This window comes from Phacochoerus africanus, chromosome 2 (assembly GCF_016906955.1).
Source record: "Phacochoerus africanus isolate WHEZ1 chromosome 2, ROS_Pafr_v1, whole genome shotgun sequence".
In the NCBI taxonomy this organism is placed as follows: Eukaryota; Metazoa; Chordata; class Mammalia; order Artiodactyla; family Suidae; genus Phacochoerus; species Phacochoerus africanus.
The window spans coordinates 203,056,446-203,200,624 of NC_062545.1; the positions used below are offsets into that span (position 1 = coordinate 203,056,446).

Here is a 144,179-nt window from a genome sequence, read left to right on the forward strand (position 1 = left end):
TAATATTCTTGTTTCTAGTTTGGCCTTATCTTTTCAACCTATGTAAGCTTCTTTAGCATTTGTTGTAAAGCTCGTTTGGTGGTGCTGAAATCTTTTAGCTTTTTCTTGTCTTTAAAACTCTTGATTTCTCCATATTATCTGAATGAGAGCCTTAGGAGGTAGAATATTCTTGGATCTAGGTTATTCCACTTCATCACCTTAAACAGATCTTGCTACTCCCTTCTAGCTTGCAGAGTTTCTGCTGAAAAATCAGCTGTTATCCTTATGAGTGTTCCTTTGTATGTTATTTGTTAATTTTCCCTTGTTGCTTTTAATACTTTTCTTTGTGTATATTTTTTGTCAGTTTGATTAGTATGTATTTCACTGTATTTCTCTTTGGGTTTAATCCTGTATGGCATTCTCTGTGCTTCTTCTTCAAACCAACTTGAGTGAGGTTTTCCTTTCTTGTATTAGGAATATTTTCAGCTATAATGTCTTTAAATATTATCTCTGGACCTTTTACTCTCTTGTCCCTCTAGGACCCCTATGATTCAAATGTTGTTATGTTTAATGTTGTCCCAGAGGTCTCTTAGACTGTGCTCAATTCTCTTCATTCTTTTTTCTTTATTCTTTTCTGTGGCAGTGATTTCCATCACTCTGTCTTCCACCTCCCTTATTCATTTTTCAGCCTCCATTACTCTGCTGTTGATTCCTCTAGTGTATTTTTCATTTTAGATATTGTTCTATTCATCTTAATTTGCTTATTTTTTAAATCTTCTATCTCCTTTTTTTTTGTCTTTTTTCCATTTCTTTGGGCCGCTCCCGTGGCATATGGAGGTTCCCAGGCTAGGGGTCGAATCGGAGCTGTAGCCACCAGCCTACGCCAGAGCCACAGCAATGCAGGATCCGAGCCGTGTCTTCGACCTACACCACAGCTCATGGCAACGCCGGATCATTAACCCACTGAGCAAGGGCAGGGATCGAACCTGCAACCTCATGGTTCCTAGTCAGATTCGTTAACCACTGCGCCACAACGGGAACTCCTTCTATCTCCTTTTAAAGCATTTTTTGTAACTTCTCGGTCTATGCCTTAATTCCTTTTCCAAGATCTTGTATCATCTTTACTGTCATCACTCAGAAATATTTTTCAGTTAGATTGCCTTTCTCCCCTTTATTTAGTTGTTTTTGTGTGTTTTGGTCTTGTTCCTTTGTCTGAAACATATTTCTTTGTCATCTCATATTGCCTGACTTTCTATGTTTACCTGACAGCAGGTATGTAGATGTTGCAGCTCGTGCCTAGTCCCAGAGTCCTCAGGGATGGTGGCTACTCACATGTACTCAGAGCATGTGATGGAAGCAGTGGTTTTAGGCTACCTCTCCTGGAGCCAGGTGGCTACTAAGGATAGGGTCCTTGAGGGAGGTCACAGTGTTTCACAGTTCGTGGAACTGCTCCTGGAAATGAGGGGGCAGTGGTGACTTGCATGACACCTTCTGTTACAAGTTGGCCATCAGGACCGCTCCCTGCTCCCTATAGCTGACAATGTTGCAGCTCCTCCAGCAGTCCCTTCCTTTGCCAGGCGGGTTACATGACTGTTCTCTGAAGCTACAAGGGGTGGTGCTATTCCTGCGGGCCCTCCCTTTGCCAGGCAGCCTACAGGACTGCTCTCTGCAGCTGTAATAGGGCAGTGGCTGCTCCTCCTGTTGCCAGCCAGAAGCTGCTTGCATTATAGCTCCTGGAGCTGGAACAGGCGTGTCTTGATAACTGAGAGTGCATGCAGGGAAGGAGGCTGTAGTGATGGATCCTTCACCTTCCCTCCAGCACTCCAAAACAATTGTTCCTGACCTCTAACCCCACTCTCATATGTGATTTCCCTAGACTCTAGTCCTTCCAGGCTGTTTTCTCACAGCCAACCCATTTTTTCCCATGCAGCCAGCCCACGTTCTCTCTCCGAGTCTGATCTCCATAGCCCAAGTTTTAGTTCTCAACTCCCATCCACACCAGCAGAGAGTCATCTCAGGCTGGGAAGTGCAGGTCGGTATCCATGGACCATTTGTACAGGACCGTTTCCATTTTAATTGCTTCAAACCAATTGCTGTCTTCTCTTCAAAGACTATAAATTTTGTTCTCTGTCCTAGCTAATCTCCTCACAGGTGGTGGGGGAGGGGGAGCGGGCTTCCCAAGTGCAGGAACTTTTTGTCTTACCCAGTTCCCTCCTAGTGGTACAGGTCCCATCTGTTTCCTTTCTATTTTCTCTCTCTTTCCTTTTTTCTTTTTCTGTTTTTCTTCATAGGGCCACACCCATGGCATATGGAGGTTCCCAGGCTAGGAGTCTAATCAGAGCTACAGTTGCTGGCCTACGCCACAGGCACAGCAATGCCAAATCAGACCTGCATCTGCGACCTACACCACAGCTCATGGCAATGCCAGATGCTTAACCTACTGAGAAAGGCTAGGGATTGAACCCACATCATCATGGATACTAGTCAGCGTAGTAACCAGATGAGCCACAAAGGGAACTCTAAAAATGATTTATTTTAAGTGGGGCTTTATACATAAAAATTTTTTGTGACCTGGGTTTTAGTTGAATCGCTACAAAGCATTTTGCTTCTCTTTGACTCCATCAGGTCTCACAAAAAAATTATAATTAGTTAACTTCCTGACTTAAAGGTACCTGGACCATGCAACTAAAATAAATACCAAATCAACTTGAAGGTAGACTTTCTTACAAGATTCTCCTCCAAGCCCAAAGCCATTTATGGCAGCAGGGTCACAGTCTTATCCATTGTCATCTTCCTTTGCAGTATTTTCTAGGACCTCCTGGCCATCAGTTTACAGCTCTTCAAGAGATCTGATTTAGTGTGGGAATTTCAATTCTGATGTCTTGCTTTCTTAGTTTCAAAGTCTTATCTCTCTCGGTGAGTGGATATTACAACCCAAATCTTGATTCCTAATATCAGAAGCTCCCCTTTCCATTTTCTTACAGCTTTGTTTTTCAGTTCCCTCTTGTTTTGGGACCCCTGGAAATTCTTTCACTTTATTGATCTCTCTTATGCATTTAATGGAATGTTTGCTACGTTTTGTCCAGCATTTCTAACTTTCTCTGGTAAAAGATTTTCACTTCTTTTATTCTTGTACAGTCTTAGAAAAGGCAATGATTGTGTGTTTGTGTGTGTGTGCATGTGTGTGTGTGCGTGTGTGTTTTAGTAATATTAACTGAAAATTGAGGGGGAAACATCACCAGCCTAAACCAATACCTTTTTTTGAAGGTATATTAACTTTAATTCATTGGCTTCTATTCATTAAGAAGTAATTAATAGGTCAAAATCTCATAATGTTAACTCTAAGCAATTTTCCGCTTTCCACAGTAAAATGACAAGCCCTGAACAGTGTTAACCCTGACAATGTCCACAATGTGTTGAGAAAATTATGTGTTGAAAATCTAGTATTAAAAATAAACCCTCATTTATCAACACTAACATCAATAAAAATATCCCATGCAGGAGTTCCCATTGTGGCTCAGTTGTAATGAACCTGAGTAGTATCCATGAGGACATAGGTTTAATCTCTGGCCTTGTTTAATTGGTTAAGGATCTGACATTGCTGTGAGTTGTGATGTAGGTTGCAGAGGCAGCTTGGATCTGACATCGCTGTGGCTGTGGTGTAGGCCAGTAGCTATAGCTCTGCTCTGATTTGACCCCACCCTGGGAACTTTCATATGCCATGGGTGCGGCCCTAAAAAGAAAAAAAAAAATCTCTTACCTCATCGGATAGCTCTTTCTGCCCTAAACTTTTTTCACTGCTTCATCCTGGCCATTTTTGTTTGTTTTTGGCCACACTTGCAGCATATGGAAATTCCCAGGCCAGGGATCAAATCTGAACCACAGCTGTGATCTACACTGCACCTGCAATAACACTGGATCCTTAACCCACTGCCCTGGGCTGGGGATTGAACCTGTGCTACCATAGAGACAATGCTGTATCTTTAATCTGCTGTGCCACAGCCAGAACTCTCTGGCCATGATGTTTAATGTGTATTTTTTCTTTTTAGTGAGTCAGGATGTTTGTTCATGCTGTTCAACAATTAACAAGGCTTGTCTGCATTGCTGGTAAAAGTGACTCACTTAAAGGTTTGGCGTTATTAAGTAAGACCACTAGAGAAGTGGTTTTGATAAAGGTATGTCTATCCCCTGGGAAAGACAGTAGCTCTTTGAACCCCTGAAAAGGGCTTTCTTCTCTCAGCAGCTTGACTTCATATTTTCCATGTTTTCTTTCCAATAGCATTTCCTACTAATTCCACACATTGTGTTATCAGTAGAGGACGTTTTTTATATTGGTTAAGAGTTGGACCTGGAGATATTTTGGGAGTAATCTTTCATTACATATTTCAGGCTAACTTATCTATCTGATCCAAGGATCATCATCCTGTGGCAAGACTCACCTGTGCTCACTGACGGCCATACTCTAAATAACATACTGTTCCTGTATCCACCTTTTGAAATAGCCTACAATTGAAGTCATCTAACAAAGTAGACTCCACTCAGTCCGATGGAAATAAGCAGGCAATTATGAAATCCTCCTTCCTCTTTGTAGTCACTACTCAGGGAAGAGACAACAGAGCTGTCTTTGTCTTTTGAGATGGTTGTGCTTGTAGTCAAATTAATTTTCTCCCCAGTAGCTTGTTTTTTTTTGTCTTTTTGCCTTTTTTAAGGCTGCTCCCACAGCATATGGAGGTTCCCAGGCTAGGAGTCTAGTCGGAGCTGTAGCCACCGGCCTACACCAGAGCCACAGCAACACCGAGTCTGCAGCTTACACCACAGCTCACGGCAGCGCCGGATCCTTAACCCACGAGCTAGGCCAGGGATTGAACCAGCAACCTCATGGTTCCTAGTCAGATTCATTAACCACTGAGCCACAATAGGAACTCCCCCCAATAGCTTTTTTTATTATTGCAATTTATAGTTCTTCTTAATATGCACCTCTGTCGCTTATAAAAATTACATTTTGGAGGAAATTTCAGTTTCCAGTCAAATAATTTCATTTTAAAGTAAACAAGTATTTATTACAGGTTGATGTTCCTGTTCTTAACCTAATCATTTGCTTTTTAAATTGATGAATTCAGTTTTATTAAGAGCCCTTAGAGATGATAAAAGGAACTTGCTATTCTACACTCCTTCAGGCATTTTGGGTTCCATTCTTGGATCAAGTTAAATTGATCCAATCCACAAAAACTACATGTATGAATGTATTAAGAGCCTCTACTGTAAACAATAAATAAAGGCAGGATTATAATGCATCATTGGATTGAAAATAGGTGACCCAGTTATACATACATGTCTACATTCTTTTTTCTTACATTATCATGCTCCATCATAACTGACTAAATATACTTCCCAGTGCTGTAGAGCAGGATCTCCTTGCTTATCCATTCCAAAGACAATAGTTTGCATCTGTTAACCCCAAATTCCCAATCCATACCACTCCCTCCCCCTTGACAACCACAAGTCTGTTCTCCATGTCCTTGAGTTTCTTCTGTGGAAAGGTTCATTTGTGCCATATATTAGATTCCAGATATAAGTGATATCATATGGTATTTGTCTTTCTCTTTCTGACTTGCTTCCCTCAGTATGAGAGTCTCTAGTTCCATCCATGTTGCTGCAAATGGCACTATTTGGTTCTTTTGTATGGCTGAGTAGTATTCCATTGTGTGTGTATACCTCATCTTCCTAATCCAATTATCTGTCAATGGACATTTGGGTTGTTTACATGTCTTGGCTATTGTGAATAGTGCTGCAAACAAAATGCAGGTGCACATGTCTTTTTCAAGGAAAGTTTTGGCTGGATATATGCCCAAGAGTGAGATTGCAGGGTCACATGGTAGTTCTATGTATAATATCTAAGGTTCATCCATACTGTTCTCCATAGTGGTTGTACCAGCTTATATTCCCACCAACAGCCTCAGAGGGTTTCTTTTCACCACACCCTCTCCAGCATTTGTTATCTGTGGACTTATTAATGATGGCCATTCTGACTTGTGTAAGGTGATACCTCATGGTAGTTTTGATTTGTATTTCTCTAATAATCAGTGATATTGAGCATTTTTTCATGTGCTTGTTGGCCATCTGTATATCTTCTTTGGAGAAATGTCTATTCAGGTCTTTTACCCATTTTTCCATTGGGTTGTTGGATTTTTTGCTGTTGAGTTGTGTACGTTGTTTGTATATTCTAGAGATTAAGCCCTTGTCAGTTGCATCATTTGAAACTGTTTTCTCCCATTCTGTAAGTTGTCTTTTTGGTTTTTTTTTTATGGTTTCCTTTGCTGTGCAAAAGCTTGTTAGTTTGATTAGGCCCCATTAGTTTATTTTTGCTTTTATTTCTGTTGCTTTGGGAGACTGACCTGAGAAAACATTTGTAAGGTTGGTGTCAGAGAATGTTTCCTGAGTTCACTCTTAGGAGTTTGATGGTGTCTTGTCTTACATTTAAGTCTTTAAGCCATTTTGAGTTTATTTTTGTGCATGGTGTGAGGGTGTGTTCTAGTTTCATTGATTTGCATGCACTTGTCCAGATTTCCCAACAATACTTGCTGAAAAGACTCTTTTTTTCCGATTTTATGTTCTTGCCTCCTTTGTCAAAGATTAATTGACCATGGGTGTCTGAGTTTACTTCTGAGATCTCCATTATGTTCCATTGGTCTGTATGTCAGTTTTGGAACCAGTACCACATTGTCTTGATTGCTATGGCTTTATAATATTGCCTGAAGTCTGGGAGAGTTATGCCTCCTGCTTGGTTTTTTTCCCTCAGAATAGCTTTGGCAACTGTGGGTCTTTCGTGGTTCCATATAAATTTTTGGATTGTTTGTTCTAGTTCTGTGAAAAACGTCATGGGTAATTTGATAGGGATTGCATTGAATCTGTAGATCGCTTTGGGTAGAACAGCCATTTTTACAATATTAATTTTTTCAACCCAGAAGAGTGGAATACCTTTCCATTTCTTTGAACCCTCTTTAATTTCCTTGATTAATGTTTTATAGTTCTTAGCATCTGAGTCTTTCACCTCCTTGGTCAGGTGTATTCCCAGGTATTAGATTTTTCTGGGTGCAATTTTAAAAGTTATTGTGTTTTTGTATTGCTTTTCTAATATTTCATTGTTAGTATACAGAGTTGTGACTGGTTTCTGAATGTTAATCTTATATTGTGCTACTTTGCTGAATTTGTTACTCAGTTCAAGCAGTTTTTGGGTGGAGTCCTTAGGGTTTTCTATATATATTATCATGTCATCTGCATACAGTGACAGTTTTACCTCTTCTCTTCCTATTTGGATGCCTTTTATTTTGTTCGTCTGATTGCTGTGGCTAGGACTTCCAATACGATGTTGAATAAGAGTGGCATCCTTGTCTTTTTCCAGATTTTAGTGGGAAGGCTTTCAGCTTTTCTCCACTGAGTATTCTGTTTGCTGTGGGTTTGTCATAAATGACTTTGATTATGTTAAGGTATGTTCCCTCTATACCCACTTTGGTAAGAGTTTAGATCATGAATGGATGTTGGACTTTGTCAAATGCCTTTTTTCTGCATCTATTGGGATGATCATGTGGTTTTTTACTTTTCTTTTGTTAAAGTGGTGTATGACGTTGATTGATTTGTGTATGTTAAACCATCCTTGTGAACCTGGGATGAATTCCATTTGGTTGTGGTATATGATCTTTTTTAATATGTTGTTGGATTCAGTTAGCTAAAATTTTGTTGAGAATTTTTGCATCTATATTCATCAAAGATAATAGTCTATAGTTTTCTTTTTTGGTAGTATCTTTCTCTGGTTTTGGTATTAGGGTGATGGTGGCACTATAGAATGTCTTTGGGAGTATTCCTTCTTCTTCAACCTTTTGGAAAAGTTTAAGGAGGATGGGTATAAGTTCCTGTTTGTATGTTTGGTATAATTCGCCTGTGAAGACATTTGCTCCTGGACTTCTATTTGTAAGGAGTGTTTTTATGACATATTCAATTTCATTTCTAGTGATTGGTCTGTTCAGTTGATCTATTTCTTCTTGATTCAGTTTTGGAAGGCTGTAAGTCTCTAGAAAGTTGTCCATTTCTTCTAGGTTGTCAAATTTGTTGTCATATAATTGTTCATAGCATTCTCTTATTTATTTATTTATTTTTGGATTTCTGCAGTATCCGTTGTGATTTCTCCTTTTTCATTTCTTGGTTTTATTGATTTTTTCTATTATTTTTTGAATTTCTATTTCATCGATTTCCTTTCTGATCTTTATGATTTCCTTCCTTCTCCTGACTTTAGGTTTTGTTTGTTCTTTTTCTAATTCATTTAGGTGGTGGATTAAGTTGTTGATTTGAGATTTTTCTTCTTTTTTGAGGAAAGCCTATATTGCGATGAACTTCCCTCTGAGTACTGCTTTTGTGGCATCTCATAGATTTTTAGCAGTTGTGTCTTCATTATCATTTGTCTTGAGGTATTTTTAAATTTCCTTCCTGATTTCCTCATTGACCCATTGGTTTTTTTAGTAGCATGTTGTTTAGTCTCCATGTAGTGAGTTTTTTCTAATTTCTTTTCCTGTGTTTGATTTCTAGTTTGATGCCATTGTGGTCAGAGAAGATACTTGAAATAATTTCTATACTCTTAAATTTGTTGAGGTAGGCTTGGTGCCCCAGGATATGACCAATCCCTGAGATGTTCCATCTGCACTTGAGAAAAATGTATATTCTGCTTTTTTTTTGGATCTAATGTCGATGAACTCTAACTTTTCTGTTGTGTCATTTAGGATTTCTATCACCTTATTGATTTTCTGTCTAGGGGATCCCATTGATGTGAGTGGGGGTGTTAAGAGACTTTAGGGTTGTTTATATACACTATCATGTCATGTGCAAGTGGTAACTGTTTTATCTCTTCCCTTCCATTTTGAATGTGTTTAATTTCTTTTTCTTCTATGATTGCCATGGCTAGGACTTCCAATAATGTGTTGAATATTGAGTAAGAGTGGGCATCCTTGTCATGTTCCTGAATTTGGCAGGAAGTCTTTCAGCTTTTCATCATTGAGTATTGTGTTGACTGTGGGTTTGTTGTAAATGGCCTTTTTTTTTTTTTGAAATATGTTCCCTCTATATCCACTTAGTTGAGAGTTTTTAAAGTGAATGGATGTTGAATTTTGTCAAATGATCTTTCTGCATGTATTAAGATGATCGTGTGGTTCTTCTTTCCCTTTGTTAATGTCATGTGTCACATTTATTAATTTGTGTGTGTGTGTGTGTGTATATATATGTATATGTATATATGTATGTATGTATTTTTGTTGTCTTTTTGCCGTTTCTTGTGGCATATGGAGGTTCCCAGGCTAGGGGTTGAATCAGAGCTGCAGCTCCCAGCCTACACCGGGGCCACAGCAATGCGGGATCTGAGCCGCGTCTGCACCCTACACCACAGCTCACTGCAATGCTGGATCTTTAACCCACTGAGCAAGGCTAGGGATCAAACCTGCAACCTCATGGTTCCTAGTCAGATTCATTAACCACTGAGCCACGATGGGAACTCCTTGATTTGTATATGTTGAACCCTCCTGTGATCCTGGAATAAATCCAACTTGATCATAACGTATGATTAGTTTTATGTATTTTTTGCTAGAGTTTGCTGATATTTTGTTGAGGATTTTTGCATCTGCATTCATCAAAGATATTGGTCCATAATTTTTTTTGTACTGTCTTTGCTTTTGATGTTATGATGATTGTGGTCTCTTAGAATGAATTTGGAGTGTTCTTTCCTCTTCAATTTTTTTGGAATAATTTGAGAAGGATAGATATAAGCTCTTTATATGTTTGGTATTTCCCAATAAAGCAATCTAGTCCTGAATTTCTGTGTGCAGGGATTTTTTTTAACTTACAGATTCTATTTCACTGCTAGTGATTGATTTGTTTTGATTTTGTTTCTTCTTGACTAAGTCTTGGCAGGCTGTATATTTCTAGAAGTTTGTCCATTTCTTCTAGGTTGTCCAGTTTGTTGTCTTATAATTCTTCATAGTATTTCTTTTTTTTTTCCTTTTTGCCTTTTTTTTGCTATTTCTTTGGGCCGCTCCCTCGGCATATGGAGGTTCCCAGGCTGGGGGTCCAATCGGAGCTGTAGCCACCAGCCTATGCCAGAGCCACAGCAACACAGGATCCGAGCCGCGTCTGCAACCTACACCACAGCTCACGGCAACGCTGGATCGTTAACTCACTGAGCAAGGGCAGGGACCAAACCCGCAACCTCATGGTTCCTAGTTGGATTCGTTAACCACTGCACCACAGCGGGAACTCCCATAGTATTTTCTTATGGCCTTTTTGAATTTGCCATATTGGTTGTTACTTCTTCTATTTCATTGCTATTTTGTTTACTTGAATCCTTTCTCTTTTCCTCTTGGTGAGCATAGCTAAAGGTTAATCAGTTTTGTTTGTTTTTTCAGAAAACCAGCTCTTGGTTTCATTGATCTTCTCTATTTTTTTTTTTGTCTTTTTGCCTTTTCTAGGACTGCACCTGCAGCATATGGAGATCTCCAGGCTAGGGGTCCAATTGGAGCTGCAGCCACCAGCCTACGCCAGAGCCACAGCAACACCAAATCCAAACTGTGTCTGTGACCTACACCACAGCTTGCAGCAATGGCGGGATCCTTAACCCACTGATCAAGGCCACGGATCAAACCCACAACCTAATGGTTCCTTGTCGGATTTGTTAACCATCGAGTCATGACGGGAACTCCCGATCTTCTCTATTTTTAAACAAAATTTCTATTTTATTTTTTTCCTCTTTGATCTTAATAATTCCTTCCTTCTAATTTTGGGCTTTGTTCTTATTTTCTTAAACATTTTCAGTGGTAGGTTAAGTTGCTTATTTGAGATTTTTCTTGTTTCATTAGGAAAGCCAATATCATCAACTTTCCTCTTTGAATATCTTTTGCTGAATCCTATAGATTTTATAAAGTTGTGTTTTCATTTTCATTCATCTCAAGGTATTTTCTGGTATCTTCTTTGTTCTATCATTAACCCATTGATTTTTTAAAAAACAAGTTATAATGCTTTCTTTAGACTCCATGAGTTTGTTCTTTCCCCCTTTTCTTCCTGTAGTTGATATCTATTTTCATACTCTGTGATTGGAAAAATGCTTGTTATGATTTCTATCCTCTTTGTTGATGTTTGTTTTGTGACCTAGTATGTGATCTATTCTGGAGAACATTCCATGTGCACTTGAAAAGAAGGTGTATTCTATTTTTTTGGATGTAATATTCTGTAGATATCAGTTAAATTCAACTGGTCTGTTGGGTCATTTAGAGACCTCTGTTACTCTATTGATTTTCTGTCCAGATAATCTGTCCGTTGATGTCAGTGGGCATGAAAGTCTTCTACTCTAATTGTATTATTGTTAATTTCTTCCTTTATGTCTGTTAATATTTGCTTTATCTATTTAGGTGGTCCTGTATTGGGTGTGTACAAGTTAACAAGTGTAACACCTTCTTCTTTTATTGATCCTTTTATCATTATATAATTCCTTACTTTGTCTTTTGTTATAGCCTTTGTTTTAAAGTCTACTTTTCCTGATATGAGTTTTGCTACCCCCATTCTCTTGTCATTAAATTTGCATGAAATGTATTTTTCTATCCCTTCACTTTCAGTCTGTGTGTGTGTGTGTGTGTGTCTTTTATCCTGAAATGTCTGTTTTATGCAGCATACTGACAGATATTTTTTTAATCCAGTCAGCCACCCTATTTGTTTTTATTGGAGCAGTAAGTCCCTTGAGATTTAAAGTAATTGCTTATAGGTATGTACTCATTGCCATTAAATATTAATCTTATATCTAGTATCCTTCTGAACACACATAATAATTCTAATGATTTGTTTGTAAGTCCTAGGATTTTCTATTTATATAGTTATTTCCTCTCTTAATAACAGTTTTGATTCTTTTTTCAATCTTTACATTTATTGAGTGTGATTACAATTATTTTGTTTTTTCTTTCTGAATATAAGTATTTAAAGGCTATAAATTTCTGCTAAACATAAGATTTAACTACATCTTATAGTTTGATAGGTAATTGAGTTTTCCAATTACGCATTATGCTTTCATATATTAATATACTTAGACTATAAATATATTAATTACTTAGAAATTTATCTTTTAACTTACAAATGATAATATTTAAGATTTTTGTTTTTAATCTTTTTTATTAATACTTTTGTAATTTGATCAGAGGGTAATGCTTCTGATACAGTTACTTTTAAATCTGCTGAGACATGATTTGTGTATTAAAATGTCATCAATATAATGTACTTTTTTTAATGGCTACATTCATAGCCTATGGAAGTTCCCAGGCCAGGGATTGAATCTGACATGCAATTGCAACCTACACCACAGGTGTGGCAGCACCAGATCCCTTAACCCACTACACTGGGCCGGGGATCAAACCCATGCCACCACAGTGACTCCAGCTGCTGTGGTTGGATCTTAACATACTGTGCCAGGAATTCTGATATATATATAATGTACTTTTGAAAAGAAAAGAATGTATATTTTCTAACTGTCACATATAGAATGTGCTTATTTAATCATTTGATAATTATGTTTTCCAAAGCTTCTATATCTAAATTAAAATATCGATGCATCAATTGCTGAGAGAGAAAAATAAAAACTTCTCACTCACTCTGGTGATTTCATAAATATTACTTCTTATAATTTTGTGTTGAATTTGTAGATCAGTTTGGGAAGTATTGCCATCTTAACAGGGTCTTTTTGGTTTTTTTGTTTTTGTTTTTTTAATGGCTGCACCTGTGGCATGTGGAAGTTCCTGGGCCAGGGATTGAATCCAGGTCACAGCTGTGACCTACACTACCTACAGCTGTGGCAATACTGGATCCTTTAACCCACTGGTCCAGGCATCAAACCCATGCCTCTGCAGCAACCTGTGAATAAAGCTACTATAAACATGGGTATGTGAATATCTTCAGGATCCTGAGCTATTGCAGTCAGATTCTTAATCCACTGTGCCACAGTGGAAACTGCCTTAATACTAAGTCTTCTGATCCGTAAGCATGAGCTTTTTTTCTGTTTATTTAGATATTTAGTTTCTTTCAGCAATATTTTGTAGTTTTGAGAGTACAGCTTTTTTTTTTTTTAAGTTGTTGTAAAACAGTACATAAAATTTACAATTTTTTTATGGCCACACCTGCAGCATATGGAAGTTCCTGGGCCAGGGATTGAATTCAAGCCACAACTGTGACCTACACTGCAGCTGTGGCAATTCCAGATTCTTTAACCCACTGTACTGGGCCAGGGATCAAGCCCATGCCTCCACAGTGACCCACACTGCTGCAGTTGGATTCTTAACCTACTCTGCTACAGCAGGAACTCCCCATCTTAACCTTTTTTTTTTTGTCTTTTGTCTTTTTTGTTGTTGTTGCCATTTCCCGGGCCACTCCCGCGGGCACATGGAGGTTCCCAGGCTAGGGGTTGAATCGAAGCTGTAGCCACCGGCCCATGCCAGAGCCACAGCAACGTGGGATCCGAGCCACGTCTGCAACCTACACCACAGCTCACGGCAACGCCGGATCGTCAACCCACTGAGCAAGGGCAGGGACCGAACCCCGCAACCTCATGGTTCCTAGTCGGATTCGTTAACCACTGCGCCACGACAGGAACTCCCCATCTTAACCATTTTTAAGTGGTTTAGCAAAGCTAAAACTCTCTGCCAATTAAACAAGAACTCTTCCATTTCCCTCTCTCTGAGTCCCTGGCAACCACAATTCTACTTTCTGTTTCTATATACTTGACTACTTTAGATAGCTCATATAATTGGAATAATGTAGCATTTGTCTTATTGTGACTGGCTTATTTCACTTTTCACTGGCATAATGTCCTCAAGTTTCTTCCATGTTGTAGCCTTTGACAAGGTTTCCTTCTTTTTTAAGGCTGGTTAGTATTTCACTTTATGTATATAAAATATTTTATCTGTTCATTCCGTGATAGATAGGTGGGTTATAGCCACCTTTTGACTCTTGTGAATGAAGCTACTATAAACATGAGCATGTGAATATCTCTTCAGGACCCTGCTTTCAATTCTTTTGGATGTATACCCAGAAGTGGGATTGCTGAATAACATGGCAACCTTGATTATTTTATTTTTCTTTAATAATAGTCATTATAATGGATGAGAGGTAATATCTCACTGTGGTTTTGTTTTGCATTTCTCTAATAGTGATGTTGAGCATCTTTTAATGTGTTTTTTGGCCATTTTATATATCATCTTTGGAGAAATGTTTGTTCGAGTCCTTCACAAATATTTTAATTGGGTTATTTGTTTGTTTGCTGTTGAGTTGTGGTAGTTCTTTATATATTCTAGATATTAATCCATTATCAGATAAATGGTTTGGAAATATTTTCTCCAACCCTATAAGTTACAGAAGTTTAAAAGTTTGATGTGGTCCCATTTGTTTAGTTTTCTTTTTGTTGCCTGTGTTTTTGGTGTAAAACATGGGGAATAATTGCCAAATTCAATATCATGAAGCTATTCCTCTATATATTCTTCTGTTATGATAATTTTAGGTCTAATGTTTAAGTCTTTATTCTGAGTTAATTTTTGTATATTGTGTAAGGTAAGGTCTAACTTTATTCTCTGTCATGTGAATGTCCAGTTTCCTCAGAACCATTTATTGAAGGGACTATCCTTTTCCAGTGTATATTATTGACATTCATATTGAGGATTAGTTGACTATATATGTGTGGGTTTATTTGTGGGCTGCCATTCTGTTCTATTGGTTTGTTGGTCTTCATGCCAGTACCTCACTCTTTCAATAAATGTAGCTTTGGCATATATTTAAATTCAGGAAGTTGAATTTGTTCTTCTTCCTCAAGATTATTTTGGCTATTCTCTGTCCTTTCTTGTTCCATGTGAATTTCAGGATGTTGTTTTCTGTGTCTGAAAAAATGCCATTGGGATTTGGATAATGATTGCTTAAAATCAGTATATCATTTTGGGTAATATGAACATTTAAAAATTTTTAATTCTTCCAATTCATGAACATAGGATTTTTTTCCATTAATTTTTCTCTCTCTTAGTGTCATTTATCATTGTTTTGAAATTTTGGGTTTTTAAGTTTTTCAACTCAGTTTACTCCTAAGCATTTTATTCTTTTTAATGCTATTCCAAATGATGTTTTCTTTTAGGGAATAGTTCATTGTTAGTGTATAGGAGGAAAGCAACTGATTTTTCAATATTTGTTTCGTATCCTATAACTTTACTGAATCCATTTATTCTAGCAGGTTGGTTTTGTATGTGTATGTGTTTTAGTCTTTAGGGGTTTCTTCGTATTAGATTATCTCATCTGCAAACAGAAATAATTTTGCTTCTCACTTTCCAATTTGGATTCCTTCCCTCCCACACACTGTCTCTTTTTACCTTTTGTGTAGTTGCTGTGGCTGGGACTCATAGTGTGATATTACATAACAGTGGAAAGAATACACACTTTTATTTTGTTCCTGATTACTTCAGGAAATGCTTTCATGTTTCCACTGTTCAGTACGATGTTAATTGTGGTCTTTTTGTATATGGTATTTATTATGTGAAGGTAATTTATTTTTATTCCTAATTTGTTTTATCATAAAAAGTTATTAAACTTCATCAAATGCTTCTTCTGCATCTATTGAAGTGCTCATTCGGGGGAGTGTTTGATAGTTGATTTAATTTCTTTATTTGTTATAGGTATAGTCAGACTATCTTTTTCTTTTTGAGTTAATTTTAGAAGTTTCTGTGTTTCTAGAACTTTGCCCATTTTATCTAGATTATTTAATTTGTTAGCATACTGTTGTTTACAGTATTTTAATGATCTTTTTTTATTTCTGTAATATCAGTAAGAGTGTCCCATCTTTCATTTTTAATTATAGTATTTTGAGTTTCATTTCTTTGGTCTTGATTAATGAAACTAAAGTTTCATCAGTTTTGTTTCTTTTTAAAAGAGAAAATCAACTATAATTTAAAAAACAAATATCTTAAAAATTAAAAAAATTAAAGAGAATCAGCTTACTGTTTAACTTGTTTTATTATTCTTCTCTTTTCTAGTTCATTAAGTTCCATTCAAATCTATTGTTTCATTTCTTCTTGCTTTAGGTTTATTTTGCTCTTTTTTTTTTTTCTGTCTTAAATTAGAAGGTTAAGTTATTGATTTGAGATCTTATTTTTTTTCTTAAAATAGGTATTTGCAGCTATAATGTATCTGTGAGCACTGCTTTTGCTGTATTTCTTAAGTTTTTTTGTATGTCATTATTTTTATTCATTTCAAAATATTTTTGGAGTTCCCATCATGGCGCAGCAGAAATGAATTAGACTAGGAACCATGAAGTTGCGGATTTGATCCCTGGCCTCGCTCCATGGGTTAAAGATCTGGCATTGCCATCAGTTGTGGTGTAGGTTGCAGACATGGCTGGGATCTGGCTTTGCAGAAGCTGTGGCCTAGGCTGGCAGGTGAAGCTCTGATTTGATCCCTGGCCTGGGAACCTCCATATGCCATGGGTGTGGCACATAAAAAAATGCAAAATAAAAAGTACTTTTATGTTACTTTTTGATTTCTTCTTTGACCTATTGAATATTTAGGAGCATATCATTTAATTTCCATATATTTTGAATTTTCCAATTTTTATTCTCTTATTGATATCTAGTGTTGGAAAACATATTTTTTGTATCAGGTATATAATTTTAATTTGTTTATTTCTATACAGTATATTTCTTTAAAACAATCTTTTAATTACTTCTATCTTCTATACTTTAAATTCATTGAGGTTTGTTTAATGGTCTATGGTGTATCCTGGAGAATATTTCATGTACACTTTGAAAGAATGTGTATTTTATTCCTGTTTTGTGGAGTGTTTTATGAGTGTTCTATAAATGCTTGGTTTATATATTTTCTTGCTGATATTCTGGCTATTATATCCTATCTTGTATTGAAAGAGGGGTATTGAAATGTTAAACTACTATTTGTTGACTTGTCTATTTCTCTCTTCATTTCTCAGTTTTACTTCATATATTTTTATGCTTTTTATTACGTGCATAAATATTAAATTGTTATGTATTCCTCACAGGTGGTCTCTTTTATCATTATAAAATGTCCCTTTTTATCTCTAAGAACATTATTTTTTAATATCTGTTTTTTTTCTTACATTTCCATAGCCACTCTAGGTTTTTTGTGGTTACATAATATATCATTTTCCATCCCTTTATTTTGCATCTCTTTGTATTTTGAATCTAAAATGTATCTTTTGTAGATACCATGTAGTTGGATCTTTTTGTTTTCAATCCAGTCTGACAATGTCTGCCTTTGAATTGGTTAATATAGTTACATTTAACATGATTATTAATATATAGGCTTACCTTGTTTCATTGTGCTTCACTTTATTGTACTTTGCAGATTTTTTTTCACAAATCGACAGTTTGTGGCAGTCTTGTGTTGAGCAAATCTATTTGCACCATTTTTTCAACAGAATTTGCTTACTTCATTTCTTTCCGTCACAGTTTGACTATTCTTGCAGTACTTAAAACTTTTTCATTATTTCTTATGGTGATGTGTGCTCAGTGATTTTTTTTTTTTGTCTTTTTTGCCTTTTCTGGGCCAGCTCCCACGGCATATGGAGGTTCCCAGGCTAGGGGTCTAATCAGAGCTGTAGCTGCCGGCCTACACCAGAGCCACAGCAACACAGGATCCGAGCCGTCTGCAACCTACACCACAGCTCATGGCAATGCTGGATCCTTAACCTGCTGAGCGAGGCCAGGGATCAAACCCGCAGTCTCATGGTTCTTAGTTGGGTTCATTAACCACTGAGCCACGAGGGGAACTCCAAGTGCTCAGTGATTTATTTTTTTATTCTAATCACATCTGTAGTTGTATGATGATCATAACAATCTGATTTCACAGGATTTCCATCCCACAGCCCAAGCACATGCCCCCTACCCCCCAAACTGTCTCCTCCAGGAGACCATATAAGTTTTTCAATGGCTGTGAGTCAGCATCTGTTCTGCAAAGAAGTTCAGTCTGTCCTTTTTTCAGATTCCACATGTCAGTGAAAGCATTTGATGTTGGTGTCTCATTGTATGGCTGACTTCACTTAGCATGATAGTTTCTAGGTCCATCCATGTTGCTAAGAATGCCGGTATTTCATTCTTTTTAATGGCTGAGTAATATTCCATTGTGTGTATGTACCACATCTTCTGGATCCACTACTCTGTCGATGGACATTGTGGTTGTTTCCATGTCTTGGCTATTGCAAATAGTGCTGCGATGAACATTGGAGTACATGTGTCTTTGCGAGCTGTGGTTTTCTCTGGGTAGATGCCCAGGAGTGGGATTGGTGGATCAAATGGTAGTTCTATGTTTAGTTTTCTGAAGAATCTCCATACTGCTTTCCACAGTGGTTGCACCAATTCACAATCCCACCAACAGTGTACTAGAAAAAGGTTCCTTTTTCTCCACACCCTCTCCGGTACTTAATGTTTGTAGACTTTTTTTTTTGTTGTCTTAATTTTTGCTATTTCTTTGGGCCGCTCCCCCGGCAGTAGTGGAGGTTCCCAGGCTAGGGGTCGAATCGGAGCTGTAGCCCCCAGCCTACACCAGAGCCACAGCAACGCTGGATCTGAGCCGGTCTTCGACCTACACCACAGCTCACGGCAACGCCGGATCAGTTAACCCACTGAGCAAGGGCAGGGACTGAACCCGCAACCTCATGGTTCCTAGTCAGATTCGTTAACCACTGCGCCACGACAGGAACTCTTTGTTTGTAGACTTTTTGGTGATGGCCATTCTGGCTGATGTAAGGTGGATACCTCATAGTGGTTTTGATTTGCATTTCTCTAATAATGAGTGATGTTGAACATCCTTTCATGTGTTTCTCGGGCATCTGTATGTCTTCTTTGGAGAACTGTCTGTTTAGGTCTTCTGCCTATTTTTTGATAGGCTTGTTTGTTTTTTTGGCATGGAGCTGCAGAAGGTATTTATAAATTTTGGAGATTAATCCCTTGTCAGTTGATTCACTTGCAAAGATGTTCTCCCATTCTGTGGGTTGTCTTTTCATGTTGATTAGGGTTTCCTTTGCTGTGCAGAAACTTTGAAGTTTGATTAGGTCCCGTTTGTTTATTTTTGTTTTTGTTGTCAATACTCTGAGAGGTAGATCTGAGAAGATGTTGCTGTCGTTTTATGTCAGAGAGTGTTTGGCCTGTGTTTTCCTCTCAGAGTTTTATATTGTCTGGTCTTATATGTAGGTCTTTAATCCCTTTGGAGTTTATTTTTGTGTATGGTGTTAGGGAGTGTTCTGACTTCATTCTTTTCCATGTGGCTGTCCAGTTTTCTCAGTACCACCTATTGAACAAGCTGTCCTTTCTCCATTGTATATCCTTTCCTCCTTTGTCATAGATTAGTTGGCTGTAGGTGCGTGGGTTTAATGCTGGGCTTTCTATCCTGTTCCACTGATCTGTATTTCTGTCTTTGTGCCAGTACCACGTGGTTTTGATGATTGTTGCTTTGTAGTATAGTCTGAAGTCCAGGAGCCTGATTCCTCCAGCTCCATTTTTCTTTTTCAGGATGTCTTTGGCCATTCTGGGACTTTTGTGCTTCCAAACAAACTTTAAAATATTTTCTTTGAGTTCTGTGAAAAATGTCCTTGGTAATTTGATAGGGATTGCATTGATCTCTAGGTTGCCATAGGTAGTGTAGTCATTTTGATTATATTAACTCTTCCAATCCATGAGCATGGTATATCTTTCCATCTATTTGTGTCAACTTTGATTTCTTTCATCAGTGGCTTGCTTATAGTTTTCAGAGTACAGGTCTTTTGTCTCTTTAGGTAGATTTACTCCTAGGTATTTTATTCTTTTGGATGTGATGGTAAACAGGATTGCTTCCCTAATTTCTCTTTCTGATCTTTCATTGTTAGTGTATAGAAATGCCCGTCAATTTCTGTGTATTGATTTTGTATCCTGTGACTGCCAAATTCATGGATGAGCTCTAACAGTTTTCTGGTAGAGTCTTTAGGATTCTCTAGGTATAGTATCATGTCATTTGCAAATAGTGCTAGTTTTACCTCTTCTCTGATTGCTGTGGCTAGGACTTCCAGAACTATGTTGAAGAGTAATGGTGAGAGTGTACATCCTTGTCTTGTTCCTGATCTCAGCAGGAATTCCTTCAGCTTTTCACCATTGAGAATGATGTTTGCTGTGTGTTTGTCATATATAACCTTTATCATGTTGAGGTAGGTTCCCGTTATGCCCACTTTCTGAAGGTTTTTTTTTTTTTTTTGTCAGAAATGGGTGTTGGATTTTGTCAAAGGCTTTTCCTGCGTCTATTGAGAGGATATCGTTTTTATTCTTCAGTTTGTTAATATGGTGTATCACACTGATTGATTTGTGGATATTGAAGAACCCTTGCAGACCTGGGATAAATCCCACTTTATCATGATGTATAATACTTTTAATGTATTGTTGATGCGGTTTGCTAGTATTTTGTTAAGGATTTTTGCATCAATGTTCATCAGTGATATTGGCCTGTAGTTTTCTTTTTTGTGTGGAATCTTTGCCTGGTTTTGGTACCAGAGTGATGGTGGCCTCATAGAATGAGTTTGGGAGGATCCCTTCCTCTGCAATTTTTTGAAATAGTTTCAGACAGATAGGTGTTAGCTCTTCTCTAAATGTTTGATAGAATTCACCTGTGAAGCCGTCTGGTCCTGGACTTTTGTTAGTTGGAAGTTTTTTAATCACAGTTTCAATTTCAGTTCTTGTGATGGGTCCATTCATCTCTTCTATTTCATCTTGGTTTAGTCTTGAAAGATTGTACTTTTCTAAGAATGTGTCCATTTCTTCTAGGTTTTCCATTTTATTGGTCTCTGTTTCCCCCAGTCCTGTGGAGCTCCTGCACACAAGCCCCACTAGCCTTCAATGCCAGATGTTCTGGGGCTCTTTCTCCCCATGCCAAATCCCCACACGTGAGAGTTTGATGTGTGGCTCAGAACTCTCACTCCTGTAGGTGAGTCTCTGTGAACCAGTTAGTTTCCAGTCTGTGGAGCTTCCCACCCAGGAGGTATGGGGTTGTTTATATCACGAAATCACCCTTCCTACCTCATGATGTGTCTTCCTATTTGTCTTCTGGAGTAGGATATATTTTTTAAGGTTTCCAGTCCATTTGGGTGAAGAGTGCTCAGTCTTTAGTTGCAAATTTTGTTGTTTTTAGGAGAGAAGTTGAGCTCCAGTCCTTCTATTCCGCCATCTTAATCCCATCTCCCGCTCAGCGATTTTTGATGTTACTACTTCCTCTTGCAAGATAAGATGATGCTTAGCATTTTTTTAGCAATAAATTATTTTAAAATTCGTTTATGTACATTTTTTTTCAGACATAATTCTATTGCATACTTATTCTATATGGTATTCATTGGGCTTCCTGGATTTGAGTGAGTGATTCCTTTCCCATTTTAGGTAAGTTTTTGGCTATTATTTCTTCAGATATTTTCTCTGGCCCTTTCTTTTTCTCTTCTTCTTCTGGAACCCCTATAGTGCGAATGTTGGTGCATTTAAAGTTATCCCAGGACTTCCCATCATGGCACAATGGAAATGAATCCAACTAGGAACCATGAGGTTGTGGGTTTGATCCCTGGCCTCGCTCAGTGTGTTAAGGATCCAGCATTGCCATGAGCTGTGGTGTAGGTCTCAGAGGTGGCTCAGATCCTGCATTACTGTGGTGTGGTATAGACTGGCAGCTATAGCTCCAGTCAGACCCCTAGCCTGGGAACCACCATATGCTACAGATGTGGCCCTAAATGGGTGCAGCTCTAAAAAGACAATAAAATAAAATAAAATAAAAAGTTGTCCCAAAGTTCTTTTAGACTGTCCTCATTTCATTCTTTTTTCTTTATTCTGTTCCATGTCAGTGACTTCCAACAGTCTGTCTTCCACCTCCTTTATTCATTCTTCTGCCTCCAGTATTCTGCTATTGGTTCCTTGTAGTGATTTTTTTTCCAGTTATTGTGTTGTTCACTTATTTAATCTTTAAATCTTCTATTTCTTTTTAAAATATCTCTTGTAATTTATCCATCTTTTCCTCCAGTTTTTTTCTGAGATCTTGGATCATCTTTACGTCATTACTATAAAGTCTTTTTCATGTAGGTTGCTTATCTGCACTTCACTTAACTATTCAGGGGTTTTGTCTTGCTCCCTTGTCTGGCTCATATTTCTCTGCCTTTTCATTTTGCCTTTCTTTCTGTGTGGTCTTCTTTTTACAGGCTAAGGGTTGTAGTTTTTTGCTTCTGTGTTTGCCTCCTTATGGGTACAGTTGATACAGGGGCTTGTGGCCAGCTTCTAGATGGGAGGGACTGGTGTCTGCCCACTGGTAGGTGGAGCTTAGTCTTGTCCCTCTGGTGGGTGGAGCTTTGTATCTGGGTGTAATTTGAGGCAGCTGTGTGCATAAGGAGGCTTTAGGTAGACTTTGCTGATGTGTATCACTGTTTTCCCACCCTGTTTGTTGTTTGGACTGAGGCTTCTTAGTCCTGATGGTTGGGGACAAATTTTTCCAAATGACAGCCTCCAGGGAAGCTCATGCCAATAATTATTCCCTGGATCTTCCAATGTCCTGACTCCATAGTGAGCCACAGCTGCCACCTGTTTTCCTAGGAGATATTCCAAGACCAACAGGTAAGCCTGACCCAGGTTCTTATGGAGTCCCTGCTTTGCATTGGGACCCAGTGCACATGAAACATTATGTATGCCCTTCCCAAGAGTGGAGTCTCTGTTTCCCTCAGTCCTCTGGAGCTCCTGTGCTCAAGACCCACTGGCCTTCAACACCAAATGCTCTGGTGATTCCCTTCCCCATGCCAGACCCCCAGGCTGGGGAACCTGATGTGGGGTTTGGAATTCTAACTTCTGTGGGAGAGCCTCTGTGATATAGTTATTTTCCAGTCTGTAGGTCACACACATGGCAGATATGGGATTGCTCAAATGGCAAAAGTGCCCTTCCTACCATTTTGATGTGGCTTCCTCTTTGACTTTGGGTGTAGGATATCATTTTTGTTAGCTTCCACTCTATTTTGTTGATGGTTGTTCAGCAGTTAGCTGTAATTTTGGTGTTTTTATGAGAGGAGATGAGCTTGAGTCCTTCTACACCACCATCTTGTCTCAAATCCACCTCTATCACACAATTAATAAATTATGTTCTAGTGTAAATATAACTTTTAGATGAAATGGGAAACCAAAAAATTCTTGTGACTTGCTTGATTGTGGTATTCTATTTACTGCCTTGGTTTGGAACAGAACCTGCATTATATCTGAGGTGTGCCTATAGTTGAATTTATATCTGCCATTTTACTTTGTGTTTTCTATGTGTCTTGTGTCTTTTTGGTTCCTCTATTCCTCCTTTGCTACTTTCTTTCACATGAATAGTATCTAATGTAACATTTTAACTTCTTTAGTGGTTCTTGCACTTTTTTTTTTTTAAAGTAACTTTCTTACTAGTTACTCTGGGGTTTGCTATACACATCTTATCAGTCCTTTTCAGATTTATATTAATTTAATTCCAGTGATATTTAGAAAAGTTAATCTTTTTTAACTCAATAAATTTTATTATATTTATAGTTGTGCAATGATCATCATAACCCAATTTTACAGAATATCCATCCCAAACCCCCAGCTATCCCTAGCCACCCCAACCTGTCTCCTTTGGAGACCATACTTTTTTCAAAGTCTGTGAGTCAGTATCTATTCTGCAAAGAAGTTCATTGTATCCTTTTTTTAGATTCCACATATAAGTGATAGCATATGATGTTTGTGTCTCATTAACTTCACTTAGCATGATAATTTCTAGGTCCATACATGTTTGTGCAAATGCCATTATTTCCTTTTTATGTCTGAGTAATTTTCCATGAATATAGGTACCACATCTTTATCCACTCTTCTGTTGATGGGCATTTAGGTTGCTTCCATGTCTTGGCTATTGTATATAGTGCTGCAATGAACATTGGGGTACATATATCTTTTTGAGTCATGGTTTTCTCTGGATTGATGCCCAGGAGTGGGATTGCTGGATCAAATGGTAATTCAATTTTTATTTTTTTGAGAAATCTCCGTACTGTTTTCCATAGTGGTTGCACCAATTTACATTCCCACCAACAGTGTAAGAGGGCTCCCTTTTCTCCACACCCTCTCCAGCATTTATAGTTTGTAGACTTTTTGATGATTGCCATTCTGGTATCTCATACTAGTTTTGATTTGCATTTCTCTAATATTTAGTGATGTCAAACATCTTTTCATGTGTTTTTTGACCATCTGTAGGTCTTTGGAGAATTATCTGTTTAGATCATCTGCCCATTTTTTGATGGGATTTTTTTTTTTTTCAGTATTGAGCTGTGGAAGCTGTTTATATATTTTGGAGATTAATCCCTTGTCAGTCACTTCATTTGCAAGTATTTTCTCCCATTCTGTGGGTTGCCTTTTTTTTTTTTTTTAGGGTTTCCTTTGAAGTGCAGAAAAACAAAAAACAAAAACCCTTTTAAATTTAATTAGGTCCCATTTGTTTATTTTTGTTTTTATTGTCATTACTCTAGAAGGTGGATATGAGAAGATATTGCTGTGGTTTATGTCAGAAAGTTTTCGGCGTATGTTTTCCTCTAAGAGTTTTGTTTTGTTTTGTTTTGTTTTTTCTAGGACTGCACCTGCAGCATATGGAGGTTCCCAGGCTAGGGGTCAAATTGGAGCTGTAGCTGCCAGCCTACGCCAAGGCCACAGCAACATGGGATCCGAGCTGCATCTGCAACCTACACCACAGCTCACAACAACGCTGGATCCTTAAACCACTTAGCAAGGCCGGGGATCAAACCCCCAACTTCATGGTTCCTAGTTGGATTTGTTAACTACTGAGCCACGACGGGAATTCCATCCTATAAGAGTTTTATAGTATCCCATCTTACATTTACGCCTTTAATTCATTTGGAGTTTATTTTTGTATATGGTGTTAGGGAGTACTCTAATTTCATTCTTTTACATGTAGCTGTCCAGTTTTCCAGGCACCACTTATTGAAGGGTCCGTCTTTTCTCCATTGTATATTCTTGCTTCCTTTGTCATAGATTAGTTGGCTGTAGATGCCTGGGTTTAATTCTGGGCTTTCTATCTTAGTCCACTGATTTATATTTCTATTTTGTGCCATTACTGTACTGTTTTGATGACTATAGCTTTGTAGTATAGTCTGACATTAGGAAGCCTGAGTCCTCCAGCTCCATTGTTCTTTCTCAGGATGGCTTTGTGTATTCTTGGTCTTTTGTGCTTCCAAACAAATTTTAAAATATTTTGTTCAACTTCTGTGAAAAATATCCTTGGTAATTTGATAGGGATTGCATTGAATCTGTAGATTGCCTTGGGTGGTATAGTTATTTTGAACATATTGATTCTTCCAATCCAAAAGCATGGTATATCTTTCCATCTGTTTGTGTCATCTTTGATTTAGAAAAATTAACCTTACATATTTGCATTCCCTTTCCTGTTTTCTGTTACTATTCCAATACATATTACACCTGTAAATATTACAAATTCAATAATCCATGGTTATAATTATTACTTCATATAATTTCATTTTTTTCAGACAAGCTGAGAGAAGAAAGGAAAGCAAGCGTATATTTAGAGCTTTTGTCATATTAACCTCCTTGTTTATCATTTCTGGTTTTCTTTATTTATTCTTACAAGTTTAAGTTACCATCTGGAGTTATTTCCTTAGGCCAATACAACTTTGCTTTAATTTACGTCCTTTGTGTTCTCACCAGCAAATTACAATTTCATATGTTATAGACCCAATACATTATATACATATTTTATACAATTGCTCTTTTAATTGGGTAGGAGAAGAAAGGAAAAAATATGATGCATTTATGCTTTTATAATTTCATTATTACATTTGCTGGTGCTCTTTGCTTTTCCATAAGAATTGAATTAAGACCTTTTGGTGTCATTTACTTTCACTCCAATTTCCTTTAAAATTTCTTGTAAAGAGGGTCAGCTGCTAGTAATAGATTCACGTTTTAAAGATAGATTTATAACAAACCCTCAGCGAATATAATGCTCAAAGGAGAAAAGCTCAAAGTCTTCCCACTAAAATCTGGAACAATACAAGGTTGCCTACTCTCACCACTTTTATTCAACATAGTATTAGAAGTCCTGGTGACAGCAATCAGACAAACAAAAGAAATAAAAGGTATCCAAATTGGAAGAGAAGAGGTAAAATTATCACTGTATAACGGATGACATGATACCACATATAGAAAGCCCTAAGGACACCACACAAAAACTACTCAAACTGATCAATGAATTCAGCAAAGTAGCAGGACACAAGATTAAAATTCAGAAATCAGTCACATTTCTGTATTACTAACAATGAAATATTAGAAAAGGAACACAAAAATAACTTTTAAAATCACATCCCCAAAAATTAAATATCTAGGAATAAACCTGACCAAGAGGGTGAAATATTTATATCCTGAGAACTATAAAACATTAATCAAGGAAATTAAAGAGGATTCAAAGAAATGGAAAGGTATTCCATGCTCCTGGGTTGGAAGAATTAATATAGTAAAAATGGCCATACTATCCAAAACAACCTACAGATTCAATGCAATCCCTAGCAAATTACTTATGACATTTTTCACAGAACAAGAACAAACAATCCAAAAATTTATTTTGAACCATAAAAGACCCATAACTTCCAAAGCAATCCTGAGAAACAAAAACCAAAGAGAAGGCATAACTCTCCCAGACTTCAGGCAACATTACAAAGCCATGGTAATCAAGACAGTGTACCAAAACCTACATACAGACCAATGGAACAGAATAGAGAACCCAGAAATAAACCCAGATACCTATGGTTAATTAATCCTCAACAAAGGAAGCAAGAATATAAAATGGGAAAGACAATCTCTTCAGCAAATGGTGCTGGGGACAGCTGCTTGTACATCAATGAAACTGGAACATACCCTCATACCACACACAGAAATAAACTCAAAATGGCTTAAAGACTTAAATGTATGACAAGACACCATCAAACTCCTAGAATAGAGCATAGGCAAAACATTCTCTGACATCAACCTTACTGTTTTTTTAGGTCAGTCTCCCAAGGCAACAGAAATAAAAACAAAAATAAGTCAATGGGACCTGATCAAACTGACAAGCTTTTGAACAGCAAAGGAAACCTTAAAAAAAAAAAAAAAAAAAAAAGAAGAAGAAAAAAAAAAGGCAATGTACAGAATGGGAGAAAACAGTTGCAAATGATACAACTGACAAGGGCTTAATCTCTAAAATATATGAACAACTTACACAACTCAACAGCAAAAAAGCCAACAACCCAATGGAAAAAATGGGCAAAAGACATCAGTAGACTTTTCTCCAAAGAAGCTACACAGATGGCCAACAAGCACATGAAAAAATGCTCAGTATCAACTAGTTATTACAGAAATGCAAATCAAAACTACTATGAGGTACCACCTTATACCTGTCAGAATGGCCATCAATAACAAGTTAACAAATGCTGGAGAGGGTGTGGAGAAAAGGGAACCCTCTGAGGCTGTTGGTGGGAATGTAAATTGATACAACCATTATGGAAAACAGTATTGAGGTACCTCAGGAAACTAAATGTAGAGCTACCACATGATCCAGCAATCCCACTCCTGGGCATATATCCAAGCAAAACTTTCATGGAAAAAGATACATGCAGCCATATGTTCATTGCAGCACTATTCACAATCGCCAAGACGTGGAAACAACCTAAATATCCAACAACAGATGGATGGATTAAGAATACATGGTACATTTACACAATGGAGTACTATTCAGCCATAAAAAAGAACACAATAATGCTGTTTGCAGCAACATGGATGGAACTGGAGACTCTCATACTAAGTGAAGTAAGTCAGAAAGAGAAAAACAAAAACCGTATGATATCACTTATACTGGAATCAATATATGGCATAAATGAACCTTTCCACAGACGTGGACTTGGAGAAGAGACTTGTGGTTGCCACGGGAGAGAGAGTGGGATGGACTGGGAGTCTGTGTTTAATAGATATAAACAATTGCCTTTGGAGTAGATAAGCAATGGGATCCTGCTGTATAGCACAGGGAACTATATCTACTCACTTATGATGGATGGAACACGATGGAGGATAATATAAAAAAAAAAAAGTGTGTGTGTGACCAGGTCACTTTGCTATATGATAGAAAATTGACAGAACACTATAAACCAACTATAATGTAAAAAATTAAAGTAAAAAAAAATAGATTGGCTGAATATAGGATTCTTGGTTAACAGTTTCTTTCTTTGAGCACTTTGAATATATTATTCCCTCGCATTTTGGCCTTCATGGTTTCTGCTAAGAAGTCAGATTTTAATCCAATTATGATTCCCTTTTAACTGATAAGTCATTTTTTTTCTTGCTCCCGTAATGACTTTCTCCTTACTTTTGACTTTTGGCATGCTTACTATGATGTTTCTGTTTGTGGATCTCTTTGTTTTCCTACCTGGAGTTTGTTGAGATTGCTGGATGAGTAGAAATGTTTTTGAGTAATTTGAGAAGTTGTCAGCCATTATTTCTTCAAATATTGCTGCACTTTGTAGTGTCCTCTTTAATTTCCTTGGTTAATGTTTTATAGTTCTCAGCATATGTCTTTCACCTCCTTGGTCAGATTTATTCTTATGTATTTAATTTTTTGGATGCTGTTTTAAAAGGTATTTTTAATATTCTTTTACTAAAAATATTTCATTGTTAGTATACAGAAGTGCAACCTATTTCTGAATGTTTATCTTGTATCCTGGAACTTTGCTGAATCCATTGATCAGTTTGAGTAGTTTTTGTGTTGAGCCCTTAGGGTTTTCTATATATAGTATTATGTCATCTGCATAGAATGAAATTGAATATGTCATAAAAACAATCCCTACAAACAGAAGTCCAGGACCTTATGGCTTCACAGGTGAATTCTACCAAACATACAAAGAAGAAATTATACCCATCTTTCTCCTGCCAAAAAGTTGAACAAGAAGGAACACTCCCAGTGACATTCTGTGAAACTACCATCACCCTGATACCAAAAGCAAAGATACTACCAAAAAAGAAAGTTATAGGCCAATGTCTTTAATGAATATATATACAAAAATTCTCAACAAAATTTTAGCCAATCAAATCCAACAACATATAGAAAAAAGATCATATCTAGGAACAAGTGGGATTCATTTCAAGTTCTAAGGGATGGTTCAGCATATGCAAATCAAAGTCATATACTGCATTACAAAAGATGAGTCAAAACCACAAGATCATCTCAATAGATGCAGAAAAACATTTGTCAAAATGCAATGTATCCATTCATGATACAAAGTCTTACCAAACTGGCTATGGAGGGAACATACCTTAACATAATAAAAGCCATTTATGACAAACCCACAGCTAATATAATACTCAACAGAGAAAAGCTGAAAGTTTTCCTGTTCAAATCTGGAACAAGATAAGGATGCCCACTCTCATTACTTTTATGCAACATAGTATTGGAAGACCAAGCCACAAACAAAATAAATAAAAGGTATCCATGTAGTTCCTATCTATTTATTTGTATTCTCTATTTGCTGCAACATTTGTATCATGCCTTTTTACTATTTAATCATCATTCCCTTTAATTCTTTGAACATATTTATAATGGCTTCTTTAAAGACTTTGTTAAATTTGATATCTTGTTGCTCTCACAGGTAGTTTCTGTTGCCTTGTTTTTTTCCCAGTGTATGGGTCATACTTTCCTGTTTCCTTGCATGACTAATTTTTGTTGGAAACTAGATGTATTAGATAATGTAGCAACTTTGGGTACTGGTGCCTCCCTCTGATGCTTGTTATTGTTATTCGATAGTTTATTGGTCAAGTAACTGGCTGTGTTATTTCAGTAGTATCTGTTTCTCTCTTGCACTGGCAAGCTTCTGATATTGCTCCTCAGGAGCATATTCTTGGGTTATGCCCCACAGTGACCCTAGGTTAACAGTGGGTTGTTTTTTTTTTTTTTTTTTTCCCCCTGGGTTCTCTTTGGCTGTCTCTGACAACACTTATCTGCTGAACTCTAAAAGATTGTTTAATTGCTTTCAACAATGCCCTGGGGTATAAATTGCTAGCCAACTAAACCAGTGAAATTTAGAATCTTTTGAAGAGATAGTTCTGAAAGTCAGTTATTGAAATTTATTCTAACCTCAGTCTCAGTCTCCTCCCAGCTGTGTCCTTCTCAGGTTCTCTCAAACAAATTAGCCAGTTTACAGTTTAGCTTATATATTCAATGATTCTACCATTAGCATCCAACTGCCCTTTACCACAACCTCTGCAGTTTTTAAGAGTACCCTTGGATTGAATGTGGTCTCCACATTCTGTTGCAAATGAAGAGAATAGAAAATCCCTCATTTATGGCCTGCTCTCCTTGAAGGCAAAAATCTCTGAGTTATGGCTGTGGGGCTGCAAGTGGGGACAGTGGCAAGCTTCTCATTCAGTGTTGCTCCCAGTTTCGGAGTTGAGTGTTTAGTGGTGGTGGGGAGGGGACAGTATCTTAAGCTCTTTTTTCTTGACTCTTGCAGCATAGAATCTCTGCCTTATAAGCCAGGAGAAGGATGATTGGGGCCCAGAATTCCCAACACCATACCCAAGCTGTCTTGGAGACTAGGCAGAAGTATCTCACCTATACTTGCCCATAACTTAGTCTTAAATAAGTGGGTGTAGGATGAGAAATACTAACATACTACCTGTCCTAGAATGATAGCCCTCAACCTGGAAGTCAGAGGAGATGGATCCTGGTAATCTCAGCTGTACCAGTCTGGAGTGAAGTTTCTATCTTGCTAAGTTAGGAGGGAGGAAGAAGGAAGCAGATCTTAGTTCAAATACCATGGACTCTCAGTATTTCTTTCTTTCTTTCTTCCTTTCTTCCTCCCTCCTTTCCTCCCTCCCTCCCTCCCTCCATCCCTCCCTCCCTCCCTCTCTCCCTTCCTTCCTTCCTTCCTTTCTCTCTTCCCTTCCTCTTCCTTTCCTTTTATTTATTTATTTTTTCACAGCCACACCTGCATATGGAAGTTCCCAGGCTGGGGGGGCCTACACCACATTCACGGCAACAACAGAGATGAGCCACACCTGTGACCTACACTGTACCTTGTGGCAATGCTGGATCCTTGACCCACGGAGCAAGGCCAGAGATTGAACCCTCATCCTCACAGAGACAACCTTGTGTCTTTAACCCGCTGAGCTAGCAGGAATTCCACTCTCACTATGCTTAGCATATTGTAGAAAATTATCTTCAATGTGTGTTTCTTTGGTTGCTGTATGTCCTTCAGCCAAATCCAGAGATTTTAACTGGTTTTTCAAACTTTTTTTATTTTTTATTTTTTGGTCTTGCTGTGGCATGCAGAAGTTCCTGGGCCAGGGATTGAGCCCACAACCACAGCAGTGAGCCACGCCACTGCAGTGACAATGCTGGATCTGTAACCCATTGCACCACAGGAGAACTCCTTAACTGGTTGCTTTAAAGTAATTTTCAAATTTTGCTGCTGAGTGAGTCCATAGCGTTCCTCATGCTATAAACCTGGAGGTCAGAGTCACATCATCTGTTCTCTTTATTTCCTCTTTTTGGAAAATGCATTCTCTTTAATTAGATCTAGGTTAGAACTTCTTTTACACTTTATGTTTCAAACTATCATATTTTCAATCTCTATTTCTCTGTACATTCTGGCTTTCTCCTTTAGCTCATAATTCAGCTCACCAGTTTTCTCTCCAACTGAATATTCTGAATAACTCTTTTGAATTTCTCATTTTATTGACTGTATTTTAGATTTCCTTTGGTATATTGAGGATTTTTTTTAAAAGTCTATTATATTAAGATAAAGTCTCACTGTTTTATTTTCCTATGTTTTTTATTCCTAATCATTTATCCAGTGCTTATTTTATAATATATAATATATATCTGATCCATTCTTAAATTCTAAGGGATTTTGATTACTTGCTTACTAAGTGTGTTTGTAGATTTTATGAAATGCTTTTTCTGTGTGAATTAAGTTTTTAATCTTAAAACAAGGAAGCCATCTTCTTACTTTTCATATATTTAAATGGAGGTAACTTTGAATTAGAATGTCATTATTTTTGGAACTCAAATTAAATTAATGGATGGAGGCATGAAAAGCTGATGTCTGTTAAATCTAAGAGAGATGAGACTTTCTGATGGAAGAACATATCACCTCCTCTGAAGTAGACCTGAGAAAAAAAACCTGTCTAATATGTATGACTGGGTCACTATGCTGTATAGCAGAAATTGGCACAACACTGTAAATCACTATACTTTGATGAAAATAAATAATCTGTTTAGTTCAACTGAGTAATTTAGAGGAAGAACAAAGGATAGAGGATTATGTTAAACCATGCTATGGGGGTACAGTTACAAAAATCTGGATTATATAAAACTCTTAAGGACAAACAGCTGAGTTTCTTTACCAAATAAACTGTAAGGAGAGAGAGAGCACGGGAGCGCACACTCATGCATGCACATGAAATATGGGGAGAGAAGAGAAATGAAATGCAAAGGGGCCAGCAAGAAAGGGAGAGTGAATGCAGAGATTAAAAGAAATGTAAAATACCTAATAAACAATTATACTATGTGGACTTTAACTGCCTCCTGACTCACATGAACAATGTGTAAAAAAAATGGCATTTGTTGGAGTTCCCGTCATGGCGCAGTGGTTAACGAATCCAACTAGGAACCATGAGGTTGTGGGTTCAATCCCTGCCCTTGCTCAGTGGGTTAACGATCCGGCGTTGCCGTGAGCTGTGGTGTAGGTTGCAGACGCGGCTTGGATCCCGCGTTGCTGTGGCTCTGGCATAGGCCGGTGGCTACAGCTCCGATTCGACCCCAGCCTGGGAACCTCCATATGCCGAGGGAGCGGCCCAAGAAATAGCAAAAAGACAAAAAAAATGGCATTTGTGAAATATTTGAATGTTTCACAATACTGAATATTTTAAATATTCAGTGTGTATTTAGTGATGTAAAATAATTTTTATTCACTTTTATGTGTACTAATGTTATTGTGGCTACCTTAAAAATACTTACCTTTTAAAAGTAACATTGAAATACTCATGGTTGAAATTACAGATGTGAAATGCTTCAAATTAACATGAGAAGAGAGTAATGAATGGAAGTATATAAGAAACAAATTGCCCGAGAGGTGATAATTCTTAAAGATGAGTGATAAGTTTCATTACTGTATTATGTTCATATTTTTGCCTATATTTAGAATTGGCTTTCATATTACTTCTTTGGCTTTGTAATCTTGATTCTTTTTTTTTTTTTTGATTGATTGATTTATTAAGAGAGAGTGTGGGCCATCTCAGAAGGCAAAAGCAGCCTAGAAGATAAACTTCATTATTACAGGGAGGGTATTTGTAAACTAAAGTGAGGTCAAAAAGAATAGTTAATGAGTGCATCATCACATTCTGATGTGTAGGCTTTTAAAGCCTGAATCATCTATAAAACTGAGGACATAGTATGAAAACACAATTTCCTGTTAACCTACCCTAAATGAAATCATCAAATGCTTTTTTTTTTATTGTGAAGAAATGTGCTCTACAACAAAATACATATGGAAATCAAGCACATATCACTTTCTCAGTTATATGGTGAATTCTGATATATGTTTCAGTGCTTGTTCTATTTCAAAAACTATTTTCTCAGGATCTTACTGATATGGTCAGTTCAATTTCCATGTCTATTCAGTTTAAACTACTGAATGGGGTAAAACATAGAACAATTTATTGGTTGCTTATTAAGTATAAGGCATGTGCTAAGCTTTTAAATCATTCCACAATTTATAGAAAACTACTGTCTCCTTGGGAAGACAAATTACATGACAAGTTGAACAACAGGAAGATGTAAATAACTGTCAAGGCAGCAGAATAAATGTTATGTGATTTTTTTTTCCCAACTCAGAATTCAATACCCAGAATTCTTTTTTCTTTTTATCTTTTATTTATTTTTATTAAAGTACAGTTGATTTACAGTGTTGTGCCAATTTCTGCTGTACAACAAAGTGACCCAGTCATACGTATATATACATTCCTTTTCTTATATTATCTTCCATCACAGTATGTCCCAAGAGACTAGATATAGTTTTCCCTGTGCTATACAGTAGGACCTCATTGCTTATCCATTCTAAATATAATAGTTCACATCTACCAACCCCAAACTCCCAGTCCATCCAACTCCCTCCCCTCTCCCCCTTGGCAGTCACATTGTTTGCAACTATTTTCCCCCATCACATAGGTCATAGGTTGTCTTTTCGTTTTGTTTATGGTTTCCTTTGCTGTGCAAAAGCTTGCAAGTTTGATGAGGTCCATTTGTTTATTTTTGTTTTTATTTCTGTTGCCTGGGGAGATTGACCTAAGAAAACATTTGTATGATGATGTCGGAGAATGTTTTGCCTATGTTCTCTTCTAGGAGCTTGATGGTATCTTGTCTTATGTTTAAGTCTTTAAGCTATTTTGAGTTTATTTTTGTGCATGGTGTGAGGGTGTTTTCTAGTTTCATTGATTTACTTGAAGCTGTTCAGTTTTCCTGGTACTACTTGATAAAGAGACTTTTTCCAGTTTTACATTCTTGCCTTCTTATTTGATGATTAATTGACCCTAGGTGTCTGGGTTTATTTCTGGGCTCTCTATTCTGTACCATTGGTCTGTATGTTTTTGTACCAGTACCACACTTTTTTGATTACTGTAGCTTTTGTATTAATGTCTGAAGTCTGGGAGAGTTATACCTCCTGCTCCCCACCCCCACTTAGGATTGCTTTGGCAATTTTGGGTCTTTTATGGTTCCATGTAGATTTTTGGATTATTTCTTGTAGTTCTGTGAAAAGCATCATGGATAATTTGATAGGGATTGCATTGAATCTGTAGATTGTTTTGGATAGTATGGCCATTTTTACTATATTAATTCTTCCAACCCAGGAGCATGGAATACCTTTCCATTTCTTTGAATCCTCTTTAATTTCCTTGATTAATGTTTCATACTTCTCAGCATATAAGTCTTTTACCTCCTTGGTCAGGTTTATTCCTAAGTACTTAATTTGAATTTTTTTTGAGGTGCAATTTTAAAAGGTATTGTTTAATTTATATTCTTTTTCTAATATTTCATTGTTAGCGTACAGAAACACAGCCGATTTCTAAATGTTAATTTTGTATCCTGCAGCCTTGCTGAGTTTGTTTATCAGTTTGAATAGTTTTTATGTGGAGACTTTAGGGCTTTCTGTATATATAGTATCATGTCATCTGCATATGGCGACAATTTTACCTCTTCCCTTCCAATTTGGATAAATTGATTTCTTTTTGTTTTCTGATTGCTGTGGCTAGGACTTGCAATATTATGGGGAATAGAAGCACTGAGAGTGGGCATCCTTGTCTTATTACTGAATTTGGTGGAAGTCTTTCAGCTTTTCTCCATCGAGTATTATATTGGCTGTGGGTTTGTTGTAAAATGACCTTCTTTATGTTGAGATGTGTTCCCTCTATATCCAGTTAGTTGAGAGGTTTTATCATGAATGGATGTTGGATTTTGTCAAATGCTTTTTATGCATCCATTGAGATGATCATGTGGTTTTTTACTTTTCTTTTATTAATGTGTTGTATTACATTGATTGATTTGTATATGTTGAAACATCCTTTTGAACTTGTGATGAATCTCACTTCTTCATGGTGTATGATCTTTTTGATACATTGTTGGGTTCAATTGGCTAAAATTTTGTTGAGAATTTTTGCATCTATATTCATTAAGATACAGACCTATAATTTTGGGGGATCATATCTTTGGTTTGGATATTAGGGTGATGGTGACTTCATAGAATATCTTTGAAAGTATTCCTTCTTCTTCAGCTTTTAAGAGTTTAAGGATTGGTAAAATTCTTCTTTGTGTGTTTGGTAGAATTCAGCTGTGAAGTCACCTGGTCCTGACTTTTGTTTGTAGGGAGTGTTTTTTCTTACATATTCAATTTTGGTTGTGGTTATCAGTCTGTTCAAATTATCTGTTTCTTCTTTCTTTTTTTTTTTTTTTTTTTGTCTTTTGTCTTTTTAGGACTGCACCCGCAGCACATGGAGGTTCTCAGGCTAGGGGTCAAATCGGAGCTGTTGCTGCTGGCCTGTGCCACAACCACAGCAATGCCAGATCTGAGCTGCATCTGTAACCTACACCACAGCTCACACCAATACCAGATTCTTAACTCACTGAGCAAGGCCAGGGATTGAACCTGTGTCCTCATGAATACTAGTCGGGTTCGTTGTCACTGAGCCACTATGGGAACTCTTAGAGGAAACCTCTGAATATTTCTTTTAGAATGGGTTTATTTTTACTGTATTCTTTTAGTTTTTGTTTGAGAAATTCTTTATTTCTCCTTCTATTTTAAATGCTAATCTTGCTGGGTAGAGTATTTTAGGCTGCAAATTTTTCCCTTTTAGGACTTTGAGTATATCTTGCCACTCTCTTCTGGTCTGTAATATTTCTGTGGAGAAAATCAGCTGGTAGCCTTATGGAGATTCCCTTATAATTAACTCTTTGTTTTTCTTCTTACTCCTTATCTTTTACTTTTGCCATCCTTATTATAATGTCTTGGTGTATGTATCTTTGGGTTCAGCTTGTTTGAGGCCTTCTGTGCTTCCTTTATTTGGATATCTGTTTCCTTCTTTAGATTTGGAAAGTTTTCAGCCATAGTTTCTTTTTTTTTTTTTTTTTGTCTTTTTGCCATTTCTTGGGCTGCTCCCATGGCATATGGAGATTCCCAGGCTAAGGGTCGAATCAGAGCTGTAGCCACCAGCCTATACCAGAGCCACAGCAATGTGGGATCCGAGCTGTATCTGCAACCTACACCACAGCTCATGGCAACGCTGGATCCTTAACCCCTGAGCAAGGGCAGGGACCGAACCCGCAACCTCATGGCTCCTTGTCGGATTCATTAACCACTGAGCCATGATGGGAACTCCCATAATTTCTTCAAATATATTTTTAACCTCCTTTTCTTTTTCTTCTCCTTCTGGGATCTCTATTATGCATAGATCGGCACACTTTATATTATTTCAGAAATCTCACATTACTTTCATATTTTTTTATTTGGTGATCTCCATTATTCTAGCTTCTAGCTCTCTTATTTGTTCCTCTGCACTATGCATTCTGCTGTTCAATGCCTTTATCTCATCTTTTGTCTCTCAAATGCATTTTTTCATTTTTCTTGTCTCTGTATAGTTTCTAGTCCTTTTCTGAAGTAATATGCATTACTGTTGATATCCGTTCTTAATTCTTTCAGTATTTTCATTACCTCCTTTCTGAACTCAGTGTTTGTTAGACAGCAGAGGTCCATTTCACTGTTTGCTTCTTCTGTATAATTCTATTTTCAACTAGGAGTGGTTCCTATGCTTCTTAATTTTGCTTATATTTTTCTTGTTCTGTGATTTTAGGGAAAACAATTATCTGTTGTAGTCTATAAGGGCTATTTATATGTGAGAGCATCCCTGGGTAGCTTGTGAGGGCTTATCTTTTTTTTGGCATGAGGGCTGCTTTTGATTTGGATGCTTGCTGTCTTGGTGTGTACAGGCCACTATCCCCTTAATAGTGGGTGTGGTTTACAGCCTGCACATGCTTCCAGAGAGATGACGGCAATAGGTAGCACATATAGGTGGCACTTGGTCATTCGGCCCTTGACAATGGTGAAGACCCACAGTGAGGTGGGAGCAGCAGGCTACTCCTGGTTGCAGGGCCCTGGGCAGTGGCAGTTACACTCAGGGAGGTGGAGGCATCACTGAGAGCCTTTGGCAGTAGCAGCGGTGATGCAAATGCATTCTCAGGGAAGTGAGGGCAGAGGTTGCTGCTCAGTTGCAGCCCTACCCCCATCCCCCGCAGCAGTCAGACCCCTGGGGTGACTGGGGCCACAGGTGGTACCTGTTCATGGGACCCTCATTTGGCAGTGGGCCATGCCCACCTCAGGATTCTGAGATGGCTGCAGATTTTTGCCCCTGCCCCTGTAGTCTACACAAGAGGCACCCCATTGCCCAGAGCCTGCATGTGCCCAGAGGATGTTTCTATGGTGGTCCCACTCCTCCTCCTCCCACCCTCCCCAACAATGGTGCCTTGCTTCTCCTGTGGGGCCAGGCTTCCTCATGCATTCCTTTGGCTGTGGTGCCCCACTCCCCAGCCCTTGCTACACTGCTCCCTGGTGCCCTCAGTCTGTCTTCACACAGCCAGCCATAGTCCTCTCCTCAGAACCGACCTCATAGCCCAAGTCTCAGTGCACAACTCCTGCCTGTGTCTGAAGCTGTGGTTTCTTGGGCATTTGTACCAGGGGTCCATGCAGCTCTCTGTCTGCTTTGCCCTCCTCTGACCAGCTACTGTACTTTTCTCTGAGGCCTTTAGGTTAACCTTCCTTCCAGGCTGATCTTCCTGTCAATTAGTTGGCCTCCCAGAATGTGGATTCCTTTTCTTTTTTCACAGCTCCCTCTCAGAAGTGCTGGTCCCATCCTTATTCCTCTTTTTCTCTTCTCTGTCTCACTTAGTTCCCCTTTTGTTCTACCCAGTTACGTGAAGGATTTCTTGCTTCTTTTGGAGGTCTGAGGACTTCTGCCAGTGTTCAGTAGATGTTCTTTGTGAATCATTCTACATGAAGATGGGTTTTTTTGATGTGTTTGTGGGAGAAAGTGAGAGTCATGTCTTACTTATCTGCCGTCTCAATTTTGCTGCCAATACACAGAATTCTTAATTCCCTCTGTGTTAGGTATTTTTCATCTATATTATAATCTGATAAATCCCCATCTCTGCTAAGATAACAATGGGACATGAGTTGGGAAAATAGGAGAGAATGAGAAAAGGGCTCTATCTCTTCTAGTACTCATTATCTAGTTGTGGGAATAGAACTTATACATAAGTAAAATCATTCTGATAAATAATCTGTGAGTAATGTGGACTTCACGTGGTTTGGGAGTACAAGGAGAGAATATTTACTGTGAGCTGGTTTGACTAGCTTCCTAAGAAGTAATTTGAACTGGAAATGGAAGGATGACTGAAATTTCAAAAGGCAGAAATGTGGAGTTTAGACATCTCTTCAGCAGATATATGTAGTAACTCTTATGTGTCAGTCACCCTCCTATATAGACAATGTATCAGGCAATTTTAACAGTGTAACATGTACTGTAATAGAACTGGGTGTTTGTGGAACACAGAGGAAGGACAGATAGCCAATTAGTCAGATCAAGGTGGGTGGTGATGGAGCAAAAAGGACAGTCTTACAGGTGGAGAGACAACAGTTACAAAGGGCCAGAGGTGAGAGGGGGCTCAGCTTGCTTGAAACTGCAGCTCAAGAACTGCTCTGTCTACTGTGGTAGCCCTTAGTCACATGCAGCTGTTGAACATTTGAAATGTAGTAAATGTGACTGATAAACTAAATTTTAGTTAAATCATTTTTAATTAGCTTAAGCTTAAAAATTGATATCTGTTTCAATATACTTGGGACAACTTGTTCATGTGAATCTACTTTCTGAAAGTAAATTTTATGAAATTTAAATATAGATCAAATTTTTTTTGTCTTTTTTTTGCCTTTTTCTAGGGCCACACCCATGGCATATGGAGGTTCCCAGGCTAGGAGTCTAATTGGAGATGTAGCTGCCAGCCTATGCCAGAATCACAGCAACACCAGATCCAAGCCGTGTCTGTGACCTACACCACAGCTCATGGTAACACCGGATCCTCAACCCACTGAGTGAGGCCAGGGATTGAACCCGTGATCTCATGGTTCCTAGTCAGATTCATTAATCACTAAGCCACGACGGGAACTCCAGATCAAATATTTCTGATGACAATTTAGCATCCAAATTAAGATGCACTGTTGGTATAAAATACATACCAGATTCCAAAGATTTAGTATTTATAAAATCTCATAATTTTTAAATCTTGATTATATGTTCACATAATATTTTGGATATATTAGGTTAATTAAATTAATTTCACCTGTTTTTCTTTACTTTTTAAATGTGGCCCCTAAAAGATTTAAAATTATAAATCAGTACACAATGTATTTCTGTCAGACTACTCTGATCTAGAGTGCCATGAGGAGTGGGAGATGCAGAAGAGGTTGGATTAAGCCAGAACATGTTAGAACATACAGGGCTTGTGATAAGGAAGGGGAAACTGTACATTCAAAATAGCATTGGCTGAAAGCCTACAAAGTGCCAGACACTGTTCTGGCCACTTGGAATATGTGTCAGTGAATGATAAGATCCCTTCCCTCACAGAGTTTACATTTTAGAGATTGCAGGGGGTGTCAAGAAAAACAAACAAGCAAATATAAATAAATATTAGAGTATGTTGGCAATGTTAAGAACTATGGGGGAAAAAAAAAAGGTTAAGCCATGTAGTTGTTCACATCAGTGCTGGGGGTGTGGAGTGAGGATCATTGCCTTCCATTAAAATAGGACAGTCAGAGTTGACCCACTGAGTTTATTTTGAGCAGAAATTTAAAGGAGGTGCTAGCATGAGCCACATGTTTTGTCTTGGGGAAAGGTTTTCCAGGTAGAAGGAATACAAAGCATATACTGTAAGCAGGCCTGGTGTGTCTAGGAAAAGCAATATTGATGATATGGAGCAGAGTGAGTTAGAGGGATGTTAGTGGGAGAGGAAGTCAGAGTAGATAAGGAATAGGCGCAGATTCCATGAGAAAGAATAGAACCTAGAAGACCAGTTAGATTATTTCAGCATCTAGGTGAGAAATGAGAGCGGCTCAGATCAGGGTAAAGGCAGTAGATGTTGTGAGGAATAGTAAGTTTCTGGATATATTTTGATGGTAGAGTGAATAAAGTTCTCCTGGTATGAATGTGGGTTTTGAAGAGGGAAGGATAACTCCATGTTTTTGGTCTGAGGAACTAGGAGGATGGAAATGCCAACAACTGTGCTGCAATGGCAGATTTTGCAGGAAGATGAGAAATGGTCCAAGGAATGAATAAAGATAGAAAATTCCAAATATTGAGCCTTGAGGTGGGTAATGTTAAAAGACCTGGGAGAAGAGGCAGAACCAACAAAGGAGATTGAGTAGCAGACATTGAAGAGTCAGTGCAGTGTCCTTGGAAGCCACATGAAAGTTTGTCGAAGAATAGGAAAGGATAAAATATACCAAATGCTGCTGATAGGAAAAGAAGGATGTAGTCTGAGAACTGACCAATAGCAGTGACCTTGAAAATAATTCTGGTGGTATTAGAAGTGGGAAGCTGACAAAATTTGGTTTGGAGTGGACCTAGGAAAGAATGAAGAGGAATTAGAGGCAGTGAAAATAGGTAACTTCAAGACGTTATATTTAAGTGAAACAAAAAGCATTAAATAGCACACAGAATTGTGGTCAAGAAATATTTTTTAATGGAAAAGTAGCAGCATATGTGTGCACTGAGATGCAGTGATCACGGACAGTTTAGCTATGAAGGGACAGGCAAGTGCTAAAGTGATGTCTGACTAGGTGAGAGTTAGATTCAGTAAGTGGATGAGCAGGGAAAAACATCTCTGATAGCAGTTTTCAAAGTGTAGTTTCAGCATCACCTGGAACTTATTAGAAATGTATATTATCAGGCCCTATCTGAGACCTCCCAAATCAGAAACTCTGAAACCCTATCTTATAGCTTCACCACTCACAAAAATTAAATTGAAATGAAGTAAAGATTTTAGTGTAAGACCTGAAACCATTAAATTCCTAGAAGAAAACATATGAAAAACACTTTTTGACATGGGTCTTGGCAATGATTTTTTGAATGACAACTAAAGCGCAAGTAACAAAAAATAAACAAGTAGGAATGCATCCTAGATAAAAGTTCCTGAATGTCAAAAGAAACAATCAACAGAATCAAATAGCAACTTACAGAATGGCAGAAAATATTTGCATATCATGGATCTGATAAGGGGTTAACAATCAAAATATGTAAAAAACCCCATACAACTCAATAGCCCCCCCCCCCAAAAAACCAAAAAACCTGAAAAATTGGCAGCAGACCTGAATAGACATTTTTCCAAGAAGATATTCGAATGACAAAAAGTACATGAAAAGATGCTCAACATTAGGGTGGTGCAAATCTAAATCACAGTGAGATTCACTTTAGGCCAGTCAGAATGGCTATTATCAAAAAAAAAAAAAAAAAAAAAGAGATAACAAATGCTGGCAAGGATATAGAGAGGAGAGAACCTTTGTGCAAGGTTGGTGGGAATGTAAATTGGTACAGCCACCAGGGAAAACAGTATGGAGATTCTCAAAAAATTTAAAAATATACTTACCACATGACCCAGCCAATTCTAGTTCTGAGTGTATATCTAAAGGAAATAAAATCACTGAAGTGCACCCCCATGTTCATTGCAACATTGTTTATAATAGCCAAGACATGGAAACAAACTATGTAGCATTGAAAGATGAATAAAGGAATACTATTTACCTGTAAAAAAGGAAATCCTGCCATTTGTAACAACCCTGATGGACCTTGTGGGCACTATGCTAAGAGAAATAAGTCAGATAGAAAAAGACAAAAACTGTATGATCTCACTTATATGTGGAATCTAAAAACAAAACACTAAATTCATAGGAACAGAGATCAGATTTGTGGTTGCCAGAGGAAGGGGTTGGAGGGTAGGAGAATTGTGGTCAATGTACAAACTTCCAGTTATAAGATAAATAAGTACTGGGGATGTAATGTACAACATGATGACTACAGTTAACAATGCTTTATGGTATATTTGAAAGATGCTAAGGGAGTAGCTAAAAGTTCCCCTCACAAGGAAACTGTATGAGGTGATGAATGTTAACTAAACTTATTGTGGTAATTACTTTGCAATATATACATTATGTCAAGTCATTAAGCTGAACACTTTAAACTTACAAAACTGTATGTCAACTATATCTCAATAACACTGGAAAAGATAAAGAACTAAAGATGCTCAGGCAAAAGGCCTTTTGGGAGGACAGATAGGTTGGCATCAAATATCAAAATTGTGTTGTGTGGAAGAGATTAGATGGCACTCTAATAGTTCCAGAGAAGGACAAAAGAATTAAAGTTATAAGTTTGTTGACCTCAAAGTATTAAAAAAACAAAAACCAAAAAAACCTTTTTTTTCCTCAGAATTCCGTTCACCAAAGGAATGGGTTTTGTTGGGAGTAGCAGTCAACAAGCTCATTAGAGCCTGGAAGATGCACAGACATAGAAAGGGGTACTGAGACACCAGTACCAAAATATGTGCACAATTTCAGGATGGCCAGGAACACCAGATTATGATTTATGATGTCCCAGAATGATGACTTAAAAAAAGAAAACTCTAGGGTGGGGCCATGCAGTCTATTTTAAAAAGCCTTCCAGGTGAAGTTGATGTGTACCACACTTTTATCATAAATAACAAGAGGGGGGAAAGAGTTTGGGGAAGGGTAATGGGGTGGTATGCCTGGAGGTTCTCTGGTGATGCCTTAATTTTGTCAGTGAAGAACAAACTGAAGTCACTTGTTGAAAGTGAAGATGAAGGGAGAGGTGTTTGAAGAACTGATGAAGGGTTTTATGTATGAAAGATAGGATCAGATCTTCATTTACACAAATATTCATTCATGTTGTGCTAAGTACAGGGAACAGAAGATCCCACAGTAATTGAAAGTCATGTTTTCTGCTTTTTTGGAAGTTTTCCCAGTCGTTAGATAGGTTAGTCTATAATGACAGCCCTTTAAAGATTTAAAATGCTCACTTAGGGAGTTCCCATTGTGGCTCAGCGGGTTAAGAACCTGACACTGTCTCTCTGAAGATGTGGGCTTAATCCCTGGCCTTGCTCAATGGGTTAAGGATGTGGTGTTGCCACAGCTGTAGCATAGGTGGCTTGGATCCTGTGTTATTGTGGTGTAGGCCTCAGCTGCACCTTCAATTTGACTCCTGGACCAGCAACTTTCATATGCTGGTGTGGCTATAAAAAGTAAAACAAATGCTCACTTAAGATTTTCTCTTAAATGGTTGGACACATCAATTCCTTGAACCATTACATATGTGGCATGGTCTTCCCAGTTTCCATATACTTTTATTGGTGCTTTTTAGATAGTCAGCGTTCCCCTGAAAGTTATGCTCAGAACTGGGCACAAGTGTCCCTGACATGACTAAAATAATTCAATGTCAGGTTAAGAAAATTATGTTTCATACAAACTGCTACAAAGCAAGGTCTCCTCTGTTCTCCATTCCTCAAAATATACAAACTATAAGGGTATATGCTTATGGTAAAAATTTCAAACAGTACAAAAAGGTTTGAGGTAGACAGTAGGTCTCTTGATTCATACTTCAGAGGTTATCACTCAGCTTTTTTTCCAGAAACTATGGACAGAAAGCATAAATATGTTATCCACTGCCCATATAAACTGCATTCTTATTTTACTTTACATATTTTTCTGATTTCCACTTTTTTTGTTCTATACTGGCACATAGAGACATTATTTATTTGAATTGGTGCACCTTATTTAAACTCCTCTACACCACTGAGAGTCTTAGCCATTCTTAAGCTTTGGTCTATTATAAACAAATCCAGTGTGCACCAAGGCTAATCTGCAAAGTATTTTCAGGTCTCAAATGTAACCCTGCTGTTTCAGCCATCTCCACTGTTTTTAGATTAAGACTCTACATATGAACTGTTCTGGTATATCACCTTCAAAATCATTAAAAACATAAAACAAAAATAAGCAGCTCATAATGCCAATAAACATTTCTAAGTAGATACAGATGTACTAATTAGTAACTCAGCACTCTTCCAACTTAGTTCATTAAGCTAGAACTTTTCCATTATGCCCACAATCCACTGAGGAAACTTCAAAATGCTAAAAACCTATCACAGTGTTCACTTATTTTTGTAGCTAAAAAAAAGGAGTGAAGTACCATAGAAGTGAGAAGCACTCCAGGAAGAAATGGTCAGCAAGTCCTTAGAATAGGTATGAGGAAAATTATATTATTTCCTTTAAGGAATGATGGATAACAAGAGTACTGTATACTCCATTTGAGAAGTCTGAAAATGAGGTTGCAAGAAAAGGCTACCAGGTCAAGAAAAGTACTTCTGTAATTTGAGAAGCACTGTATTTCCTGAAGGCAGCAAATGCCCACGTTTTGGCCCTGAGATTCTCGGACATGTACCAAGGATGAAGGAAGGTAAGGCATAGTATATATTATACGGTAGTGAAAACAGTCATAGGGTATAGAGCCAGACAACCCTGGTTTCAGACCCATTAGGTCCTCTGTGACTCTCATGGGCAAGGAAGAGTTGACTCTCCTGCATCAGAGAATCCAAGAGCCATACTCCCATGTAACCCAAACAGCTCAGCATTCATGCTGAAAGGTAACTAGTTTATTGTTTACAATTAGCAGCTCATTATCTTAAAGACAGCTTCTGAGACAGAAATATATTTATTCTACAGACTCTTAAAACAGACAAGAGATACATCCCTAAAGGACTAAGACAACAGTGAGGGGCAATAATCCTGAGGGAAAAAAATGATCTCCCTGCGATAACAAAACACATTCCTATAAACTTGACAATAAAAAACAGTAAGAAGCTCACATTTTCTTTATTTAAAAAAACCCCATGAACTCATTTAAAGTAATTCATCAAATCATAAAACAAGTAGAAACAAAGTCAAATATCAATTTTAAAAATATGACACACTATAATGTGTGTATACAGTCTCTTAAACAAATTAAGATTAGATCTGTATTAAACAGCTAGCTTTTCTCAAGTTGTTGCAAACCCAAGTATTGTTCTGACTATATAGTCATTGATTATTTTTTGTAACAAAAAGATGAAACTCAAACAGAACACCTCTTAGTAAACAGAACACCTCTTAGTATTACCATCTTAAGTTTTGCTACATTACCAGAATCTCTGTTTCCACAAGTGGATCTTTCTAAATCCATTTTTATTTTTAAAATAACTTTATTATTTGATTATATTCATTGTGAATTATGTGAAGACATGGAAAAATATAAAGAAAATGCAAAATTATCTAGTATCCCCCCAAATACAATAAGAGATTATATATATATATATATATTTCTTTCTAGTCTTAGTACATATTTATGTAGAATTTTTAAAACAAATTAGTACTGTTAAGTGGTTACATATCCCTTTTTCATTTCATATTATACATCAACCATTTCTTTAGTCCATTAAATATTATGTGAAAACATGATCTTCAGTTGGCTGCTTCACAGTCTGATTAGAGCTTAATGATAATTTACCTCCAGCTGGATATTCAGATTGTTTTGAATATTTGCTACTATAGTATGTTATACACCCTTCTTTATACATAATTATTTGTATGTATCTCTGATATTTCTTAAAGATAAATTCCTAGGAGTAACCAGCACAAAGGGTGTTAAATATTTTCAAGCCTTTTGATATATTTTACCAAATTGCCCTCCAAAAAGATTCTACCAATTTATAGTCATGTCAATAAATAGCTCAAGAACTATTTCTTCTTCACATTCCTTGGCAACAAAGAAACTGGATGTTACTGCCTACTCTTTTATTGTTACAAATTTAATGGGGAAATGATGAAATGATCTTCTTGTCTTTTTTCTAAAGTGTAAGCTTTTCCCTACATTTTACTGCTCATTTGCTTTCCTTTTATTATTTGAAGCTGTCCAGGTCTTTTAGAAGGCATCTCTGATGTGAGCAAAGTCTTGTCTTATCACTTGTTCTTCCTTAGGGGGCAAGAGCACAAAAGCTCCATGTCTTTTCCATGTTCTCATAAGTTAAGCAGGAATTTCCCAATGACTGGAGTTAGAAAGTCTCCTTGTTTTTAATGTCTTGGTAACAAAACAGAAAACTGGGCCATTTTCTGAAAGGAAGAAAGCAGGTACAGATTATGATTAACCAAACACATACTATAGGCAGGGGTTTTTCATGCTTATAGGGGCACGATAACACTTGAAGTGCTTGTTAACAGAGTTAAATTTTACAGAGTGAAGACTCATGAAATACACACTGAATCGACACTCCAGAAAGTTCTCATGTTCACCAAAGTTTGAAAATCACTAATCAGGAGTTCCCATCGTGGCTCAGTAGTTAACGACCCAACTAGTATCCATGAGGAGGTGGATTTGATCCCTGGCCTCACTCAGTGGGTTAAGGATCTGGGATTGCCATGAGCTGTGGTGTAGGTCACAGACGTGGCTTGGATCCTGAGTTGCTGTGGCTGTGGTGTAGGCTGGCAGCTACAGCTCTAATTCGACCCTAGTCTGGGAACCTCTATATGCCATTGGGTACGGTGCTAAAGAAAAAAAAAAAAAATCACTAATCAGATGTGGAACTTTGAGCATAACTCTTATTAGTTCCTCATTCTTCATGTAAAGTGAGGCTCAGAATGTTTATCTCACAGAACTGTTCTGATTCTCACTTATCTCTATGCCCCTGCCCCTTTTACATCCACTAGGACACATTTTATACACCACCCTCTAGCCTGGATTGTTTATGCAACCCCCATCATTCACCTTATCCCACTGAAAAAAGTGATTGAAATTTTAATATGCTTGTATCTACAAATAGAATAGGAATTTATTCATTACAGCAAATCTTAGATATCTGTGTAAACCACAGCTCGACATACATCAGGTGCTAAGTTTTTCTGAAATGAATTAATGAGTGAATTAATGATACACACTGTAGTGCTGAGAGCTGAAACTACTACCCTGGAATAAGGGATTATTAGTATGGTGCTCCTTAATGCTATAGAATGGAGGCCATGATTCTCAGTTTTGTCTAGAGCAGCAATTCATTTTCCCTCTTAAAAAAGGCATAAATGCAGAAACACAATTTTACACACATTTTCAGGAGCTGCCCAGAAGAATACTGACTTTTATTATCCAAACATTTTTACTTAAAAATGAAGTTGAAATAATAAACTTGTTGGTTGAGAAAGTATCTTAAGTTCAAGATACTTGAGACCAAAGACTATAGTCAAAGTGGGATCAGAAACCTTAAAAAAAAACCCAAACCAAACCAGACACCATCCAATCTTGCAGATAACATTAGCCTCAACTGCAGCAAAAGTGAATCACATTTCCTGACAATTAATAGAGTGTTTATTTAGACAAACCAGTCCTGCTGCCCTGTCACATTATACTCATGTTCAGCAAAAGGTAACTGTTTGTAGTCTAAACTGACATTCTCAACGCTTAACATTCTTAGCATTTGCTTCTGTTTCCTTTTTTGTCATCATTATAATAAGGGCTGCCTGTATTTCAGTTATGATGAAATACTTTGCGGGGGGGGGGGGAATACTCCATAAAGAACATTTATCTCCTCGGTATATAGGCAGAAACCAACAGATGTGTTTCCTGTGTCTTATGGGTTTAAAGTCTGTAATGGAAGACAGATTATAAATTCCAATATTCCTGATTTTGCCAATCCTCAAGGCTGAGAGGCACCTTATTACAGTGATGTGCTAGAACCTACTTGTACCAGCTTATAAAAACTGACTCTGTGTATCACTTCCCAGCTTACCAGTGGCTTCATGTTGGTAGTGTGAAATTGGCTCTGCAAGCGCATTTATACCACGTCAGTCAGCAGATGCTACAAATCATGTCCCCTCCATGCCCATCAGTTGGCAGTCATTTATTTATCAGATGATGTCCTCATCATACTAAAATTGTGGTTCTTGTTCCAGGGCTCCTCAGAGATAATTCAGGTGGAGAGAGTTATTATCGACTTTTCAAATCCTCTCTCAGCCACTTGTCATAAGACCTAACAGTAGAGGTATGCTTAGGAGATTTTAGGATGTGCTGGCTACCCTCTTTGGATATTAGGTGAACATAACATCTGATCAATTTCAGGCTGCTCTTTATCAAAGGTAGTTAACCCAGAGAGTTACAAGATGTCCAGATAAAAAACACATCTCTGGAGAGTTCCCATCATGCTGCAGTGGAAATGAATCTGACTAGGAACCATGAGGTTGCAGGTTCGATCCTTGACCTTACTCAGCAGGTTAAGGATCTGGCATATCCGTAAGCTGTGGTGTAGGCCAGTGGTCGCAGCTCCAATTAGACCCCTAGCCTGGGAACCTCCATATGCCGTATGTGTGGCACTAAGGAGAAAAAAAAAATACATCTTTCAGCTCAGTAGTCAATTCAAATTATAATCAAGGATTTAATACTAGAACTGAAAAGCTACCAATCTGCAACACATGACATGTTTATCATTAATTACTGTCTTAGTTTGATGCAACATTAACCGTTAAGTAGACATTCTTTGGCACCATTTTAGTATTGCTATGTGTTTTGGCTTTTACGGCTGCCAACTGTGCATGGATCTGCCAAAGAGAACATTTTTGCCTGCAGTGTAATCCATGTGCAGAGCAATTACTACCAATCTTCTGAAGTAAGACTTAGGGATACACTGCAAAGCAGGACAATGTCGAGAACCTAGTAGATTAAATAATAAAATTCCCCACCTCCACTTCCAATGTTCTTGCATTACCAGCCAGAATATATGACTACTCAGTTTCACAAATGGTTAATATGGTAGTATATGGCATGACAATTTACAGAAAACATCTAAGCCAGTATAAAGTACATCGAGGGATCCAGGGTGAAATGCAAGTAAGAGAAAAAGCAGCTAAGGGACTATGGAAGTGTCTGCCTGCAGGTAGCTGAGGTACTTACCTTCAGGTTATGGAGGGTTTCTGACCATTCCATGGATCCTATCTGAGGTATGGTAGTAAGAAGTAAACTTTTGGCTTTATTGGCATTTTCTTTCAGGGTCTTTAAAACCCGGTCCACTGAAACCTAGAGAAACAATAGCACAGGATATTACCAGCAATTGAAAATCCCACTACTTTTCATAGAACATTTTCCTGAGTTCTTACCAGATCTGTTGAAGTCAGTTTACTCTGGTTTCCATCCCCTGAGCCCAAGCTCTGCATTTAACAGTGGAGAGGTCTTGGAGAAACCTAATGACATCTCTGAAAAGCACCAGTGCCATTCAATACGGTGTCTGAGAAACTTCCTCAGATGTATAATATGTTAGCACAGTCTAGAAAGATTATGGCTCTTCTCTTTATGTCCATAGAATGGATTCTACTTTTTAAGCTGTTGCTATATTGGATAAATCAGAAGATAAACACATTTCTCTTTAGAGAAGTCATCCAGCTAATAAAGACAGACTGTGGAATGAAAGTATCAACATTTTTATAGCTTCTTGTGAATTAATGGATGGGCTCTTAATATACAACCAAAAAACCCAAACCAAACACAGAAACAAATCACTTGAATGAGCTTCCTTATGAATTCTAGTATCTGAATCTGATCAAATCCCTAGATCCGGCTGCCAATTTACTGAAAATACACAGGAGTGAGAAATTTGATAAACTACACTAAGGAGAGAGCATTTCAATAATCTGCACTGTGGGAAACTCCACAGGACAAATGAACTGATTTTTTTTTAAGAACACCTTTAAGAAAAAAATCATTTATACTAGTTGAGATAACTAGAAAATTGAACATTGCCTGAATATAAAGGAATTATTTTTGGAATATGGTAACAGTTATGTGGTTATTTTTGATGTCTCCTAAAATGTTTATAGATAAAATTATGGATCAGAGTATAGATGAGATATGATTGGCCTTAAGTTGGTATGTTTATAGTAGAAGCTGGATGCTGGATTCATGGAAGCTCATAACATTGCCGGTTTCTAATAAATGACTAAAATTGCTTCATAAGGAAGCTGAAAAAAATTTTAAGTATAAAACAGATGATTGGAGAGAGTACCTGTCATGCTGCACTATGCTGAGAAGATACCTAAGATTTAGGGGCACAATGATTACACCTTTCTTCGTACTTCCTGGAGCATAAAGTCCAGACCCCTCCACCAACTTTGAGATGATGAGCACTGTAGCAGAGGGGAGCCCCATCACTGTGGGAAAGGATCACAGCACAAAGCGATGACCAGTTGGGTGCCTGCCAGGTATTGTACAGACATGTTTTAGGTGAAATCTTCAAATGCAGGTTCATGAAGCGTCTAAGAGATTTACTTCATTTTACCATTTTTCTCACACTTTTCCTTGTGGCTGATATTTCGATATAGATTCTGATCTCCTTTTTCTCTGCTGTTGCACTCCACCCAAAATGCCCTTTATACTAACCTGACAATAAATTCTAACCCTCTGTCCATCATCCAGCTTAAATCTCAAAAGTTTTTTTCAATTCCCACCCAGTTTAGGCATCTCTAAAACCTTCTTGCCAGCCAGGCTGCACATCTGGTTTAAAGCGTAATGACACATATAGCTGACTGAAGTGATGCCATCTTTGTGCTTTCCTTGTGGCATTTAACATTATTTGCCTTTGTGCCTTACCACTTACACAGAGCTTAGTTTTTATGCTTTTAACTGAAGTAACTCCAATTGACTGTTTTCCAAACCTCATGTGGCCCACTAAATGAAAGCACCATTAGCTCTGCAGAGGAGACAAACGTTATTAGATTGAACAGAAAGCCACAGGCAGGAAGCAATCTGCTCCTGGGGGGTGGCAAAGGCTGGCGTCTTCTATTAACTGGAAATAGCTTCTCAATACCATGAGGCTGAGCTGACCCTTACGTGTCCAAAGCTGCCAAGTCAGATATTATGTTGGGTCAGGATTTACAAATCTCTTATATAACAATCTAGGAGTTGGCAACAGTTTATTATTACACTGAGGAGCCAGGATAAGACATTCATGCAAGCCATGAATCTGTGTTCATCCATGACCCAAACTCCATACACATGGATGGACAAGCAGCTTGAATATCTCACCTTGTTTTACATGAAACTGGGTGGTAAAATAAGCAGCTGTGAGATGGTGGTAAGTTCCCCTGAATGTGTTCAGAATAGCCACCCCTGTTCTTCCTTCAAAACTTGACTGTAGTTTTTGTCCCTTTCTCTTTTTTTTTTTTTTTTGCTATTTCTTTGGGCCGCTCCTGCGGCATATGGAGGTTCCCAGGCTAGGGGTCGAATCGGAGCTGTAGCCACCGCCTACGCCAGAGCCACAGCAACGCAGGATCCGAGCCACGTCTGTGACCTACACCACAGCTCACGGCAACGCCGGATCGTTAACCCACTGAGCAGAGGCAGGGACTGAACCCGCAACCTCATGGTTCCTAGTCGGATTCGTTAACCACTGCGCCACGACGGGAACTCCCCTTTCTCTTTTTAAAATGAGATAAATGACAAGAGAAATCATCTTGTTTCTTCCAGTAAAATGCAAGAAATGAAAAGAAAAGAAGGGAAATATTAGATTAAAAGATTTAAGAGGCATTTCATTCAAATGCAATGTATGGATTATAGGGGACCCTGATTTGAACAGTTAAAAATTATGAGACAAGAGAAAATGTGAAAAGTTTGGATATTTGACTATATTAAGGAATTAATATTTTTTCATACAACAGTGGTGTTGGGTTTTTTTAAAATTTAAGAGAAACCGTTTAGAAAAATTTACTTCAAATTAATGAGGGTATGGGCATATATATAAAACACAAGATTTGCCATGGCTAATAATTGTGGAAAGCTGGGTGATGGGTAACTGGGAATTCCTAATACTAGACACTGTATTTTGTAAATGTCTGAAGTTTTCCACAAAGAAAACTTGTTTTGAAAGCCTGACCTCTGTGGCCCAGTATCCTCAAATAGTAGCTGGACCTTGCTGTCTTTCTTGCCTAAAAACCATCACTGACCTCCCATCCGAAATCCTTACATGGTCTACATGGCCCTGCCTCCCTCCTTTCCACTCAAGCAAGGCCATCTTCCTCATCACACCTAAATCAGGAAGGCTCCCCGGACTTCAAGTATTTGGATGTGCCAATTGGATATGTACCTCTGTATCCCACCACACTACTTTTTATAACCCTGAGCCTTCTCAGGATGGTTTGCTTGATCTCTACCCAGCTTCTCAAAACCCCAGAATGTTGGCTCCTCATGGACTTGTCTACCTGCTGTGGTATTCTTATACCAAGCGTGGTACTCATCCATGATAGGTTACAGATATTAATAGTGTTCTATTACCAAAAAGAGGTAAGTAAGTTTTCCTATGTAATAAATAGTAATGGGAAAGATGATCAAGATGGCAGAGGAGTAGGACATGGAGCTCCCCTCCTCCCACAGATATATCAAAAATGCACCTATAGAGAGTTTCCATTGTGGCTCAGCAGTAACGAGCCCAACTAGTATCCATGGGGACATGGGTTTTATCCCTAGCCTCGCTCAGTGGGGTAAAGGATCTTGTGTTGCTGTGAGCTGTGGTGTAGGTCACAGACACAATTGGGATCCTGCATTGTTGTGCCTTTGGTACAGGCTGGCGGCTACAGCTCCAATTTGACACTTAGCCTGGGAACTTCCATATGGTGTGGGTGCGGCCCTTAAAAGACAAAAAACAAAACAAAACAAAAAGCATCTACATGTGGAATGTTTCACATGAAACAGCTACTGAATGCAAGCAGATCTCAGACTTCTGATAGGGCAAGAACATTTCCATGTAACTTGGTAAAATGAAAGAAAAGAGAGAGAAGAAAAAAAAAAATGAAGACAGAACCTGTGCTCCTGAGAAGGAGCTGTGAAAGAGTAAAGGTTCCCTTATCCTGGAAAGTTCCTTCAGTAGGGAGATCAGCTGGGACAGAGGGGGTTCTTTGGTGCCTTGGAGTGGAGTGCAGCAACCGGTTTGCTGTAGGCAAAACAGAGAAAGGCCTGCACAGATGGTCAATCCTGCTGTCCTGTTCTCCCCAGCCAGAGATGCACATATAGCAGTGCAGGCAGGGGCTGGGTGCTGAAGCTTGGGCTTGGAGGTCAGACCTGGGGAGAGCATTGGGGTTGGCTGTGTGGAGACAGCTTGAAGGAGCTTAAGTGTTGAGCAGTGGCAACCAAAGGGGTACATGGAAGAAGCCTGGGCTCCCAGAGAGGCAAGGCTTGATGGGTGGCTCATGAGGGGAGGGACCATGTGCATGTGGTCACAGCTAACAGGACACTGCCTACACAAACTCTGGGGGTGAGCATGAGCCATCATGGGCTCTAGAGGAGGGTGCAGGCTGCCATCTGCCCTGAGAGAGAAGCATGAACCAATTGCAGTCCCCATGCCACAGGCCCTGGGAGTGCATGAGGACCATTGCATCTGCACACCCCTATCAAGAGGATAAGGGCACACACTGAGGAATAAGGTGGAAGGCCCACTCTGAGGAATGAGATGGAAGGCATCAATACTGAAACCAGCCCTCATGCCAAAAATATTAAATTCATGCAAACTATGCAGGGAATGCTCCTGCATAAAAATAGCCAAGGCTACAGTAGATAATTGCTTTTCCTAAACTCACAGGTTAAGAGAAATACTAGTAAAATGAAGAAGGAAACACTGCCAGTTGGTAAAGACCAAAGAGAATTCCCAAGAAGGAACAAACAATGAAACTGACCCCTTTAGTCAAACAGACACCAAGTTCAAAAAGGAGATAATAAAATAATGAAGGAATCAAGAAAGGCCATCAACAGAAATGCAGATTACTCTAAAAAGGAACTAGAAACTAAGAAAGAGCCATGAAAACTTGGAATATTCATTTGCAGAGATGAAAGCTGAATTAAAGGCAATGAATAAGAGAATGAATAATGCAGAGTGAGATTTGTGGTTGCCAAGGGGGAAGGAGGAGGGAGTGGGATGGACTGAGAGTTTGGGGTTAGTAGATGCAAACTATTATATTTAGAATAGATAAACAATGAGGTCCTACTCTATAGCACAGGGAACTATATGCAATCTCTTAAAACAGGCCATGATCAAAGATAATATAGGAGTGTGTGTGTGTGTTTGTGTGTATGTGTGTATGACTGAGTTACTACTTTGCTGTACAGCAGAAATTGGCACAACATTATGAATCAACTATATGTTAATGACAAAAGTAGGACATGAAAATAGGAACAAAGAACAAGGACAAAAAGTAGGAGATAGTAATAAATATGGTAGATATTGAAAAATAATGCAGGACAATTTAGAAGATAGAATGGAAATCACTCAATTAAAACATCAGACAGAAACCCACATGAAAAGAAAATGAAAGCAATATAAGAGACCTATAGGATAATATAGTGTGTCAATCTCTGCATTATAGAGATCCCAGAAGGAGAAGAAAGAGGAAAAAGGGACTGAAAATTTATCTGAAGAAATTATGGCTGAAGTAAGACAGGAAGGAAACAGAAGGCAACAGACATCCAAATATAGCAAGCAGAGGTTTCCAAACAAGATAAACCCAAACAGACACACACCAAAACATATAATAAAAATGGCAAAAGTTAAAGAGAAGATTCTAAAAGCAGCAAGAGAAAAACAAAAAGTTAATTACAGTGGAACCCCTATAAGGCTATTGGCTGATTACAGAAACATAGGCCAGAAGGGAGTGCGAGATATATTCAAAGTCCTGAAAGAGAAAAACCTGCAACATAGCATACTCTACCCAGCAATGTTATCATTTAGAATAGAAGAGAGAAATAATTTCTCAGACAAGCAAAAACTAAAAGAATATAGCTATGCTAAACCTATTCATTGAAAGGTCTTCTCGAGCTAGAAATGAAGAATTTATAGGAATGAGAAATATCACAACCAGGGAGTAAACTGCTTAAACCAGTACAAAGATTTAAAAAAATATTTGAAAAGGTCTGTGAAAGCAATGATAACCACAATGAACAGGAAAAAGTATGAATATGAAGATGTAAAAGAGGACATCAAAATCATAAAACGTGGGGGAGGACAGTGAGAAAATTTAGGGGCTTTTTGTCTAGACTGTGTTTAAGCCTATATGACTACAAGTCTAAATCAGATATAGGAAGGGGTTTAACATACTTGAAAAACTGAGCAACCACAAATCAAAAACATACAGCAGATTCACAAAACCCAAAGAAAACATAAGCATAATACAAAAGAAGATCATCAAGTCACAAAAAGAAAAATGAAAAGGGGACAAAGAAGAAATATAAAATTAATGGGAAAAGCAGTGTTTAAAATGGCAAGAAATACATATCTATCAAAATCACCTTAAATGTCAATGGGCTAAATGCTCTGACTAGTCACAGAATGGCAGATTGCATTAAAAAACAAAACAAAACAAAAACAAAACAAACAAAAAAACCCCTACAAGATGCTTCCCATAAGAGACCCACTTTAATGCAAAGGGCACACATAGATTGAAAGTGAGGGAATGGAAAAATATTTCATGTGAATGGAAATGACAAGAAAGTGGGGGTTGCAATACTCATGTCAGACAAAATATACTTTAAAACAAAGGCTATAAAGAAAGATAAAGAAGGACACTATATAATGATAGAAGGATCAATACAAGAAGAGGAGTTTACACTCATCAACATATACACCCCTAATAGAGGAGCACCCAAATACATAAAACAAATACTAACAGACATAAAGGGAGAAATTGATGGGAATACAAAATCAATATGGCAACAGAGATCCTAAATGATACATTAGAACAGTTAGACTTAACTGACAGCTTCAGGATATTACATCCAAAAAAACCAGTGCACATGGACCATTCTCTAGGATTGACCACATACTGTGGCTCAAAACAAGCCTCAACAAAGTTGAGTACAGAATTTGTTTCAAGCATATTTTCTGACCATAATGGCATGAAACTAGAAATCAACCACAGAAAAATAAATGAGGAAAAAAAAATTACATGGAGACTAAACAATATGCTACTAAAAAACCAATGCGTGAGTGAGGAAATCAAAAAGGAAATTAAAAAATACCTTGAAACAAACAACAATGAAAACACAACCACCTAAGATCTATGTGATGCCAGAAAAGAAGTTCTTAGAGAGAAGTGCGCACTGATATAAGCCTTCCTTAAAAAACAAGAAAAATCTCAAATCAACAACCTAACCTACCACCTAAAAGAATTAGAAAAAGAACAAATCAAACAAGGAAGGAAATTATAAAGATCAAAGAGGAAATAGAGATTTTAAAACAATAGAAATTGGGTTGTGATGATCATTGTACAACTATAAATGTAATAAAGTCATTGAGTAATATAAAAAAATAAGTGAAAATAGGGAGTTCCTATTGTGGCATGGTGGTTAATGAATCCGACTGAGAACCATGAGGCTGTGGGTTCGATCCCTGGCCTTGCTTGGTGGGTTAGGGATCTGGTGTTGCTGCGAGCTGTGGTGTAGGTTGCAGATGCAGCTCGGATCCTGAGTTGTTGTGGCTCTGGCGTAAGCTGGCGTTTATAGCTCCGATTAGACCCCTAGCCTGGGAACCTCCATATGCCATGGGAAGTGGCCCTAGAAAAAGGCAAAAAGATCAATCAATCAATCAATCACACCAAGAGCTGGTTCTTTTAAAGTGTAAACAAAACTGACAAACCTCTGGCCAGGCTCACCAAAAAGAGAGAACCCAAATACACAAAATGAAAAAGGAGAAATATCTACTGATATCACAGAAATACAAAAAAAACTTTGAGAATACTATGAATACTTATATGCCAACAAATTGAACAACCTAGAAGAAATGGACAACTTTGTAGAAACAGACCTCCAAAACTGAATCAAGAAGAAATAGATAATTTGAACAGACCAATCACTAGAAGAGCAATAGAATTTGTAGTAAGAAAAACTCCCTACAGAGGGCCAGGGCCAGATGGCTTCAGGTGAATTCTACCACACTTACAAAGAAGAATTTTACCAATCCTTCTCAAATTTTTCCAAAAGACTGAAGAGGAGGGAAAACTCCCAAAGACATTCTATGGAGCCACTATCACCTTAATATCAAAACCAGATAAAAATATGACCAAGGAGTTCCCGTCGCGGCGCAGTGGTTAACGAATCCGACTAGGAACCATGAGGTTGAGGGTTCGATCCCTGGCCTTGCTCAGTGGGTAACGATCCGGTGTTGCCGTGAGCTGTGGTGTAGGTTGCAGATGCCGCTCGGATCCCGAGTTGCTGTGGCTCTGGCGTAGGCCGGGGGCTACAGCTCCTATTAGACCCCTAGCCTGGGAACCTCCATATGCTGCAGGAGTGGCCCAAGAAATAGCAAAAAGACAAAAAAAAAATGACCAAAAAAAAAAAAAGTCAGTATCTTGACAGATATGGATGCAAAAATTCTCAACAAAATTTTCACAAGCTAAAACATAAAAATCAGATACCACCACCAAGTGGAATTCATCCCAAGATCACAAGGATGGTTAAAATATGCAAATCAATGTAATACACCACATTAACAAAAGAAAACTCAAAAATCACATGATCATCTCAATAGATACAGAAAAAGCATTTGACAAAATCCAACATCCATTCATGATAAAAACTCTTACCAGGGAGTTCCCTTCGTGGCTCAGTGGTTAACAAACTCAACTACAATACATGAAGATGCAGGTTCAATTCCTGGCCTTGCTCAGTGGATTAAGGATCTGGTGTTGGGTGAACTGTGATGTAGGTTGCAGACACAGCTTAGATCTTGTGTTGCTGTGGCTGTGGTATAGGCCGGCAGCTGTAGCTCTGATTTGACCCCTAGCCTTGGAACTTCCATATGCTGTAAGTGCAGCCCTAAAAACAAAAACTCTTACCAAAGGGAGTATACGGGGAGCTCATCTCAATGTAATAAAGCCATTTATGACAAACCCACAGCCAATATAATACTCAACAGAGAAAAGCTCAAAGCCTTCCTTCTAAATTCTGGGACAAGTATGTCTACTCTTACCACTTTTATTCAATATAGTATTAAAAGTCCTAATCATAGCAATCAGAGAAGATAAAAGTTATCTAAATTGGAAGGAAAGAGGTAAAAACTGTGACTATATGCAGATGACATGATACTATACATAGAAAACCCTAAGGACTACACACAAAACCAACTAGATCTGATAAATGAATTCAGCAAGTAGCAAGAAACAAGCTTAATTTTGGTTGCATTTCTTTACACTAACAATGAAATATCATAAAAGGAATATATAAAAAAATACCTTTTAAAATTGCACCCAAAAATAAAATACCCAGGAATAAACCTGACCAAGGAGGTGAAAGACATACTAAGAACTATAAAACATTAATAATGGAAATTAAAGAAGATTCGAAGAAATGAAAAGATACCCCATGCTCCTGGATTAGAAGAATTAATATTGTTAAAATGGCCATACTACCCAAAGCAATCTACAGATTTAATGTGATACATATCAAATTACTGATGACATTTTTCACAGAACTAGAAAAAAAAATCCAAAAATTTATATGAAATCATAAAAAACTCAAAATTGCCAAAGGAGTCCTGAAGCAAACAAACAGCAGGAGGCATTACCCTCCCAGACTTCATACAATAATACAAAGCTATGGTAATCAAAACAGTGTGGTATTGGCACAAAAACAGACATAAAGATCAAGGGAACCGAATAGATAGCTCAGAAATAAACTCACACACCTATGGTCAATTGATCTGCAACAAAGGAGACGACAATGAAATGGGAGAAGGATAGTCTCTTCAGCAAGTGATACTGGGAAAGTTGGACAGCTGCATGTAGATCAATGAAACTAGAACACACAATCACACCATGAACAAAAATAAGCTCAGAATGGTTTAAAGACTTCAGCATAAGCCAGGACACCATAAAAATCCTAGAGGAGATCATAGACAAAACATTTTCAGACATAAATTGCACCAGTGCTTTTTTAGGTCAGTCTCCCAAGGTGATAGAAATAGAGACAAAAATAAACCAATGGGACCCAATGAAACTTACAAGGTTTTGCATAGCAAAGGAAACCATAAAATGAAAAGACAACCTATGGAATGGGAGAAAGTATTTGCAAACAATGTGCCCAATAAGGGCTTAATCTCCAAAATATGTGAACAACTCATACAACTCAACAACAACAAAGCCAATTGGGAAAAAAAAAAAAAAGGGCAGAAGATCTAACTAGATATTTCTCCAAAGAAGATATACAGATGACCAGTAGGTACAACATCACTAATCATTAAAGAAATGCAAATCAAAACTATAATGGAGGTACTACCTCACACCAGTCAGAATGGCCATCATTAAAGTCTATTGTGGCACAGTGGAAACGAATCTGACTAGCATCCACGAGGATGTGGGTTTGATCCCTGGCCTTGCTCAGTGGGTTGGGGATCCAGCAATGCCGTGAGCTATGGTGTAGGTCGCAGACATGTCTTGGATCCTGAGTTGCTGTGGCTGTGGTGTAGGCCAGCAGCTATAGCTCTGATTTGCCCCCTATGCCTGGGAACTTCCATTGCCATGGGTACAGCCCTAAAAAAAATAAAAAATAAAAAAGCAAAAAAAATAGAAATAAAAAAATAAAGTCTACAAAAAATAAATGCTGGAGAGAGGGTGTGCTGAAAAGGGAGCCCTTCTACACTTTCTTGGTGAAAATATAAGTTGGTGCAACCACTCTGGAAAACAGTAGGGAGATGCCTCAAAAAACTAAAAGTACAATTACCATATGATATCCAGCAATCCCACTCCTGGACATATATCCAGACTAAACTATAATTCAAAAAGACACATGTTCACAGCAGCACTATTCGCAATAGCCAAGACATGGAAACAACCTAAATGGGATACTACTCAGGATCACAATGAAATACTACTCAGCCATAAAAGAGAATGAAATAATGCCATTTACAGAAACATGGATGGAACTAGAGATTATCATACCAAGTGAAGTCAGAAAGAGAAAGACAAATTACTATGTATCACTTATATGTGGAATCTAAAATATGACACAAATGAACCTATCCACAAAAAAGAAACAGATTCACAGTTGTGGAGAACAGACTTATAGTTGGGGGCAGGGAGGCGGGGTAACCTGGGAGTTTGGGGTTAGTGATGCAGACTATTGCATATAGAATGGATAAGCAAGGTTTTACTGTATCAGTTCTCTGTGTATTACTATTGAATACACAGGGAACTGTATTCAATATTCTGAGATAAACTTTAGTGGAAAAAAATAAAAAAGAATGTGTATATATATATATATATATATATATATATATATATATAAAACTGAATCACTTTGCAGTAAAGCAGAAATTAACACATTTATACTTTAATAAAAATTAAAAATAAATGAATAGGAGTTCCCGTCGTGGCACAATGGTTAACGAATCCGACTAGGAGCCATGAGGTTGCGGGTTCGGTCCCTGCCCTTGCTCAGTGGGTTAACGATCTGGCATTGCCGTGAGCTGTGGTGTAGGTTGCAGATGCGGCTCGGATCCCGCGTTGCTGTTGCTCTGGCATAGGCCAGGGGCTACAGCTCCAATTCGACCCCTAGCCTGGGAACCTCCATATGCCGCAGAAGCAGCCCAAAGAAATAGCAAAAAAAAAGACAATAAATAAATAAATAAATAAACAAATAGTAGCACAGTATAAATAACTTATAACCAAAAGTCTTTATCCTTAATGTAAGAGCCAAGTCTCAATATGACTCCCAGCATACCTACATGTTTACGATGTACTGTTCCATGTTGATTCTTTGATAAAAATGTCTTTTTCTTCTCTGTGAAGTGTTTTGTTCTTGTCTTCCAGTGAGAACTATAGAAAATATCTGGTAATATCTAATGACAATGTATAAAAAGCTGACTTTAAAAACCTAGTAGGAGTTCCCATTGTGGCTTAGCAGGTTAAGAACCTGACAGTGTCCATGAGGATGCAGTTGGATCCCTGGCCTTGCTCAGTAGGTTAAGGATCTGGCATTGCTACAAGCTGTGGCATGGGTTGCAGATGTAGCTTGGATCTGGTCTGGCTGTGGCTGTGGTACAGACCGTAGCTGCAGCTCCAACTCAGCCCCTAGCCTGGTGGAAACTTCCATATGCTGCAAGTGCAGCCTAAAAAAAAAAAAGAAAAGAAAAGAAAAAAGGAAAAACCCAAAGCCCAGTAGAAAAGCACTTTTTGGAATGAATATAACAGAGACAGTTAAGATACTATCTTACTGGCCTTTATGGCACATGGAAACCCAGGCCATATGTGTTCCAAAGAGAATTCCACCTACCACTTCCTCATGCTCCTTCCAGCAATCATAATCTGTTGCCATGGCGATACTTGCATAGCAAATTCCAGCCTCCTTAGCAAGAACCACCTCTGGAACTGTGGTCATGTTGATAACATCCGCCCCCCAGGTTTGGAACATGAGGCTTTCTGTCCGGGAGCTAAAACGAGGTCCCTCAATTGTGATCATTGTCCCTTTTGAGTGGCACCGGAGTCCTAGCTTCTTAGCAGTTTCTATGAGGACCTAGAACAGAAAGAACCGAATTCAAAACATACAAACCCAAGTGGGGCTTAATTTATCCTCCCCCCATATTTTAACAATTACTTAAAATTTTTTTTTACTATAAATACTTAGCACCTACAAGCCTCAAAGAGAACCTCAGAGATCAGAGAAGGGTGTTTCCCACACTCCTACCCACTTACATAATCCTATCTCTGGCCCAGCTTTCTTGTATATAGCTCATAGCTACAAGAGCAAACTGAGCTTTCTCTACATACCAGGGATTTGTTTACATGTTTTCATCTTACTTCTTAACAGCTTTAAGAGACTAAATGGATTGTGAATGTGAACTTGAGTCTGTGCTCTTATGCTCCAAGGCTATATACTAAGTTTCCTTCCTCATTCACGTTTCAGATATATGCAGAAACAACAGTTTTTAAGCTCCTGCGAAACTCATTCTCATTGCTCTTTTATACAAAACCTGAGAATTTTGTGAAAGCTTTTTGGGGGCAGAACATGATTTGATAATCTCTTTTGCCTGTTGCCTCTCTAAAGACATACAGTAATAACAGAATGTGGCTATGCTGACTTCTGTCCAACAATAAACTTATCTTGGCATCCCTTTAGTGACAAGGCCAAACATAAGTTTTAGAAACATTATTTAAAAGTTTGATCACTTTTTCTGTCAGGTTATTAACTTCATTTTTTTTCTTCACCTGTGTTTCAATATTCCTTTTTAATTAAAAGAGAAAAATTAGTCTTTTACATTTAACTGTTAAAGCACTGCTGAAAATTCACTTACCCTTTTGTATGTCTTAGTTTTCTCATCTGTAAAATGAGCATAATAATACTGTATAACTCAGAACTCAGATACTGTGAAGATTAAATGAGCTAAGGAATATATAGCAAGGAATTGTGTTGGGCACATTGTGAACACCATATGTATATGCTAAACTGGTCTTATAACAATTATCAATGCTGGAAATTTCTACATATTTCCCAGATAATTGGTCAGGGCTTCTAGGATACTGTACATAAAATGGAGTGACTCCAAGTCAATAGAAGGCTCCAATGTAGGCCAAAGTCTTGTCTGCACATGTGTGAACCACATAAACAAATTAACCTATTTCCTTAAAAAGAATGTGTTATCATGGCAATAGGAGAAAGAATTAACACGAGCCTCAGCAACTCCAAATTTAGAACCATGACAAGCCGTAGACAGTGACTGGTTTATGCTACATCATGTTTATTTATCCTGTGTATGCTGAAAATAACTTTTCCCTAAGGAGTATAGGTTATAAATACAAAGGCTTAAATCACTCCTCCCTCCCTTGCTGCTCTCCCCAACCTTTTTCAAAATTAAGATATAACTAGCCCAGTCTTGTTTTCATTGAACGTCTTTAAAAATCCCAAAAAACCAAGCTATATGTCTTGGCCAAATTTCAGAGTGCTTCTAGAGATGTTTGAAGGAAGATCACAACTATTTCAGGCCAGTGGCACGCATTGTGTATCTTTATAATCACTCTGGGAGGCATGTACTATGATGACAGGGAAGAAGAAGAGGAGGCTCATGGGTGTGGACCAGCCAGTAACACTGGGATAGACCCTGGGGCCTTGACACCTGAACCAGCACTTTGCACTGCCACACGGAAAGATAATGCCATTTTAAGGTAACAGAAATACAAGCAATAGGCTGAGGTGTCTCTTTAGTGTGCCAGGACTTTCAGATTACTACCTACCTATCTGTCTATCTATTTTGGATGCACCTGTGGTATGCCAAAGTTCCTGAGCCAGGGATCAAACCCACACCATAGCAGTAACAATTCTGGACCCTTCACCCACTGAGCAAGAGGGGAACTTCCCCCAATATTCTTTTAAATCTTTCTGAGGGGGCTATTGACTTGGCTAGACTACTATGATAGCTGAATTAATTTGGTCTCAAGGGAGGCCAAACTGTATTACTGGGAAGTGTCACCCAGCCACCACATTTACATGTGCTCTGTTTACATAATTAGCACTTTCCTCACTCACTTCTATTTGTATCACTGGAGCACTACCTCAGATTTCCTCCTAACATGCATATTCTCTCCCTAGTCCCAAACTGCCCCCATTCAGAAGTGAACAAAAATTTTATATACATTTATTCTCCCCTGGAGAGAGCAAATTTATTATATGGATAGAACTGTCCAGAAGTAAGACTAATAGCATTCTGATATATTCTGATAACTACCTAGAAACATATACAGTTCATCCTTGTACAACACAGGTATGAACTGTATGATATACACATACATGGATTTTTTTTCCAATAAATTTGTAGTACAATACTAGACAATCTGTGGTTAGCTGAATCCTGGGATGCAGAACTGCAGATAGGGAGAGCCAACTGTAAAGTTATACTCCAATTTTTGACTGCACGGTTGGTCAGTATCCCCTAACCCTAACGTTGTTCATGGGTCAATTGAATATCTAAACTCAATATTTAAACTTCACCTTTCTTATTTTTTCAAGCATGTAAAAAAGTCATTTTCATAGAAGTCACAGAGAATCAACATGCAGTGATTATACCTGAAATGGCTCCATCCAAACCCTGGTTTTGGGTTCTAGATTTTTGAGGCCAGAGTGAGGTTAAGGTCGCCCAGCTAAGGAAACTAGTTTTACAAGATGACACAAGGCTGAACACAAAAGCTAAAATAAATCTATTTTACACATACAGGTGTTTAAATTATCTGAATGATTAACATGTTCAGGTATTTGTATCGTCTAAGTTCTAAAGTAGATTTTACTAGACAGTTTGTCTCTGACAGTATTTCTGGCCTGTAGGGTTACACCTGACTTTAATTTAGTTCATAAAAGCAGTTATCAGTCATGAGGTGTCTCATAACTGACAGGCACCATTCAAAGTAGTTTATAAGTAGCTCTTTTATCCTTCACAATTCTATGAAGTACATGTTAGTATTACCTTATTTTTACAAATGAGAAAACTGATGCCAGAGGTTCTGGTTCAGAAGCACACACAGTTAAGCTGAAGAATAGAGATCTGATCCCAAGTAAACTGGTTTCAGATTGTGCGCTCTCGGATAACATGCTATCTTAAATTATTTAAAAGGTATCCTGACAGCAAAATCCAAAATTAAAAAAAAAAAGTAGGTTGCAAGCAATTGGAGTTACAAATGATTGAGAGTAGTGGAGGCATTATTAGCAAAGTGAAACAACTTTTCTTAAAACCTTACCTCAGCAGCAAGCTAGAGAGGGGAAGAGAGACCACATGCTTGGCCAGTTAATCTAACCCTAGATGCCACCCCAAGCCCTCATGATTTATTTTGGTGCACCTTCAGAAAGATTACGAACCTCTCTCGTTTTAGGGCAGAATGGCTCAGCCATTGGAATATGGCACACTCCTCTGGCACAGGAATGGTTTCCGTCATAGAAGGTCTGAGGCCTTTTGGTAGTCCTACAAAATAAAGTTTAAAAGGTTATTTTTTGGGGGGAAAAAAAAAAGAGCTTCCCAATGATACTTAGTTTTTCTGGCTCTGGGTTGGTGGTGACTTGCTTCGCAATAGGAATTTAAGTGCCTGTGGTCTGGTGGCTGTGACAGGATAACCACACTGAACTGTAGGTCCAACTCAACTGTGGGCTCAAGAGGCGGTGTAAAACACTGAAGAAGTCAATATGAAAAATTTCCATAATCTTGGACATAGAGGATTGTATAGTGAATCCCATATATATCTATTACCTAGATTTAATAGTTTCTTAAGTTTTATCAAACCTGCCTCATCTGTTAGCTTCTCCATGGCTGCAAATCCCAGACTTTGTCACTTCACTCAAAATATATAGATTATTTTCCATGGTAATGTCATTATCATATTTGATAAAAATGACATTAATTCCTTAGTATCACCTAATGTACAGACCATATGCAAATTTCCCTGATGTCCTCAAGGAGAAAAAAAAAATTTTTTTTAAACAGTTGCTTGGTTAGTTTCAGGTTCCAAACAAGGTCCAAACTTTGCATTTGATTGCCTTGTCTCTAAATTGAGAGTAAATCCTGCCTTCTACCACTAACCTTATTTTTTCATGCCTTTGACCTACTAAAGAAAGCAGCCATTCACCTTGCTCCACATTTCGGAATCATCTGCCACTTTGATGCCTTGCTTAGCTTATTCCTCTACCCACCATAATTAATTCTAAAGTCTCGTAAAAGTTCTAAAGTTCAACTTTCTGGTAAAACATTTTTGAATCCATGAGAGGCTAAAGTTAACCCAGTGCCAAGTCACCCAGCAACTTCTCACTCTAAGTTTCCCAAATAAAGCACTTTTTATATCCATCGTAATGTTCTAAACTTGAACTCATGAAAAAGAGTCCTCCTTTTCCTATAGGAGGGAGAGCAGAAGAGGGATGGGGCAAGGGAAAGCCAACAATGGAAGAAGGTATATCATTTCATGTCTACTCTGGGAGACAGCATGGAAAAGCATTTTGGTTCAGTTTACATAGCTGGCATGTCCACAAATAAAAGTGAACCTGTTACTCCCTCTGTGTCACATGCTAAACAGTGACACCAGCTGGCACCCAAGGCATCTCCTTCAAAGATGAGGCCTCAGAGCTCAGGAGGAATGAAAACCCAGTCCATGCTCCTCCCAAGCCCTTATCATATGTACCTTAAGGGAAAGGCTTAGTTAACCCCAAAGCCATTCCAGATGGAGTTGAAGAACAGGTCAAATGACTGTTTCAGCTTGTATAAACAGAGGCTTTTCTTTTTTTGGTAAAAGTGACCAATCAAATGGTGCCATGTATTCCAGCTCTGGTTTGGTTTCAGGCTTCAGTGAGTCAAGTATTAGCAACAATCCTATTTACCATGATTAAGTATGGAAACAGGGCCACAAAGCCCTTCAGCGGCTATACCCCAATAGAATCTATGCAATAACATCCCCATCTTAATCTGTCTTGGTCTATTTCCATCCTTTCTTTGCCTAATCACTCCTCTCTCTGTTCTGAACATTTACCTTAAGACATAATATGTATTAGTTATTCCTTATGTTATGCTACATACTTGTAATATTTACTGCCTACAGCTTTAATTCCCTCTCAAGTGGAACATTTTACATTTTTCTCTTTAAACGAAGCTCACTAACTCCTATCTCTAAGGCTTACAACAAACTGCCATATCTTTTTGATTTTTCATTTGTAACTAAAAAATATAGTGGTCATCCTCCCATTTATAAGAGTTTAATAAAGATTAAGTTATGGGGCCTCAGAGCACTGAACATTGTAGGAGGGATAGCCCTGAGAAAGAAATGAGACTTAATTCTAATAGTTTCAGGGTAATACTGTTAAGATCCTGGGAGGGAAGGTTCTGATGAGAAACGCCTCTTCACATAGGCAGCCCACCAGTTTGTGGTGTTCCACATTAACACACACTTGAGGTAAAGTAATCACCTAAATTTAAAATCACTATAAATAGTCCTATACAGCATAAAATGATGAGGCAAGACTATGCTGATTGAGATTCAGAATAGCGAGGTTTGCAATCACAAGTGACTGACAGATACCATGCAAGGGGAATTCTAAAATAAAAATGCGTGTAATTTTAAGACATCATACCCTTCCTCTTGAGGGTTTTGAAAGAGAAGTGAGAACTTCTACGACTCAGTAAGAAGCCAGGAATTAACTTGACAGTAATGTCTGACTGGGGGACCACTGCCCGATTGAGCTTATGTTGAAGGGATTCCTGCCTCTTTACTCCAGTTAAAAGAGCTCTTCTATGAACAGAACAGTAGCTTACCTTCACATGGAGTTTTCTGAAGGATACAGAAAAAATATAGGAAATGTAGTTTTGTACCTGGATTTGAATCTTGTTACTGATTTTTCATTTGGCCTTGAGAAAATAACTTAACCTCCCTGAGTTCTTTCTTAACAAGCCAAGTATTGGCAAAAGCATACTTATACCCTTGTTTAAATATGAAGAGGGCCACAAAAACCTCTAGCAGCTACATCCTAATTGACTGATGTGATAACTTCTCTGTTTTATATATCAAGTGCGTGAGTTTGGAGATAAATAATAATTGTTGCAAAGTACTACTACTATTGCCCTGACAATCAATGAGGGAGCAGACACAGCTCCTGGAACACAGTACTCACACAGGTCCCATAATAGATGGATGCAGGTGCAGCAGAAGCAAGCATATGGAGCAGAGCAATGGAAAACACCTGCATTTTTCTTGAGGGCAGAAAACAGGTTTGCAGCGATGCCCAGATGAGCACCTTTCACTGATAAAGGGGGCTATTAATGGGATCTCTTCTTCCTTTCCATTGAGAGATAGAACTGGAATCTATTTTATCCTATGGCCATAGGATAAAATTAGCCTTAGACAGTGTCAGACTGGCTGGATCTGTGGGGAAACTGTTGTTGAGGTCATGGGCGAGAAGAACAGAAAAGATCACACACCTCCTGGAAACAACCTAGACCAAGGACAAGAAAGATTACAGCTGGTGGCTCTATCCTACCAAGTTGTGAAAGTGGAATATGGTAGCAAGCACAATAATACTCCCGCCTCCCACAAATATCCATGGCCTTAATACCCAGAACCTATGAATGTTACCTTACATGGCAGAAGGGAACTGGGGCTACAAATGGAAGTATGGTCACTAACCAGCTGGCCTTAAAATAGACAGGTTATCCTACATTAACCACGTGGCCCAATTTCATCACAGCAGTCCTGATATGTGGAAGAGTCAGTGTCAGAGTAATGAGAGGGACTTGACCCACCACTGCTGGCTTTGATGGAACAGGGCCAGGAGCCAAGGATGGCAGGTGGCAAAGAGCAAGAAAAGAGATTCTCCTGAGCCTCCAGAAAGGACTGCAGCCCTGCTGACACTTTGATTTTAGCCGAGACCCATGTTAGACTCCTAACTTACAGAATAATATATTTGTGTTAAGCCATTAACTTTGTGGTCATTTGTTGGAGCAGCAATAGGAAACTAATACACAGGCTAACATGGTTTAACATATAGTTATTACAGTCTAATTTCTATGGTAACAAAGACCTGGTGCCAAAGGTCTGCCCCCAACCTGTGCTTCAATCAGCAAACCTTCCTAGCAATGCAAAAGGACTGCTAATTTCATCCCCCAGTCCTCATCCCATCAGCCTGGGGCACCCACTGGAAACAGACTTCAGAGTCTGCTTGACTGGCTGGCTCTACCCCTCCCTCACTACTGTGTGCTTCAGGAAATTCACTCTGACCTCTCTCCACCTCAATCTATATCAGTCTCCTCATATTTAAAATGGGGAATAATACTGCCTACCTTATACAGTTGAGGTGAAGACTGAAGGACACATGAAACAAGTGCTCAGCCCAAGTAACTACTACCAATGGAAAATCAGCTTCTGTACTTCTTGTCTGCCAACCTCAAGTCAAGGGTACCCCCCAAACAAGGATGTGCTAAGAAAAGTTAGGGTACAAACAACTAACAAACTGTCCATGGAAGAGTGAAGGAGACAAAGTTATGTTGTATACTGGCAAGAGAAATGGGTTCTCTTCTTCAAGGAGAGAAGAGTGGATACTTTCAGAAACAGCTGGGGAAGAAAGTCCAGAGAGAAAGACTGACTAGCAGGTTCTTTCTGGATCAAGACTTGAATTGGCGCAAAGACAGCCATCTGTTAATAATTTTCATCTGAGAAAATGCTGATTTGCAAACAAGTTGAGGGAAAACACTTATCCCACAGCAGAAGCAAACACATCCGCACACCTCTGAGGTGGTTTTGGAGCACAGCACATGTCTACAACAAGCCTCAGCACGCAGGAGCATGAGGCAATTAATTTACTGGCAAAAAGGGGCCAACGGCTTCTTGTAAGGAGTGTGGTTTCAGGGAAATAATTATACCCACATCACTTAAAAGCTATAAAAACAGTCTATCTAACGAGTGCCCCTAATTGGTGCCATAGAGGAGGAGAAAAAACGATTCATGCTTACATGCCAATGAGGCAACACTGCTCAGTAAATAGGTAACATAGTTTTTCCCTTCTTATTTTCTGTTTTTCATGGGGTCTTGATAAATGGACCAGTGTTAATTTTACCCTGTTACAAGGATGAAATCCTGGCTCTCACAAAGGTAGTAACAATCTGTGGGCTCCAGTCCCATTATCTGTAAAAGGGGATAATGGCTATGTAAGGGATGCCTCCTAGTGCAGTGATAATTAGCAGTACCGGGAACATAAAAGAACTGTAGAAGCAGTTACTGGTATTATTACTGAGCAGCTCTGCTTCCACCAGACTATCAGGGGCACAGCTCTCCGTCATATATGGAGTGTCAGCAAATCCTTATTTATAGCTCATGACACCCCACAGGAGGGCTGTTCAACCACTGCCTTAGGCTAATCACTCAGGAAATAGCACACATCCTGGCACATCTATCTAGAAAAATGCACTGTTTGGTACATTTATTCTTAGGATTGCAAACTGCAAAAGGGGAAGGCACGCATGTCTTAAACTTTAGTAATGTGTCAGAGATTACCTTTGTTTAGAGTTCTAACCAGCTCTACCAACAACAGCCATGCTCATGTTGATTATCCAGGGGCTAAGAGCATCTCAGGTGGGAAGAACTCAATATTCTGTTTTTCTTCATAATTACCCAGAAATAACTTGACTTCATGTTCAGAAGACCAGAGGTGACCAGGGATAGACATTACTATTTCACTGGGGGAGGGAAATGAGCAAGGATGTGAGGTACAAAAGCATGGAACAAACCATCACGAAGGGGACAAGATAGTTTTAAGTACACATCAAAGGCCATCACCATCAATAAAAAAAAAAAAAAGAACTAGGGGAAAAAATTACATCAAATTACAGGAAGAGCTGCGTAGCTGAAGTCTTCTACACAGACACAGCCCTTTTCCCTAGACTTCCTAGAAGTCTGCGTATGACCTGGTGCTCATCACTGCTCAGTAAGATGCTGGGGCAGGCCCTCCCAGAGGGTGGTGAATGTTTGGGCCTGGCTTCCAGCACTCCTGTGACTGTCTTCCCTTCTGTTCTATTTTTAGGGAGTAGTATGGAAACTAGCTTTGAGGGGAGTCAAGCCGGAAGAAGTAAACATGTTGAGAACTAACCCAGATGAGGGCAACAGTGACAGAGGGCAGGTGGATTCAAGGCACATGTGGGTACAACTTGGATACTGACTGGATGTAGAGGTGACAGGTCCACACCAATGACCACTGGGTAGACAGCAGCGCCACGGCATTACCAACTTCGTAACTTACCAAGTGGAGACGAGGCAGCTCAGGATGGGGGAAGGTGTGGGTTAGAAGACAACCAAGGGGGATAGTTTAATCTTGAATCACAAAATACGAGGTGTCTTTGGGACCTTGTTCTCTATCTAGGAGCCAGCATGGATCCCAAGTGGGAAGGCTGAACTGGAAGTCCAGGTATCAGGGATAGTTGAGGTCATAGGCTTTGGAAATGAATCCAAATTCGAACCCTGCAGATCCCACTTATTAGCAAAGGACCAATATTTCTGACTTTAAGTTCTCTCAACTGTAAATTGGTAAAACTATCCTTATGTATTTTACATAGGGTTAACTGACTTACGGTACCTGGCAGGAACTCAAACATTGGGAGCTTAAGAGCATTTTTTTAATAACAGGATAGAAGGTGAGGAAGTTAACAGAACTAGGTTGCATAGCAAATACAATAACCTCAAACAGGGAATAGTGGCCTCCACTTCAAGGACAGCTACAGTCATCAAGATGACAAAGAAGAAAAGGGATACAAGTGACTCATGAAGGAAGATGTCAAATTTATGCCCAATAGCATCTGCTTTCTTGTAAAGAGGCAGCATTCCTAACCAAGAGTGAAGGATACAGGCAGAGGGTTTAAGAGAACAGAAAGGGTTTAAATTAGCTGCAGACAAGATGGGAGAAAGAATTGAGCAAAGGCTTTCTGTATAATTCTTTATCATAAACCTCCACTTCTGCTAATAAGAACCCACACCCTGTTCGAGAGGCTGAGGATGTAACTGACATCATCGACACACACCTCAAACTCTGGCTGTCCTTCAAAGGGTGGGTTATAAGCACTTTGCACTGTGACACCATGGGGGAAGCCCAAGGCAGGGCTGAGTCTTTGAGAGAGGAAAATAAACTGACATAATCCCTTACCACTGTAGCTACAGCGGGACTTTCCTGATGAGTAAGCTTGCCATCACCGGCCAAAGCTCACCCCAACCCCCAACCTCTCCCAATTCTACAGAGAAAATAATTCTCTTAAGGGGTGGACATCAGAACTCTTAGGAATCAATCCAACAGCCTCATTTAGCAGATGAGGACACTACATGACACAGGAATTTGGGGGCAGAGCCAGGAAACAATTTTGGACGTCCTCACTTCCGAGCCCAGGCATTCTTCAAGGAGAACTTAACTGGAGGCCTCAGCCCAGTGTGTTAACAGTGTTTTGCAGAAAACACCTGGCATCAGGAAATTACATCCTGCTTTTTATCTTAATTTTTTGGTCATATTTTTCTCATTGTTTCAAAAAAAAAAAAAAAAATTCCTGATAGAGGCCACTATTTAAAAAAAAGAATCTTATTCTTATCCTCATGGATATTAGCCAGCCTCACCTTGAGGTATTTCTGGTAGCGACAGAAGCAGTTTAAGAGATCCTGCTAGTCTGCATTTTTTTTTTTACAAAAATCTAATATAATGTGGGCATCTTTCCAAACACTTTGCAGATCTAATTGTTCTTTTCATACATACATAATAAATATGATGAGCTGAATTCCCTTCAATGGTAATAAACAGGATTGGTGGTGAAGAGAAAGGTCCTGCATGGAAACTGCTGGAATCCCCTGCCCAAGTGCGCTTTCAGTGGCATAGTTACTAGTCTGTAGTTACTACAGACAGATGAATTTGTGGAGTAAGTAACAATAACCGGGTCAACATGGAGGTTATGTGTAACAGAAGAAAAACAGGAAGAGACAACAAAATGCCTCATGTTTTGAAAAAAGCAGCTACTGAGAAACAGTCCTCGCTTATTCTAATGGCCAAAACCTCACTAGAAATCACTTCTACAGTCCACTCTATAATGAGTCATTACAGCCAGCTTTTAAAAGTGGGTTGGGTGTAGGATTCAAAAGATGGTTATGTCTTCAGCAGCAAAGTTAAAAAGCAAAAACAAGACAAAAGCTAAGTAAATGCATACTCATGCCTCTAAATTGTTGAGAATTTGGTTAGTTTTATATGAGGTCCTCACCATGCCACAGGCAGGGAGGTTATTCTGTTACCAGGAGGCAAGGTAACAGCAGAACCAATGAGCAAGTAAGGCCGCTGGCTCTTCCAGCTGCTCCCTGGACAATGGCAAATAGACACGGAGGATCAGAAGACACAGGGATGGAGGCAGCTATAAAGCCTAATAGGGAAACAATTTGAAAAGCCTTATTGGAACACTGAGAGTAGCTGAGCTTTTAGGCTGCTGCCTGTTTCATCTGCAAAGCTAGATTCTAAAAGGGGAATATACTTTGATTCCCTATGAGGTCTTTTCTTTCCCTTACTCAGAGAATTTTGCTTCCCTACCAGTGACACTGTGAGAGCCAGGTGTACCCTGTACAAAGAGTTGTACCATAGGAAAACCACCTCAAATTATGAATCTTGGGAGTATCTCCCTTATATGATCCTTTTAAAGTTGAAATAGTCTCACAACTTTCTTTTAAGTTAGATGAAGTTTCAGTCAGATAAGTTCTCTCCCCAATTCAGGCCCATTGTTAACAGTGTTTTATTCTGAATTACCAAATGATTCATGACTCTCACACTTGGGACCCTACACCAATGCAGAGAAAAAGAATTAATCAGGGAGTTCCCGTTGTGGCTTAGTGGAAACGAACCCGACTAGTAACTCTGAGGATGCGAATTAGATCCCTGGCCTCACTCAGTGGGTTCTTCTATCACCAGGAGGCAAGGTAACAGGGTTAAGGATTCTGGGATTGCCTTGAGCTGTGGTGTAGGTCACAGACACTGCTTGGATCTGGCGTTGCTATGGCTGTAGTGTAGAGGCTGGCAGCTGTATCTCCGAATCGACTCCTAGCCTGGGAACTTGCATATGCCGCAAGTGTGGCCCTAAAAAGACAAAAAAAACCCACGAAAACCAGAAAGGGATTAATCAAAGATAGTACGGCAGGGGGTACAATACACTAAGGACACTTACACTTAACTTGTGGGCGAGCCTCTTACGAGTTCTCGGGATAAGTTACTATTTTTAATTTTTGGTTTGTAAAGAACATTACACATGGGGTCCAAGAAGGGAGGAGTCAGGAAACTTTGCCATGTGTAACACACATAGGAAAATGACAACACATCCTTTTGCATTTGTTTCAGGTACACATACATTTTGCTCTTTACAGTTGTCCTAATCACAAAGGAAAGATTATTTTCACTTAAAATATTAGCCAAGGTTATTTCCTTACATGTTTGAGAAACAGATGCAAGAACTGAGTACACACACCCAAAAATACTCGAACCACTCCCCTCCCCACGTGTCTGCTGTTCTATTTCTCCACATCAGCTACACTCAGGAATTCTCTTTTCTCATGCCCAGGCTTTCAAGTTTTCACAGGCTGGGATATAGCCTGAGCAAACCCAGTGATTTTCAGAAGGGAATGATCTTATTTTCCTACAAGGGCTTCCCCCTGTCAGACTCCTTTAAGAATATCTTTCATTTTTAGAATATGGAAATCTAATGATTTTAAAAACAGCCATAAAGATCAGGGCTATCACTCTTGAGTCTTAATAACCTCTGAGGTATGGTTGATCTGGGTTCGTGTTTTCTTTCCCCTGCGCTGGGCACTGAGGGCAGAGAAAGCAAGGTACTTTAGTTCTGCCAACTGTTAAAAGAATAATAGTCATACTCTTCCATTTTGATTATTTCTTTATCATAAATGTATGTCAGGGAGATTAAAACAATCCAGTTCTTCTAGCCTTGGAAAACACTTTAGGATGAGGATATGTTTTTAAGATAGTATGCTGTCAATGTTATTGCAGTAGGCAAATACATGTTTCCAGACCAGTCTCTGGAGAAGAATCCATGGATGTTAGTGCAAGGAAAAGGACCTTAAGTAATGGAATTCAACCAGTAATTTTGCAGAGAAAACCAAAGGCCACATAGGTAAAGTGACCTGCCAGAGGCCAGAGAGAGCCAAGACAAACCTAGTCCAGTGCTCCTGCCCCCACAGTTTTAATCCACTGCGGAGCTTGGTAGGATGTTGCAATTCTATCAGACAAGTTGAGGCTGTGAGTACAGCCATGGGAACTCAGGCTACCAACAGCATAGCCTCCAGCTCACTATTTGTACCTGATGACAGGACCAAGTAGAGGTTCAAGTGCCTGACTCAACACACTAAAATTTACTGTTAAAATAAAGAAGTGCTATCAGTATACCAACACATAGGGCCTTTCTCACAAGGCAAAACATTCTGATTCTCCTCTCCTATGAGACATTCGAACATACAGTGAATCAGGTACAAGTTCAAGCCTGGTTAACAGAAACCACATGGTTCAACCAGAAAGTGTAACATGCTCCTCAATATCAACATAATGCAAGTCATATAAGTAATTTAAAATTTTATAGCAGCCACATCAAAAAAATATCAAAAAGTATTAGCTTGAATATTTTATGTAACTTAGTATATGAAAAATGTTATTGTTGCATCAGTAATCAATATAAAATTTGAGATTTCACTCTAAATGATATTTCCTTAGGGGATCCTCCTTTTAACAGATCTTTTCTTCTGTTGTTACCAAGTGATGTTAACTAGTAGACATACTCCAGCCAACAATGCCTATACTCACAGTAAAGGCACCTTTTATTGGGCAGGTAACACATACTAAATTCCATAAAAAGTGCTTACTAGAGACTCAGAACTACCAAGGTAAGACTAAGGAGGCAGGTTATCCACATAGCGCACATAAGAGAAAACAGATACTAGAAGATTTTTAGGTTACACAGCTAAGAGTGCCAAAACAGAATGAAACCAGATCTGATGGCAACACCTGTTCTCTTTCTCTGCTCCATCTTTCTGCCCCAAGTGCTTTCTTGAGAGAGGTGGTATGTGAGACATCTACATTTACTACACATGAGAAAAAGACTTGCGAAATGCAACAGTGTACAGTAATACCACTTAAGTAACAAAATTAATCCCATGCTTTAGTATCCAAGCCAGACTTTTCTTTCTAATATCATCTCTAATACTTTATAAATCCAGATCATTCCAGAGTTTTGTGCACTGCATTGTTAAAACAACCATACTATATCCATTTTCTTAAGTCATTACCTCCAAACACATTGACTTGACAGTGTTAGAGATTTTTGATAAAGAGGTCCCCTAAACACTGCCTAGAGATACCATCTACATAACAAATGCTGAGCCTCAGGTGGTCATTGATGTGGCAGGCCACTTAATAGAATTTCTTATAGATACTGGTGCAACCTTCTCCATCTTAACCCAAAGGATTGGAAACCTTAATAAGCATCAGAGTACATAATGGGGCTGTCAGGGAAGAGGCAAGGGCACACTTTCCTGGAGCCCCTCTTGTGCAACATCAATGGCCAGCTGATTTTACATTCCTTTCTGTTTGTGCCTGATTGTCCCATCCCTTTAATAGGAAGAGATCTATTAATTAAGTTAGGGGTCACTCTGTTTCTCCTCATTACCAAATGGTTCTAACAGAAAACAGAGAGGAACTGATTGAATCTGAAGCTGAGGTAGAAGCCGTAGTGGACCCTGGAGTGTGGAATGTTGAGGTTCCAGGCTTGGCCAAAGATAATCAGTTGAAACCTGGGCAGGAATATCCCTGCAAAAAGCAGTACAAATGGGACCTAATCAAACTTAAAAGTTTCTGCACAGCAAAGGAAACCCTAAGCAAAATGAAAAGACAACCCACAGAATGGGAGAACATCTTTGCAAGTGAATCAACTGACAAGGGATTAATCTTCAAAATTTATAAACACCTTCTGCAGCTCCATACCAAAAAAAAAAAAAAAAAACCCATCAAAAAATGGGCAGAAGATCTAAACAGACAGTTCTTCAAAGAAGACATATGGATGGCCAAAAAACACATGAGAAGATGTTCAACATCACTCATTATTAAGAGAAATGAAAATCAAAACCACTATGAGGTACCACCTTACACCAGCCAGAATGGCCATCATCCAAAAGTCTACAAACAGTAAGTGCTGGAGAGGGTGTGGAGAAAAAGGAACCCTAGTACACTGTTGGTGGGATTGTAAATTGGTGCAACCACTGTGGAAAGCAGTATGGAGATTCTTCAGAAAACTAAAAATAGAACTACCATTTGATCCAGCAATCCCACTCCTGGGCATCTACCCAGAGAAAACCATGGCTCGCAATGACACATGTACTCCAGTGTTCATTGCAGCACTATTTGCAATAGCCAAGACACGGAAACAACCACAATGTCCATCGACAGAGGAGTGACTAAAGATGTGGTACATATACACAATGGAATATTACTCAGCCATTAAAAAGAACGAAATACCAGCATTTTTTGCAATATAGATGGACCTAGAAATTATCATGCTAAGTGAAGTCAGCCATACAATGAGACACCAACATCAAATGCTTTCACTGACATGTGGAATCTGAAAAAAGGACAGACAGAACTTCTTTGCAGAACAGATGCTGACTCACAGCCATTGAAAAACTTATATGGTCTCCGGAGGAGACAGTTTGGGGGGTAGGGGGCATGTGCTTGGGCTGTGGGATGGAAATCCTGTGAAATCAGATTGTTATAATCATTATACAATTACAGATGTGATAAATTCGTTTGAGTAATAAAAAATATATACATATATTAAAAAAAAAAAGGCAGTACCCCTTAAAATCAGAGGTAGATGAGAATACCGTTAAGACCCTGACTCATTTATGGAGAGAGGGTTCCCCAAAGGTGAGGTGCCACCCACATACCAGAAAACTATGGGAGTCAAGGGACCCAAAGGAGACAATGGTACACCCAGTCCCCAAGTTTTCCAAGGCCCCCCTGGTGAGCTTGGAGCCTCAGGTCCCATGGGTCCCTGTGGTTCCCTTGACCCCCTTGGCAAGAATAGTAAAGTTAGAAAGCCTGGTAGCCCTGTGAAAATGGAGCTCCTGGTCAGATGGGCCCTGATGGTGAGAGAGATCACAGTGGACCCCCTGGCCCTGCTGGTGCTTGTGGAAATGATGATGCTACTGGTGTTGCTAGACCACCTAGTCCCCCGGGCCCTGGTGGTCCTTCTGGCTTCCCTGGTGCTGTTGGTACTAAGGATGAAGTTGGTCCCTGAGGAGCCCCTCTGGACCTTGGGCATCAGTGGTCCCCCTGGTCCCAGGAGCAGCAGCAGTAAACCTGGTGCTCCTGGCAGCAAAGGACAGCCTGGCCACACTAGTATTCAAGGCCCCCCGGCCCTGCTGGAGAAGAAGGCAAGCAAGGAACCCAGATCTGCTAGCCTGCCTGGACCCCCTGGCGAATGTTGTGGACTGAGTGCTGCTGGAGAGCCTAGCAAAGCTGGAGAGTGAAGCATTCCTGGACCTCCTGGCACTGTTGGTCCTGCTGGCAAAGATGGAGAAGCTAGAGCGCAAGGACCCCTGGACTTACTAGCCCCACTCTAGCAAAGCCAGTGAACAGGGTGTTTCTGGAGACCTTGGTGCTCCTCACCCCTCTGGAGTAAGAGGTGAGAGAGATTTCCCCAGCAAACATGGTGAGCCTGATCTCCCTGGCCCTGCTGGCTTCACTGGCCCCCCTGTGCAGATGGCCAACCTGGTGCTAAAGGTGAACCTGGTGATGCTGGTGCCAAAGTTGATGCTGATCCCCTTGGCTCCACTGGTGACATTGGTTCTTCTCGACCCAAAGGTTCTCAGAGAAGTGCTGGTCCTCCTGGTGCTACTGGGTTCATCATACACTGTTTAATCTCTAAGGTAGCTGGGAAAATAATGTTAACCAGAGTGACACTGGCTTACAGCCCTCCCAACAGGAAAGGGACAGTTAGCCATGTGTTTTACTCCTTCCCTAGGCATGCCTACACCTTATCTCAGCAAAAAGTAGTTACTGAATTGTCGTCTCCCAATATCGTCTTTAAGCATAAAGGGGTAAAACACCTGGAGGGGGGAATGATAGGGATGGAGTAGGCACAGGTAATTGCAGAAGTCCCAATAAAGGATCATAGAGAGGGAAATCTAGGGGACTTGGGGAGATCACTGTAAGTCAATAAATTGCTCAAGAAAGCCATCAGAACAAGGCAGGCTTGCTTCACTAGTGGAGGTGCGAGAACTGCCTCAGATTGTTGGGTGGGGGATGGGATGAGGCCTGTGTTCAGATTCAGACCAAGGGCAGGAGTATGAGGACCACCCTTCTGCTGATATGAATACACACCTTACCAGATACCAAGGAGGAGCTAGTAAAGAAAGAGGTGGTCTTTTCTGATTGCCACTCCCCTTGGATGATAAAACTGTAACCCACCAGATCCTCAGGGCAGAGCTTCCATGCCTGCCTGCATGCACCTCTCACAAGCATCCTAAAAAGGGCCCCTAAACACAAATTCCAGCCTCCCCCTCCCTTTGAATGATCACAATCATTCAGTCACTCAAAAACACTGATAGAGCAACCACAGGCCAGGTAGTGCTATGGGTGTTGGCAGTCAAGTGACAAGCAAGACAGATGGGGTCTGAGCCCTCACATGGTTTACATCCTAGAGGGAAAGATGAAAAAATGTATATATGTAGAGTGTCAGATACAGAAAAATGACAGGAAAAATGGAAGGAGAGGAGCATGCAATGATTTTAGTCAATCCTCATTATATATTAGGTTGAACCACATGAAATTACTGATATTCAGCCATTTTTAGCTTACAAAATAGGGAGTTTCACTTGGTTCAAGCTGATAGCTTAATTTTAATAGGAAACTATCAAGAATGCTTCTGACGGACTGAGATCATAATCAACCCCTAAAAAGCAGAAGACACATCAAACTGAACTAAATAAACCTTCCTTTGGTAACAGGTGAGGTAGGAGAGATGTTGGGTAGAGTGGACTCAGAGCTGACAGACCAGAAGAGCAGGATGGATGGAGGTGGTCTGGGTGACTGGATGAGGGATGCTGATGAGAGCTACTAAGTGGTTTACTCTCTACAGTACTTCTCCCCACTGCTCCGGCTCAAGTCAAGTAAGAGCACAGTCACCACTCTCCATCTAGAGCACCCCGGGGCTTGCTTACTTCCACCAGGAATGGGCATGGGAGTAGCACATGGATGGGATACCCCAGAAACCACCCACTCTCTCGTGTGATTTCCTCAACTGCTAAATGCAGAGAAAGCCCAGGATCTGGGCAGTCCATTAGTGTTCAGTATTTTGGTGAAGCACAGTATATATGCCTTGTGCAATTAAGTAACCAAAAATCCCTAGCTTCTGAACCAACTATTGATCTTAACATCATGAAAAGACATTAAGTGTCTCCAGATATGATGCAGAGATTTTTGCCAAGAATTTGAATCTAATTCTCTTCAGGCTGCTAGAGTTAAGCTCTGATTTATGGTAAACACAGGGGACAGAGGAAGACACTGAAGGATACAATCAGCAAAATCCAGCACATGGGAAAACTATGGGACAAGGAAGGGAAAAAGGGGGTGAAACCTCTAGAAAGGACTAAGGAGTGGACCTTCTCTGGACTCTCATTTGAACAAACCAGCTATTAAAAAAAAAAAGAAAAAGGAGTTCCCATTGTGGCTTAGTAGTAACAAAGCCAACTAGTATACGCAAGGATGAGGTTCAATCCTTGGCACCCCACTCAGACGGTTAAGGATCCAGTGTTGCCATGAGCTGTGGTGTAGGTTGCAGATGCAGATCAGATCCTGCATTGCTATGGCATAGGTGGGTACAGCTCTGATTTGATCTCTAGCCTGGGAACTTCCATATGCCACAGGTATGGCCCCAAAAAGACCAAAAAAAAAAAAGTTTGTGAGATCATAAAGAAAAAAGAACACTGCCTAGACATCTAATACTAAGGAAATACTAAGTAATTTGTTTTTTAAAGAGTTCTTATCTTTTTAAAATTTATTTATTTATTTATTTTTTTGCTTTTTAGGGTTGTACCTGAGGTATATGGAAGTTCTTGGGCTAAGGTTCAAAATCAGAGCTGCAGCTGCTGGCCTATGCCCCAGTCACAGCAAAGCAGATCTGACCCGCATTTGTGACCTAAACACAGCTTGAGGCAATGCCAGCTCCTTTAACCCACTAAGCAAAGCCAAGGATTGAATCCACATCCTCATGGATACTAGTCAGGTTCTGAACAAGCTGAGCCACAATGGGAACTCGCAAGTTCTTGTCTTTTGAAGCTAAACACTGATAAATGTTGAAGCTGGGAATGAAAAATTGGGGAGTTCATGGTGAATATTCTATTTTGTGTATGTTTAATTAAATCCTACAAGAAAAAGGTTAAAACAGTCTGTGGGTCTGCGCCCCTGCCCCCAAGTCCCCACACACTGTCCATTTGAACTGGGAATGATCTTACAAAAGCCTAAAGCATTTTAGATGACTGCTCACCTGTCAATGAACTGATCGATAATGATAAAATCGCCGGGCTGAATCTCTTCCTTCAAGGAACCACAAGCTGTGGTCACTATGATATGTGTACAACCTTCTTCTTTCAGAGCCCAGATGTTTGCCTGATAGTTGACTTTTGAAGGCATAATGGTATGTTGCCTCCCATGCCTAAGGAAAGAAAATAAATGTAGAAGAGTAAGCAGGGCATTTTAATACTGTTGGAAAAGAAAACTCACCTACAGTACTGCCGCCTTCCAGGCCTTTCCACCAAAGTGCTTTCCTTGGCAGAGAAAGAATGAGAACAGGTCAGACAATAACCAGCCTACTCTCTTTGGTTTTAAAGTGCTGGCTTGCTTTACATTATGTTTGGAGTTCCCGTCATGGCTCAGTGGTTAACGAACCCAACTAGCATCCATGAGGATGTGGGTTCAATCCCTGGCCTCGCTCAGTGGGTTGAGGATATGGCGTTGCCGTGAGCTGTGGTGTAGGTTTGACATGGCTCAGATCTCGAATTGCTGTGGCTGTGGCGTAGGCCAGTGGCTACAGCTCCGATTCGACCCCTAGCCTGGGAACTTCCATATGCCACTGGTGTGGCCCTAAAAGACAAAAAAAAAAAATTAAAATAAAAAATACCTTACATGTTTATTCTCTGGTCAAGAACAGGTCATAGCTTACCTAGAATTCACTCTCCAGGAAGACATGCCATGTCTATCCTGTGGGGCACCAATACCCCGAAATCTGAGGCATCTGTCTCACATAAGCTATGACCCACAAAACAAGGGGTACCCGTGAAGAAACGCACGAAATTAAAATAGAACCCCCAGCTTCCAGTTTAATCTCTCTATTCTTTTCTGATTGATCACTTGACTAAGTTAGTGAAACATTTAAAATACTCTATTTCCCGGTCATTTATGTTGACACCAGCAGATACGATTCAAGAATGGATCGCGTTATACATCACCACTGTTATGGGCTGAATTATGTCCCCTCCAAACCAGTCCATCAAAATGTGACCATATTTGGACAGTGTCTTTAATGAGGTAATTAGGGCAGGTTTGAATTTAACATGAATGATGTCATTATGAAAGGAAATCCAGACACAGACATACACAGAAAAGAACATTTGACAACACAGGGAAAAGACGGCCATCTACAAGCAAAAGAGATGCTTGGAACACAGCCTTCCCTCCTACCCTTGGAAGGAACTGACGCTGCTGACCCCTTGACCTCTGGCCTCCAGAACTTCAAGGAATCAAACTTCTGTTTCCACCTACTCTGTAGTACTTTATTATGGCAGTCCCAGAAGATTAAGACAACCACTAATGATTTCCTGTCACATTTCAAATAAAATCCAAACATCTCACCATGGCCCTTGTGTCATCTAGGCCCAGCCTATAAGTGGGAACTTCAGCTCTTAGCTTTATCTCTTCCCACCTTTGCTCAATGTCGCTAGCCTCACTGCTCAGGTACACTCATTCCTGCTCAAGCTTGATGTCATGTCACTTCCCCAGAGAGGTGCTTTCCACAGTCTTATTAATTAGAAGATAAAAGATGAAAAAGAACAGAAGAAAGCATTTTCCTCTTACAGCTAGAATGGAACACAGAGCTTCAATTTTAGTTAAATCGCCATATCACTTATAAGATTAGGTCCCAACCTAAGGGAGGTTGGTGAAATCTTTAATTTCCAAAGTCAATAAAAAGTACCCCAAAACTGTAAGTGATAAATAAAGACAACTCAGATGCTCTGGCTCCACAAACATATTAAAAACTCAATTCTGGAAAGAGTAATGATGCAGGTATGAGTTAAATTCTCCTTTTGCAATAACATTCAAATGCTTAAAATACCTTACCTTGCAAGGAGGACACAGTCGACATTCTTTATCTTTCCCAAAATTAAAGCATCAGAAGGCTGCACATAATAAAAAATGGTTACAACTCAGTGATTTGAAAACATATACAGAAACAATTAAAAATCTGCCATTTAAATTATTCAACTGCAGGAGAATTCAAAGAAACTTGAGGTTTAAAGATATATTTTTAAAAAAGTAAGAGTCTAGATTTTATCAATCAATTACTCAATATTTACCAAGCCCTGTACCAGCACAATGATTCATAAAACTTAGAACGGTGTGTGGGTAGGTACCATCTAGTAAGATCTATTTGTAGCAAGCACCCTGGGGACTCTTATGCCAGACTGATCACACACAGATATGTCAAAAGTATTTGGCAGGTTCGAGGACAAGCGTGAGAGCAAAATGCAGAAGGAATAGGAGGCCACTGTCAGGGAATTTAAGAACTTAGCACTGGAACCATTTGCTATGTTAACCAGGTCTAGGATGACCACAGGATGACCTCAGATAACGAAGGGAAAGGTCCTGAGAAGCTAGGAAGTTAAGAAAACATGAGGCTAGGAAGTAAGCAGGCTGACAGCAGGACCTGGCTAAAAAGAAGGGTTTGGTAGGGACTACCATATGCAGAGATCTTGATAGGAGGATCAGAGGAACGACAACCCTTGGAAGTAGCCCTGTGGAATTAGGAGCAGGCAGATACCCTCACTCTGGCTGGATGACACAAGGAATAGGAGAACAAACAGCCTCCTTTTAATAGAGGAAGAGGGGTGTTTTATTTCCAATTTAGTTACATAACTGTGTTCTCAATTTCCAAGAAATTCCCCTTTGGACCAGGGCTTCCTAAAAAAGGCCACTTGACATTTCCTCCTATTTGTTAAAGGCTGTGGTATGACCAATAGGCCCCAAAATAGAAGCTGATTTAAATGCAGAGATCTGGGGAAGACAGTTCCTGTGTCTGAAATGAGCATCTGGCTTCTAGGGATATTAACTGAGAAGTTTTTGGTATGTATTTAAAAGCCATGTGCTCAGTAGTCAAGTCCAGGGCATTCTTAAGGACACTGTTTCAGTTGGTGGAACCCGTCTCAGCCTGGGCCAGGCAGCCCTGTGCTGACAAGACAAAAGCAATTAATTTTTTTTTTAACTTAAAAATCAAGGAGAAGGAATAAAGCTAGTATGTCTCCACTAACTTGATATTAACCTTGCCAAATGGAGTATCCACATATTTTTCAGTTCTTCCTTCTAAGATTTCTGGATCATCCAGGCCTGTGCCACCAATTATTCCAATCTAAGGGAGACAATAAAAGATACCACATTCAATTGTTGTTTCAGAAACAACAATTGTTTTTGTTCAGAAACAAAATCATTATCTTAAGCAAATTCATTCATTCATATTCATATACTCTTTTCCATTCCTACTAAGCCCTAGTTCTTGTAAAAAACCTAAATATCACTGAAAAGCAATCATTTATTCACCAGTCAAAAGCTTTCTATATTCCAGGAATGAAAGCAAGAGTCACCTTGTTTGGATTAAATCATATTTTTGTTGACTATGTGAATAACATATTAGCACAGAAAGGAACTTTAACTAGCTTAAGTTATAAAACCAAACCTAAAAATAGATAAATTGGAAAGTATTTTATTTTTAGTGAAAGTACAGTTGATTTACAATGTTGTGCCAATTTCTTCTGTACAGCAAAGTGACTCAGTTATACACACATATATAATTTTTTATATTCTTTTCCATCATGGTCTATCCCAGAAGAGTGGATATAGTTCCCTGTGCTATATACAGTAAGAATTTTTGTTGGAAAAGTACTTTCTAACCAGTTTTATTATCTCTACTAAATGAGCAATAGAATAAATGTTCAAATAACTACTAGGATAGAAAATATTCACTATTTCCATTTGGTCAGGATTTCTCTTCATTATCCCACTTAATAAAGAAATGAGACATTTTCTTTCTTATTCCACTAAAGTCACAAAGCTGTAAGGGATCACAAACAGAGGAGTCTGAAATAGCATGAAAAATTAGCCTCATATATATTTATGAAATCAAATGGCATGCAAATATACACAAATCATTCATATGTAAATATAATAATACATGTAAATTTAAGTAATTCAAAGGGCCGTAGTTCTACTTTTTTAAAAAAAAGTGTTGTATTGCACTTTCCAGAGATTAACTTAATTGTCCTTATTGTCAGGGGTTAATTTGAGTTAAAAAAAAACCTAGTTATTATCCTCTAATCTAATTTGATGATTAAAACACACAAACAAAAATAATTACAAAGATAACTGATTATATTAACTAAACTGTTACCTAAGAATTAAGTAACTGAAACCATCAGAATGATTTCCTAATTAGGAAGAGTTGATACTTCCTTTAGCAAAATGATATTTAAATGATCAGTAATGGGCTACAGAGATGACTCTTCAATAGTAACCTAATGAAAGTCACTTGTACACTTTTTTCAATGAAAATCTGTTAAAATTACCCAATGAATTTTATTACATTTATAGTTGTATAACAATCATCACAACCAAATTTTATAGCATTTCCATCCCAAACTCAGTGTACCCCCCCCAACCTGTCTCATTTGGAAACCATAAGTTTTTCAAAGTCTGAGTCAGTATCTGTTCTACAAAGAAGTTCACTGTGTCCTTTTTTTAGATTCCACATGTAAGTGATAGCATTTGATATTGGTGTCTCATTTTCTGACTGATTTCACTTAGCATAATGTTTGGGTCCACCCATGTTGCTGCAAATGCTGTTATTTCTTTCCTTTTAATGGCTGAGTAATATTCCATTATGTATATGTACCATATCTTCTTTATTCACTCCTCTGTCAATGGACATTTGGATTGTTTCCCTGTCTTGGCTATTGTATATACTGCTGTAGTGAACATGGGAGTACATGTGTCTTTTTGGGTCATGGTTTTCTCTGGATAGGTGCCCAGGAGTGGGATTGCTGGGATCAAATGGTAGTTCTATGTTTAGTTTTCTGAGGAATCTCCACACTGTCAATGAAAACCTTTATATTGGCTGTCACTTGAGTGAAATTTCTACTCAACAGAAGAAAGTAGCTCCTCGAGAAAAAAATATTTTCAAAGTTAAGAATTAACTGAACATCTGAATTAAATAATTTTCAGATCAGGTTATACAAGTTGATTTATACTAATATTTTGGGAAACAGTTACCTCTCTGGCCTTATTTCCTAGAAAAGTAAATCAACCAAAGTAAGAAAAAGGGCAGTTAGTAAGATTTTTTAGAGTACTGCAGGTTATATGATTTAGTACTTTGAAAGCATCTCCACAACTTTCTTACATGGCTAAACCAGTTCTTTTTTTTTTTTCCCAGTTGATTTATAATGTGTCAATTTCTGCTGTAGAGCAAAATGATTCATATATACACACACACACACATTTTTAAAAAAATACTATTTTCCATCATGGACTATTTCAGGAGATTGGATATAGTTCCCTGTGCTACACAGTAGGACCTCATTGCTTATCCATTCTAAATGCAAAAGTTTGCATCTATCAATCACAAACTCCCAGTCCATCTCATTCCACCCTTCCCCTTGGCAATGACAAGTCTGTTCTCCACATCTGTGAGTCTGTTCCTGTTTGGTAGATATGTTCATTTGTGCCATATTTTAAATTACACATGTAAATGATGTGTTATGGTATTTGTCCTCTTTCTGACTTACTTCACTTAGTATGATTATCTCTAGTTGCCTCCATGTTGCTGTGAATGCCATTATTCCATTCTTTTTAATCGCTGAGTAATATTCCATTGTGTCCATGTACCACTTAATTCATTCATCTGTCGATGGACATTCACATTGTTTCCATGTCTTGGCTACTGTGAATGGTACTGCTGTGGACATAGGGGTACATGTATCTTTTTTTTTAATTTTTTTTTGTCTTTTTGCCATTTCTTGGGCTGCTCCTGTGGCATATGGAGGTTCCCAGGCTAGGGGTTGAATTGGAGCTGTAGCCACAGGCCTATGCCAGAGCCATAGCAACGCGGATCCAAGCCACATCTGCAACCTACACCACAGGTCATGGCATTCCAGATCCTTAACCCACTGAGCAAGGCCAGGGGTCGAACCAGCAACCTCATGGTTCCTAGTCGGATTCATTAACCACTGAGCCATGATGGGAACTCCACATGTATCTTTGAATGAATGTTTTGTCTTGGACATATACTCAGGAGTGGGATTATTGGATCATAAGGTAATTCTATATTTAGTTTTCTGAGGAACCTCCATACAGTTTTCCAAGGTGGTTGTACCAATTGACATTCCCACCAATGGTGTAGGAGAGTTCCTTTTTCTTTACTCCCTCTCTAGCATGTTATTTGTAAACTTAATGATGGCCATTCTGACCAGTGTGAGATGGTGCCTCATTGTGGTTTTTATTTGCATTTCTCTAATAATTAGTGATGTTGAACATCTTATCATGTGTCTACTGGCCAACTGTATGTCTTTGGAGAAATGTCTGTTTAGGTCTTCTGCCCATTTTTTGATTTTTTTTTTTTTGATGTTGAGTTGTAGGAGTTGTTTGTATATTTTGGAGATTAAGCCCTTGTTGGTTGCATTATTTGCAACTATTTTCTCCCATTCCATAGGTGGTCTTTTCTTTTTTTAATGATGTCTTTTTTTTTTTTTTTTTGCTGTGCAAAAGCTTTCAAGTTTGATTAAACAAGTTTGTGATGTTGCTGCCACCTCATGGTACACTGTTGAAACTACAGGTTACTTATTCTATCCAACACAACATTTTCCTATTTTGTTACAACTTAACATCATAGGTAGTGAAAGACTAACCAATATAGCAGTTTTCAAATCAACAGAATGTTCATTTAAATCAGAGGGGTTTAAATCACTCTAATTTAGTAGAAATTTAAAAAATCACATTGTCTTGTGAAATCCTAATCCTTCTTCCAGCAGGCGTCTCTATTTTATCATTTCATGTACCTCTGAAGCACCACAGATCATAGTGGAGATGGGGTTGGTGTAGGAGATGTAATGAACTGTCTAGCTCATGTCGTCATCTCAGACTGCTGAACTGAGTTGCTAACTCAGAACTCATTCTTAGCCTAATCTTCAGGGATTCTGCAATGCATGGAAACTTCTGGTTTTTGGTTTGCCTTTTTTAAAAAAAATACTTACTACACTTTGACTTGGCTATTTTTGGCTGTTCCCCTGAGCCATGGCATCTCTCATTCTGGATTCAACACTAGTCTCAGACTTATATATATAACTTGGTTTAGAAACCACCCTCTGTTTAGGCAAGCCAGCCCAGCATTACAGCAATAAATAACAAGTACTAACTGGGGGAGTTCCCACTGTGGCTCCATGGGTTAAGAACCTGACATAGCATCCTTTAGGAGGGGGGTTCAATCCCTGGCCTTGCTCATTGAGTTAAGGATCCAGCATTGCCTCAAGCTGAGGGTAAGTCACAGATGTGGCTCAGATCCGGCATTGCTGTGGCTGTGGTATAGGCTGGCAGTTGCAGCTCTAGTTCAGCCCCTTGTCCAGGAACTTCCTTTTAGGACAGGTGCGGCCCTAAAAAGAAAAAAGAAAAAGATATGCTAACAGGTCTTGCTGAAGTTCAGTGCCCTTGAGCCCACCCTCAGCAGCCCCAAGCTTCAGCCCTTACCTCCCTGGCTGTGTAGTGCTCAGCCCTCAGTGAGGAGTATTTAGTACTGGGTGTGAAAGCAAGGACTGTTACAGCTCATCAGAAAGGCCAGAATGTGGTCTCTGGCACTGGAATTATTTGCAAGAAAGCCTGTCCAGTCAAACTGGCTCAAGTTTTTTATGGAAACCCCGTATGTGGGAAGGGATATAGGGCAAGTGTAACAAGTGCCACACTAGGGAATTCAAATTCTCACATTTTTCTTGGGGCACATGGAGGCCAACGCCAAGATGTGGTGATGTCGCCACCTGCTGGCTCTATGGTAAAGTACAACTAAGGGATGAACCTCCAGCACCAGTGAGTGACCTTTCTGTCTTTCCCCACCAGCCCCTAAATTAAACAGTCAACTCAGCATCTGCCATGATAATAAAGTAAGTGTGTCTTCACATTTACATCACATAATCTTTACAACCACCCTATAAGATAGGCCCTATAGCATAACATCCATTCTTACAAAAGAGGAAAGAGAAACACAAAAATTAAGAAACTTGTCCAGAGAGCAAATTGTAAAGTGTAAAGCTGGGATAGGAACCCAGGTCTTTCATACTCCACCACTATGATATACTACCTCCCAGTATCCCCTGGAATCCTTGGTAACATCACACCCTATTAGAAATTTATTGTCTCCATGTTAAGAAGAAACTGATGCTCAGAGTTCAAGTTCTGGACTAAGGTCACACAGTAAGAAAGGAAAGAGCAACTCTGGGCACCTAAGTGAACCACCTTGGAGGGGAGGAGGCCCTCCACCCATGACCTCATGTATACTTACCAGGCCTTCTGGGCCAAAGGCATGGTCCTCAGTCCTGTTCAAGGTCTGAGATGGAAAAGCAAGGTCCATGCTTTTCCGTTTGCAGACCACCAAGTCAAGCTCTTCAAAAAGAAGAGATGGTTTGACCTCCTGAGACTGTGAAAGCATTTTATCTAAATGTTGGTTTACCTGACCAGAATGGTTACTTCCAGCAACACTGAAAGGGTTCAGCCTCTACCCTGGTCCAGTTCCCCTTGGAACCTGGCCATAGGAGATTTCACATACTCCCCTGCCCCCTTGATTTTAAGAACCACTTACCATCACAATGAAGCCTGGAAACACTACATGGAGGAACCTAGCACTGCGTGAAAGCACTCTCAAAACACTGTAACCCTGAGTAAGTGAGATTAGCTCATGCCAGGGAGACTGGATGACTAAGTTCTCCAAACTCATGAGGAGATAAGAGAGCCAGCACACCAGCTAGCAGCAATCTCTGCTCTTAAGCATTATAGTTCTTCAGCTCTGGTTGCCACTGACAAATTTGAAAGTTCAGCAAACAAAAGCTCTCCTTTATTGGGCTGACCTAGTTTTGAGGCCTCCCAGTCAGAGCCTTGCAAAGTCTCAGGAGGCCAGCTGTATGGAGAGAGTGGCCAAATGTCTCAGTCTGGGAAGCCTGTCCAGAACCTTCAGTATGGTCCACAGAGAGAGTGGCTCCATCTCTGACAGAAGGCCCTTCTCTGTAAGTCACCCTTACAGGTGATGGTTATGGGATCAAGTGAGTCCTAAATATCCATATGTTGAAGTTCTCTCAATACCTCAGAATTTGACTTTTTTTTTTTTATTAAAGCATAGCTGTTATACAATACTATATTAGTTTCATAGTGAACACATAGTGATTCAATATTTTCATAGATAATACTCAGTTTAAAGTTACTACAAATAATGGGCATATTTCCCTGTGCTATACAACATATCCTTATTGCTTTTAATTTTATACATAGTAGTCTGCATCTCTTAATCCCACACTCCTATCTTGCCCTACTCCCTCACCTCTCCCCACTGGAGAGAACTCATAGTCTGTTTCTGTTTTGTATAGACATTTGTTTGCTTAATACTTTCTGGGTCCATCCACACTGCTGCAATCAGCAGAATTTCATTTTTTTAGTGGCTAATATTCCACTGTATGTGTGTGTGTGTGTATGTATGTATGTATCTATATATATAGATAGATAGATAGATAGATATATACCTGTTCACCTGTTGATAGGCTTCCATGTCTTGGCTGTTTGAGTATTGGGGGTGCATGTATCTTTCAGAATTAGTGCTTTTGTTTTCTTCAGATATATACCTAGCAGTGGAATTGCTGGATCATATGGTATTTTATTTTTAGTTTTTTGAGGAACCCTCCTACTGTTTTTCATAATAGCTGCACCAATTTACAATTCCACCAACAGTTTAAGAGGGTTCCCCTTTTTCCATGCCCTCACCAGTATTTTGTTATTTATAGACTTCGATGACAGCCATTTTGACAGGTGTGAGGTGATCTCACTGTGGTTTTGATTTACATTTGACTAGCAATATTGAGCAGAATTTGATTATTTTTGGAAATAGGGTCTTTGAAGAGGTAATTAAAGTTAATGAGATCTTGGGGAGGGTGGTAACCCATTAAGATTGGGGACCTTATAAGAAGAGACTGAGACACAGACATCCAGAAGGAAGACCATGAGAAAACCCAGGAAGAAGGCAGTCATCTGCCAGGCCCGGAGAGAGGCCTCAGAAGAAACCAATGCTGTCAACACTTTGATTTTGGATTGTGAGGCAACCCATTTCTGTTGCTTGAACCTCCTAGCCTGTGGTACTTTGTTATCACAGCCCTAGCAAACAAATTAATACTATATTTTGGTCAGAAATAATTACAGATTCAGAACATCTGTGGTTTTTATATAACAAATCTCCTCTTGCAAAGTCAAGATATTCTAATGGGTAGACACCCTGTTAAAGTTATGGTTCACTTCCTGAAGTGGTCAATTATCATTATTATTATTTTTTTCTCTTTACAGCCATACCTGCGGCATAGGGAAGTTCCTGGGCTGGGGCTGAAGTGGAGCTGCAGCTGTGGCCTACAGGTCACAGCAGCACCAGATCCGAGCAGCACCTGCAACCCATGCTGCAGCTTGTGGCAATGCTGGATCCTTAACCCACTGACCAAGGCCAGGGATGGAACCTGCATCCTTACAGACACTATGTCAGGTTCTTAATCCACTGAGCCACAGTGGGAACTTCTAGTTATATTTTGAAGAGGATTTTTCTCAAAACTTATTGTATTCTGTAGCACTCACCTTCCTTCACTTGTGGAGTGACATGGGATTCTTCCTGGTGTTCCTCCTGGGTCAGCTGCTGGATACCAGAATCCCTAGGGGAGCTTTCAGTACCAAAGCCCAGGTCCCAGACTCCTGAGATTCTAATTGGGCAAGGGAGAGTTTTTTTTGTTTTTTGTTTTAGTAAACCTCCTCAGGTGGTTTTAATGTGTAGCCAGACTTAAGCAACATTGCTCTAAGACCTAGATCATCAGTCTCTAAAATCTGAGCTAGCCAAGAGTCATAGGCCGAACGTTTCCTGCAAGATAGCCTGTCTACATTCTAATTACCAGAACTTATACATGTTAATTTCCGTGATTAAGTTAACAGTTCTGAGATGGGGAGATTATTCTGGATTATCTGGATGGGTCCTACATGGAATCACAAGGGTCCTTATAAGAAGGTTGTATGAAGAAGTTGGCAATGGTGATAGAGGCTGGGGGAGAAAGGGGATGTGATGCAGGGCAGTAAGCCAAGGAAGGCTGGTGATCTCCAGAAGCTGGAAAAGGCAAGGAAACAGATTCTCCCTTAGATCTTCCAAGAGGACCTGCCCTATTGACACCTGGATTTTAGCTCCGTAGGATTTATTCTGGATTTCAGCTCCGTAGGATTTATTCTGGATTTCTGACCTCTAGAATTGTTAAGTGACAACATCTGTGTTGTTCTAAGCCATCCAGTTTGTGGTAATTAAAATAGACAAGGAAACTAGTACACTAAGAAACACCTGAGGAGCTTGTTAAAAATGCAGATGCCCAGCCTTTTCAAAGCTCCCTGGTCAATGGTTATCATGCTTTAGTGGGCACCTGGATATACTAAAGCTTTTAAAACCCAGTTTGCTGCCCCTCCCATTTCAGATTCTGCAGGATTGGGGTGGGGTCCAAGAATGTGCATCTCTGACAAATTCCCGGTGAGGACAGATGCATCATAGGCTATGAGAACCACTGTTTTAGATGCTTCTGAGGCAGAGACTGAAGGATCCAAGGTCCATTCCCCACAAAGATTCCTATCACCTGTTTCCTCATCTGCACCTGTGAGGGTAAGGTCTTTGCTTAATCTGTACAACTGTGAGAATCAAATGAAATAATGCAGTACAATCTCTTACTCTTTCTGCACACCCTCCCAACTCCAGCAAATATAAACAAAATCAAGATAAAGTTCCTCAAAGCAACAGCAACAAAAATACTTCTCTCCTTATTTTTCTCTGCTGCTCAGGTCACAAAACTGGCTACTTCTTTATCTTTTTACCAGGGAGTCTCTGTCTCAGATTTAACCCAGCGGTCCTCAACCAAACATACAGGCTCTTCTGAGGGGATGCCCAGAAACCCACGGGGACATTTCTGACTGGCACAATGACTTAGGGGAGTGCTATCAGCATTTTTTGGAGAGGGGACCCAGGTGTGTTCTATGTCCTGCAGTACTCAGAACAGTCCTATTAAGGGAGGAATTGTCCTGCCTCAAATGGCATTGTCTCTAGGGGAAAAAAACAAAAACATAAAATGAAGGTTGTTTGGTTGCCAACTGGGGCCTGTGGGTTGTCCTCCGGTTTCTGAAGGTCACTTAAGGACTTTCAGTGTGAAGGCCTTTGCCAGCCACCCTCAGCAGGTGAAAAGGAGAGCTTCCAAGACTTGGTTTCAGAATCTGGACTCCATGATTTGCCTGTCCCCCTCCTCTTTGTTTATAGTCCATTACCCACCTACTGTGGGACCATATCCCTCCCTGTCATTAGCAATCATGTAAATAAGACTTATTTTTAATCCCTTGGAGGAAAAGGTGGGCACCTGCCTAGAGGAGCCACAGCCCATTAAAGAAGCCCTCCAGAATGCCAAAGACTGTTTCAGCCCTCTGCATGGTCAAGAATACCACCTGCCCATGGCTGCTGCTGGAGGATGATGTCTTCCCAAGGTCCTCCCAGGCAATGGCTTTTACTAATACTGTGGGAGAGTGTCCAGTGGGCACTGGGAGGCAGCTTGCTTTATGCACACACTCCATACTCCCTCTCCCTTAAGGCTGCATGACCTCTTTTGCAACAGAATAAAATGGCACAGGGACCACATGTTGGATATCAGAAATGACTCACATCTAGTTGGTGGAATGCCAGGCTCTAGACCAAGTCTCTCACTGTCTAGGTTCAACTGAATAATCCTGGACTTCTTAGGTGACTTATCTGAGACTCGGGTTTATCTCCACAAAGAGACGTTTATGTGGATATATGGTCCTAAGGAATGTTCCAGCTGTATATTCTATGATCTGGGGATAGGATATGATTTTCATTAACTATTTTGCTCTGAACACTAGCATCTCATGTTTTCTCTCTAGGATGTTGCCTCAGCAGTCTGGGAGAGATGGTGTCGGAGTCATGGATTTGCAGCAACAAAGTTGTCACCTTTCTAATAACCTCAGAGAAATCAGCAGGCAGGCCTAGCACTATTTGAACCTATTAATTTTATATTCTCAGAGTTCCCTCTTGGCTCAGCGGAAATGAATCTGACTAGTATCCATGAGGATGCAGGTTGGATCCCTGGCCTCGATCAGTGGGTTAAGGATCTGGCATTGCCGAGAGCTATGGTGTAGGTCACAGATGCGGCGTGGATCTGGCATTGCTGTGGCTGTGGCATAAGCCAGAGGCTACAGCTCTGATTCAGCCCATAGCCTGGGAACCTCCGTATGCCCTGGGTGCGGCCCTAAAAAGACAAAAAAAAAAAAGTTATATTCAGCAGCTTGCCAAGAATAAAATACACACAATTCAGTATTTACATCTGGGCTCTCATCACGGTTCCCATTCTGCACTTAAATGCACTGCATTAATTTTACAAGAGAAACTGTGTGGCAGGCAGAAAGCCAAACCAAATTAAAGTGACACTTTTAAATACCACTCCTCTCTATTTTTAATGTAACTTTAAGTGTATTCCTGGAAGAGAAAGGTAATAGTCTCCTGCTTGCCCACTGAAAGCTGTGGCCTACCATAATAATTTAATTGCTGGAGAGAAGATATTCAAGATTAATCTCAGCTCCCCCACCTATAACACTACCATTTAATGTTTCATCCATGCCCTAGACAGACAATAGGATTCTAATGTCCCAGCAAACTCTGCAGTAAATTTCTGATTTTATAGACAGGCACCTAAAGAACTCACTTTTGCAAAAGAGCCTCATAAAAATTCTGCTTTTTTCTCCATGACTGATAAGCATTCTACAAATATTTGTCTAATGCAAGATTATTTGCAAAATGGCAAAAGGAATTTAGTATCTAAGCGTGACTCCAGTTCTCCTCATCCCACCCCCTCCCATAAGTGTCTCACCAGGAGCCTACTAATCACCACTGGCTGACTACACCCTGACCACAGATTTCCTTCTCTGGGGAGACCTGAATACAGATGCGGCAGAATCAAGAGAAGTATGCGAAGGCGATGGACCTTCCTAGCCCATCGGCCAAGAATTTCTAAAGCCAAACAAGTTAACTGAGTACTTAACCAATGATAAACAGCCAAGAAGAGACCTTAAGTTTTATTATCAATTTATGTTTGTGGACTGTAATTCTCTCTCTTCCCGAGGCACCAACCAGGAAGAAGTGTTTAAAAGCCCCAGGAAAACTCGCTGCAATCTTGGGAACTCGCGCCCTCCGCCGGCAAAGCTCCCACCACACAATGATCCCTTACACGGAGATCTCAGAGCTGAGGCACAAAGAAACTGATCTCTAACTTTCAAGGTTGCCAAAAAAGCAATTCAAAGCCAGGGCCCTCCCAACAGGGAGTGGCCCAGTACCAGTACTTCCGTACTCTCTTTTCAGTATCGTAAAAAAGTATCAGAGTCCCCATAGCATTGCACAGCGGGGTGGGAGGTGGTGGTCGTGGGGACCTCTGAACTGAGGTCTACGTTTAGAAGAAGGAAAAAAAAAAAAAAGCCGGAAGCTTACAAAAGAGCAAGCACGCAGCTCTCCCACGTGGGCTTCGGGCAAAGGGCCAGGTTAGAGCGGAAGTGTTGAGCCTGGGCAGGGCACCAGGAAGTCCCGGCAGTTGCAGGCACTCACCCACCTGGCACACCCGCAAGCCTTAGGCAGACACATCTGCCCGAAAAGGAGTGGTGTTTGGGAGGGGATGGACGCAGTGCCCGCCTGCTGCCCCTCTTGGAAGGGGCTGCCCACGCCCTGCGCGCTGTGGGTGCAGAGACCAAAGGTTGGGGGACGCCTTTGCAATTATTTCCTCTCCCCGGCTCCCCGCCCCTGGGCTAACGGGCCCCAGAACCTCCCCGCCGCGGCGGGGGCGCACGGTTTACAGGCACGGTTACCCAGGATGGGAGGACTCCAGCTCCTGGGCCGGCTAATCTCACCTTCACGGCTGCAGGAGCGGCACTTAAGGCCATGTCTGTGCGAGGAAGAAGCAGTAGCCTTGCGGGGATTGCAGGAGCGGAGCGGGTGCCGGAGCTCAGCGCGGGACTGAGCAGTGAGGGCCCGGGGGCGGCTCTGGCTCCTCCTCTTCCTTCCCAGGACAGCTGGATTGGCTGCTGGTGTGGGCTCTCCCCCGCCACCCCCCTCCTCATTTGGAGATTCCCGCGTCCGGCCCCTTTTGCAGACCTTTCCGGTTTTCCGTTGATTTTTTTTTTCCATCCCCAATTTTAACTAATAGGCTCATGATAGTGATAATAATGGAGACCTCTTACTGAGCGCTTATGCTGTCCAGACACTGCGCTTTGCACTTTAATCAGCGCCGTTAACTTTCACAAGAACCCTACAAGTACAAGTAGCATTCCTGGCTCAGTGTAGTATCAGCTGCCTGCTAATCTCTATAAAACCAGGCCCATCTGCATTCCACGAGTTCTGCAGGGAAGAAAAACCGTGGAGGGGAGGGAACAGGCTGTTTCTGAATATCACCTCCAGTTGCTAACGCGGGGCAGGGTGCAGTTGACTCTTACCACCGGGACCCAAGTGGGTGTTTGCTCCTTTCCCTTAATTTGTAGGGGATAGAGCAGGGGTGGGCTTGACCCAAGACTTAGGGATGACGAAAAGAAATAGTCAGTGCTACTTACTGGGTAACCTTTTCGACCTACAAACTCTTTGAGGGGAGGCTTTTAAGGGGATGAAACCTTCCAAACTCCCAACCTGGTCCACAGCACCAGGGCTATACTTAACCCTCCCCACCCTGGGCAAAGTCCAGTATACCTACGTTCAGAATCCAGACTCAGGCCTTCATCACTGATCACTGGGTAGTCAACCCCCGCCCCAGGACCCACACACCTTACACTGACCCTCCACTGGCGTAATGCCTTACTCTCAGAACTCCCTGGATGGATTAAATTCTACTAAGCAAAATGCTGAGTGACAGTAGTGTACTGAGATACGGAAATATTGCAAATTACTCTGGGAATGGGAAGGTGGCTGTGAAGGAATGGACTTTCCTCTTTCCCTGGAGCAGCAAAACACTGAAACAAGACACAAGTATGTTTTCATTTAAAACATCACTGTTTGGGTGCAGCACGATGTACTGTTTCCTTAAACAGCAAAGACTTTGATTATTCTAGATTTAAATTTTCTTGCAACGTAAAGTTTTTTTTCTATTTCTTTTAAGCTATAAAATGAAATGGAGAAGAATTAAAGAAGAAGATTGGGGTGCTCCTTTGAAAGAGCAGGAGGCTGGGGATTCTTCATGAGTGTAGTTTCTGAGAAACCTGACTGCTGATGGCCTTATTTTTGAGGGCCCACCACCGGGGGGGGGGGGGGGGGGGGGGGGTGAGGGGAGGAAACAATAGCAGGGACACAGATACCTTGGGTGTTATGGCTGCTTCACAGTTAGAGGATCTTGACCAAGTTATGTGCTTTGATGTGACCAGCAAGTCCAGTTTCTACTCAATACCACCTCCCTGCCAAAAGTTAGACTCTGTAAATTAGCTAAATCTTTAAGCATTAGAAGATCCTTTAGACAGGAAAGGGGTTGGAAACATACAAGGGTTAAAAACAAAATTCAACTGAGTAAATGTGAATATCTGATAGGCTTTATTAGGCAAGTCCTGAATCTAGTTGCTAGCATACCAGCTAGCAACCAGAAGGGCCTGGAAGGGTTTTACACAGGAAGTGTTTTTTCATAGGATAGGGCAAGGGAGCTATTAGCAAAAAGAAAAGAAATGTTTGTGTTCAGGCCGGGATAATATCTTTTTGGAGGGAAGGAGGGAGCAAGGATTTTATCATGCAGATTTCATTTTCTTCCTCTGTAGTGGGGAGAGGAGAAGGGAGGGTGGATAAGGAGCATTTATATGACAGATTACCTCTTTGGTGTTAATCAGAAAATTTCAAACTGACTATCTGGGGGACGGTATTAGGTATTACATCTGTGTTTAGTATCATGGGCTTTAGCACAGTGATGTCCTTTTGGGGCCTGTGATTTTCTTTTTAATGGCAAAACTGGACTTCTGGACTTTTCTATTATAAGTTGCAGGTCAGGGCACAAGCATCTGCTCTTGAACATGTGATGTGTGTGAAGGGAACATTGTCTCAAGTCTGGTTTGTTTTTTTGTCTTTCAGGGCCACACCCACAGCATATGGAGGTTCCCAGGCTAGGGGTCAAATAGAACCTACAGCTGCTGACCTACACCACAGCCACAGCAACGCGGGACCCCAGCCACATCTGTGACCTACACCACAGCTCACAGCAATACTGTGATCCTTAACCCACTGAGCGAGGCCAGGGATCAAACCTGCAGCCTCATGGATATTAGTCAGATTCATTTCTGCTGAGCCACGACAGGAACTCCCTAATTTCTTCTAAGAAACCAGGTGTCTACCCACCAGATGATTGTTAGGCACTATTTTGTTCCGTGTGTATGGACATGTAGTTCAGGACAGTTTGATCCTTCTCCCTAGGGAACTCTAGCAGTTTTCATCATTATGCATTATGAGAGAAAAGCATACAAATATTACAAGCATGAAATTGGCCTACTATAGGTGATTTGAACTAACAGCAGCTGCTACAGGATTTTCTTAATAAAAGAATCCATTAGAATAACATGTAAAAATAAGGTTTCAGAAAGTAAAAAACATAATATTCAAAGAAATATACAGCTGGCGTGTGTCAGAGATGTATTAAATCATTAATAAAGGAACCAGAAGGATGGCAAATCTGATTCAAAGGTGAATATAAGGTGAATATAAGAAGCTGCAACAGCAGAAAAGAGAATGTTAGAGTAAGATGGAAAAATTAGATCCAAAACTGATACATATTTTACAAAGCCTAAAACTCTTGGGCTTTTGGATTATCTTGTCTGTGAACAGATATCATTTGCATCTTTAACTTTATTGTAACGTATCAGTCATAGCAAGAAAGATACCTGCCACCAGAGTCTGAACCCAGTAAGAAAAAATAAAACAAAGTTACAGCCCTCAGGTAAGGAGTCTGAAAACCTGGCCTACAAATAAGCAAACGTTGATGAATGTGTGAAGCTCAAAAACATAGATGATATCTAATTGAATGAGCCTGTCTATATTTCAGTACAACCTTATGGACATTAATAAAATTTGAGTTTAATGTACTTTTCATATGGGACAAAAATTCTTCTTCTTTAGCTTTTTCCCAATCACATAAGATTGTAGAAAATATTCTTAGTTATGCAAAAACAGGTGGAGAGCTGGTTTAGCTAAGGGCTTGGTCCATTGTTAGAGACGTCCCTCCCAGAGGCAGATGACACATGGGCAGACTTGTTGGACGATATTTCATGAAAAGGCAGACAATAATCTTTTTGGTTTATTTCCAAGTTTTGGATAATTTTTCTTAAGAAGTCCCAGAATCAAAATAGGACAAAATCTCTAATAGTCAGTGATCTCCCTTTTTATTTGGTATAAAGAACCCTCAACAAGGCAACAGGAGTCATAAGGATCTATGAAAATAGTGTCTTGCCCTACAAATTCTCTCTGTTCACCTGTACCCTTGCCTTTCTGAAGACAATTATGAAAAAGTACCCAGGCCATCTTACAACAATTCTGATTATGACACTGTATGGATATTTCTTTTTTTTTAATGATTTTTATTTTTTCCATTATAGCTGGTTTACAGTGTTGTCAGTTTTCTCCTGTACAGTAAGATGACCCAGTCACACATACATATATACATTCTCACATTATCCTCCATCATGCTCCATCATAAGTGACTAGACATAGTTCCCAGTGCTATACAGCAGGATCTTATTGCTTATCCATTCCAAAGGCAATAGTTTGCATCTATTAACCCCAAATTCCCAGTTCATCCCACTCCCTCCCACTCCTGCTTGGCAACCACAAGTCTGTTCTCCAAGTCCATGATTTTCTTTTTTGTGGAAAGGTTCATTTGTGCCATATATTAGATTTCAGATATAAGTGATATCATAGGATATTTGTCTTTTTCTGACATTTCACTTAGTAGGACAGTCTCTAGTTCCATCCATGTTGCTGCAAATGTCATTATTTTGTTATTTTTTATGGCTGAGTAGTATTCCATTGTGTATATATCATACAGAGTCCTAATCCATTTATCTGTCAATGGACATTTAGGTTGTTTCCCTGTCTTGGCTATTGTGAATAGTGCTGCAATGAACATATGGGTGCATGTGTCTTTTTCAAGGAAAGTTTTGTCCAGATATATGTCCAAGAGTGGGATTGCTGAGTCATATGGTAGTTCTCTGTTTAATTTTCTGAGGTACTTCCTTTAGTTTTCCATAGTGGTTGTACCAGCTTACATTCCCACCAACAGTGTAGGCTGTATGGGTATTTCAATAGCTTTTTCTTTTTCTTTTCTTTTTTTCCAGAAAATGCCTAATATATTCCTTGCCAGCTTCTATCTCCCTGCCAATAAGGTACTGAGATGGTGTTGCCAATAGCTGTCTCTACCAGATCTTGAGCAATTGTCCTCCCATGTCCTACAGTCCTCTTGTAGGAACCTACAATGGTTTATGTCTTTAAATATGATTAAATTACATGCTAATTTTAAAGACTTCTCAGAGTCATTCCAGGATCATCAAATATTCCAGAGGAAATATTCACACAAATGCACGAAATATATCGTCCCAGCCAACCATATCAGCTTTCCCATGGAAGGTCACATCTCCTCTCCTGAACAGTGTTTCAGTGCTGGATAGGTACTGAAAAATAGACCCAGGCTAGTGGTAAACCCTTCTCTACTGGGCATATTAGAGCTGTCAAGTTGTCATGGCTGAAGCAACTCATATAACTCTCTACCACTTTGGGACCCAAAGAAAAATTCTGAATAACGTGAGTGTTGTCCTTACAGAGCCCCAATTCTATGTGGCTCTGATCTTTTTAGAATGTTCCTGTGTCACTGATACTATGTGTAGGGACCTTTTGGCCACCACTTTTTGTCAGTGGATTAGACTTGGCACTGGAAGCTTAAGGAAAGAGCTGAAGTTCTATTAGCAAGCAGCCACTGTGGATATAGCAGAACACTGTCAACAACATATTTTAAGAGGATAAGAAAATCAAGAGTAATAATAATAAAAATTTTAAATTGTTGCCCCTTCAAGTCCTAGTCAGGCAAGTCTATGCAGGTATAAAGACCCCAGAGATGTCTGAATTGGTATAAATTCAGGTTCAAAAATGGCACTTTTATCAGTGCACATGGTGTAATCATTGGGAAAAAAAATCACAAATAGACACAACCAACTTTTACAAAATTGGGTTCAGAGAAATTTTCCACAGGCAGTTCTCCAAATACTTAAATTCTTTTTCTCCTGCCATGAAAGAAAAAAGTTCTTAAAAGGATACAGTGCCTGTTGTTTATTAGGCTAAGAGGTGAAAGTATGCAACTATGTACTAGGATAGCCTCAAAGTAACACTCTTGGTAAGTAAATGAAAGGCTTACTAACACTCCTGGTGGTGGTAAATAACTGAGTGAATTATTTTATTACTTTTTAAAAAATACAGCTACGTATTTTCTCTCTAATATCATACAGTATATTATGAAATTGTATAATGTTAATGTTTTAGTAACTAGAGACTTAAATTTATTTTGTCACAGAAAGCCTAATTAATTTGACCATTTAAAATTTCTTATACTTGTCTTATAGGCTAGTAAATAATTATTACTAAAACTAAAATTTTAAGAAATCAAGAAGGGAAAAAAAGCTGTTCTCCTATTATCAGAGTGAAGAAGTATAGTAACGTGTGTCAACTTGAAAAAATATGCACAACCTATACACTGAGAGTTAAGTTTTATTTGGGGCAAAATGAGGACTATAGCCCAGGAGGCAGCATTTCAGATAGCTCTGAAATATTGCTCTAAAGAGGTAAGGGCGGTGGGTGAGTGGGTTGGGGGGGGGGAAATGTCAAAATATATATATGATTTTGTTGAAGGGGGAGGTAACATGCAATCAAGTACACATCTTGCAGAATATTGTTGCTGGCCTTGTGAAGGTTACTACTAGTCACAAGGAGCAGATGTCCCCATGAAGGATTTTAGTACTTTTCTAGATATGAGGAGATGTAAGAATTGGGCTCATAAAAATCTTCTCCTGAAAATATCTAACTATCTGAAGATCTGTTCTGCCAGTTTTCCCAGAGCACAAAGTGCCTCACTCCTGATCTCCACCTTGAGCTCCTTTCAGGGGGTCTTGAGGGTCAATGGTGCAGTGGCTCATGATTCAATCCAAGTAGAGGGAGATGTCAAATGCCAATCTCCAGTTCACACATGTCATATGAAAAGGAAATTTATTTAAATCTGATTTTTATAATACATTTATTGTATGTTACTTTGTAGAGGGAATTAGAAGTTAACTTGCTCAGAAAATATTTATAGCAAATTTTAGGTGGAAATCCCTTATACCGACCTTTATTAAAAGTGGAGTGACCAGAGTTCCCGTCAGTGGTTAATGAACGTGACTGGCATCCATAAGGACACAGGTTCAATCCCTGGCCTCGCTCAGTGGGTTAAGGATCCAGTGTTGCCATGAGTTGTGGTGTAGGTCTCAGATGTGGCTGGGATCCCGCATTGCTGTGGCCTTGGTGTAGGCTGGCGGCTACAGCTCCAATTAGACCCCTAACCTGGGAACCTCCATATGCCTCAGGTGCAGCCCTAAAAAATAAGAAAGACCAAAAAAAAAAAAAAAAAGTGAAGGGACCAATAATGATATATAACTTGTGTCTCTGGTTGAGGGAGGAACCACATGCTTTGAAATGAGATAAGAAAGATCAGTTTTGACTCTTCTGAACTTAGTGTGGTCCAGATAGTGGGAGATTCCCCTATTTGTCTTGTTTCAAACCAATCAAGTTCTACTCCTTTAGTTTTCTCCCTTCTTTCCTTCCTCCTTCTAAGTCTGTTAGCCCCTAGGAATTTATCTAGAAATAGACTCCATTCCAAGTCATCTTGTCTCTTCTTCAATGTGCACTTCAAATTGTATCTATCCTTTCATTTCTGGAGACCCTACCGAAGATGACTAGTCACATATTATTTGGATTTAATGAGGGGAAATCTTGTCCAGTCTCCCACTCTCCCTAAGATAATATCACACATCATGAACATATTCTGGTTGACAGAATGGCCATCTATCCTGGAATCCCAGAATGCTCACATCCTCTGGGGTAGATATTTTCTTTCTGTTTTCTATACTATCTCTGTTATAGGATAAGAAATAACAAGATGAAACCCTAAACCCTACACACTTCCCTTGGTGAAGAAAAAGATTCTCAATCTTGTTTTAAAGAGATATGGGCATTTCTGTGCTCTGGATAGAAAAGAAGTGGGATTGCTGGTCATATGGTAGTTCCATATTTAGTTTTCTGAGGAACCTCCATACTGTTTTCCATAGTGGTTGCACCAATTTACATCCCCACCAACAGTGTAGGAGGGTTCCCTTTTCTCCACACCTCTCCAACATTTGTTATTTGTAGACTTCTTAATGATAGCCATGCTGACTGGTGTGAGGTGGTACCTCCTTAATAGTTTTGATTTGCATTTCTCTAATAATTAGTGATGTTGAGTATTTTTTATGCACCTACTGGCCAAGTGTATGTCTTCGTTGGGGAAATATCTATTTAAGTCTTCTGCCCATTTTTCGATTGGGTTGTTTTTTTTTTAATTATCGAGTGCTATGAATTGTTTGTATATTTTGGAGATTAAGCTGTTATCCATTGCATCATCTGCAACTATTTTCTCCCATTCCGTAGTTTGTTTTTTTTGTTTGTTTGTTTTGGTTATAGTTTTCTTAGCTGTGCAAAAGCTTGTAAATTTGATTAGGTTCCATTTGTTTATTTTTATTTTGATTGCCTTAGGAGACTGACCTAAGAAAATATTGTTTGGTTTATGTCAGGGAATGTATGGCATATGTTCTCTTCTGAGTGTTTTATGGTATCATGTTTTAAGTCTTTAAGCCATTTTGAGTTTATTTTCTTTTCTGTTAAGATTTAAATGTCCAATAGCAGCTTGAAATTAGCTTTCTCTGGGTCTGGGAATTTTACGGTAATTAAAAGAAACTAAGATAATAAAATTCTAGTTGGAAGGTTATGTTGGAGAAGGCACAAGGGTGGTGGGTGTTATTATCACAGTTATCACATGAGGTTTAGCACAGTTAAGTAATCTTCTCAAATCTGTATAACTAGGGTAATTGGGATTCAGTCCTCAATATGTCTTAACTGCAAAGGGTGAATTCTTAATTGCTATATTGTTCTTCCCACTTTGTGCTGGACTTTAAACAAAGAACTGAAGAGAGAAAGATGCATGACCTATTCACTCTCAGGAACTTCCAGGCTGGTGAGAAGAGACAGAAGAAGTCAGATACTATAGAACAGTGAGGTTAGGGTGAGGGTGGAGACTGCCACTAGGTGCTATGAAAGGACAGAGCAGGGCACATTTCCTGGTCTTTCCCGAGAAAGTTAAAGCATTAGACACAAATTTTGCTCCAAAAAGGAACATACTCCTATTAAACTCATCTAGCTCCTTAATAAAAAGTTTTATGCTTTATAAAGGACTTAAAGAGGAAGCAGCAAGTTGCCTTGTCTGGATTACATCATGTTCACTGTGCCTACCTTCACTCTCCTTTTCCCCCTCCAGCTCCTGCCTGTCCTCCCCTTTCACTTTTTTCCTCTCTGCTTCAGATTATTATTAAGCCCAGGCATCACAAATTTGGTACATTAACTGAATTGAGGGACTCCAGGGGTACTTTAAAACAGATTTTCATGTATTTTGCCTTGAAATTCTCTTTCCTTGTCACATTGGTCAGTTTGGTGTCCCAGTCATCTGCATGATTTGTAGGCACATGGGATGGCTTATATTCATGCATTGAATTAAGAACTGAGTGTTCGACTATATGAGTGAATGAATGGCGGAACAAACACACTAATTCATTATGGCGTTTTTTTAGGTTCAGCAAAAGAAAATGAAAGCTGGGAAATATGCTAAGGAATTTGAACAGCAGGGGGCAGCAAACATTAGCTTTTCTTTCTTTATTTTTTTTTCCCCTAACCCTACCAGGTCAACATTGTCCAATACTTGAGTCATATCGACTTCATATGAGAAAGAGAGTGAGAGAGGTGTTATAATTTCAAAAGTGACAGGTGTGCCTGGCTTCAGTTGTTTGTGGAACAATGCATTGGGCTTTTCAGAGTCTTTTCCCAAGGACCCCAAATTGCCAATAACCAGCAGATGGCAGCACTTTTTATGGGTCAGGAATAAAGAACAACATTTTTTGGGGGGAAAACATATAAAGGGCATGAAATCTTCATTTAAAAAATAACAGAAGTAAAATAAATACTAACTAGAGGATTAAACCTTAAAGGTCTCGAATATCTTAATGAAAGGAAGGTGAACTTTAACCATGAGTACATTGTTCATTTTGAAGCAAGGTGATAACTCAAATGTTTTTAAAATGTCAAGTTTGAGCCTTACGAAAGGTGAGCTGTAATTGATGGCAATCATTTGGATTTTACTGTGTACTTTTAAAGTGTTCCTTTATCAGATTTTTCAATGATCATTTCACAGATGTTAACCAAGAGAAAGACACTTGCCTACAGAAACAATGCTTTTAGATTACTGATTAATAGCCCTAAATGGCTTCTTATGTTGTCCTTGGCTACATTATTCCAGTGTCAACAGAGTATCTCAGAGTCTCTTACATATTATCAGGTCTTCACCTTTTCTAAACATTTAACTACTTTAGTTGGGTATTTATAATCAGATTAAAAACAGGAACAATGTTTGTAGTTTGCGTACTTGGACTGTAAAGGAAAATGCAGACCTACTGGTTTTTGAGAGTGGCAGCACTTAACCTGAAACTTCAAACAGGCCCATGAAACTTCCATCTGGGTAAAGGAGCAGAGGTTGGTCTAGCACTTAGTTTCTTTTTAGAATTTCCATTCCTTAGCCGTTCAGATAAGTAATAACTGCTTGAATGGGAATAAAAGGACATTTCATTGCATTTCTGCATATAATGAAAAGTCCCTGTCTTTGGCTTTTTGATTTCCCACATGAAACCCAACTTGGATTTTACTACAATAACAAAGAGCACTAGAAAAAAATGGAAGGGCATATTTGCTTAAATTGCTGTTTGCACCAAAAGAAACTCCCTAATGGGGTTATCATGGGGTCAAGCTGTTTTTCACCAAGGCTGAATCAAGGGCAGATAAATTCAGAAGGCTAGGTGGGCTTAGATTCTTTAAACACTGTTATTTTAATGATGTTCTGTCTTTTCGGAAAAATGGTTTCTCAGCTTTTCTATTTGATTAGAAACTGAAAGATACATAAGAAAGGGATTAGAAGTATTAAAGACTGGTTAACTATTAGAAAATGACTCAGATTTAATTTTACTTCCAAATGTTATTCCAAAGAATAATACTGCTCCCTGTGGGAGGAAATGTGGTTTAGAGGCATAATCTAGAACCATGGTCTTTGACGCCAGACTATTTGGTGCTGAATCTGTCATACTCTGTGCTTCAGTTTCCTTACCTATAAAATGAGGAGGATAATACTCTTCTGGTAAAGAGTTCAAGTTAATACTTGTGAGGCATTAGCAATGCAGTAAGCAAGTACTATATGTGTTAGTGATGATGGGGTTGTACCAGGCACTGAATTAGGTCCTGAGGATATAGAGATTGATAAAACAATGTATCTGTCTTTGGGGAGCTCAGAGTCTTTTAGGGAGAGTCAGGTAAATAAAAAAGAACAATAAATTACATACATAATTGAAAAGTTATATAGAGTTTGTAGAGAGGGGTACAAAGGACAGTGTGGTGAGTATGGCCTGGATAGGGGTGAGGGATGTCTTGAGGAAAGGCCCTTGAGCTGAATCATGAAAAATGACTTTTATGTTTGTAGGCAAGAAAAGGGGGCAAGAAGGGGCTGGTGAACATGTGACTAAAGGCAGTGCATTTACAGAGCTGCCCTTCTCAGACTATGATCAGAGCACAGGGTATGTGCTTAAGGGGCAGGTTGAGAAGTGAAGCCCTACAAAATGGCATACATCAGAGTCCAGCATTGCAAAAAGGGCTCTGTGGCCTGAATTTGCAAATTAGATTGGTTTTGGTTGGTTCATTCAGTATTTTTGTTAAATAAGGTGTCAACATTTAAAATTTAGCATCTTTTATGTGGGAAAATCTGGATTCCAAGCTTTCTAAAAAATTTGGAGGATCTGGCAGGACTGTTTAATTTCCAGCACAGCACCATGGATGACATATTCCCAGTTTACCCCCAGGCCTCTCCTCCTTCAGTATAGTCATCAACATTCAATCCATCAGCATTTATGTCTGTGATCTTAATTCTGTATGCTAAGGAGTTCTGATTCTATTCTATAAGGCATGCAGAGCATTAAAGCGTCTTAAGGAGGATATTCTACTGTGATCTAATTGCATATTCATGTGGAAGATGGATCAAAAGTTTTCATGAGAAGTGATTGGAAACAACTTGGCAATTAAATATCATTGGCTTTTACTATAAGATTTTTATTAGTGAATAGAATCCATTCTTTGAAAACCATGACCTTTAATCTTGTTATAGAGGAGCATCAATCTTCTAGTCACCTCTGTGTTGTTTTTATTTTTAAAGGTATGCAAGAGGTCTAGGGTTTTAAGAAGAGAGCTTAATCTTGTTAGACAGCTCATTTAAGGATCAATAGATGGTCCCCTTAGAATTGATAATGAAATAAAATCAGATCTTAACACATCTGGAAAGGGCTAAAGGAAATGAATACATTTCATTGAGGGAGGGGGATGGTACAAAACAACAGTTACTGAGAAGCAGCAAAGTTTTCTAGCAGAGTGGGTTTGCTATCTAAAACCTACTTTTACTGTAAAGACAACTCCCCATCTGCAGATAATATGTGACTTCCCAGGGAAGAGGCACATGACTTAAACTGTGGTGGATGGTAGGTACAAATAAACCCAGGGCTTTCCTGGCTTACCTTTGGGAGGTTAGCAGAGGCAGAACAGAAACAGCTGTGCTGGGATCAGAGTCCAGAGTGATGGAAATATTTATGAAGCATCTCAAATCCACTTTCCTTTTGGTTCAGGAAGTGGGGCAGGAAAGCTAATCATGAGAGGGATGAACCAATCCTGTACTTATGCTCTTAATTTCTACAGAAGCACCAAAAGGTTTATAGCAGGAGAGCTGTGCCGGCAGGTAGTGAGGTGGAGACCCAGAGTAGAGCAATGTTGCAGTCATGGTCTGAAGGCAGTCTGAAGGCAGAATTACTTCCCTCTCAAAGGACCTCAGTTTTTCTCTTAAGGCTTTCAAGTAATTGGATAAAACCCATTCAAACCATGGAGAGTAATCTGTTTTTTCCTGGCTACTCATTTAAATGTTAATCACATGTAAAAAAAAAAAAAATACCTTCTCCTGAACATCTAGGTTAGTGTTTCACCAAACAACTGGGCTCCATAGTCTAGCCAGGTTAATACATAAAACTTAACCACCACACAAAGGCAAAGCCTGATCTGAATGTCCTGGGCTGAAAGGAAGGAGATTCTGCTACTGAGCAATGCCTGTCTCTGAGAAGCCAAGTTTCAACTTCTGAGTTACATTTGATATTCATTGAACAAATCTAGAGAATCTGCTATGTGCAAAGTTCTGTGTTTTCTAATTCTTCTCTGCTTTTAGGGGGTTCTCTTGCCATAAATACTTGGAGGAGGAATACACCTGATTGAATGAGTCATAGATTTTGGACTTCAAGGAAATTAGAGTCTAGTGGAGAACATCAACCTGCAAGCAAATAATTGCAATGCAGAGCAGAGTGACATGAGAGTGTACTTGAGGGGCAGAATAGGGAGCTCAAGCCCCAGAAGACTACACAATGAATTCTGATTTGTGGGTGGGTTCAAACAATCAGTCTTTGGAAAGAAGGAAATGACACTATATCCCCCCCTGCCCCCAATTTTCTGTGAGAATGCGCTAGAAATAATTCCTGGAACAGAGATGCTAATAAAATCTTACAGCTGGATGGGACCAACTAGATATGAATATATTCTATCCTTCCACTTTACATAGAAATTAAATTCTAGCAAAACTCCCATGGCTTTAAAGAAGTAAATTCCCATTCTCGTCAGGCAGCAGACATTTTCTTTCATTTCACTTCAAGATCACTCTAAGCAAAACCAAAACACTGCCTGAAAAAAAATGCACTTTAACTGTTAAAATTGAAGTTGGTGAAATTCTTCCTACTTTTATTCAAATTAAGTGTTACAAATTTCACATATAATCATACTTTATATACAAAACATCCTCCACCTCAGTGAATCTTTTTTTTAATGCCTTTCTAAATAGACTTACTTTTTTAAAAGTAAATTTAAGACTCTATAGTTTTTTTTTTTTTTTTTTAGGAGAAGTCTCAACTGGCATCAGATAATATATGCTATTTGTATTACATATAAATTTTCTCCCTCAACATATCAATGCCTCTTTAAATCTATTAAATCTATTTTATTATAAATTATGTATATATATATATATCACTTTATTCCTCAGCATAGCATTAAAGATATTTAATGTAATTTAGTATTTTGCGCTTTGTAGGAAAAAAAAATCCCATTATGAGACTCTCAGAATGTTTTACAGATATGCATGGAATAGATTTTAATCATTGTCTTTTTCTTCCTCTGGCCACCAAGAGAAAGCAAGACTCACAGTTGAAATGACTTTTGCAAAGTTGAGAAGTACTAGCAAAGTTTAGCCCTAACTGGCTGCTGACATCATCCTGTCTCAGAAGCTACATTGTCTAATGTGGTCCGTCATATAGAAAGCACTTCTGCAGCCTCACCTCTAAGTGGATTTGCTTGGTAGTCAGTAAAGTAGGGAAGATAAATTAGTGACTTCTCCTACCTACTAAATAACTTGGTGAACATCTTGTACAACTAACTACTCAGGTCACCTAGATGAGAATCTAAGGGAAAAAAAAAATCAGCAAATTCCAAACAGTCGAAAGTACTCCCAGAGAATAAAAACTATTTCTAACCCAAAAGTAGTTCAGTGAAACTCATTTTAGCTGAAAATTAATCTTTATGTATTTGTTTCCTCCTCCTTCTGTCTCAGATTTCTTTCACTACTGCTGAAGACTTGTAAGAAAAAGCCTTGAAATATATAAACCATAATATATTAAAAATTAAAAAAGAATATTGATTCTTAGGAATGAGCTAGGGAAGAGGACTAGTTTGAAGTGATGAATCAGTATTCTGGGCGTGCCGAAAATGTCATCACAACCTTGGGGTCTCATGTGACGCAAGAGAAATCTGTGGGTTGTTCCTCTAAAAGGAATCTAAACTGTATGTGTGCTGGATAACACTCAGATTTACCTCTATTTTTCAGTGAAAACAAAAATAGAATGCTATGACATTGGGCAAAAATGTTCAAGGTGGAATTTCCTATAGGCTTTTATTTATGAAAAAAAATTATTGCAACATATCTTTTATAACCTGTGCCGTTGCATTTATCACACAGGAAACATGATTTTCTATAATTTGTTTGTAGCTTTTTCTACAGCTGAATTGTCACAATGTACAACAGGTAAATGAGAACATGTGAACATTTTCTTTATTCCAGCATGTACAATAGAGCTGACTGTCCCCAAGAGCCAACTGTATTAACTTTCTCTGAATCATTATAGTAGAGATTGGCTTATTAGGAATAATAGTAGAAGTGGAGTGCTACACCTTGTTTTCCAAGCTCCCTTTAAATAAATAATTCTTAAGAGTTAGAGAAGTCCCCATGGGATTTGAAAAAAAATTTGAGATCTATTTTCCATAACTTTAGCTTTGTCTGAGAAGAAATGTTTGCAGAAAATACCTTATTAATCATTTAAACCACCTCTCAGCCAGAGTGTAGAATAGCTTGGACAAGAAGAAAATTCATTGTTAAGTCATCATGAAGCCAGCTTGCCAGGGGTTGAATTCTGACTGTGCCGTCTGACTATAGCTGAGTGACCTTGAAAAAAGTAATTAAACTTTTTCTTCATCTATGAAGGAGGAATATTAATAATACCTACTTGATTGGGTTGTTTGAGGATTATGTTAAAAATACATAATGTACTTAGAACAGTGCCTGGCACTAGTAAGTACTTAGTAAATACTAGCTACTACCATGATTAATTTTGAAATAGTTATATTAAAAATGGATTAATCTTAATCCAAATTTTGCATATTTTTATTGGGTATAATCTCAGAGCACATATAATTTTAAATTTACTCATTTTTTTGTTGATCTGCATAAATATTTTTTTATGTGACTTCATAAGTATTACTTTTTTTTTTTTATTTCTTGGGCCACTCCCGCGGCATATTGAGGTTCCCAGGCTAGGGGCTGAATCGGAGCTGCAGCCACCGGCCTACGCCAGAGCCACAGCAACGCGGGATCCGAGCTGCGTCTGCAACCTACACCACAGCTCACAGCAACGCCGGATTGTTAACCCACTGAGCAAGGCCAGGGATCGAACCTGCAACCTCATGATTCCTAGTCGGATTCGTTAACCACTGTGCCACGACGGGAACTCTATAAGTATTACTTTGAATCATTCTGTGAAGTTGCTCCACTGTCATGTACTACTATAGTCCTTTATCCAGCAGTGATACATTCCAACAACCTCACTGATTGCTGGAAACCATGCATAGTACCAAACACTATGTATACTATGCCTTTCTTCTATATATATGTACATACCTATGATAAAGTTTAATTTATAAAGTAGGCACAGTAAGAGATTAACAATAATTAATAATAAAATAGAACAGTTGTAACAATATACCACAATAAAAGTTATGTGAATCTGGTTTTTACTCTCTCAAAACATCTTATTGTACACATTTCATGCCTTTTCCATCTTAACTAAGCATTTGTCACATACTGTGGACATAACTTTTGTAGTTTGAGGTGCAACAGCAAAACTAGCATGAATTTCTTTCTCTGTCTTCACAATTTCACAGAAGATTAGTTCTGACCTAGATTTTAGCAATCTCTGCATACAATTTCTTTTCTTCCTTATTAAGTAAAAAACTTTCACCTTTTCACTTAAAGGAATGTTTTTACAGCTTCTCTTTAGTACATCTGAATCACTAGTAGTGTTGCTTTTGTGCTTCGGGGACATTATTAAGTAAAACAAGGGTTACTTGAACACAAGCACCTCAGTAGTGCATTAGTTGATCTGATAACTGAGATGGCCATTAAATGACTAACGTGTAGGATAGCTGGACAAAGGGATAATTCACAAACCGGATGGAATGCAGTGAGATGGTGTGAGATTGTATCATGAAGGTTGTGCAACTTAAAACTTATGTATTGTTTATTTCCGGAATTTTTCATTTAATACTTTTGGACTGTGGTTGACCATAGGTAACTGAAAGTGAATCCACAGATTGGGGGAGGGACTTCTGTAGAGTAGTCCAAGAATACTACTTACTTTTTATAACTACCCCTTTGTTGTAATTTGTGCAAATTATTCCTATCATGATTTTATAGCTGTAAATAATACACAGTGAACATCTTGGAAAATTTTGTATTCACGCTATTGATTTTTTTTAGGGGATTTAGAATCATTAAATACAAAGTTATGAACTTTAGAGCAATGAAATTTCAATATCAATTGTTTAAATTGTTATCCTAAATTACAATATTACAGGTAGGGTGTAAATATTTTGCACCACACCCTCACTAGCATTGGGATTATTATTGATCTAATTTGGCTTATTTGATAAGTATAAACTAATATTTTGATTGTTATTTTATTTTCCTTACAATTTATATCTCTTTTTGTGTGAAATTATTGTTCATATCATTTGACCACTTAACTATTAGGGTTATTTTTCTTATACACTTGTGTGGATAGTAATCCTTTTTCACATTTGATGGAAATGTTTTTTATTTCAATTGTTTTGTGATTTACGTATTTGTGATTTTGTAAATTTTTATATATTTGAATATTTTCCTTTGAATCTTTTTTTTATTATATTTGGGTTGCATCTAAATAGGATGATCTTGTTTTTCTATTTTCCTTCTTTTTTTCCCTCATAAATAAATTCCTAATTTTCAGGTTTATTTCGATATATGGCATAAAAAATATTTAAAAAACGAATATTCTAGCAAATAACCATATTATATTAAACACTTTGTATTTGTTTTTTTGAGATACATTATCATAAATAAAGAAGAAATGCGAGAGAATTCTACCACTAGACACTGATAGCAGACTGCTGATTCTTTGAACAGAGTCTCTTCTCTTTGCTTTTGCTTTGTGTTAGTTTGCCCTAATTCCAAACAACAAATTCTAAAGAAAGGGAAAAACCTATGCCCCCGCCCCAAAAAAAGGAGTTCCCGTCGTGGCGCAGTGGTTAACGAATCCGACTAGGAACCATGAGGTTGCAGGTTCGGTCCCTGCCCTTGCTCAGTGGGTTAACGATCAGGGCGTTGCCTTGAGCTGTGGTGTAGGTGGCAGACGCGGCTCGGATCCAGCGTTGCTGTGGCTCTGGCGTAGGCTGGTGGCTACAGCTCCGATTCAACCCCTAGCCTGGGAACCTCCATGTGCCGCGGGAGCGGCCCAAGAAATAGCAACAACAACAACAACAACAATAACAACAACAACAAAAGACAAAAAAAAAAAAAAAACCCTATGCCCCAAATAGAGCAAAAAGTTAGAACTAAATGCAACATCAAGGTCTCATTGTCTCCTTGGGTTAGCTGATCTAATTTATCTTTTCTTTTTACGAAATGAATCTTAAGCATTCGCACTTGTTCATGATTCTAAATTAAGGGATGCTTAATGTACCTAGTGCAAACTAGGAATATTGATTTCTTAATGTAACTTAACCACATATATTATGGCACCAATTCCTGGCAGAAATGATTTTAATTTAATTTAATTATTTTAACAAGTAAAAAATAAAACTGCTCTTTGCGGTTAGAAATGTAAGTGTACCTAGCAATAGGTCCAGCTTGGTGGAATTAAGATTCAGAATTTCTAACAAAATATTATGCTTCACTTGGTTACTTAAGTCTAGACACAATAAAATCTTGTCTTTAGCATTTTAAGCATTTCATTTCAGTACATCAAACATTTATTAAGCATTTCCTTTGCAGCCAGCATTATGCTAGGTGCTTCAGGTAAAAAGATGAATAAGAAACGATTCTACTGGTGCAATTTAAAGCCTAGCTGTAGACAGGTGCATAAATGTATAATTTCAACATGATTCATTAAGTTCTGAGATTCAGGCCATTTAACTGCTTGTGTCAAAGATTTTAAGGAAGGCTCCTAGTTTATGCCTTTGTAGATGGTTCTCCTTTCCCTTTTGACAGTGTTCTTGGTCCAATTTAAAAGGGCTTGAGACTCACAGGCCCCAACCTTACCCACCCAGTTCCTCCACTTGCTTTATCATCACATGCTACCTAAGCAACCTGTCCCAAGAAGGAAGCTATACTTAGACTGAAGTTTCCACTTTTCCCTGAGAGGCCATGGGACTAAGCATCATGTCTTACACTCCCATTGGCCTTTGTCACCACAAATCCAAGCCTCTCAGATCAACATAGGGACTCTCATGTATACATTTCTGTATATCCCTTTATCTTACCCACTCTTTCATTCCTTCTCTGCATTCCCTGCATTCACTGTAGTCCCTGCCAGTGCAGGCTTTGGAATTCAGAGCTTGAACCTCTTTTACCTTCCAACTCTCCTGTAAATTATCTTCTCTGAATTCTCTTCTCAAACTATTCTCTGAATACCCTCACCTGCTTTGCTCTAAGACCTGGTTCTCCCCTCTGCATTGTTCTCGCCTGCCACTCTTTCAAGTGGTGGCTGTTTTTGCTTCCACATCCCACATTTCCAGATTCTGGTGGTATGAGTAGAAAAATAGATGTTTGTTTCTCCTTGTTTCTCATCATTGCTTCTCTTTCAGAAACCCCAGTTCCCTTGAGGATATGTTAAATTGCTTTCATTTCCTATCCACTCAGTCATTCTGCTTCATGCATGGAAGATTTTAGTAAGTGGCTCACTGCATTTCCCTCTACATTACTCTTGAAATCAAGTCCCCCTAAAACTAAGTTCCCCTGTTGAGTTTATGATTAACCCATGCCAAGTTTATGATTAACCTCTCCATCCAAAACTTTATTCTGTTTCTTGTCCCACCCCTGATCTTCTCAGGATTGAGGAGTATCTAAGAAAAGGGGGGATTGAAACCAAGCAGGATCCTGTTGGGCCTTTCTGGGTACAATGCCCCCTCTGTGTCCCTGTTTCTTATTTGTAGAAAAAGCTTTACTCTTCTAGTCCTTCCCTGGGTTTCAAAGAGCAGACTTAAGCAGTTATTAATTAGAGAAGTGGGAGTATGCAGAAACAAAGGAAAAGCAGTTAACAAGACAAATAATGGCAGTAGTTCAGATAAAACAAGAGTTCTAGTTCCCCCTTCAAGGGACAGGCATAGCAGTCTGACCCATATCTTTGAGATGTTTGCAGAAACTGAGATCACAACCAGGTTGAAGATGGTGACTACATGCTGACCACAAGCAAGTACACCCCAGACAGATTGGAACCAAAGGTTGATGATTAAGATTTCTAAAACATTACCCTGTTACCTCACCATCAGACAATCAGAAGAAAGTCCATAAGCTGCAACCCTCATCCAAATGTTGCTTTTAAAAACACTTCCTTCAAACCCATCAAGGAGTTTGGGAAGGAACTGCTCATTCTCTTTGCTTGGTGTGCTGTAAATTAATGCTGTATTTTCTTTCATCATGATCCAGTGTCAGTAGATTGGCTTTGCTGTGCTGTGGGCAAGTGGACCTAAGTTTGGTTTGGTAACCCTCTTAATATCATTTTTTGGTGACTTCAGTATCAGATTTGGCTGCACATTTGAATCAGCTGGAGTTGTTTTAAAATATTGCCTATGCTTAGGCCTTCTCCAAACCCCAGAGATACTAATTTAGTCAAGATGGGATTCAAGCTTTTCCTCTTTTTAAAACTCTCAGGTTGATATGAATGTACAGGCAGGATTCAGAACCGTTTATGTACATTCTAGGTCTTTGACTTCCTCTCTTCCAATATCTCTTCTTCCTTTCTACCCTCCCCTGACTTTGTTCACATAGTCCCACAGTCATGGTCTAGACCCGATCATTATCAGTAACCTCTAAATTCTTATTTTCCATCATCTCACTTTCTGATATCCAGAGCATCTCTTCCTCCCTCTTCAAGGGCATTGCAATAATTCATGGATCCACCTCATACTTTTTCTGTCCAATTGTCCCCTTTGTCTTTCTTTTTATTATTTTTTTAAACCCAGCTTAAATTCTATAGATTGTCACCTAACTACCTTTCATGCACCCTCAATTCTTGTGTCTTTCTCTATCTCCATTGTGCTCCTTTGGCAAAACCCAAACCCTGGTTATATTCAGCTTGGTGTACTCAACATCTGCAATCCCTAAGTGGAATGGGAGGAAAACTCATTTGCTTTATTTGTATTGCCACAAATCTCAACAGTATAGGATAATTTTGCTAGCATTCTCTTGTCAGTTTCCTGTGCACTTTTTCAAATGACTACTTTATACCTTCTCTTTTTATAAGCTTCCAGTACTCCTTTCCAGCCCTCACTCTAAGCTGATAACCTTGACTTTTTAAAATTCCGCTAAGACGATAAAAGCAAGCAGAAGAGAAGTGCTTCCTTTTTCCTTTAATAAATCTACCAGCCTCCTTGCTCTATACCCTCATGCTCTGTCTTCCCTCCTGATACAAAGAGTGAGCAGCTCCTGCTCTTCTGAAGGACAAACACCTCCTGCATGTCCACTTCACCCCCTCATACTATATCATTCTCATCAGTATGCAAATAGACCTCCCACCTCAAAAAAACAAAAATGAACTTCCTAGCTTTACTATCATACGTTGGCTCCAGCAACTTTTCTGGGCTTCTCTCTCTCTCACTTTCTCTCTCTCTCTCTTCTTAACTAATTCAATGAATTTTATGATATTTATAGTTGTAAAACCATTATCATAGCCTAGGTTTTAGAACATTTCCATCCCTACTCCCCAGTTCACCCGTTCCCTCCCCCTAACCTGTCCCCTTTGGTAAACCTAAGTTTTTCAAAGTCTGTTGAGTCTGTTTCTGTTCTATAAATAAGTTCATTTGTATCCTTTTTTTAGATTCCCCATATAAATGATAGCATATGATATTTGTCTCTCATTCTTTATAGCAAGACTCCTTGAGAGTTTTCTGTATTCACTGTCACACTTTCTCATTCTTATCTTGTTTAACTCTTTAACTCACTTCCATCGCGATTTTGTGATCACTACTCCCCCGAAATTGCTCTGTGAAAATTACCGGCAACCTCCATATTTCTAAAAGCGCAGTCAATTTTCAATCTTAATTTTATGCAACCTCCCAGTAGATTTGGGAGTCATCATCCACTCTGAAGCACTTTTGTCTTGGCCCTCCTGCCTACCTGGTGGTCCTCTCATCTCACTGTTTCAGCTTCCCAGTTTCCACTGCACCCTGTCTTCCTTCTCACCAAAGCTCGCAATGCTAGAGTGCTCCAGCTTGAAGTTCTTGGTTCTGCCTTCTCACTGTCTATAACCACTATCTAGGTGACCTCATCCAAGCACATAGCTTTAAATAGCACCTTCATGTTGACTTTAATCCCCCTCTATCCTGTCCTCTAAACTCCAGGTTTGAATACCAAATTATCTACTGGGCACTTCTACTTGTATGCTTAAAAATCATAATAAAACCAAAATTATTAATTTTTCCTTCTCAAATCTGCCCTTTACACAGATTTTCTTTTTTTAGTATATGGCATCATCATTGCTTGAGTTACATAATCAGATATCTAGATATATCTGATATAATATATTATATTATATCTATATTATTTATTCTCTCAAACTTCACTTCTCCACAGGTCTGATCAGCTGTGCTTTGGAAACATACTTGAATCTGACAATTCTCATCCATATCCATGTGTTATTTTGGTTCAAGTTATATTTGGCTGGGGCATTAATTAAATTCCTAGCTTGTCATTCCTACTTCTGCTCTTGCATTCCTCCAATCAGATTATATTTACAAATACAAATTTGTTCAATAAACCCACTTAAAATCCTATGGTTTGATATTATATTTTGAAAAAATAAATCCTTATCAAATCTTACAAGGTCTTCTGTGATCTGGCTCCTGAATCACCTTCCTGACTTCATCTTTATGAGCCCCTCCTTGCTTAATCTGCTTAGGTCAGGCAGGCTGGTTTTGCTGCCTGGGATATAGCAAGCTTGCTATCTCTTTCAGGTCTTTGTCCTTATTGCTTTCTCTGCCAAGAATGCTACTTAGATCTTCACACTGCACCCTGTCCTCCTTCACACAGCTTTTTCCTTCATTTCATAGAAGGGTTACCTTCTATGAAAAGACATATGCAGACATCTCTATCAAAGTAGTGTCATGGCTGCCCAGTCATATGCTATTCTCTTACCTCCATTTATTTTCTCCCTTACTTAAATATTTATGTGTTTACTTTTTAATTATTGTTTCTCTTGCTAGAATATAAGCTTCCTGAGGGTAGAAATCTTATCTGTCATGTTTATAGTGGCATCCCTAATGCTTAAAAACAGACTCTAGAATCTTGGACATTATCAATAAATATTTGTTTTGATGAATGAGTGAAAGGCATAAATCATCACTAAAACTGACCCAAGTATTCATGCAAAGAGGTTATCTTATTGATATTACTTTGTTATTCATGAAAACCAACCATATAAACTGCCAAAGTGTTCCTATACCACCTAAAAGCATTTTGCCTACCTTTGGATACCTTTGCCGTTACCAGACTTTGATTAGCAATATTCTTGACCCTGTGAACCTCTGATCTCAGCTTATCCTAACTGGTTCAACCAGGGGTGGATACATAGCCAAAGAATCAGCAATCTATTGTTTGATTACTGACCAATGAATTGTCCTGGTTTGAAAGTCTGGCCAGAGGGACATTACTTCTTTTCTTTTCTTTTTTTTTTTTTTAAGTTTTATTGAAGTGTAGTTAATTACAGGCTCTGATAATTTTTGCTGTACAACAAAGACCCAGTCATACATATACACATATCCATTCTCTCCCAGATTCTTTTTTTCCCCATATAGATTATCACAGAATACTGGGTAGAGTTCTTTGTGCTATACAGCAGGTCCCCTGTTGGCCAATATACCTCAGTGTGCATATGCTAATCCAAAACCTAGAGTCATCCCTCCCAACCCCCCCACCCCACTGTCTCCTTTGGTAACCATATTTTTCTTCAAAGGCTTTGAGTCTGTTTCTGTTCTGCAAATAAGTTCATTTATATCCTTTTTTAAAATAAAAGATTCCACATATCGGTGATATTATATATTTGTCTTTCACTCTCTGACTAACTTCACTTGGTATGATAATTTCTAGGTCCATCCATGTTACTGCAAATGGCATTATTTCACTCTTTTTTATGGCTGAGTAATATTCCATTGTATATATGTACCACATCTTTTCTATCCATTCCTCCATTGATGGACATTTAGGTTGCTTCCATGTCTTGGCTATTGTGAATAGTGTTATAATGAACATTGTGGCACATGTATCTTTTTGAATTACGGTTTTCTCTGGATAGATGGCCAGGAGTGGGATTGCTGGATCTATTGTAGTCCTATTTTTAGTTTTATGAATTTTTTCAAATTAAATTAATGTGATTAGAATAAAAAAACATGTTACTTAGAAACCTTTCTACAAAAAGAATACTAAGATTTAACACATTATTTGAAACTGAAGGTAAACATTTGCATTATAGGTGCATTATACATAAAACTATATGAATAAAATATTATATTTGATTGTGCACTACATAAATAAATACATCAATTAGTGTGTTATATATTATGTCTACACACACATGTGTGCACACATATGCACACTCATATAACTTCGTCATTTAGTAAATTCTCTGCCAGCTAGTGAACTGGTGCTTCAGTTCAAATTCTGAAGTATGATTTTGGAATAATCCCTTTATAATGATTACCAAGCATTTGCTATTCTAAAGCAGGTACAATATGATAAATAAGTCTAAGTACAATTATATCATTTCATGAGAATTAAAAATTTAAAGTCCAGCTGCTTAAAGATCAAACTATGGAATAGTGAAAGCTTCATTTTAACATTATTATTCATTTTATAAATTAAAATATTTCCCTGGTTAGATTATAATGACCTCCTCTTTAACCCCTGAATGTTGCATGCATCTAAAGTATAAAATTGAGTTATTACACAATGATTCCCAAAGAGTAGTTTATTATAATTCAAATATAAATGCCAAGGACTGACAATGATTTGAAATCACAGCTTAAAGTCAATAGAGAAGAGAATAATAAAAATGCATTTGGAGTTGAAAATAAAATTAATGGGCTTAGTTGGTATTTATAGGAACTTCTACAGTTTAAAATTTAGATTTAGTCATTACTTCTATTTATTTACTTGAAAAATATTTATAGATCATATGTTCTACCAGGTGGTGTAAAACACAGTGGCAAAAAGAGATGAATCCTATTTTCTTGAAATAGACTGTGATTAGCCAATTGATTGTAATTTATTGGTAATTTATACTTACAACACATATTAGGAAGTTGAAGTGGGATCAAACATTAGGTTTAAGACAGAATATACGTTCTCAAGGAATCCTTTCTTATAAAAGAATATTTAAAGTTCTAAACCCTATTGACCTAAAGTACCCTGGTAGGGGGTTGAATCCGTTTTTCTTTGTAGTCTAGCTGAAAACTGATTGTACAGTTAGACATTGACATGCTTGAAATTTTATTCCTGCATTTCCTCAAAGATATTCCATGGGAATGAGAACAAGGCCAAGGACTTGCCGACTTGTGAGAAAGTTCTCCAGCTGATGTGCTCCTGATAACCCCCAGTGTCATGGCCTCAAATTATTATTTGTCTAACAAAAAGTCTCTGTGGACAAATGGTCAGATGTCCCCTGACAGTTCTAAACCAACAAATAGATTTCCATGGTGGATTCTGGGTGAAAAGACAGAGAGAAGGGGAGAAATGAAGGACAAATTATAAGAAAATCAGTTCCCACTTTTTGGACACTTCCTGTGTGCCGGAAGTATTACGTATGTCTAATACTTGAAAGAATTATGCAGCACAGATATCATCAAATTTAAAGATGAGAAAACTTAGGCCAAGAAACACACAAGGATTCACTAAGGGTTTCTTTCAAATACATGGTAGATTTGTGACTAAAATTCAGGTCATTCAAACTTGAAAGCTAGCACTATTTCTTTAAAATACTTCAATACTAGTAGCAGAATATCTACACAGGTGGAAAATGAGAGTAACTGTAAAAGAAGGTATGGGTTAATTATAATTATGCTAAAAATGCAAGACTTAAGGATGCTAGCAAATAAAACCATCTAATGTATAACTGCCTAATTTTATTTTTTTTCCCTCTGGGAATTCATAACTATTCTAACTGCAGTTTTCTTTCCTTCTTTTTCTTTTTTTCATTTTTCTTTTTGTTTTACCCTCATCTGGTACTCACCTTCCAGGAATTGGTTTACTAGAAAGCTCAACATATCCTATGGATATGGGCCAATGTGGTAGAGTGAATTTTTGGTTTCAAGTCTTCATTCTTTCATGAGAGATATCATTCCCTCCCATGCTTTGCTCTCATGTGTGTGAACTGTATTTTCCCTGTTTTTGACTTGGGCTTGGACATGTAACTTACTTTGGTAATGAGATGTGGATGACACAGCAGAATCAGAAATGTCCCTGAGTGTTCCTGCTTGCCCTCCAATGCTCTAACAGGAGAAGAACTTGCCCTCGATAGCTGTTTCCCATTAGCCTAGCCCCAGAAAAAATATACTTGAAATAGACTTGAACTGAATCTACAGCCAGGAGCCAAGGCCAGCCAACCCACAGCCTGAAGGAGAGCCTAGATTAGCCAAACCAGGTCATGTACAATCCACAAGTATAAGAATAAATGTTTATTCTTGTAGGCCATTGAGTTTTAAGACTCATTTGTTATATAGCAGTATTGTGCCTCTGGGTAACTAATATAGCCAAGATTTGCTCATAAAATAATTGGAGATGTATAAGATGAAAAATACTGTTCCTGATCTTTAGTCTTTTTGAGTCATCCAAGACATCAGAAAGGGTCATGACTAAGGGACTTGTAGAATATATGGCCTCAAAACATGTGAGCACTTCTTCTTGAGGGTTTGTTTTCTGAACCTTGGGAGAGCTTGAAGGTGAGGGGTGGAGGAGAGCCCCACCACTGTGAAAGCTCTTTCCCAGGCAGACTCCTAAGCTCAGTCCTAGAGGCCACCCAAATGCTGCCTGTCAGTGGGTGGAAATAGGATAAGGAACAAAAGATTAAGACAGTTTTATCTTGGCTCTCTGTTCAGCAGCCTTACAAATGAAATTAATAAATTGCTAAGCATAGTTTTTATGTTACTAGCTGACTTCATACTAGCAACCATATTTCATTTGCCTAGAGAGTAGTATTTTAAGCCAAAATAGGGCTTGGGCCCTGTTAGATATATTGTTGTATACTTTGCTCATGAAATAAGCTGTAGATTAAAGTCATTGGAACAAAGTGCTAAAATTGAAGGTGCTGGAGGCATTTTTCATCTCAGTATAGATCATTGCCTAGTGAAGGATTTACCAGAGAAATGTGTTATTCAGAGTTGTGCAGGTGAGGATTTACTGTAATATTTAATAAAAACACACATGGGGCTTATCATGAAATATGCGCCTGTGATGTGTCTGACACCCCTAAGGAATTTGGCAAGACCTCTGAAGCTCTACTGTATACCAGAGACACTAATATGGGCTGGTTGACTTTAAGAGATACAATTGTTCGATTTATATAGCCAACAACAGAAAATGGCATTTTAGCTCAGTGAAAAATATCCATATGCTATTCCCAATTTTAAGCCATTTCTGATAGATTTCTCTGCTTGGTTAATGCCCTTTTATTGACCATTTTTAGTTCCTGGAACTTATGTGAAAATTGTATAAGGATGGAGAGGATGCTTTTGTCACTTGAATTATGTGAAATATTCATCCCATGACTGTGAAATGAGATTTTTCAGAAAAATTCGCCTTTTTTTAAAAAATGGCTGCACCTGTGGCAAATTCAAACCCCACCCCCACTCCTTCACTAGGGGTCAAATCAAAGCTGTAGCTGAGTCCTACCCTATAGCCATGGCAATGCTGGATCTGAGACACATGCAACCTACACCAAGCTTACAGCAATGCTGCATCCTCATAGAGAAAACATTGGGTCCTTAAGTGGCTGAGTCACAGTGGGAACTGCAGAAAAATTCCTTTGTTATGGGCAGGCCAGTTTTCTAGTTTTTAAAGTCATATGCTATAAGACGATGAATGCAGTCCTTTGTTATGGGCAGGCCAGTTTTCTAGTTTTTAAAGTCATATGCTATAAGACGATGAATGCAGCCAACCAGTGTTTCACATCCATTTTGGTGGGAGGGGGAGCAGAAATAATAATGTCATTAAAGAAAATAAACAGAAATTTCACATTCTTCATAATCCAAATATAAGACCGTCTCATAACAAAGTATCTATCCATTGAGGTTATTAATTCCCTTTAGATGGGACTCAAAATTTCTCACCTTAAATTCACAGGAATATTTGCACCTCCTGTATTAGTTTCCTGTTGCTGCTGTAACAAATGATCACAAGCATAGTGGCTTGAAATAGCACCCAATTATCTTTCAGTTTTGTAGGTCAGAAGTCTGATATGGATCTCATTGGACTAAAATCAGAATGTTGGCAGGGCTGCATTCCTTCTGGACACCCCAAGGGAGCATCTCTTTCTTGCCTTTTCCAGGTTCTAGAGGCTACCCACATTCTTTGGCTAGTTATCTCCTTCCATCCTCAAAGTCAGTAGTGGCCATTTAAGTCTTTCTCACATTGCATCACTTTGACACTATCCTGCCTCTGTCTTCCACGTTTAAGAATTCTTGAGATTACGCTGGTGTGAGGGATTAGGGTGTAGACATTTTTAGAGACCATTATTCTGTGTTGTGAGGATTAAATGAGACAATACATGCATAAATGTGGGCCAAAAAAATAATAAATGTTAGTTAGTATGATTATTGTTATTTTGTAAAGGCAAGGTTTTCAAGTGTGTTACCTCAGATCGTATACTCACTAAGGACAAATACTTCACATTCAGACAATATTTATTGAAACTGGACTTTGAAAACTACAAAATCTTCAGCAGGCTCTGCTGCTAGGCATTTGGGAATTCTGTGTCTGCCTAGTACGTAAAGGATGGAATCAAGTAATTGGGAAATGCTATGATTTTCAGGACATGACCTTTATTGTTAGGATGATCATCATAGACATGCAAAACAGAACATTTTTTAATGCCCATAGGACCAAAAAGTAAACTAGTACCAGTGTTTGGCAGCTGTGGGAGGCAGAGTATTTTCCAAGTCATTAGCATGGCTCTAAATGGCCAATTTGCTTTGGATTGGGTTTCCTGCCAATGGCTAAAAAGGGTAGGGACTACTCATATTGATGACTGAACTCCAGCCCAGAGCAGCCCTAGGCCTAAGTGAGCACATGAATATACACTTTAATTTTCTAAGAAACTAAAGTGTGATCCATAGAACAAATCAGCCACATGCTGAGCAAAGAAAGCAGTGCAGTAGGCTGACACTGATACACTAACTACTCTGTTTAGGGAAATAAGACTAATTCTAGATTGAATCAGTGGATGGGTCTAAAGCTGCAAATATTTAACTATTTTGGTCAGGTTTAGATCAGGGTGTGGGCAGAACTTTACTTGCTGGTTGCAGGGAATGAGAAACCTGGGGAATAAGAATAACGTAACTGGATTCATCCAATAGTTTAAAGTTAGTCTTGAGTTAGCAAATAGTTATTGAACTCTGTGTATGTATGTGCATATTTTGAGGGGTGGTCTAAGATAAAAGGCGGTACAAAGAGTACAGGTTTCATTTACAAGTAAAATTATAATTAAACTCTCCTTCTAAAAGGTTCTAAGTTTATGACCTGGAGCAAGTTTCAAAACTCTGTGTGCTTTAGATTCTATAAAATTATACATAAATTTGTGTGGATTGTGTAACATAATATGCTAAAGCACCCAAATGACCTAGCACATAGAAACTCAGTAAGGGATAAATGCAGACATTCAGAAACTCAGTAAGGGATAAATGCAGACATTTAGCAGTGGAGGATAAAGTTCATTTTTTACTTTCCCAACTATTTTAACCAGGAACTAAGATTTTGTCCTTATGAAGATGTGAGCCCTCGTTGTAGAGCTCTAGACAAGCTCTATAAAGTAACCCTCCAAATTCAAGGGTTTCCTGTGCCTTTCTCTAAAGCAGACGGAAAAGATAATGCTTTTGTTTATCCTGTTTGGAATTCACTGAGTTTTCTGGATCTTTGGATTATAGTTTTAAACCAAATTTAGAATTTTAAAAAGTTAATCTGTGTAGACATAGATAAAGATAAACATTTTTAAAAAGCCTATTAAAAATAGATCTGTTCTCTGTTGGAATTTAATTACCCACATGTTAGACTGATTGATACTGTCCTATAGATCATTGAAGCTTTTTTATCTCTATGTCATTAGGTTTGGAGGATTTTAAGTTGCAAAGTCTTCATGCTTATTAATTCTTTTGTTTTTCTGTAGTACGCAACCGATAATCCCAGCCAATGAATTTCTGTTTCAAATATTGGATTTTCATTTCTAGGATTTGTGTTTTTCTATTTTCAGTTTACAAAATGCTCCTGGAATTTCTCCTCTTTTCACCTATGGAAACTGTATATTTATTAGAAATTTTAAGATTTTATGTACCAGCATTATGGATCTATTTCTATTAATGGATCTTTCCTTTTGACTTTGAGATGTATTTACCTATTTTTTTAAATTACTAGTAATTTCAGTGGCATATGGGGCATGATGGATGATACATTGTTGAAACTCTAGATTATGCTGTTTTTTTTTAATGAATAGCAGAATAATTATTTTCATACACTAGTAATGGGTACAGTCTTTATGGAAGACATTCTATTGGTATCAAAATTTGAAAATGTAAAATTTTGGACCCATATTCCTAACATAGCAACTTATTCTATGAATGTTTCCTTCTGAAACACATGAGGACTGTCAAGAGCTACTTCAATAATAATAATAAAAAGTTGGAAACAGAGTCAGCTGAGAGCCACGCACATCGTGGTGGAAGTGATGGCAGTTCCGCGTCCTGTAGGGGCGGTGGGAGCGATGAGGGCACTGAGACTGTGGTAGCCGCTGTGTGAAAATGGAGTTTCCCGGAGGAAATGACAATTACCTGACGATCACTGGACCCTCGCACCCCTTCCTGTCAGGGGCCGAGACGTTGCATACACCAAGCTTAGGCCATGAGGAGTTTGAAATCCCACCCATCTCCTTGGATTCTGATCCCTCACTGGCTGTCTCAGATGTGGTTGGACACTTTGATGACCTGGCAGACCCTTCCTCCTCTCAGGATGGCAGATTTTCAGCCCAATATGGGGTCCAGACATTGGACGTGCCTGTGGGCATGACCCATGGCTTGATGGAGCAGGGCGGGGGGGCTCCTGAGTGGGGAGTTGACCATGGTAAGGGGCAAGACGTTATCAGGCTTACCCACGCTCATATTAAGGTCTGATGTAAGGGAGGATATAAATGACTCTCTGTTCCCCACTACATTCAGGATATTACTTATTTCTCATTCTTCTGGCTCAGGCTCACCAACAAAGACTTCATTTCTCCTGAATAAATGAGATTTATCATCTGAAAAAAAAAAGTTGGAAACAAACTAGATAGTCACAGGAAACTGATTAAATAAGTCATGGTACATCTATACAATGACTTTCTAAACACAGTTCAAAATAATGAGTTATGTGTGTTAATATGGAAAGTAGCCAGATTATATTATTAAGAAGCCTGTTGAGAACAGTATTATACAGTAATCCAATCTGTAATAGTATAATAGTATTTTAAGAGGCCTGTGTGTGTATACATATAGAAAAGAAATTGTCAGTAATTATACTTTTGGGAAGTTGGAAATGGGGACCTGGAGAGCTTTTATTTTTCTCCTTCCTTCCTATCTTTCTTTCTTTTTTTAGGGCTGCACCTGTGGCATATGGAAGTTCCTGGGCTAGGGGTTGAATTAGAGCCACAGCCACAACCACAGCAGCACAGGATCCAAGCCACGTCTACGACCTACATACCGTAGCTCAAAGCAACACTGGATCCTTAATCCACTGAGTGAGACCAGGAATCAAACCTCCATTCTTATGGATACTAGTCAGGTTCATAACTCGCTGAGCCACAGCAGGAACTCCCTTCACTTACTTTCTTTATAGTACAGTTGAAATGTTTAAGCCTCTCTGTACAAATGCTATAAATTATGCTGTGTTCCTTGGAGAAATGCTATAAATTGGAAAACTGTTTCTGTCAAGGGAGAATTTAGACTTTGTGGGCCACTTAATGGCTTTTGTTTCTTCTGTTTCAGCTTCTGCCTCTGTTTCTGCTTCCTCTTCTTTAACCCTTCAAGAATGTAAAAACATTATATTGAGGATTATGAAAAACAAGCCATGGACTACAGCTTGCTGGCCCTGAGAGTTAAGCTTTCTTCTATCACACAGTTAATTTAGAGATAGAGCATTTTGAACTAATGGGATTTGGTTTGAGAATTTGCTAAATCAGGTCTATTTTAGTTTTTGTCCTTTGTTCAAGAGAAATTTCCCTAGTCCTGCAATGCTGTCTTTATTTTCAATGTGTAACCTTTCTGGAATCCAGTGGAAAATCCAAAATATTAACCAAGCCTCTCCATTTTGGTTGGACTTGAGTTCTAAACTGCTTCTCTGCAACAGGTATCAGCTAAAATGTTTGGATAGTCCTGTCAGCCTTTCAATCTCTCAGTCATTTTACCTATGGCTTCTTGGAGTCTCTTCCCTACTCACATCCCTATCTGTGATTTCACATTTTCTGGGAGACAAATACTTAATTTCATTTTTCAGGCCAATAAGATTGCAGGTTTTTTTTTTTTTTTCTTTTCTGGAGCTCTATATTCCAAACACCACAGAGACCAGAGAGATCCTCAGGGGAAAAAACTGCATAAACCCAGTGCGATCCCATAATTTCAAGGGTCAAATCACTTCCAGTTCTGCCTGCTTTTGGCCACTCTCCAGTGCCTTTAAATTGTTGTTTTTAAAGTATTTGGTAATTTTTTTCTGAGAAATTGTTAGTCTGATGCAAGACATTCTGTCATCATCAGGCCGGACGTCTCTGAGATTACATTTGAAATTCAATTAGAACCCTTAAAAAAAGAAATCAAAGCTATATACTGAAAGGGGAGCTAGAAAGGTGATAAAGGAGTTTAGACAGAGTGTGACCTGGTCAGATCTATGTTTTAGATAAATCTCTCTGTTGGAAGTGTGGATGATGGACTTGAAAGTAAGAACTTGAAGAAGGGGAACCCAGTTAGAAAAATATTGCAGTAATTCAGGTGAGAGACTTTGAGGGCTAGAGGTGATTCTAGAAAACAAAAGATGAATTTGAGCAATATATAAGAAATACATTTGGCTGAAATAAGAGACCCAGTGGATGCCAATATTTTTATTTTGGTGCCTAGAGACCAAAAGTTTGCAAGAGCAAACTATCCCTGAGACAGGTCACATAGGAAGATAAACAGATTCGGGAAAGAGGAAGTAAGGGGTTTGTAATTATTGATACATATGCATAACCAAGACAGGCTTCTAGATCCTTTCTTTATTATAGGTGTGCTATGGATGCTTTTTGGGAAAAAAAATCCCAAAATCTCAACATTTCATAATGGTATACTGATTACCAGGATTTCATTGTGTTCCCCTCTATTAATGTCGGGTTTCTATAATATATTCCCAGCATATTGATACTGAATGGGACAGAATTCCAATATTTATTTTTAGTATTTTTATTTTGCTTAATCTATAACATTCATTCTACCTCTCTTCCAACACCTACTAAAGGAACTCCTCTAAAGGTGGAAAAGAAAAGGCCATAACTAGAAACAAGAAAATTACAAATGGGAAAGCTCCCTGGTAAAGGCAAACATAAAATAAAAGTAGGAAATCACTCATTGACAAACACGATACCAAAACTAGCAAGTGTGAGGAGAATACAAATGCAGAGCATTGAAAGTGCATTCATTCTACTTACAGCAATTGTTGATAGGCTGTTTTATCTTTTTCTCATCATTAATTTCTGTAGACATAGAACATGTAACAAATGTTTTTAAAAGAATCACATATCAATATTGAAAAATCCCCATGCCATGGATAGATGAATATTCTGCATTATTTTAATATAATTTATTAGTAGAAGTCTTAACTCATTTGTTAGATGTATTCTTACCTATTGTTGATGCTATGGCCATACCTGGCATATGGAAATTCCTGGGCCAGGGATTGAATCCAATCTGTAGCTGGTCCTATGAACCCACCCTGCCTCAGAGACAATGTTAGATCCTTAACCTGCTGTGCCACAGTGGGAACTCCTTGTTGATGTTATTTTTGTGTGTGTTTAGTTTTTTTTAAGTATAATTGATTTACAATGTCATGCCAATTTCTGCTATCTATATTCTTTTAATAATCCTTTAAAATGGAATCTAACTTGGAATTAAGATTTTTTCAATTATTTCTACATAAAGAATATATTGGTTCTTCATCTCTTAGAGAATACACAATGTCATATAGGAAATATACTTTCTTGCCTGTTTAATTCAAACTACTTTCATCAAAATTTCCCCATCTGTACTTTCTCAAATTTTGCTAATAGATCAATATTTACACACAGATATTTTATAGTTGTTAAAAGTATGAACACTGGATTTCTTCCTACATGTAATAATCACTATTTTAGTCTGTAACTAGAGGTTTGACTTTATGAAAAAGATTCCACATCCATATGAGATCATGCAATATTTGGCTTTCCATGCTTAGCTTAGTTCACTTAGCATAACATCCTTTATCCATGTTTTTGCAAATTGTGGAATTTCTTTCCTTTTAAGGCTGAATAATAGTCTCTCTCTCTCTCTCTCTCTCTCTCTCTCTCTATATATATATATATATATATATACACACACACACACACACATACGGAATTTTCTTTATCCATTCATCTGTTAACAAACACTTACCTTGTTTCCATAGCTTGGCTACCATGAATAATAATGAAATGAACATGGGAGTACAGATATCTCTTTGAGATAGTTACTTTATTGCCTTTATATATATATATTCCAAGGCAGGACTGCTGGATGATATAGTAGTTTATTTTTAATTTTTTGAGGAATCTCCATACTATTTTATGTAATGACTGTACTCATTTAAATTCCCACCAACAGTGTACAAGAATTTACTTTTCTCCACATCTTCACCAACACTTGCTATCTTTTGAATATTTAAAAATTGAATTTATCCTACAAAAGTAATCTAAAACAAAAGGAAAACCTTTTGGACAAAGATATTCATTGTAGTATTATTGATAACAGAAAAAAATGAAAGAAAAAATATCTGACAATAATATAATAGTAGATAAATTATGGATCTACTTGCTAGAGGACTGTGCCATTGGAAGAAATGATCATGAACATAACATAGCAATATAGAAATGTCTTAAATAGTATCTTAAGTAAAATATAAGCACATGAAATAGAATATAGGCTATGATTATAGCTATATACAGTTATGTAGAGAAGACTGAGAAGGAACATATAAAATAATTTGTAACTTATTTAAGGATAGTGGGGTTGCATAGTTCCCCATCTATTTTTTTTTTCAAATATTCTGCAATATTTTTTCCTCTATGGTTTTAATTTCCTCTGTGAAATTAAGTTTCCACCAGAGCCCTTACTCTCACTGTATATATACAGTAGTTAACAAAAGGCCATTATTTTGAAATGTCAAGTGCTTCCCATACTAAGATGTTCTTATACATTTATAACTTACAATCAGCTTGATTAAATCACTTAATTTTAAAAATGCATTAGGAAATCTTCATATGCACAGGAGACATTTAAATCCAGAGGTTCAAATATAGAACTACTATTTTTGAGGGAGATTCCACTTAGGAAAACCATGCTATGTGTGCCAGGAGAGATGTACTTAAATCCAAGGCTTTCATCCGTTGGAAGATGAATCAAGATCCCTTTGTTTCTATCCTTCACCTCCTAGATGTCCCAAACCTAACTTGGAGAGAAACCTACTTCTATGGATTAAGCAGAGAAGGGTGCAAAAATCTTGAGCTCAAATATTGATTCTATATCCAATTTCATGCAAGACACCACATTCCTGATACTTTCACTTTTTGATAATAGCCATCCTAATGGGTGTGAGTTGATATCTCATTCTGGTTTTGATTTACATTTCCTGGTGATTAGTGATGTTGAGGATATTTTCATGTGCCTGTTGGGCATTTGTTTGTCTTCTTTAAAAAAATGCCTATTCAGGTCATTTGCCCATTTTTTATTAGTTTTTTTTTATTTTGCTATTAGATTATGAGATCCTTATATATTTTGGAAATTAAGCTATCAGATATATGGTTTGCAAATATTTTTTTCCATTCTGTAGAATGTCTTTTCATTTTTTTGATTTTGTCCTTTTACATTTAAAGTACTTATTGATAGGTAAAGATAGAATATTGCCATTTTCTTAATTACCTTATGGTTGTTTTGTGTATCCTTTGTTCCTTTCTTCCTCCTTTGCTCTTTCCTTTGTGATTTAATAATTTTGTATAATAATATATAATTATAAATATATAATAATATATAATATATAATAATTTGATAATCTTGTAGCTTTTGATTCCTTTTTCTTTTGTGTATCTGTCATAAATCTTTTGCTTTGTGGTTACCATGAGGTTTACATAAAACATCTTATAAACTGTCAATTTTAGATTGATAACAACTTAACTTTGTTCTTATACCAAACCTCAGCACTTTACTCACTCTTCCCTACTATTTTATATTTTTTAAGTCACAATTTACAACTTTTTATATTGTGTATCCATTAACAAATTGTTGTGGCCATAGTTGTTTTTACTTATTTGGTCTTTTTTAAACTTTATACTCTAGTTACATATGATTTAAACATCACCATTACAATAATGGTGTAGTTTGAATTTGACTACATATTTACCTTTGCCAGTAAGTTTCATACTTTCAAATGATTTCATGGCACTAGTTAACATCCTTTCTTTCCATCTTGAAGAACTTCCTTTTGTGGTTCATCTCTTCATTGATTATGGATGTTAACTGTTTACAATGTCCCAGAAATCATTCCTTTACTTAGTTACTCACTCATTCATTCACTCACTTGTTCCACGAACAATCATTTTTTGAGCACCTAGTATGTATGAGAGATTGTACTGAGGAGATGTGGCATGATGACTATAAAGACAAATAACATCTAATATTAGAGACAGAGGTAAACAAATATTCATAAGACAGAGGTATGAACAAATATTCATAAGATATTATGATGAGAGGAATAACTGGAGCAGTTATTGGCTATGGAATGGGGGGTGGATAAACCAGCATTTTTGATGGGACGGGAGTGGGGCAGTTTGAATATTTCAAATTATATTCATATCCTGAATGAATATAGGAGAGAGGCATTGTCCCCCTCCCCTCACTCTGCTACTCCTTTCTCATATAGAATCCTACTGAGCGCCATTACTAAGAAGAATGTGCTAGATACTGGGGGTGCTAAGTGCAAAGAAGGCTGAGAAACATTGAGCTAAGAGGATGTACAAATTGCTACAGGACACTAAGGGTTTTGGAGGACTTTTATTGAGAAGGTGGTATTCTTTACTGCTTTTTGTAGGATTAGAATAATTTAAAGAAGGACATCCTAGGCAAAGGATATAACGTGAAAAGACATGGAAACAGGAAATGGAGAATTTGTTCTATTTAAGACTCATGAAGGATTTGTATAACTGCAGTCAGTGGTGTGTGTGTGTGTGTGTGTGTGTGTGTGTGTGTAAAAGGGCTGGACATGAGTGATAATATAGTTTGGGACTATATTTCAATGAGTGGTATATACTCTACTGGAAAATTTTCACCCTGCTTTTTAGAGGAAATATCAGTTGTCTCCATAATCAATACCATCTCCCTAGTCAAAATTCAAATTTCAGGAATAGCCTGGATTAGAACAGTCTCTCTGGATCTCTCCTGCCCCTTTCTCTTCTTTTCTAGACAACTGCATTTGTAGATTTGATAAGAGCCAGTGGCTGAAGAAAATTCCCTGTCAACCAGTTTATCTTGTTACTGACATGAATAATCAAATTCAATTGGATTAAATAAGCTGTAACACACTGTCAAAAGCCATTAGCAATATAAGAGGGTCCAACCACAAAGAACTCTTTTTGTATATCTTAGAGTTTTCCTCATGAAAGGAAAGACTCAAGCTAAAAGAAAAAGTGTTTCATTTACAAGCTCCGAGTCCTCTAGGGTCTTCTCTTAAGCTCTGTGTGATTTTTTTTTTCTTTTAGTTTTTCTTGAAATTAGCAGCAAGGCTGTTTTCTTGAAAACCTCACATGTATAATGTTTTCTTGAAAGGATTTTAAAAACCTGGATATATTGAAGTTTGCATATTATCCAGATTTTCAAAAGAAAAAAAAATGAAGTGGTGTAATCAAAACCAAGACAAAGGAAACTGATATTCCTTCTGCCTCTTGAAAGATTACTTTATCCACCTTCTGGAGCTGCTGTTGCATTTTCCCTGAACCCATGGTACAATACATCTCCTAAATTCACATGCCTGCCTAGTCCCTGTAGATACACAGGTTGAGAGGTTGGCTACTATAATTGACAAGATGTCAATGACTCACGGGACTGTCAGAAGTGGAAAACACTGGCAGAGCTACATAAAAACTAAATGAGCTGCAAATAGACCTCCTTTAAACAACTATGTCTTCACTTTCTACGATCATTTTCTTTTAAAGAAAATGCAGGCAGAAGTGATACCTGATACCTTATATTTAATAACGTTATTAAAATGCTAAGAGCATAGAGCATACTTACACATGCCTGATGCATTCTCAAATATATATACTAAACCTGCTAAAATGATCCATCAAGCTAGATATACAAGATGAAACTTAAATCCACACCACCATTTTTCCTTTTCTTTTAGATCATCTCAGTCATGTGTTGATCCTGGGTCAAAGTAAATAAAATTAAAACAGGAAAAAAAAAAAACCCTCAAGTGGAGGGAGTTTTCATGCTTCCTCAAAGTAATAGAGGATAATATTATAAATGAATGTTATAAATAACATTTGTGCCTCAGGTACCTTGCTTCCCAGTGCCTTGAACAGATTTCATCTCTTAGCAGATTTAGAAGGAAGAGGCACCTCCAATCTTAACTGAATCCTTTTACATTAGAGATTAAGCTTAATCCTTCAAGCCTAATCTTGACCTCTTTTTTTTTTTAAGAAAATAAATGGCTGGTCTCCAATGACAAGCTCTGAGAGTTCTGCCTGCAGAGTGCTGCCAAGGATCCTTAAATACTACATATGTTACTTGTGAGAAAATGCCTCAAAGCATTACTTGAAATACAGAGGGAAATAGGTTACTAGTAGGCTTCCTGATTCCAACCTCTGTCTTGGGAGCAGCTCCAGAGAGGAATCAGGTCTGCCCAGAGGTTTCTGTATCTTCCTTGCCCTACAAGTCACCAGGATCTTAACTGCAATGGTCAGTTGGTATTCCTCCCACCTGGTTTCCCATCTTTAGTATATCTACTGAGGTCCTTTATATCTAGACTTTATAGGGGAAATGAAGGATTAGTTGAAATAATTCAAATGAGGTAGAGTTTACAGTATAGTAATTTAAGCAAAGTAAGTTATAAATTCTAAGTAAAACATGTAGGTTTCTGCCAAAAATTCAAATCCTTTTATTCCAGGGGAAAGCCAAGTGTGTGTTGGCTAATTGTCTCTGGTTTGGTCTTATTTTTTGGCCATTCTCACAGCATGCGGAAATTCATGGGGGTCAAACTCAAACCACCATAGTGACAACGAGCCACAGCAATGACAATGCTGAATCCTTAACCATTAGGACACCAGGGAACTCTGTCTCTGGTTTGGTCTTATTTGGATATCTTTTCCTTGGTTATCTAGATCCCTCTTACTCTCATCTGTATGACCCTTGCTGTCCCCATATGACCTTCACTAAGATGGTCATTTCTTTGTATGTCAGTGTTTATTAGTGGCAGCAAAAATTTCTTAATTGAAATATAAAAAATTCTTAATTGAAGTATAGTTGATGTACAATATTATATAAATTGCAGGTGTGTATCATAGTGATCCATAATTTTTAAAGGTTTTATACCAATTATAGTTATTATAAAATATTAGCTATATTCCCTATGTGGTACAATATATCCTTATTGCTTTTTTATTTTCTACATAATAGTTTGTACCTCTTGATCCCCTACCTTTTCATGCCCTTTCCCCCCTCTTTCCACTGCTAACCACTGGTTTGTTCTTTATATCTGTAAATCTTTGGTCTATTTCTTTTTTGTTATATTCACTAGTTTGTTTTATGTATTTATTTATTTTAAAATGATAGTTGCAATGTTTATTTCAAGTTCTCTCTCTCTCTTTCTTTTCTTTCTTTCTTTTTTTTTTTTTTTTTGCCATGCAGGCATTATGTGGGAATTCCTGGGCCAGGGATTGAACTTGTGCCACATAGCAGCAACCAGAGCCACAATGGTGAGAATGCAGGAGCCTCAACCTGTTAGGCCGTCAGAGAACTCCCAGTTTATTTTGTTTTTTAGATTCTACATATAAGTGATATCATAATGTATTTGTCTTTCTCTGACTCATTTCACTTAGCAAAATACCCTCCAAGTCAATCCATGCCCATGCTGCAAAAAAAATTCTTAATCCTTGAATTATTTCATTCATGGTCTTTATCAAGTATATTGAAAGATGATGACATTTCCCCACATTGCTGGCTTCTGGTTATCCTGAAAGAATTTCTCTTTCTATTTGCCTGAATCTACTGCTTCTGCCACATTATTTTGTTTGTTTGTTTGTTTTGGTATTTTTGTCTTTTTAGGGCCATACCACAGTTTATGGAGGTTCCCAGGGTAGGGGGTCCAGTCTGAGCTGTAGCTGGCCTATGCCACAGCCACAGCAATGCAGTATCCGAGCTGCATCTGCAACCTACACCACAGTTCAGGGCAATGCCGGATCCTTAACCCACTGAGTGAAGCCAGGGATCAAACCCGAGTCCTCATGGATGCTAGTCGGGTTCGCTAAGCTCTTAAAACATGAAAAAGCATTTAATAGACATCTTCTGATACTTTAATGAGAAATGGATCATGAAATCAATGTTCAGTAATCAATTAGCAAACAAACATTTGTGGAAAACATATATCCCACCCCTGTTTGCTTGTCTGTATTCTATTAACAATGATAGATTATGTACAAATCATGTAAATTTTTTTTTGGTCTTTTTTTTTCTTTTCTAAGGGCTGCTCCCATGGCATATGGAAGTTCCCAGGCTGGGGGTCTAATCAGAGCTGTAGCCACCGGCCTACACCAGAGCCACAGCAATGCCAGATCCGAGTTGCATCTTCAACCTACACAACAGCTCACAGCAATGCTGAGCAAGGCCAGGGATCGAACCCACAACCTCATGGTTCCTAGTCGTATTCGTTTCCACTGAGCCACGATGGGAACTCGCAAATCATGTTATTTTTGTTGTCTGTTGTATCATTGTTTGTGATATAAGGCAACTTTCATGTAATTATAAAATATACATTGTAAGTAACAATGCTTACTAGGCAGATTCTTTCATTTAAATATGATGTAATAAAGAGGAAGCATTGTGAACACTGAAAATAGCCTGTATGTTGAAGATAAATTATGTGCAAGCATATGTGAGTATGTACATGTGGACCAAGATGACTTTATGTTTCTTTCAGCATGACTAATCTTTGGACAGGATTTTTTCTGACTCTAGGCCCTGACTTCCCTTTTTCCTAGAGCGTTTACATAAGAAAACATAATTGTACATTTTTTTGAGTTGTCATTCTCTTTAAAAGCCTCTTTTTAGTTTTACAATCCAGGAATGTCTTTCTCAGGGACCTCAGAGCTATCACTTTGAAATGTAATTACCATGAAAACTAGCACCCCTTATCTCCCAGTCTCTGAGGAAAGGTAGAAGCCCCTGGGCACTACTTAACAAACACAGATGGCTTGATCACTGAGAAAAACAATTGCAAACCTAGTGTGCTCCACACATTCCATCAGTCAGTCACACTCCATGCTCTAGCATCTTCCAGTGCTTTTCCACTAGTCATCTCAGCCCTTAAAGACCCTTCCACCCTATATTTCAGTAGAGTTGAGTTCTCGCCTCTCCTACTGTAATAGTCTCGAGTAAAGTTTTACTTGCCTGTTTGACTTTGGTACAGGTTTAACTTTGGCCACTCATAGAAAAAAGCAAAGGTATTTGTGTTTCTCCTTCTGACTTATTTCACTCAGTATGAGAGTCTCTAGTTCCATCCATGTTGCTGCAAATGGCATTATGTTGTTCTTTTTTATGGCTGAGTAGTATTCCATTGTGTATATATACCACATCTTCCTAATCAAGTTCTCTGTCAATGGACATTTGGGTTGTTTCCATGTGTTGGCTATTGTGAATAGAGCTGCAATGAACATGCAGGTGCATGTGTCTTTTTTAAGGAAAGTTTTGTCCAGATATATGTCCAAGAGTGGGATTGCTGGGTCATATGGTAGTTTATTGCTCTTGGAATGGATTTACAATGAGATCCTGCTATGTAGCATTGAGAACTATATCTAGATACTTATATCGCAACACAACAATGGGGAGGAAACAGTATGTACACATGTACGTGTAACTTGGTCCCCATGCTGTACAGCAGGAAAAAAAGAAAAAGAAAAATAAAAAAGCAAAGGGCATTATTGACTCAACATTAAAGTCTCTAAAGAATTCAAGTGCAAATATTTTTTGTATGAGATCATGTTACTACTTCAATAATGTTTAATTCTTGTATTGCTTTTCTATCCTAATTCTCAATTTTACCTTTCTGCATAGCATTTATCACTACTAGACACAAGATATTTAATTGTCTGTCTATTGATCTACTTATTGTCTGTCTTTTCACTTAGACTGAAGCAGTGGCAACATTGATTTTTATGTTTTGTTCACTGCTATTGCTTCAATGTTTAGTTCATGGAGTAGTTGCTCAAAGAATTATCCATTGAATAAAATAATTAGCTATTATTATTAGCTAATAATTATTAGCTATTAATATTTTATTATTATTATTCATGTTACATTCTATCTATTTATCTAGGAATTATAAAAGCTAGCCCAAGATTGAGCCATAATGCCACAGACTACTTCAGAGGGGGTTCTTCCCATGATTACTTTAAACAATTATATTGTGCTGTGTTGTCACTATCCTATACTGAGGGAAAAAAATGTATGCATTGCTAGAATACTGTTGAGAATATTATTCATTACTTTTGTAATGTCCTCTGTGTGCAGACCAATAGGGAAATTTCTCTCTGGTATCAGTGTCAGGATTATTGGGGCAATTGATTGATTTTCAATTTGTGGATGCTAGGAATCCCATAATTGATGATATTTCCTTCCTTATGTTATATCCAGAAAGCACAGAATGAAATGTGTATTCCACTACTAGCAAAGATAGATAACATTTATGCCATGCATAGATTTTATTCCTAGATCTATTTGTTTGGCAACTTTGCCCTTTGCCCTATTTTTGTTGATTATTTTATATTTAATTATCTTTCTATAGTCTAGTGTCTTCAAAAGTCTACTTCAGTCCTTTTTTTAGAGATGTAAAAAACATAATTTTTCATAATATTTAGTAAGCTCTTTGTTAATAGAATTACTCTTAATGAGGTAGTAGTGATAATTCAGTATTTAGAAATGCTTTCATGGATATGACTAATTCAGTTCTTAAAAAATCATGTAAAGCGGGTAGTTTAGGGATTCTACATTTATATTACAGCTAGAGTGGTTATATGATTTCTCCAAATTCAAATAGATAACTAAGCTGAGGAAGCCAGCGGGAATCCAGACCTCCCAATTATTCCTCCAAGGCCTCTGGGTGATTTTCCTTCACTTGATTTAAATTTTCTAATTAGATAAATATTTCTCATATTATGTCTAACTCAGCAGTACTCCCTTGGATGATATGTAGCAAATTTTTGCTAGTGGAATTGGCACTATGTATACATATTTAACTATAAAAACAGACTTGAGAACCAAACTCAACTGCAGATGCAACATAGGGCCTGTCTCTATAGTCAACCATCTGTGTTTCAAATCCTAGATCTATCAATTATTAGCTATAGAATTTTGTGAAAAATCCTTAACATTTCTGTGACCCAGTTTCTCACCTGTAAAATAGAAAAGACATTACTAAGGATACTTATGTCATTGATTTGTTCTGAGAATCTAATGAGAATATATTTAAAGCTCCTAAAATAGTGCTGGACACATAATAATCACAGAATTATAAAGTATTTTCTCACCTCAGGTCTAGGAAAACAAGTGTGAAGCTAAGCTTAGGTGCTAAAACTTTATTTGAAACTGTGATTCCAGGGCAGCTAGAGAGAAGAACAAAAGGAAATGAGGTAGGGATTGAAGGAAAGCAAATGGAAAGTAGTGTGGTTTTGATCCAGCCATAGTGTCACAAGAAAACAGATATGTGCTCAATCTTGTGAGACTTCATGCAGATAGGGTGTGTGGATGCTCTGCATCCTGGGACATTCCATTGAAGGGGAGAAAGTATGAGAGATTTCTTTGCTTGATTCTTTTAATCTTCTGTTTCTCATTGGTCAGAGTTCAGCCTGTGTGGCATTAATTCTGCACTTTCAGCAAGTTGGATTACCTGGCCAGATCCATGTTGTGTTCATACATTAGAGAGCCAGAGGCTTAATTGCTCTAGTTGACTGAGATGAACATCAGAGCTGCTCCCACTCCTACCGTCCGTGGGTGCAAACCTGGCCCACGCGTGTAGGGAGGCTGAAGCAGCTGCTGGAATAGGAGATGAAAGGATATTGGGGGTAGCTGGGGCTTTTTCTTGGGAAAGTGGCTGAAGTCCAAGGACAGAGAGGAGCTAAGAAAATGCAGAGAAGTACACAAACTATAGACTGAATATTTGTATTTTTCCAAAGTCCATATGCTGAAATCTAATCCCCAGTGTGATAGTATTTGGAGGGGGGTGGGCTTTGGGGAGGTGATTAGGTAAGCGGAGCCCTCATAGATTGGATTGGTGCTTTTATAAAAGAGACTCTAGAGAACTCCCTTGCCTCTTCTGCCACGTAAGAACACAACAAGAAGATAGTCATCTATGAACAAGGAAGCTGATTCTTACCAGGCATTGAATCTTACAGTGCCTTGATCTTGGACTTATCTACCTCCAGAACTGTAAGAAATGAATTTCTGCTATGGTATGCTGTTATAGCAAACTAAAAAGTTTAAAGCAGGGTTGATTATTGCCATTATTATTTCCCAAAATCTTCCTGTAAGACACAGGCATGGGCTCTTCAGGAGTTCCTTCAAGAAGGGACTTGCTGCCCAGCTATGAGGAATTCCACCAGCTGAAGGCCTCCAGCTATTTCCTTCATAATCTGTCTCAGCTTTCAAGCTGAAGCCATACCCATCTTGAAGTATATGGAAAATGTCTAAGCCAAGATAAGGTTATGTGTGTCTCAGAATGGCTCTGACCAATAATTGGTCAAGGCAGGGTATAAGGGCCAACCCTTTCCACTAAGCTCATGATGATACTAATGAACAAACCTTGCTCTGGAGCTCTCCTTTGGCCTGGCAGAGACCTTGTCAGCCCAGTCCTGGATACTTTTGTTCAATTTTACTCCAGTAAACCTTTCACATTCATCACTCCATATCAGGGTCGGCTTCCCAGGTAAACCAACCCCAACTCTTCCCCCAAACAAACATTATATATAAAAAGATATTAAAGCCATGGAGGCTAAATATCAAAGCAGAAATGAGGAAACACTGCTGACAAGCAGAAAGTCCCTAGAAAATTCCTAATACAAATAAAGAGACAGTCATCAAAGGATTTACACTGTACAAAAGGCTTTTATTAAATGTCCAGATATATTCAAAATCACTTTATTCCAGAAATTAATTTTTAGAAGTTTAGAAAATAATACTTCTGAGAACATATGGCTTATATAATACTAATAATAACAACGAGAGCTGTAATTTTTGAGTACCTACTATGTGCTAGATATTATGTTTATCCATTTATATATACTTTTTTCCTCAATATAACTTTTTTCCAGTTTTATTGAGATATAGTTTTCTTATTTAATCTTCACAGTAGCTCTTTATTATTGTCTTCTCTATAAATGTGGAAACCAAGTTTATAAACTAAGTAAATTGCTAAATACTGCACAGAGGCACAATTCGGATCCAGATGAGAACAGAAGGACACTCAGAATCTTCACCACTACTCTGCAATAGCAGCTCACATATGGTGGTGTCATACAGGCGCCAGGCTGAATACTTTACGTGCATTTTTATTTGATCCTCACAATAGCCCCTAAGGCAAGTACAATTGTATCCATAATTTTCACAGATGAAATTGAGGCCAAGTGAGTTTGTGTGGTTTGGAAAGAGTAAACCTCATAGGTAGAAGAGTTGGGATTTAGAATAAAGGAATCTGATTTCAGAATTTATTACTGTGTTGTGATGCTTCCAGCAGGTTTAAACACATTTCGTTCTTTACCTGTGGTAATCCAACTTATATAGACTCATAGGAAGAGTAGTGCCAGTTATATACAATGTAAAGTCATCACAAAAAATTAGAGGACTATCTAGTGTCAGTTTTGCTAAAGGACAAACTGTACTTAAACCTTAGTCTCTACTTAATGTTAGACAGCAAATCCTATCAATCAACATTATTTGCCTATTAAACTTGTCCTCTGTTTTTATAGAAACTGAAGTTGAATATGTGGTAAGCCCCAGAAAGTTGAGCATACTTTGATGTGCTTAGAGACTTTCCAGGTGTTCAAATGAGAAATGACAGACTGCTCTTAACTTTCCACTGAAGTGTTTAACCGGAACAGTCTCTGGATCTGAGCCTTTTGTCTTTGGGAGATGACAGAGAATAGAAAAGACAGAATGTCTGCCTACTTGCCATTCCTCTAAACATTACTTTCAAGCCCCTTGGCCGTTCCTCAGGCTATTCCCTCAAATAGAATTTCCTTAACATTTTTCACTATCTGCCCAAATGCTTTTAATCCTTAAGAGCTGGATCAACCCCCACTTTCTCTGTGAAAATTCAGCAACCCTTTCCTCTGCACAATCACCAACCATATTCTTTGAAAGAATGAGGACTTCTGTACCCCCAGTTTTTTATACCTCAATTCTAGAATCTTCCATCACATATATAGTATTTGTACATTCTATGATTTATGGTATTATGCATGTATAAGCACATCTGAGATTGTTAGTTCTTTGAAGGCAAGGGCCATATATTTTACTTATTCATGAACTTGCTGTTCATAGCATGGTGTCTGGCACATATAGGTGCCCAGTTGTTAGATCGATATATAAGAATCTAAGAACTTTCAAAAGCATGAGAGATATTATTTATCTAACCAGATTCTACAGGACTGAAATATCCAGTTGATATGTCAAGAACAATTACTAAGCCACAAATCAGTGAATAACCTTGTCTGGGACAGTGTGAGGGCAAGGACCATGCTCATTTTACAATGGCACATCTGGCATGAAGCATGATGTGTGGCACATAGTAAGTGCTCTGTTATTACATAGTTGCTGAACCGACATTGTGAGACCATTATTCTTACAAGCCTGCCATGGAAACACAAGGTACACTCCCATCTATATATTATTACAATGAGAATGCCCTTTTTTAAAAAACTGCATTCCCATGCCCCCCCAAAAAAGGAAACTTAGTCAAAACAGGGACTTGGTGACCAGCTCCATCAGTGTACTCATAAATTTCTTCTTTCAGGCTCTCCATGATATAATTTAGCAAAAATCAAATTCTGTGACTTTCCCACTGTTTATTGGCTCATATTACAACTAATGGTAAAATAGGATTCTGATAAATTACATCTTTATGTGAACACTGAAGAACAGCCTGATGAGCTAATGGGCCAGGTGCACCTCATCTAACTCAAATGCCTCTCCTTTTCTGGCAGAGCTTCAAT

General features: G+C 38.5%; 1 protein-coding gene across 2 annotated transcripts; it reads right to left on the reverse strand.

Moving 5' to 3' along the window:
* Positions 1-45,436: 45,436 nt before the first annotated feature.
* Positions 45,437-96,996, reverse strand: MTAP (methylthioadenosine phosphorylase). 2 transcript variants are annotated; one of them, XR_007133221.1, is made up of 9 exons: positions 96,819-96,996; positions 84,886-84,972; positions 83,688-83,746; positions 81,838-82,005; positions 65,622-65,724; positions 62,055-62,294; positions 49,710-49,832; positions 48,553-48,717; positions 45,437-46,888 (listed from the first exon to the last, which is right to left on the reverse strand). XR_007133221.1 is itself a non-coding variant. In XM_047767555.1 (8 exons), the coding sequence occupies exons 1-8, from the start codon at positions 96,849-96,851 to the stop codon at positions 46,850-46,852; spliced, it is 852 nt and encodes a 283-aa protein (XP_047623511.1). In that variant the 5' UTR covers positions 96,852-96,996; the 3' UTR covers positions 45,437-46,849. The 2 variants fall into 2 exon arrangements, 1 of the variants encoding a protein (XP_047623511.1); XM_047767555.1 differs by lacking the exon at positions 48,553-48,717.
* Between the last annotated feature and the right edge of the window lie 47,183 nt (positions 96,997-144,179).

Coding starts and splice junctions, on each gene's coding strand:
- MTAP (XM_047767555.1), bottom strand. CDS start 96,851: ATGGCCTTAAGTGCCGCTCCTGCAGCCGTGAAG. Junction 84,973..96,818: donor CCGCTCCTGCAGCCGTGAAG/GTGAGATTAGCC, acceptor TGTCTCCCTTAG/ATTGGAATAATTGGTGGCAC. Junction 62,295..65,621: donor TCTGCCCTAAAACGAGAGAG/GTTCGTAATCTT, acceptor TTTCTGTTCTAG/GTCCTCATAGAAACTGCTAA.